Below are 144,179 nucleotides of genomic sequence, written 5' to 3' on the forward strand. Positions count from 1 at the left end.
TTTAAGAAGTTATTACATGGTTTTAAAGTTAAAATGGTTTGCTTATGTAGCAACTTTTTATAAATACAACTAAATACTCAAATTATATTAATAAAAAAATTAAGACACATTAATAAGTCACACTATTGAAAACTGACCTGTTTTCCTTCTACTTGTAAGAATAGCCTTCCAAAGTGGTTGAAATTCTTTCTTAACACTAAATAAAAATTTGATTATAATTTCTTGTGATCTGTCTTGTCACTGAATTCAACTCAAAGGCACCATACCTGTACAATTTCTCAGATGTAGTCATGCAGAAGAAAAGAAAATGTCAAATGTACTCATTCAGTTCTTGCAGTGATTCTTTGGAATGCTGGATGTCAACCTAGAAATACTAAGTAATTTGATCTGTTTGACTTCTGAAGTTTTGCAATGGTGAATAAAACACATACGCACAAACTTATTTCTGAGAATATTTGGGGATGCTATCTATTAAGCATCCCCTTCTTCTTGCTGGGAAGCTGACAAGGCCGTAAATCAGTATCTTCCATGAGAAGAATTTTCGGAAGTGTGGTTTTCATATTTTTGTAACAGTACTGTATTTTACTGGGATATTTTCATAAATCTTCTTAGATGTGCTTAATGCAGTCTAATATGATTTTTAAACATTTTTCACCCTAAAAGTCAAGAGGTACCACTGCAGTCATCTCTCTTCCTTTTCAATGAAACAGGTGGGAAGGTGTCCATAAAAATAAACTCCTTTTTTAAGTAAAATGGAATTCAATGTAAAACACACACTTCAGATCTTAAAATTGGAAGTAATGCAGAACTCATTGCAAAACATGATAAAATGACCAAGTAGTCTCACTCTTCAAAAAGGAGGTAAAAATGTGGTTTTGCTTGGAATTTATTTCCCTTCCATTTCCAGTCCCTGTTTTTTGTTTACTAAACTGAATCAAAGAAACATAGAATCATTTACATTGGAAAAGACCTTTAAGATCATCGAGTCCAACCATCAACCATGCCCATTAAACTATGTCTTGAAGTGCCTTGTCTATGCCCTTTTTGAATACCTCCAGGGATGGTGACTCAACCACCTCCCTGGGCAGCCTGTTCCAATACCTGAAAACCCTTTCAGTAAAGAAATTTTTCCTAATATGCAATCTAAACCTCCCATGCCACAATTTGAGGCCATTTCCTCTCGTCCTATCTCCAGCCACCTGACAGAAGAGACCAGCAACCACCAAGAAGATGTTGTTTCCCATATTTAAAGACTGTACAAATACTCCCTAATTTCTCTCATATAAAGACATCTGCTTGATCTCCTTGAGTGTTCAAAGTATATTTTAAAATTCTTTAATAACTCTCGTAACTCTTTTAATTCTGTCCAATATTCTTCATTATATCTGATTAAAAGAACTGGACAGTGAAAAAAGAAAAATAAAAAACATGGTGTGACACTGCCACCCCAAGGTTAGCCTTCTTGGCTAATCTTCAGATTGACAATTTTCATTTGAGCAAAACAGACTACTATTTCCCTTCCATCTACAAAGAATGTGTGTCTTACATTCTTTGTTCCCAGCTGTCATGTGTGCTAGGTTGTAGAAGAAGAACCAGTTCAAAGCTTTTCTGCAGCATAGATGAAACTGAGATAAGGAACTTTGTGACAAAGATGCACAGCAATGACCTTGTGATAGCCATGTAAGAACCGAGGAGGTGAGCTTTGGCTTTCAGCCACCCATCACTTATCTGTCTGGATCTGGCCAGGACCTTGTATGCAAATCCTGTGTTGCCTGTGATCACTGAACTTCCACCTCATGTCCCCTCCTTAGCCAGTGGTGCTACATTTAAGGCAAAATATTCAACTGAGCCATGACTAACCTCCTACCCGACTTGTGACACTATCTTCAGCAATGAATTAACTAAGAAATAGTCTACTTTGCCTCTAGATGTGGTCCACCTGAGTATGTTATTTGCTTGCTCCCAGATCATGGGCCAATTCAAATGTGCCACATGCTCTTGTTTCATAGTATTTGCAAATTTGGGCAGTATTGACTCTTTTTTTTTTTTTTTGAGGTTACTGAAGAAAAATAGATTGTGTATGACAAATAAGTGTGTTGGACTTCAGTAGATCTGTCTGTAATAAATCATGTCATGATAAATCACTTGAAATTGCTTGCAAAGGACCATCCAGATAGGATCCTCTTGTGCTATGTTGAAGTTGTGCATCTTTACACTTTATTTATCAAAATGTCATGTGGTTATTTACATTTAACTATTACCTGTGTGTGAGAAAAACTATTTAATCAAGTAATGACATCAGCTTAGTTTAACAGGATCTACTTTCCAAACACATTAATTATATTTTCCTCTTTAATTCTTTATTAATGACTTTCAGATTGACAATTCTGTTAGTTCATCTGAGACTGACAGCTGGAAGACAGATAAATACTTATATAGGTTTCTTCCTTCATTTTTAGTCAAGAGATTGTATTGCATAATATTTAGAAAGTTCATGGATGTTTTGATGGTGGCAGCCTGAAACATGTAGTACATATCCCTGGGCTGAAGTCCCCTGTGAGAGGTAACTTCTCTCCAGACGTCATTTTCTGCTTTCATCTGGCAGTTTCACACATGCTTTATCTGTTAGGTTATGGATCCATAAACATTAATTGTCCTGTTCTCCTGTTAGCCATAGTGTAGAAAAAAAATACCTTTCTTGACAAAGCACCATTCTTCATTGCTCACCTGAACCTTCCTTAAATACAACTTAACAATTCCCAGTAATATCAGTCATGTTGAATGTTGCAAGGTTATTCCATATTTTACCTAATAAAAGAATGGATTTTTTCTCTTCTGACTCTGTCATATTGATATGAAACTTAGTGGATTTTATGTCCAATTTGTACCTCTCGGTTTTTATTCTTTTTCTTACTACTCTTTTCATTACATTGGGTTTTTAAAGGCCTTCTACTGAGGCAGAGAACATTTGAACTGTGAAGTCTATCCCCATGGAAGGCAGATAAGCTCTGCATAAAAATGATATGTATAAACCAGACTGTTTTGATTGCCTGTCTTCCACCGCCATGGAGGAGAATCCCAGGAGGTTCCCTAGGCATTTACTTCTTTGCAACATCTTTGAGTTCTGCAAATTTGCCTGAAATCTGTAAGATGTGTTATTGGGTGCATGTACCTCTTTCTGTTGGCTTCTGACAAAATTCTTTGTCACAAGTTCTGCTTTCGCTCAGGTGACATAGCTTGTGATACAGTCATCAGTTAAATCAAGTTATTCAGAGCAATTGTAAAGTATTTCTGAATCCTTTTAGCTTTCCACGACAAACACTGTTATTTAACATAATGTGCCTCAACTTTGTTTTTTTTAAAAACTGAACTTAGGACTTGGCATTTAATTACATTGTACAAAACCAAGAATTTTTACTTTTATTTTCCTGGATGACCAGCCTTGCACTAATACCAAATGTTGTTTGGCTCAGTCTTCTATTAAATCTGCAGTTATAGGACTTAATAGGTGAAATGCTATAATCAGAAAAACATATTACGCGGTAAAAGAGGAAAAATGGAACACAGTAAAATGACTTTAGTGGTAGATGGCAATCCTGTTTCTGCACCCTGGAAAAGGGCTGGAAGCTGAGCAGTGGTGAAACATCAAGCATCAAGGCAAAGGAAGAAAGACTCCCCTTGCATCTTACACCTTTAGTCCTTCTGCTCTTATCCAGTACACACGTTTTCTTGGATAAAAGCTTTTTGGCTTGAGTAAATGAGAATAATGGCTGTACCACGTAAAGAGTTGTGGAAGTTATTGTAAAAGGTACAACCCCCCCCCCACATTTCACTCTTCCCACAAACAAATGAAAATCCAGAGATTTCTTATAGAGACATAAGTCCATGGGATATATTGTTAGGGGAGTACACAGATATCAATGAGTCAGTACTGAATTTTTTTGTATGAATTGCACCATTCCTCTTAAAAGAAACATTTAAAAAGCTGGCTAGCATATGACTTAAATGTTAATAGCAAAAATAGAAAAAAGATAATCAAGAATAGAGGCTAAATGAAAACAGAAACTTCCATTTCCACATGCTATTAATCACTTCACATTGCAGGCTGTAAGTTGCTGTATGTCATCTTAGGACTCTATAAACCTTAAATGGTTTCTACAAAATTCATTTAGAAATTCACAGAAGTTAGCTTCTTAATGAAGAAAATACTAGGGAAAGCTTTGATCTGTGAAAAAGTGGGTTAGACACACAACGGCTTTTTGTTCTGCCTTCAAATATCCATGCCCTGTGATGAGCACCGTGTAGATTAGCATGTCTAATACGTATTTGCATTCTGGTGCTAGTGTCGTCACAGTTGCCTGGGGGATCTGTATTCCACTACCCGGGGAAATCTGCCTGACAGCCACGGCTATTACTTGCTTTTACAAGTACTAGGAAAGAATACTTTTTATTTCTTTACATTTCAGTCAGATATAGTTGGGCAATGATGTGATCTACCCAATAAAATGAGGAAAGGAAGGGGCAGGTTTAGAAAGCAAAGGTGCTGATGAAAAGTGAGTGCATTCTTGCATGCGTTAGGCTACAAATGTCACTTTAAAATTGAATTTGCTGCTGTGTCCCCAGAAAGAGGGAAAAATTACACCTTTTCTCAGTTTTAGGGTGGCACCTGGACTCATGGATGATTTCACCCCTTGAAAATCACCTCTGATTTCTAACCAGAGTGTTGTAAACAGAAAAATCACTTGCTTATTTTATTTGTTTATTGTTTGTCAGTTTTAGTTTCTTTGACTGATATTGTGTAAGTATTTAACTGAGTCTTGCCACCTCAGAGGGGAATAAAAAAATTGCTGTATGCTTCATTTTTGTGGGATAAATATATTTTGCATGAAGTTTTGTTTAGGTAACCATAGAAGACATATTTTTGCTTAATATTATTATCCTTAAGGGATCTTGTCCTTGTGACCACTGTAGTAGTCAACTTCACACAGACTAAATTCCACTTAAACCTCCACATCTACAAGTCTACTATTTGGCTGGCTCAAGGGCAGCTCGCTGCTCATTACCAGTATCTTTTGGGAGTGAAACAGTAACTTTCTTTAAAGAAAAGTCTGACATGGTCTAAAGAACAGCTCACTGCAGAATCTACTCCAGACAGACTGTATGGATGGATGCACGTCATCAAAGAGACGAGTGACTTCCCTAGAGAATAAAACTAACTGTATGCATACATAAGCAGTCTGAATCTGGCCTTATTTGTCTGGTTATTAAAGGTGACAATCAATGTTGTTCATATCGTTCCTGAAAAAAAATGATCACTGCAAAAAGGTCACTTAGCAATGTATTTTTGTCTAATCCTCACGCAGTTTTGTTCAGATGGAAATATGGCTCATGACTGTGGAAAAGACAAAAGAATATAAATGAGTGTTGCCAAACAGACTGACATTTAAAGTAGGTAACATCTTCACATCCTCTGTGTGCTATGGCATCTCTCCATAGCTGTCCTAACTTCATTTAGGTGCCAACAAGTGGGACTTGACGCTGGACCCAGCTTTGTTTTTCACTTGCAACAGTGGAAGAGAGATCAGGCAATACACTTTTATATAGTTTCTGCTCCTGCTTTCTGCATGTCTGGACAAAAGAAGATGTGAGAAAAAATGAAACATTGTCACTATTTGGAAGAGATGAATTTGCAGAAGAAAAAACAGTTTGATTTTTGACTCTCATTATGCTGTATTTTCTTGAAGTACTTGCAAGTGATCATTAATACTTCTGTGGTACATCAGTTGCAACTGCACTTTTTCCTTTCCATAAAGGAAGACATTTGAGGCTTACCTGGACTTTTAAGCATTTCATTTCCTTTAAATCTCTGTCTTTGTTACTGAAGAACTAGATTAGTCTTGTCAGTATGCTAAGCACTGTAAGGAAAAAGCTCATTGGTAATGTTTAACAACAATTTTATTGAGTCTAGTACTTTATAGACAGTACCTACTGGATTTATGTGCAGTTATATGGGTAGTTGTACCAGTTCTTTCTGTATGAACTTTCCACAGTGTACAGACATATCTTTTTTCTTTTTTATTATTTTTTATTTTATTTTTATTTAATGGCTTGTCAAATGAGGAAAATCACAGATTGAATATTAAATTTTCCACTTTTCTCCCACAATTTGCCCTCCCCCACAACCTCCTAAAACTGGATAGATATGATGGAAAGGCTGGGAGTTATGCATTTAAAACTGTTAATCTGCTGTGCTACAGTAAAACAACCATGAATGTGGTTCTGGTATATATTTAAAGACAGATTTTGCTACCCCTACTTATTTTGAATAATAACTTTGCTTTGCAGCTGATCTCATATAATTTAATAGGGCTTCTTGTAGAATTAGACACTGCTTAACAGAATACAATCAGAATTTCATGGTTATTGAAGATAATGAAAAATTCATTAGTCATAGAATGGAAATTAAAAAACTGGCATAGATTAGAAACTGGGTAAGACAGAAAGCTAAGATTGGGGAGGAAAAAAAAAACAAACCCAAAACAAAACCCACACCTCCAAAAAAACCCCAAAACTGGGAAAGACTGTTAAAGGAATCTCCTGTTGGACCAGCCTAGAAGGCAGAACTGGGTACATAAGAAAAAATCCTCTGAACTGTGTGTGTCTTAAAAGCTATAGCTTATTACTTGGACAGATACTTCAACATCATTGTAGATCACACAGTCAAAATATTAGCTCACTGTGGTACAGTAGCTCAACAAGTCAACAAAAAATTGTGAAACATGAATAGTGTGCAAGAAAAGTACTGAAAAATGCAATATTATAAGTCACTGATATATTATTACTTGTAATTGCATGTTCAGTACTATTCACTTAAACTTGGATTACCAAAAGTACTTAATCATTGTCCAAAATACCTTTTAAGTATCTGGGATAATATCTCCATAAAGATAACACAATAGCAGAAATCACTATTCAGAGATAACTTAAAAAGCAGTAGCTACAATAGCAAAATTTTCCTAATCTCTCATCTGCTGAGTTTAAATAAAGAGAAGTGAAAGGCAAAGGATTCTGCTAATTGACTATGTGAACATAGACTGTTGCACTCAGAGGTAACTTACGGTGAATTCATACTCCATGCTGTCTGACATGAGAAGCTTGATTGAGTGTCTCGAAGAGCGAGCCACTGCAGACACTGGAGGATGCCTGAGACACTGGTGTGAGACCAGCAGAAGTCACGTAGGTCTACTGTGAGAACCGGGCACCTCCGGAGTGGCAGCCGAAAGCTAGGCAAGATACCTTAAAGTATCCAAATTGACAATAGGTGTTCATGGTTGCATATTGAATGTAACCGAATGCAGAAAGTTCTCATTAGGAAATGATACCTTCTGGTTCGAAAATAGAGCTGGACCTCATCTGAAAAAAGTAATTTCAGTGAAAAAAACCCAACACACCATTTACATTTAAAATATGATTGTATCTTTACTAAGGGTATACAGTTTTTTTCTACTAATACAACCAATCACTTAGCCAACAGGCCAATTCGCTTCTAAAATTTAGTCAAAACCTTAAGAAAGAAAGAAATTAATTACTTTTTGTGTTAATTAGGGGAAAAATAAGCAAGACATGAACATCGCTTTTAGATTTTTGACATGAGTGAAGCATTATGTTAATCTAGTCTTGACCTTTATATCAAAAATCATGGAAATACTGTAAGATCTCAACTTTCTAAATGGTTAGGAAATGTGCATAAATAGTAGCCCAGTCATCTGGAGTCTGACATTTACTTGTTGACGAATGAAAAAAAAAAAAAATCTGGGATGTCCATTTTCTTCCTCTTTATTTAACTTTTCATTCCAGGCACATGAAGACATATTTATGAGAAATTCAAAAGTAAGAAGGAGTAGTGTTTGCAGGAATTGTGCCAACTAAATATTGTTCATACATGAAGTATATATTTTAAAGACTTAACAGATGCAGTTATTTTTTTTCCACATAATCTTAAGTATGTTGCAAGTTTGAAATAATGAAGAATCAAGGGGCCATAATGATTCCAAAAGTGGAATTTTAATATGTAACTGATTGTACTGTGGAACTTGTCACGTTTAAAAGGTGATTCTCAATTAAAACCTTTCATCTGAAATGTGATCTAGAAGTGCTGAAGAACAGACAGCTCTCCCTTAAGTACTTTCCTTGTTACATTTCTGAAGGTATAATGTTTCTTAAAAATCAGCAAAATAACCTCTGATTTCAGATGATAGAGGAGGAAACTCTGTTCCTGCTTTGTTCCCTTGTTATTGTTCCAGCTTCAAACTTCAGTATTTATATTGATATATTTATTGTTGAGAGAAGCACTCATTTCCTAAGCCTTTGGGGTTAAGATTATGGTTTCCCACCAGTTCAAAATGTTATTTTGGAGGAAAAATGAATATTCATGGTTTGTTATTGGGTACTAAAACTCCAGATTATTACAAAATGAGGCAAATATTTGATAGTGGATTTTTTTCTTTATTAGGTGAGACAGTACATTATTGATAGGCCAATTAATGTGTTTTGTATTTGAAATACTGTGCAAGTAGGCCCTCTGGGAAACCTCTACTTATTTACAGCTGAAATGATCTGCAAATAAACTCACTAGGAAACTTCAATATATTAAATGGAGAGAGAACACTGAAATGGCAGTCTCAGACTATATAGATTTTTGGATTTAATCTCTCAGGTCTGTAAAACAATTAGAAAGTCAGTGATGTGGGCCTCACTTAGTACTAATGGGAAAAGCTGCACTACCATCAGTGAGATATTTTGGGTTTATACTAGCTGTGGGTCTGGGGTTTTTATTTACTTATATTGCAGATCTGAGATAACTACATCTAAGGAAAAAAACACAACCCTATAAATTCCCTAATAGGTGGTACGGGAAATTGGAGATGAAGTAACATGCACTAAAAGCAGAGTTTCCTATGTTTAAGCTTGCTCCAGACAGCATTCAATTCCAAGCTGCAAATAGTTTTGCAAAAGTTTAATTTCCCATGCCAGGTATTCCCTGATAAATTGTTATGAAAATACGAGAAAACGTTCAGCCAAAAAAACCCCTGGGGTTTGGGGGACAGGGAGGAGGAAGAGCACAAATTTTGGGAAGAAGCAGTGGATAGGAACAGTAAGGGGGCAGGATGACAGAACATCAGGGTACGATTAGGGTGTCAAAGCAACAGATATAGAGCTTAAAATCAGGCATCAGCATGGTGTTATGCAGAAACCAAATCACTGCACTAAAAGAATATGAAAATGGCAGCATTTGACTCAGAAAACTGCATATAACACCCTGACTTTTTAAAGAAGAAAAAATTCCTTCATATTTGCACTCAGAAAAGAAAGTGGACTCCAAAGAAGGGGAGGGCTATGTATTGAACTAAAGCAAAATGAGCAGTGATTCTCAGTTGATCTCCACTCTGTGAACTAGCTCAAGAGGGGACGATGAATGTGCCAGTTACTGGCAGCAGAGACATAGTGAAACTTGGGAATCTTGATTTCTGGAGGTAAAGCAGCTCTGCTGAACTTGCTTTCATTCTCCACATGCATGATATTTCCTTAGCTCAGTAAGGTATAAGTAGTCCAAGTTATTCTCCATCCCATTCACTGTGAAGTTACTCAAGATCAGTTGAACTGTCATAACTAAAGTAACTAGCGTAAAGTGTGCGGTAGGTGCTCAGTGGTAAGTGCACCTTCCACTTTAGGTTTACAGATGAGCTGTTCAACAGTAGCAAGATATGTGTGTGCTCCAGTCACCACCGCTAAACCACCTCTGAAAGGGTATAAGTTGGGATGTGGGGCAGAGTATAAGTCATAAAAGTGATGGTAGGGAGGCAAGAGAGGAGGAAGGACTGGTGTCCTGTTTTGAGAACTGGGAGGAGGTGGAGTGGGGACATCATAAACAGAAGAGGAACACCGTGTTGAAGGCCTAATTTGTATGGTAATAGCAATATTGAAAATGGGATTTTTACAAACTTTGAGGGTGGGAAAGGGATAAGTAAAGTTTTTCATAAAATAAATATAAATCATCTTATCACCAAAGCTTGCTTGGAGTCACATACTGATGTATAAACTTACAGGTCTTTAGATGTTCCCCAGGCTGCAACTTGGCTGAAGGAAAGCTTGAGGAATTTTTACCAGAAACAAGAGACTTCTTCAGAAGAGAGAAATCTCCAACTAATAGTTCCTAAACACCTGATTTCCAGAAAGTGGGAGGTTACGTCAGCACTACCATTCAGTGCATGCCCAATTCTTACACTCTTTCCCTAAGAGTGCTTTATTGCTTGTTGTGGGAGAAAATGTATTAGGGTATATGCCACTGCAGTTTTTGTTAAGTTTTACAGCCTTTTTGGAGCTTCTTCAACAATATTTGTACTTGTGATGATGTGTTGATGCTGAACTTACTGCCTCAATTCCAGTCTCTTTTTCTCTCCACACTTTGGGATTTGAGACTTCATAGCTAGGTAGGGTTAGATGAGTTTCCTTTAAGTCACATGTATTCTTTTTCTTACCTTAAGGGAAAATCCTGATGTCTTGTTGCAGAGCAGTCTTCACTGATGCTCTAGAGACAGCAGTGATATATGACATGCCCTCTATCCATTTCACACAAGGTTAGCTTAGTTGCTTTCAGAAATGCCTTCTTATTCAAAAAAAAAAAAAAAAAAAGACATCTGCTTTTCTGTTTCACATAATACTAATAATTGTGTAATTATAGTTCATTAGCATGCACACTCACATGGTGTTTTGTTCTGTTTTGTAGTCTGACATATATAAACCTCACTACTATTTGGAAGATCATTTAAAAATAAACCATCATTGAACAAAAAGCCAGAAATGTGTGACAGGCTCTAGTCAGAACAGAATACTCAAAATTTGTCTTGGCTGGGGTTTAGCTGCTGTTTAATAGACTATTAGCTCCAATTTGCTTCTGCTTTATTTATGTCAATGCACTCTGATCTGAGCATTTTTGTGAACTGTTTTGCTCTGAATATAACTAGGAAAATATTCAAAAAATGCCATTCAGCAGTGAGATGCAAGTTGAACTTGTGTGTACTTAGCAAGACTTGCATGCCATTAATTACAAGATGCTTTCTACCTCTGACTGAAAGCTTTCAGATGAACCATTTTTACTGAGGAAAAGGAAAATATGTATCACTTCTGCAAGACCATGTTGATTCTGACTAAGTTTTCACCAGAAACTTTCAAATTATTCAGAATTATGCTAATAATTGTTTTTGATCCTGATCAATTCTTTACAGCCTTAGTATGTTTAAACATTTGATCTTTGATATACTATTTGAAATAATTTTCCAGTTTTGTCAAAATTAAGATTTTGAAAATTGTTTTTCGTCCATTCTTTACCAATCCTCTCTCATCAGAATTGACACCCTGCCCCTCGTTTTGTCTGCTTTGTTCCAGTGTTGAGCCATACCTTATTTTCCCCCTGATTTTTAAATCCTTGAATTTCTGGTGAGAGGAAAATATCATTAACTGACATTTGTCAATCTTTTCCATTATGACTATTTCCAAGTCAGTTAGTCAGTCTTGTGTGATCCCTCAAGAACCTGTGCAGGATGTTAGGAACACAAGGGATGTAATCTCTTCTAATATAAGTCCTACCTAAGAGGGTCTTATACATTAGTGTTCTGACACAGCTCCCAAAGAACAATCCAGTTTGCCTGTTTTCCTAGACCAGAAAGACAGTTTCCGAAGAGTATGTGCGAATATCATGGTGCAAGTCAGAGCAGTCCACCCTCCTGGTGGACAACACATATTAGGGGACCAGAAGAGTATTAGGCATGAGCAATTATAGTTTCATGGTACTTGTGCTTGACCTGGTGTTCTTGAGCTGTTCATATTTTATCTCTGCTCCTGGGGTTATTCACACATTTTACTGTTGGTCATTAAGGGACAATAACAGACCAAGGAGCAGCTGTTACCCTGTTTATGGCCAAGATATCTAGGCAAGTCAGGGTAGAGTTTAATTTTGTCCGCTCCTAGTTTGAGTTTAACTTCAGCATCCCTGTCCTGCAGAGAGGATCTCTCTCAAAAAAAAAAAAAAAAAAAGAAAGAAAAAAAAAGAAAAAAAGCATTGCTTTTACTCAAGATATACCATTCTGGTGCACAGAGCAGATTACTGGAAAAAGTAGGTTGACTCTTCTTCAGGAAGAATAAAACTTAAAATTCAGGCCCCAGCTTCCTAGCAAAGTTCTTGAACTGTGAAACTGCTCTAAGAAAGTAGACACAAAAGACCTAAGTTAACTGACTCTTTTGTCTCCTTGGGATCTTCGTGTCTGTAGATGTTTCCTTACACTCTTAACAAAGTGACAGATACCTTAGTGTCTCCTAGATGTCCATTAATTACATATTGCAGTACCTAAATTAGCTGTGCTGGATTGTTTGAGCTTTGGGTGAGCTACACATGCAGCAGGCGAGTCTGTCATTTAGAGTTTTTCTTATAAATTACTTCCCTTATTATCCCTTAAGACTCATAAAATAGTAGGCAAAGTTATTTGCAGTACACAGTTTGGCATCTAAATAAGACACTGCCTCTAAATGTGGGTCTGGAATTTTCTGGCAGAAGTGGTTATTTCTGTAAAGTGTGGGAATCACAGACATAGAATCAGAATAATTTGGGTTGGAAAGGAGCTGATGAAGTAACCTAGTCCAATCCCCCCAACACTCCCACCCCTAAACAGAGGTGATAATGAACTCTGCTGTGACTTGCCTGCATATTGCTCCAGTTGAGACTTGTGTTTCAGAAGACTGGAAATACATTTTGTGCTAGGTCACCACCTACTATTCTGATTATCCAGAAGACCCCCTCTTCCTGCCTTTCTGACTCCTGCAACAAAGTCTCAAAAGAAGGTATAGGAGTTAGTTATCTTACCCAAGAACTGCTGGTGATTTTACCTAAAAAAGTTTAAGGAAACTGAGAGTTTCTCATAACCTCTGTTCCTCTTAAACAACCTGAAAAGAAAAAAAACAGAAAGGTCCAAAGATAAAAAAGGCTTCCTTGTGAAGAGTTAATTTCAGGCCAGTGTATTTAATTTAAATTGCTTGATGACTGCCTGACAAACTCACAAGTCCCTCTTGAGATGGGAGAGGGAATTTCTAAAAGTATCTTCCTACCTGACTCTAATTTCAGCTTTGCATAGGCAACGTGATCCAAAAATAAAAAAAAGAAAACCAAGGCAAGGTATGCCTTCTATTTTTTGACTGTTCTGTACCAAGGAATAGATGTAAGAAAGGCTGCAGGTAGCTTTAGGTAAACAAATTTAGCAGGGGTTTTAAAACACTACTTGCTAAATATGAAAGCTCAGTGACTCTATACTCCTTATATAAAACTTTATGAAGGTCTGGACTTTAGCCAGCTACAGAAAATTTTATTAAAGAAGTAAATGAAATGGAAGAGAAAAAAAGAATTTATATTCCTGTGTTACTAAATAAGAAAAATCCACATGCTATTTATATATTCATACTAGAATTATGTCTCTAGTTATTAGTAAGATATTACATTAGTGTGCATTATGTGAATTTATATTACAATTTAAGGTAGTTTAGTAATTAACTTTTTAGAAAGACAGCTTATGAATTAGTTATATTAGTTGGCTTATTTAGAAGTTTGGAAATACTTCATTGACCACTGTGCTCTAAAATACTCCATTATTGGTGTTTTCCTTCAGCATTTACACCGATGAGTGTTCCTGTGATTAAACATTCCATTCAGCTTTTTCTCTTTCTTACCTGAGGCACAAGATTATATCAGTAATAACTTTAATCTGTTGGTGTATTTCAGGCTGGAATGTTATCTGTCTGACAAAATACTTTCAGCATGTCTCTGATGGTATCCATAAGCATAGAGTAAATCAAATCACAAAAGTGCTCAGAATCTGTTTTGGCCAGCCTAACCTAATCCATTGATATTGCTGTCCTTCTGTGTTATCTGATGATCATGCCAAATTAGAGTTCCCTACCTTCCCTTCTAACAGAAAGCTTAAATTAGTCTTTTAATTCAGATGGGAGTGGGAGTGTTAGAGTAGGTGGGTTTTACTTGAAGTGAAGCAACACCAGCAACAAGTTACATGTTATTTTCCTTAAATGTTGTGAACATAAACTGTCCTTAACTTCAGGAAGAACCCACAAGTGTGAAACTTTAAAAGGCAAAACATCATTATCTTCTAAAGAAGCTGTATATTCTTCTGTTTGCCTACATGAAATTCTGCTATTTGAACCCATTGAAATAGGTAAGTTCTTGATATTACACTCCAATTATTGATCATTAATATATTTCATCATTTAGAATATTGGTGAATATTTCTTGCTTTAGCCAACCCATTAAATTCTGAAAATGGAAATCTGAATGGGTGGAAATAAGTCATTCTACTGCCATGTATCTGAGACTTCACTGTTACTATTTCCAGTCTGATTGCAAACAAATATGAAATAGAACATACCTGTTGCCCTTGCCTCTGGAACTTTTAGGGATATGCATACATAATTTAAATAATTTATGTAATGTTTTCAAGCAGCATAGGGGAAAAAATCCCAGCTTCTGAAGGGTTAGTTGGTTGGTTGGCTTTTTTCAAAAGTACAGTTGTTGAATTTTTTTTTATGGTTGTCGGCAGAAGTTCCTCCCTCTTTCTTCCCCTAGACTCCTGCTTGATTAAGGCAGCTTCCTCAGGTTGATCATCTTAAGTAATCGTCTACTAGACAAGAATAAAAAGGAAAATCTGAAAGAGCCTCCCAGGGTTAGGTGGAGGGAAAAACATGTAGCAAAAAGTGTAGTTCTTTCACTGTAAAGCTGCACAGTAGCTTTCCCTGCTCATTACCGCACCCGGAAAAAAAATCATTGAGCCAAAACCCTTAAATGAAAGACACAGACAGCTTTTCATTATTGCTCCATCAAAAAAGAGTCCTTTTACATAATTCTTGGAAAAATACATCAAATGGTGTCAAAACTGTAACAGATTCACAATTCTGCACAAAGTACCATAACAGAGGGCATTTTACCTGTATGTTGCCCAACTTGACAGATTATAAATTATAAATGTTCTCATGGCAGTACCCTCTGGGATACTCTGTGGGGTCTGCAGCCTCAGGAGGGTTTAAGTAACTCCTTCCCTTGTTACTGAGCAGTAGCAATGTGCAAAGAGTGCCTTTCCATTCATTCCTGAGCGTATCACCGATGGAGAAAACACAGCCAGTGCTTGTCCCTACCCTTACACTTTAGTGCCAGTTAGCGCAGAAAAGATCCAAAAAGGAGCTTATCAATACTCACATCCGAAACCCTTCCCAAAGCTCTTCTGGGAACAATGCAGCTCCGGACAGACTCTCTCCTGGAAGTCTCCCTTAACTATAAAATTGGAAGCAGCAAGATTAGTTAGAAATGAGGGGCTAAAAGGAGTTGGATATCACACATGGGGGAGAGGGATGTGGGATTCAACAGTTCTTGGGTAACAGAGCTAATCATTGTGACTCTCCCAAGCATTTTGTGCAGCAAAATCCAAGAACATGAAGAGCTTTTGAAATACAAAGCTGTATGGGTTTTTTTAGGCAGGGTAGCTGTCAGAAATTGTTTTGCAAGCATTTGCTGCCAGATTGCTGTATGGATATCACCAGTCTGATGGGATGGGAACTTTATTAATTTGAGTTTGGTATCATAAACTCTTCCAGAGTGAAGATGTATTACCTTTGTAATACCACCAATTAACTTTTTCTGCTCATCTACCTCTGTACTTTCTACAAGATTGTTACTGAATGAATATGGAAAATCTTACTCGGAAACACTTGCTACTTTTCATGTCCCCTTAGCTTAAGAGAAAAGCACTCTTCTTGTTGAGTTAAATCAGTGTTAGGTTTAGCAAGTAAACCTAGAAGTCTTATCAAAAGCCTTCAGAAGTTATATTAGAATTCTTACCCTGTTGCTTGTCCTGGCTTCATTGTTCTGAGATTTAAGTTCCCAAACACTGCAAAGTTTCTCTGTCATGAATATTAGTTTAGTGAAAAAGAAGGAGGAACATGATAACCATCAATCAAACTGTCAGTTTGGAGGAAGAAGGTGAAAAATGATCTAGCCAACCACTATAGGACTACAATTCAATGCAGTATACTGTTAGAAATAACTCTGAAGTAGTAGAAAGTTGCCCAGCTAGTTCAGATTATAAGCACTTCAAGAGTGGATAGCTGCATTGTGTTGAACATATTTATGCTGTGCATTGCAAGCCTAGCTAAATAGTGATATTACCACATCAACATAAAGAGGTAATCAGAAAAAGAAGTTTTTATAGACAGAGTAACCTGTAGTGACATAAAACTTTTCTGTAATATTATTATGCAGATCCAGTATTATATAGTATTTGCAAATGAACTAATAATAGCACTTCCATGATTTATTTTGGATAAATCCATATATATCTCAAAAACACTCTCAGCAAAGCATCTTTATTACTTTATTAAATACTACTTTTGCCTACTTGAGCTTAACAAACAAATCTAATGGTATGAAAGAATTTAATTTCAGAGCTGAATGATAATTTGTCAGGCATGGTTAATTCACATAATTCAAAGTTAATTATGTTTGCAATATTAAAGAGTGCTGTAATTTTGTTCTGTTCAGCTGCAGCTTTTATTAAAGCTTACATTTTGATTAGGAAAGCCAGGCTTTAAGAGTGTACAGCAAACTAAAAAAAATGGCAAGGTATGGGGAAGGGTTTTTTAAGCACATGCTTTTATTCATGTTCACATCCTCTCTCGTGTTACGTCACTTTGTCAATCCAAAGCTGACTGAGATACAGTGAAATATTTACTTACAGTTCATCCTATATGTGATTTCTTTCTGTTTTTCAGCATTTGGAAACATTGCAACTGATGTTCCCAAGCCACTTGATATACTAACATCCAGTGGGTTCTTCAGCTGTACTTCTTGTACCAAGCAGTACTTCCCCAGCTATATTCTTCTGTGGAAAAAAAAGACTCCACACAACGGAGATTTACAACATCAATTAGAAAGTGTCAGAGATCTTCTGACACTGGATCAGTTCACGTCACTGTTGTATTTGTGGCATTGATTAGATATGGTTAAATTTGTATTCAATAAACATATTTAAGAGGCAAAAAGGTATAATATTCTGTACAAGCTATATTTCTAGAAAAAGAAAGGCAGACGAATGTGTGAAGTTGCTGGGTTTTTCACAGTCTGAGAAGATGTGGGAACTGTCTAGTTTTGAAGGCATTCACATGGGTTCAAGCTCCCTGCTAAGTTGCCTTCCTGTGTAATTTTGGTTATCTTTTTTTAGGCTGATGTGCCTAGGTTAAGGTGCCCGATATGAATATGTTATCTTCATTTGAGGTTAGTCCTCCTTTTGATATATGCTATAGAACAGGAGCAAAATCATTGCCCTGTCTCACAGCAATGCTATAATACTAAATAGAGCAAGCTGCTGATGTTCTCCAGTCATGCAGCAGCGTTAGTATTGAAGATAGATAGCTACTACATCAAGGTGTAGCAAAAGTGTGCTTGGTCTCACACTGCACTAAAGGCGATACAAATTTCTGATTCTTTTCATTATGGGGACTGATCCAAGTTCTTCTCAGGGCTGGTTCAGCTATCACTGGACTTTATCTACAGATGCATACTTAAAACATGAGGGACTTCCACCACAAACTTCTCTCCTTTTCAATGTGGCTTTGAACTTCCTTTCACTGTGGTGGTTTTTTTGTTTGTTCATTTGTTTGTTTGTTTTTTCCTGAAGTAAGCTTTCCCATTACAATTTTTAGTTTTGATTTCCTTACTTAAAAAGCTAGAGGTGCTTCTATATTTGCTCACGTGAAAAGCAAAACTATGGCAAAGAACTGTAGGTTCTCAGACTTGAGTACTTGAAAGGAAGAGGTAAAGAGCTGCATATGCCAAGAACTTAAAGAAGATAATCTTCTTCACTGAGCAGTCTCAATTAATCACAGAAGCCCGTTGTGCCCTGAATAAGGCAGGGTGTTATGACAAAAGCAAAATGGAACCTATTATTCATTAGCTCAGAGTTCATCACACACTGATGGAGTCTTAACTACATGAGTAATCCTTGTGTCAGGGAAGGATGGAAGCCTGAGAAAAATTTTGAACACATAGCCTTAATTCTGGTATTTCTTAACTTTTGCTGTTCTTTTAGTATAGTATTTCTGTGCACATTGTATACTCATATTTGGTCTTGGAGTTAATTGCATGGAGTATGTCATCGCTGCTGTCAGACTGCAGGAAGCTGAGAAATAAACCAGGCCTTTGAAGCTAGCAATTTTATTAAAGTGCTAACAGCCAGTGAATATCTGTGGATGCTGAGGACATAAGTCACTTAATGACTGTTAAAATTCCAGGCCAAAAGATTTCCACAGACCTGAGAATCCCTGCTGCAAGCAGGATTGTCATTGGGATGAAAGCCATTTTCTGTCCTTGTGCCAAATTTAATCACATAGAATCTTGTTCTCTTCTGTTAAATCTTCTTATGCTTTTGACAAAGCAAATGTAATATTTGATTATACTTGGGAAGAACGTTAGCAGGAAGAAGAAAAACTTCTGAAGAATGGTGAGATCATTTATGTGTAATTACAGCACGGTGTCAGGCCCTGGGTTGGCTCTGAATAGATTTACTAATGCAATCATCATCTTGTTGTCATAGTCTGAAGCCATGCTTCTTCACCTGTAGCTAGAGTAATAATAAAGCCACAGATATTTTTTTCAGAGGAAAGATAGTTTCCTAGTATGTCTGACATGTCACTGGTAATGACTGGGGTAAAATGTCAATGCACTGAACTCTCATCGGATGCCAAATATTAATCTCCACAAATATGAGCTATTAATTTTCTTTGATTTATTTATATATATTATTGGAAATGAATATGAAGGAATCACTAGTGTAAAGGGATTGTCTGCTTAAAGCAAATTATATTGTCTTCTCACTTCATGTCTCTTTGGAAAGAACTTGTGGACCAGATTTCCTTCTCTCACAGCTTTTCCATAAATGTAGTGTCTGGCTTTCAGCAAAATTTCTCCTTTTCAGGCACTGAATGCTTTTGAGTTTTGAATGTTTTCACTAATAAGAAATGATGTCTCAAAGGCAGTCTATATTCCTGCACTGTAGTGAACAGTTTTTCACAATGGTGAAAACAAGATGCAAGGAATATATATTTATTTTCATCACCTTCTCAGAAATGCTGCATTTATTTAATGCTACCACGTTAGACATGGAGAGAACGAGAACATGAATAGATAATACTTGCCAGCAGTGGACTTTCTGAGAAGCTGGGGGAGGAGTTAACTGGGAATGGAGAAGTCTGGAATCCAGAAATTGGGTGCTGGAAAGCAGCATTTTTATAAGAAATTCCAGTATTAGAATAGCGTTTGTGCGCTCTTCAGCTGTGATTCACGGATGCAAGGGATTATTCCCCGATCATCAGACTAGACACAATTTGTTGCTCAGATTAATGAAGTTCATTTCTACTGGGAAGTCTCTAGTGGAGAAACTTATCAAAAAGTCCTTTCTTTTTTGTGAGAAAATACCCACATCTATTTTTCTTTAAAATAAGTAAATAAGCAAACAAGCAAGAAAAGCAAAAAACCCAACTTCTTATTTCCACAATTCATGTTTGGATATAAATAGCAAAGTTATACCCTCTGGCACCAGAAAATATTTTGAAATCTGAGAAGATGAAATGTTTCTCCAACAGAACATGGTGGTTGATAAAGAGTGCCTCACACTGCACGAGCCTGCTGGCGTAGTGCTTTCCAACTTCACTGCTGGGTTTTCACTAACAGAATTCATGCCACCATTTCCCTGGCAACATGAACAGAGGAGAGTTGTACTGTGCTCAAGAGTCCATGTTATTACATTACTAGAAAACTTGCAAATCTTTGCTTTTGTTCCTGCACTACTCAGCTACTTGTGAGAAACTGAATTGTTATCTCAAGCTATTTGTCTCAAAGTTTGTTTGTTGTGAGAGACTGGACTGTCATCTCAAGCCATTCATCTCAAGGACTGTTTGCTGTGACTTATCCCAGAGATGGCTTGTTTAAGCAGGGCACTCCTCTGTCCAAAAGGTCAATCACCAGGCCACTGAGGCATCCAGGGGAGGAGACAGGCCAGAGCCGGTGAAGCATGCAGGAATGTGGAGACTACCATTGTCATGGAAACTGTAGTCTTTGAGATAATGTACTGGTTTCTAGTGTTGAGCATGGGAAGGTCTGGTGATAGACAAAACCTGCAGTGCGTGACCAGTGCATGAACACTACGTATGTGCATGCATCATCGAACTACGCCCTATAAAAAAATGTGGAGACAAACCGTGGTGTGCACCCATCACCGAAGAACTGAAGACTGAGGACCAACAGGATGCCACTGGATCCATAGTGGTGACTATCCTTGCAACTCTATCCTGACTGCTTGCTTGATTTCTGCCTTTTCTTCCATTCCATCCTTTCACTACTATTTTCTACTTTTGGTAATAAAAGCTCTTTTGGGTATATGGCATTTGACCTTGTTTGTGTCTTAATCTCACTCTTGGGATCACATCGAAACCTTCCCCAAAATTGGATCGGGACACTACTCCAGGATGTTCAGCAAGACCAGTCTATTGAGAAAGCTGGTTGCTGCAAGTAAAGGTTTTGCAGTTTGTATTGCTGAAGTGCCCAGTGACTTATTTGTGAACTTAAGCACACTGCTCCAATTTATGCATGTATCCAGTGGTTATCTGTTTGGTATGTTTGATAACTTCAAATTTTGGAAGAATTCTGCCAGCTGAAGTTCAGCTAAGAATTCTGCTTTGCTTCTTATGCTCCAGACCTCCAGGAGCTCTAGTTTATCATCTAGTGACATACAATAGCTGAAACAAATGGGAACAGACTTTGCAAAATAATTTCCAAAGCTAATTGGTTTTCATATTACATAGTGTAAGAAAAATACACATCTAAGCAAAAATAGGAAATGTCAAAAGATTTCCTACTGCAATATTCTGACCATTATTGAGTGCTCTTTAGAATTTAGTCAGAATGTGTTATGGTGTCCAACATACTACAGCACACAGGGTCTAGGACTGGAGCAGCTCTGTGGGTCACTGAATCCAGTTTTCTGCTAATGGGGACAAGTGGCATCCCTGTTTAAAATCACTCAAAAACTATCCTGAAATCTACCAAGAGGATGTTCTGGAACATGACTCACTTCGCAACTATAAATGCCCTAAATTGAGGAGCACTTTACACATTTATTTTTGTATCCAATGTGTTCATTAGTTTAAGTAGTTCTTTTCCTCACCTAATGTTTACATTCACCTTAATGTAGAAATAGACAGGTAATATATCTCCATTCAAACTGCATTATGCTGTAGGTTCTGCTGTAAAGGGCTTTGTTAATACATCGGTCCCCTTTATTGTCTCTCTGAGCACGTAGTTTTCTCACCTCCAAAGATCTGGGAAAAACTATTTTCTGGCAAATTTCAGCCATCCTGTTATTTTGTTCAGGTATGGCCTATTATCTTGCTGTTAGCGCTTAGCCTTCTTTTTCATATCCTCCCTGCCCCTAAACACAAGAAGTGGATAAAAATGCATCAGCAACAATCACAAAATGGCAAATACGCAAAACAGCTCCAGATACAAAATACATCACCTTTGGAACTTTATCAACAGCTTGTCAGAATTTTCTCAAGGAATATGGGCTTTCACTCCCTTCCCTCTTCAGAAGGGTTTTCCTATATATTTAGTGTTGTGTAGTTATTCCAGGAAACCAAGGCACATGGACATTCTCTGATATTGTTTCTTAAATTTTTAGCCTGAACACAGTGAAGAGGATTTAGATATACACAGAAAGTATATGATAGTTGAGAGTGTAATTTTCAAATGTAAGGAAAGATGACAGCCTGTTAATGGTCTAGGTTCTCAGTATTGGGGAAAAGAGGCATAGTAGAAGTACTTGAAAGAAAGTTAAATTCTGCATATTAAACTAAGCAGCTGGGAAGCTAGAAAATAACTTTCCCCATTTTTAGGAACTCTTTCCGTTCCCTTGCTGAAGGAGTTATTTGCTCAATAAGAACTGAAGTACTTGTCTAAGTAGTGTAGAAGACAAAACTAATTGCTATTAATTATGGCCCTATCCTCCTATGCCATACTCATTTTCTGCTTCCTTTTCCAAGTTTGGGCTGAAGCAGCAATTCCAGTAACAAGTATTAGATTCATATTGTTCTCTTTCTTTTTTTTTGTTATACAAGAAGCTTCACTTGGCAGTGCTTTTGCATTTCTTATACAATACATTAGTACGCTGGGGTGAGGTAATAGTTGTTTTTGCTCTGTGAATCCTCACTGAGAATATATGTTTTTCTCTAGATGCCCCAGTAAAACATCTCTCATACTAGACACATATATATATTGAAAAGGCAGGTCTAATGAAAGAACAGATCTAAATGGACAAAAGCTAGGAAAAAGGGAACCTGATTATTTCCTATTTTACAGATGGTTCTGCAGTTCAGTGAAGTAGTGAGCCAGATTTTCAAGCATTTAGCAACCTAAAGATGCAGATGGTGCCTTTGTGTTTTCAAAAACACCTGTCTGTGCGTTAATACAGCTGTGTGTTAACTGGCTTTAAAAATCTGGGTTGGAATTGGTTGTCCAGCTTATACAGGAAATCTGCAGTAAAACTAAGAATCAATTATCTTATCTTTCCTCTTTTTATATAATGCATAAAAGCGTATGAAATGACTCTTCAGCTGACACAGTCTATGAACGGAGTTTCTGCAATTAAAGCGAACATTCATACAGGCTGGAGTGCTGGAACATTTTCTCAGATCTTTCCTCCTGCAATCCTGAACTCCTTCCTCAAAGTTCTCTGCAGGCTGCACTCTTTTCCCTGCCTTGACTAATCCCTTTTAAGCTTGTCTTCCTCTTTTACCCAGAAAATGGAAAGTGGAAGTACATTTGTATGAATTCTGGAGGGCTGGTTTTGTTGCAACTCATTTTTAAAAGGTCTAATTGCATTTGCTTACTAAAAACACATCAGGAACATCATTATAATTCCAAATGTACATTTAAAAATTAAACATGACACAGAGCTTATAAAAGGATTACTTCAAAGACAGGGAACTACTACCTTGGAAAAGGGCTGACAAAGTTCTATTTCACATGCACTTTATTTTTGCCTGATTCCGCTCCAAGTTTTGAACACGCACCTTCACATCATCTCTTCTTTCCCACCAGTGTATATGTACAGGTAAGATCATTCTATTGTACCTGCTTACTTTTGGGCTGGTTTTTTCTCTTTTTTCTTGTGGAGGGGAGATCAGGTGAGTGCTCTGAGGAGCAGATGAGCCTCTTGAGTGTCCAGTAACTCAGGTCTGATTGCTAGCGTTGGTAATTGCAGATGGGATGGATACACTGAAGTTACAAGAAGTACAATCACTCTAACCGTATTATTCCAGGACAAATTTGTAGACAGCCAGTCTGAGGCATAGTATTGTGTGTGGCAAAATTTTAAAGGCAGGAATAAAACATACAACTTCATTAATTTATCTCAAACTTCTAAATGCAGATGAACAATTATAGAAGTACTGCCCTGGGGACCTCCCAACATTTGCTGTAGATAAAGGACTTTTCCACTGAAGCACCATACTGTGTCCAGACTCCATATTCAGCTGTGTCAGCAGGTTATGTTTAAAACCCACTTAACAGTAAACTTGGGGTCTAGGTATGTTTTCCTCTTAATTAACCTGCATAATCTGGGGTTTTTTTACATAATTCATCCCTTCATTTGCATTTTAATTAGAGAGTGTGCAAAATGTCAAGTTTAATTGGCTCAGGAAGACTTGGTACAACAAAGCCCTGGACTAAATGTAGCTGTGGGCAGTGCAGAAAACAGCTGGCTTGCAGTTCAGATTAGGACTTCAGTACATGTAAGGGGATTTCCTCACCCACCTAGTTTTCTGTGAGTAAATGTATCGACACTAATTCTCTGAGAAGGAAAACTGGAGGACTTGCAGACCCCCTGTTCCTGCTTTTGAATGACACGTAGCCCGTTTCCTCCTGCATGTATGTGTGCCAGATGCAGTCCTCTTACCCTGATGGGGAAATCCTGGGCTCCTCTTGGTTTCTGAATCCGCTCTTTCTCAGCCAGTTCTCGCTGGTAATCTTACAGCAGCTGTAGAAGGGGAGAAAAAACTTGGACTGGGCTCCCTAAAATTTTTTAATGAAATTGTTACTTCCCAGCTGGGTGAGACATGATGTTCTGGAGTCCTCACAGTGGCTCTGGGCTACGTTGACCCATTCAACCTTGCCACTTCTTATTCCCTCAAGAAAGTATCTGGCCCCATTAAGACACGTTGCCCTTGCCCTTCACCAGATATCAACATGGAGGGTCACAGCTTTCACCGCCAGTGTTGGGGAGTAGCAGTAAGCAGTGTGCAGAGACGGAGTGCTGCTGTGAGCTGGGAGGAGGCAATCAGGCTGTCCGTGCTCCGGCTTTGTGAGTCTGGGACACATCTAGCGGTGACCGAGCTGCAGGTGGACTCCACCTTGTGCAACACATTCTTTTGTGGAAGTCTTCAGAGGAGAGTTTAATTCCAAGTGTCCCCTGTTGTCTCTTACTGAGCAGGTTAAAAACTTTAGTTTGTATGAACACGAGACATTGTCTGTTTTTCTGTTCATTCTAATTTTTTCTTCCTCTTCTCAATTCATTCTCCTGTCTTCACGTTCTTTTATTCCCTGCAGCAGGGTTTCTTTTTTTGTTTGTTTTGTTTTTTTAAGTAGATACCATTTGAAAGAATTGTTTATGGGTTTGAGGGTATGTTGAAGTATTTTCAGTTCCAGGTGTGGCAAGTGTATAGGGCTTGGTAGGTAGGTGTAAAGTCTTTGAAAGTAGGAATGGAAAATATGTCATAGATTTGTTTCTGCTAGACTTTTTTCAGATGTCTGGAATTAAACATTCTGTGTGTAGCTGGAAAATAAAGAAACATTGAGACAGCCCTTCTGTAGTTAAAATACTTCCTTGAAGGTTTCTCAGACTGAAAACCCGGCATGGTGTTCTTACAGTTTTGTTTTACACTATGTTTTTAATTTAGTGCACATTATTATGTGATGGTGGGAAGTTAGCAATGAAACTAGGACACTCACATTATTTATAGAATATTTAACTTTCTACCTCATGAAAATATATATAATATTTTGTATTTTACTTGTTTTCTTATTTTTTTCTTTGTTTTTGATTAAGGGATAGATTTCAGTCTTCTCATTTACCTTTTATTTCTAGAATCATTTCCCCAGTATGAATGAAAAGGGCTGAAGTTGAATCTGCTTATTACTTATTCAAGCCCAATACATTCTTACCAAATTCCCTAGCATGTTCATATATTGCAGCTGATATTTTTGACACATTTAATGATGTTTTTCATGTTAATATAGTAGACTTGAATAAAAGCTTAATAAATATAAGGTTTCCTTAATAAATATCAGATCTAAGAAAAGAAGGGTTTCAAGGTAGTTTTTCAAATAACTTGGTGACAGGTTTTTCTTGTGAAAGAAATTGATTTAGAGTTGACCAACATCATAGCAAATTACATTGGGTCAAAAAGATTGCTTTAAAGATTTAAATAACTTGTACTACCATATGTAAGTATGTCTGAGATCTGAGCTGTCACAGGTAGAGGTGGTACCTATGTGACTGCTAACAGCTATCTCATGCAGCTAAGATACTACTTAGATTTAACATGCAAACTGAAGCAGAATATGTTAAATAATCTCCTTTTTGACAAAAAAAAACCCCAAAACACAAACCTTAAGTCTGTGAAGTCTCACAGGGAGGATATGTCACCTGCAGAAATCATTAAAGAAGTTTTCACAGGCATCTGGAAGGTTGGAGGATGTCTGTGATTGCTGCTTCACCAGAATCCATTAGGATGGAAAAAAAACACAAAACCAAACAAAATTGTAAACAAGAAGAAAGTCCTCCCCATGAAGCTTCACCCCACCTACTGAAGCTGTCAGGTGTACATTCTCTGAGAAAGAAATATGTATTTAAAGAGGGACATCTGTAGTCCATGGAGGAGTACCTGAGCATATTTTGCACATAATGTAATTTACTTGCCCTTGCCTATGGTTCTGTCTACTTAGAACTCAAAAATTAAAAAAAAAAAAAAAAAAAAAAGGAGGGGGTAAATATGAGATCTGAACCGTTCTGCCAGCAAAAGCTGCTGTCCAGAGACCAGACTAGACACTTTGGCTGTGTGTTGAGTGACAGATACAGCTCTTACTATCTGAAGCTGGCACTGCCAGTACACAGATTGGAATAAAGCTGCTGTTATTATATTTTTAATACTATAATGCATGCCACTAAAGTAGACAACAGTTAATTTTCATAAATTCATCTTTTATTTGAATAAAAATAAGTCTCTTCTTTTTAGTAAACTGCTATACTAAACCTTTTGTGGCTGTAGGCATTGTCAGAAGCTGGAGACTCAGGGTATACCAAAGAACATACATTGAAAAAGGTTATTCTTAATGAAAGAAAATGTAGACCCCTATTTCAGAGGAATTTTGTAGAAACCTTCTTGCTGTTTCAAAGCTCTGTAGGTCAGTAGGCTGGCAAAATCTAGGCATGCAGATGAGCTAGAATGTAATATTTATTTCAATATCAGACAGGAGAATTAATAGTACTTGAACAGGATTTACTTTAAGCTATGGTCTTTCATTCCTTATATTTAGAGGATGCCAGCTGAGGACTGGCAGACTGTCCTGTGCTATACTGAGAAAGTATTAAGCCCTCCAGTCACAATCCCATCCTTGCTAATCCATACTAACAGATCTGAAATATATTCTATGTAACCTGGGCCCTTTGCCCTTTCATTATCACTGATACCATTATTCAACTGGAAATGCTAAGTTATTGAGACAGGCTCTGATCTTTGTTGTGTCAATCTAAACCTAGTGTTGTTCCAATGAAGTAGGTAGCTTAAAGGAATTATTATGGACTTAACCTTGGCCAGTATCTTTAGGGGTTTTTATATGTAGATAGCCAAGAAATTAAATTATACAATCCAGAGTAGAACTTAAATTAAGACATTTCATTTACAGGGAAGTGGGCACTATAGGGCAAACATTTTTTTATGTCCTAGGTTTTAGGGGGGGGGTGTTTTCACTGATATAAGTACATGTACTGTGCTAAATAGGAAGAAATGCATAGCAAACTTGATTTTTCCTTGAAGATATTGTTGTGCTCAAAGTCTTGTCATTGGCAAAAAGTAAACACACCTTACATGTAAAGCCAAGAACTTATTGATAGTGTAATTAAAATCTTAATACTATAGTGAAAAATTATTATTATTCTAGATCTAATTATTACAGGAAAAGGAAATACAAGGAAGAACTTTATTACAGGGAGGAAAATGCTGGAATGACAATACTATTTAAACTGGTGTACCTGCACTTCTGAGTATCTGCCCCTTTTTCTGTTCTAAGATTTGCATTTCTTTACCTGACTATGGGTGAGTTGTTTACAGCCCTGGGGCCTTCACTGTCATCTAGTGTCCTTTCCCTTATCATCTCATGTCTATAGTCTTCTACATTGCATCTTGTGTCCCCATTTTCAAGGTCTCTGCTATCACACCAGGCCTGTGTTCCTCTACAGTACATCACTAAGCTAGGGACATAAATATTTCATTACGTGTAGAATACTTGTTACAACATTCCATAGAGAAAATATGGTTATACTCTACAAAGATAAGCAAAAGTAAACCAAATTAGGCATAGCCACCTGGTCATTAGAAAAAGCTGCTTTTACAGCCAAACAAACTAAAACAAAGATCCAGAGAAGCCAGTACAAGATCAGACCAAGCAAGCCTGACAGCTCTCAATCCTCAGGCAGTGTAAAGCTAGCACAAAGGCAGTGGCCTCTTACGAGAAATAGCAATATTTCATGCACTGGGCTCCAGGTCTACAAGGTCAAGGGAAAGTGCAGCAGTTCTGCAGCTTTAACAGGGCCAACAGCATTAGCAGTACTTGGCTGCTTTCTGTTTTTTTTTCTTTTCCTCAGTTAAAACCACCTAACAATACATTTTATTTTTCAAACTCTTTTGAACAAACTGCTTGCCACAGTCCATGTGCTATACAATTTCATATGTGTGCACAATTCACACTAGATGTTACAAAATTATCTGTTTTCCTCTAACATATTACTGAAAATAATGCAGTACACTTGTTCAGTAATACCCAGGGCATTTTAAAGGTGTGGAAATCTCGATATTAAAATTTCCTACAACCATCTTCACTCGAAGAGGTTCCCCTTGAAACCCACTTGGTAACCAGCCTTTTCTTTGAGGGCTACTACAAAAACATGTTTCTATTCATATACAATTTTCAGCTGCCAGAGCACAAATCAAGTATCTTGACTGTTTTGGTGTTGATTTTAATTACTGTATTGACAACTGCTTTGTAGTGGTATTAGCATAATAAAGCTTAGTGCGAAATCATATGGATTGGAAAGATGCATTTATTTTCAAGGTTTCAAAGCAAGTTGATTTTATGTTTTCACGCGCACTCACTCACATACTCGCAAGAAGCAACATGCGTGTGTCCAAGCGGTCTGACCAAAATCACTTGCGCGCAATACAGAAGACACCGCGCACCATCTGTCAAGGCTTCCGCATCTCTGGAGCTCCTCTAGACAGGTGATGACAAACAAGTCTTCGGACAGACCTTTCTTCTTCAGGAGCCGTCAGCTATTTTGGGGCAGATCTTCACTTCAGATCTTGTTTACTTCAGCCGCCGCAAATCTTAAGCCACATGGCTGCCCGCGGTCTGTTTTTCCTCTTCTGGCATATGTGTGAAACACATGTCTCTTGTCTGTCCTCCTGGCAGGCGAGCAGGGAAGGAGTAGCGCACGTGTGCGCCGCAGCCTTGCTGCCACCCTGCCCGTGCCAGGGCGCTGGCGCTTTGGCTGATGAGTCGTCTGCTTTTCAAACGGCAGGCTTCTTGCTTTTGACATCAAGAACACGTTCCTCAATTTTGCTGTTGAAAACAGTGCCCTGGGAACAGAATTATCTGGCCATTCTTTTAAGCCTTTGTTCCACTTTCCTTCTCGTGCTTACACACATGCATTTCCATTCAGACTTCCATCATGCCAATCTTAATATTTCTTACAAATCTCTCTTGCGTAAACAAACAAAACTCCACTTTTCTTGAGTAAATCCTTTTTCCATAAAACTATTTTAGATTTATGAAATCACATAGCACTGGTTCTGTTGCTGCATGGCAGCTTCTCAAAGGCCGTCACAAGTAAAATAAAAACAGAAGTTACCACAGAGATAAAGAAAACACATGCTATAGTCAGTGCAGGCAAGTCACAGATAATCGAATATCATCATAAACCCACATAAATTAGTGTCCTACAAAAACATAACCTTGCCTACAGGAAAAAAACTAATCCAAATATTGTATGATGGCTGTCCAGTAGCATTTCTATTGTTGCTTTCACCTTCTTTTCTTAGTGATTGCATCCATTTGTTGGGCCTTGACTTAAATGAGATTGTGAAAGGTCTCAGGGCAAGGTCATGTCATTCTATACATTTGAACAACGCCTGGCACAGTGTCACCTCACTTTTGACAGGTTTCCTAGGAATTGCTGTAATAAGAATAATAACAAATAACATCAGTAATAACATTCGATCTAATAGGATTACAACACATATGCCCTAATACATATTTCTTGTTTTAATCCCTTGGAGTTTGGTCAATATGGGCTGCTTCATCTTTAAAAAGCTTAAAACTTCAAGTAATTTTGGCAACAATAGCAAATATTTTTCCTAATGTTGCTAGCTCTGATATTGCTTCTTTATTTTACTCAAAATGCCATTGCCCTACTTAAGCATTCTGCAAAATCAATGCATAGATAGCTACACATATATTTTCTGTAGTTACTTGCTCTTCCTATTGATTGCTTAGGCCAAGGAACTTACTTATGATAAACTTGCTTCAGCTTCCTAAGCAAGAGAACTTCTCTGTTCTCTTCTGTTCAGTTTTCCATGGTTTGGTATATTCCTATGTATGACACTGGTTCAGATTCCCACCTGGGGAAATCTGCATTTCCAGTTAATACATGTTAGAGACAATTGTGTGACTCTTGTGCAATGGGATTTAAATATAACTGTGCCCAAAGCCTTTTATGTGAATACAGTGTTAGATTTCAGCCCATATGATGTCACAGTTAAGAGGCTATTGCACTGAGAAAACAGCTTGAAAGATTTCATAAAAATCCAGTGCATGAAAGAAAGAAATTAACAGCTCTGCTTCCAGCCTACTGAGAATAAAAGACAACTATTAAATGCTTTTACACAATTAATATTGCTTTAGTTGCACAGATATGTAATCAGCAATTACAGGAATGGCTTCATATGGGCTCTTTGCTCACATTTCTGTTTCTTTAGGAAAAGCTAAATACATATTACTGTAATCTGTAGCTGTACTCTTGCAGCATACAATTGACTTTCATAGATCCTTCAAACTTTTTGTTTTCTCTATTTCTAAAGTATTGTTCTATTAATCCTTTAGGTTCTTAGATTGTTGTTCAATTGAAAGTTTTTTCATTCTGTGCTAATTAAGCTCAGTAGGATGGAAGAGAGACCCTTATGCTGAGCAAAACTGATCTGAGACTCTGCTGTGCATTTGTAAAGACACGGCAGATCCTGGATCATTTAAATCATTTGAACTTGTTGGGGGCAAAAGAGGGTGACTATCATCAAAGTACAGGGATAAACAGCAAAACAAAGCATGAAATAAGAAAGCTAGTCAAAACACCTACTTGCTGTAGACTGGTGTAACAAATGTTCAGCAAATGGTAAGTTTAAATTGAAACCATAAGAACAGAAGTGCCAAAATCCCTTCCAGGTGTTCTCTGCTGTTCAGCCAGCACACAACAGCTGGAAAAAATTCTGAACAAAACACCTCCCAACCCCCCATCATCTTCAGCCTGCTAGCTGTTTTCCTACTCTGAATTGGACTTACCATTTTACAGATGTAGCTGTATTACTCAAAGAAATACCCATTTTTTTCCCACTGTTTGCCACCTCTCCCCCTTACTATGAGACCTCAAAGTGAGTTCATCTAAAAATGTCCCATGTGCTTTGACCTACCTAGTACATTTTGCTGTCTCCAAGTAATAGTTCTGCACATTTTAGGGCCATTCACTGCTTTTTTTCCAGAATGACAGAGAGTATCTGTGATCTTTTCGTATTCCCTGAAATTCCAGCCCTCTGGTATGGTTAATAGATGCTCTAATGGTTTTTGCCACTCCACAGATTTGCTTCGGACAGCTTCAAGTCCAAACAAGCTCAAAGGAATACATATCAGTTGTAGATCCCACTTAGACTAATGGGAAACTGTTAGACAGAAGTTGAACATATTTTTGTAATAGAAATACTTTTACATTCAGGAAATATTAAATTTGTATTTAATTAAGCCATAGTTCTCCTCATATAATGGAAATCTGATCATCGTTATCTCTGTCATGTAAATAGGTGTGGGATAAGCATTACAGGAACACTTAAAACCATTTATACTTTTCTTTGAACTGAAGTGAACCAGATATTATGGAAATTTCTGAAGTATTTGCTTAAGTCTGGAACCTTTGTTCTTCTGGGATTGAAATGGACAGTCCTAAAATTCTGCAGGGTGCAGTTCTTATGCTATTCTAATCTCTTCTTAGGATCAGCTCAAAACATGATAATATAAGCCCCAATCTCACATAAAATTTACATACAGACTTAACATTTTTAAGAAGTCTATTAAATCAGTGGGATATTCAAATACTGTACTGTTAAAGCATGCGTGTCCTGTGGGAGAGCCCTGAATTAACCTCTGACCATTTTGTGGAAGTAAAAATCATCAGTTGTCTTTGTGCACACGCCTCAAATACACCTCAAGCGCTGTTTCATTCCATCCAGTCCTGGAAATACTGAAAGATACACTTGGGTGGTGGCAGAGCCTTTGGCCTTAAGGTTCTTTTCATGTTCATCTACTTCTGTAACAAATAGGATTTCTCTAATTCCTCTGAGGAATGGATTATGTTACAAGCTCTCCTAGGCATATTTTCCTTATGTTAAGACTAAATTTAGCTATTTCCTCCATTTATTGTTTTGCTACAGTAAACACAATTATCTTATGAACCCAAAGAGAAGTGAATGCAGTTTTTTCTTAAGTGAAATCATGTATAGTGTGTGCTGAGACTGTGAGTAATATTGCACTGGGAAACACTACGCTGCAACAATTTTTTCTTTATTTTCTTTAAGTTCTGGTTCTTGCTTTAAGATATATTTTTCTTTTGGCATTGTTTTTGAACAATGCATTTCACCACCAATGTTGACAAGCAAATATTCAGCAACCCTACAGGAAGGACAAAGAAGAAGAAAAAAACACCAAACAACCACCTTCCTGCTGCTGTCAGTTATGAGTTATCGATTTCCAAGAAAAGAATTAAATGATGATAGAAAAATGTGCAAACAGAAAAAGAGCTTCTCCCCCTTTCCTCACCCATAAAATATATTCCATTACATTTCTTCAGCACACAGTATTAACACTTACTGCCTTAAAGAAAACCACATGCTTCTCCAAAGAAAGTCAAGGTTTTAGAATAGCACAGTCAAATTAAAATGTCTGGACAATTACACATTTTCATAGCAAAGCATGAACCATTTAATAGACAGACTTCTTTATACTCAATACCCTAGGGCACTCTGATCCTCTGCTGAAGTCCCTGGTCTCATCTGCTGTAATTGCATGTGTCACAGCCTTCTTTTAGCTTATTATGTATATTACTTGTGTTGCTACAAGGAATTCATGCTATAGGAGTTGAGACTAAATCTCTTTCCCCGGTTTTACATTTTAGTCCATGTCAATGCTGCCAAAGCAGCAGCAAGTGGAAGTGGCAACTGGACCTCTTTTCTTGACAATGCATCTGGACATATAAAGAGACCCCTGTAAAATTAGGCTGTATTTATGCTAGGTAAAATTTGAATTTTATGATATGGAAATTCCAATCTTTCCTCTGCCCAAAAGGGTTTCAGATCTTAATTCATGGACTAAATGTTACAATGCTGAAAGTGACTAGGATTCAGCATCTGCAAATGTCTTTTCAGCTTAAGTAATCATCTTCAGTTGTATTTATTGCATGTCTCTCAAAAATCGTATCATGCCAGAAATCTTGTATATTCATAATGAATACAATAAAAACATATTTCTCCCATGTCTGAGTGCATTCATTCATGCTGACAGGAAGAATTTACTGATAAAGGAAAGAGAAGTGGGACAATTATTGTGAACAGAAGAAAAGGGACCTTGCTTCAGTTTCTTTTTGCTTTTATGCTCTGTCTTACATTACACTTCAAGCATCCTGAAGGACAGAACTCCTGGTAGATGAATGATGCTGGTGATCTCTATATAGCCAAACCTGCACTCACACAGAATTTAGGTTCTTTCAAACTGTTTAAGTTACCCAAGTGTGTAAGTGAGCAATATTTAAAAATAGTAAAGAACTGTCCACCCCATAGGCTTCATAGATTATCTATGAAGTGGGAAAAGAATTCCAAAAACATGTCCTGTTCTCAAAAATGATCTTTTCTTAACACAGTGGAAAGAAATATATTTTTTTTAAAATTTTTTTAGGCTAATGTAACCATGTAATGTCTGATGTTTACATACACGCAAAATGAGTTAGATTTTTAAAACCCAGGAGAAAACTCCACATCAATGCCTAACCTGTTTGGTGACTAAGCTCTTACCAAAAATTGTCTCTAAGTACATAAAGCTGTGCTTTTGTAAGTGGCCATCTGCTGTCTTTGAAAGGCTGAGCATCTGGGTTCCCATCTTTTGCTACTTACCACCCCCAAGCTAGATGTTCCCCCATTTAGGTCTCCTGAGAAGGGCCCAATCTGGTATGTTTGTTTGCACATGCCTAATACATACAGATAGCTACAGACTTTACATAAGCCACATCAGTCTTGGTCATATTTAATTAGAAATTATGCTAGCAGGATAGAAGAAGGGAGTGGTGCTGCTCTTCCTCAATTTTAATTGGATTTTAATTAGGCCAATTATCTAACTTCAAAATAGCCAAAGCACTGGAACAACTCATGAGGATCCTTATTATTATTATGGATAATTTTAGTACTGCATTTTGGTATTTTTCTGTAATTATAATTTATTTTTTCTCTATTAGTAAGTTTGACCTGTTAACATAAGTCTGTTTTTCAGCTACTGTACTGCTTTATCTTTTAAGTCTCTCTTTTGTTAAACTTGATTAGTCTTGTTTACACTGAACATTGTGACAGACCCATAATTCAGGTGTGGACTAATAAAATTCTTCCAAATCCATCCTCCACCAGCTTGGGTTCTGAGAAGTTTTTCGGACATGCACAAGTTGGTTGTACTAGCCTGGCTGCAGGTAGCAACAGAAGATTTGGAAAGGCATTTCCTTTCAACCAGAGAATAAGACAAAATGGGCACAGCCTGAAACACGGGTTACTTACCCTGTGACAAGATCGGTACTTATAGCATTTCCCCAAAATGCTTTCCAAAGCCTCAGGGCATTTATACTACCTTCTTGGACCACAAATTAGTCAGAGTGGGGATATCTGCCATTATTTCTGTCAAAACTATGCAACTAGTTGCAAAGAAGAGTTCAAAATTCATTATGCTGCTGTAAGAGTGACATATGACTCTAAACGGGCTATGAGGGATTTTCCTTGGGAGAAGGAATCTTAATTTTGTTTCAAGACAAAATAATTTTTCCACTGATTGTAACACTTGGACATCCAACTGTGACCAGTACCCCTACTCCTGATCCCTGGTAATATGGTTAGCATAACTAACACCATTTTATAAGGCAAATGGCCATTTGCTGTGACTGAGACGGTCACGTATCAGTCCCCTTTCCCCTCCTCATCAGGCTCTGAAGGTCCTGTGCACCAGGCAGATTTCTTCTTCCCCTCCCTATTGGGCTTAATGTTCCTGGGCTCCAGGCTGGCTTCTTCCCTTCTTACTGGCCTTGAAGGTCCCAGGCACCTGGCCAACACAGAACAGGGAAGCATAACTGCACACAACAGGACCGTCTATAAAATCTGGGACTTGGACCAGAACTGCTGCTGGATGGCAAATCCCATGATGCCCCATGGTCACGGACGCCTCCACTGTCATCTGCTTCCTCCGAGGACTGAATGAGTGACTCGTACTCCTTTACATGGTTTTGAGTCCAGATGATGATTGTTATATTGATACAGCAAGCAAAGTATTAAGAGTTGATCCAGTCTGCAGAGGGTCCAGGTGATGCTATAAATTCTGATGCTATAAATTCTGTGCTATGCTACTTACAACACTGTGCTACACTGATTCTGCTTACAAAAACCCTGTGCTACTCTGATCATAAGATTCTATGGTAATCATAAAATTCTGTTAAAAAATAAAGCTTTAATAGTAGCTACAGCCTAGTGCCATCATCATTCTGCCCAGGATCCCCAAAAGATCCTGTCTGTCCCTGTAGTGTCAGGTGACACTGAGTCCTATCTATTGACTATGTGTCAAGTGCCTCACCTGTCTTCTGTATGGTTATAAGGAACTTAATCTTCTGGAATGCTTTCAGCATTAGAAATATACTTCTGAAAATATTACCGTTGCCCCCAAATACTCTGTTCATGAATGGGTAAGAAAGTAAATTTGTGATTATTATGTGTGGGGTACTCTGAAAGGCAGTATTAAAAAAAAGATAAAAACAACAGCAACAACAACCCCCTTAATTTTAGCATGTATAATTTGATGCTTTTCTTCAACATTAAAAAAAAAGGCTTTTCTTTCCAGCTGCCTTCGAGCAGATTCCAGGCTCTGTCTCCTTGTTGCTATTTTTATGACAAAAGACTTTCTGAATTGTATAATTCTTGAGTTCCATGTCAGTCACCTCTTATATTTCAGTTCTAAACATAAATGTTAATGAGCTAATTGCACTGTTCAAAAGACCTTCTATTGAAAAAAAATGCTCACTAGTAGGTGTGCTACCTTCTGTGCTTTATAAGTGGGTTTTAGAACTTAATCCAGGCAACTCTAGTTGATATTTGCAGATATAATTCTACCTGTTGATTAATACATAGCTACTTAATAGTTCTTTTACTGCAATTATTTATTACCTGTTAAAATACTAATTAAGAAGCTAGCACTTAAGCATCCTTTACATCATGCAATTGCTAAAATTTCCATCTCTTAAGTATCATTTTAGATGACGATCAAAATATGCTCTGAAACAAAATAATCCTTAATCATCCTTAATCTATTTCTTTGACTTTGCGCTATGACAAGGTTTCTAGCTTACCAGGAGGTTTTCCTAAACTCTCTGTTCCTCTGAAACACTGCCGTCCGCATTGCTTTGATGCTATCATCACTATCATTCTTCTAGCCACAGGTACAGTGCAGCACTGCAAAACCTGTACCTGATGTTCTTAGATGTGAAACAATGGTCCACACTGTTAATGATTTCAGCCTGCTGCGTTGGAATACAAAATGTGCTTTCCAGTTCACCCATTAATCCCAACTCTTCCAAGTCAAGCATTGGAATACTTACCAGTTGTGTAAATGGAATAGAATCATATTTTTTGCCAGATCTCTGTCCTGGTCTTTGCTGGTCTATGAGGGAACTTAGTGATGCAACAGTGATAAAGTATCTCCACAAGATGATCATGCATATGATCAATCAGATTCAGTATGCTTATATCATGCTGTAGACATGGCTCATTAGCATGCTTCTCTCAATACCTAGTGAAGGAGTTACCAGGTCCTCTGCTGCTATGTATCATTATTATTCCTTTTTAATTTACTAGTAATGCCTAATTACTCTTGCATAGAAGAAATATTTCTAAATGACACTATTCTAGACTTGGTAACATTTTATCTTTGCTAGTATTTCATTTAAGCCCCCACTTATTCCCCCCTCACACTCCCCTCCCAAAAAAAAAAAAAGGAAAAAGCACAAAGTGTGAACTGTGTTGTTAAAGCACAGTAGTGGCAGAAGTCTTGAGGGCTGGATGTGTCTACAGGTGCTGTACACGCACTCAGCAGAGTGTATATAACCCTGTCTGTACATAATTGACAGATGCACCTAGGTACACAATAGGCAGTGAGCTGGATTTTGGTTCTAGCTGAATGACCTGCAGCCTTAGAGGGGCTCTGCAGGTGTTAGTGGTGCACAAAGGTTTAGGAATTGGACAGGAGGAGACTTGTCTTTTTTTCATCACCATTTTTGCTTCTTCTAGTCCGTTTCTGCCAGGGCTTGCAAAACTAGTCACAGAATGTTATCAGTGAGGTTGTGCTGAAGTGATGATACACTACAGATGCTGGGGTGCCCTTTCTCCCCCAGAACCTGCTTCCACAGACTTCATGCAAACCATGGTCAGAGTGGCTGTTCTCTTGTTCACTTGTTACAGACCTGCACCACCCCTCTATCAAAGTGCAAAAATTCCCTAGTTTGTCATTTCCCACTTAATAGTATCTTCAAACATAAAACCAGCTACCAATGAAAAGACTCAGACCATATATATCTCTGTGAACTCATGAGGGAAATACCACACTGCTGAGATGTGGTTGCTGTTAAATCACCATTACACTTCCACCCTTGGGCCTTTTTTCCAGCAGATGCTATTTGAAGCCTTTTGCCTCGTAGCCATCGATCACAGAGCTCAAATCAGGACTACCTATGACACAGAATTTATTTTTTTGGTCTCTTTTATGTGGCCAAGATTATACAACATGTAACACATTACACTAATGTGTTAGCCAAAAACCAAGTTAGGAGAAATCTTTTAATTAAAGAGAGAAAGCAGCTTCAGGTTGTGCTGCTATTTACCATCATAGTTGTTATGCTACTTGGATGCCATGATATTGATACCAGTTTAGTTCAGTAATTTTATGATTAGACATCTTTGGCATTTTTTCTCATCTATGAAACAGAAGTTAATGAAGTGCTCCCAGAGGAAGATAAACCATTGTGTAGAACATAAAAACAGATGCAGAGAAGAGCTGTGCCACTTATGGTCATCTGAGATTCTTGGTGCATTTTTGTTTATTGTTTTGCCAGTATGTTCAATAATAATACTATTAATTTTCTTTAAGAACTTTATTCTTACTATTACTTGTACTATGACTATTGCTACTGCTATCCTTGGTAATGATCCTTTCTTTTTTCATCCTTGTTTAGGCTTAGCAAACTTCATCCTAGGAAGACTTATTGATATATTGTGATGTGAAAGTAAAGAAAAAAAGGAGCTACTGATTAAGCAAAACATTTGCAGTGACCAGTAACTCCTCTCAGTTCTTCAATCTAGTGTTAATGTTGCATTAAATTTGTGCTTGTCTTGAAGACCAAATGAGTTTTTTCTAAAGTTAACATTTGTTAAATGTGTTTTGCACTTAGATTTTAGAAGCCTGTGGATTTGCAGGCCATGTCTTCCTCAAGCTGTAGGTCTCTATTTGTATCTTCTGCTCCAATGGATTTAAAAATCTGTCTTGATGTTTCATTGTTTTTCAACAGCTGAACTTACCTGATGACAACTGTCTTGACTTTTTTTAACAATACATCTTAAACAGTGGTACAGTGCACCCAGCTGTTAGTAACACGGACTTAGTGTTCTGTGTTGTTCTGGATTCTTTTTCTAATATTTTATGACCATAAATTTTAGCTATTACTAGCATAAGCATGTTAAATAGAAGTAAAAACAGAGCCAAACTGCAGGAGTAAACCAGTTTATGGCAGCATCCATTCCACGGTGCAGATCTCAGATGAGTCATATAAAATCACTTGTTTTTATGCAAGGTACAGTATATTGTACTAATATATATGTATGATGTACTTCTGTGCACAATTAAAATACCCTAGAAAATTTTCCATCCTTTAGTATGAATTTGGAGTCTGAAAGTGTCTCAAATCACAATGAGGATGATCTAACATATACTCAAACTTGGCATAAGTGACTTGTAGATAATCCAATGGCATGTTTTTGTTTAAAAGGATGATACACATGTAATTGATTGCAATTGTTTCTCCTAAGGACCTGGGATATACTTTTTTCTGCCTTATGTCTAGTATTCTCTCTATTTTCATCTATTAAAGTGACATGAATTCATCAGCTGTTCCATTTTCTGTATATCTGACACATCAAACACCAATAGGTTAAAATTGGCAGCTGTGGTTATAGTCTGTAGGCATCCATTCTGTAAGAGTACTTTTGCACGCTTGCTTCATTCCTTTTGTCAACACAGAGGTTTGATCTTATGCTCAGACAAAATTTTTTAGTCAACCAGTCCATAAGATAGCTATACCATCTATGAGCAGCTAGGCTCCTAAGTAGCCTGCACATTACAAGGAAAGGTAAAATCTAAGCACTGTTACCTCTGGGTCTTAACTATTCTGATGGGATGTTTTTGAAAACTTGACCATTCATAGTTTATTCAAGCTCACAAATTTTGTAGTAAGGAAAGGAACTGAACCTCTGTACTGAATTACTGTACCTTTAAATATTTAACCAGCCTCCTTTACAAAGAATGAAGGCATTAGTTGGAAAAGTAATACTGATTCATCCATTAATGACAGAATAATAATTTGAACGATTTGTTTGTGAGAAAGTGAAGACACCTAAATGTGCTTTGATCTCCAAGAAAAGATCTCTACAACTATGTAGACATCTCCCCACACTCTCCTCATTGATTTTGTCTGTCTTAACATGGGTAGAGTAACTGTACACACGGATTAAAGTACAATTCTCAGGCTTACTACAAATAACAGGAACCTAAGAACAGGCAAAAGCTATCAGCAAAACTGAAGGAGCAGAAGGTGTATCTTCAGGTTTTGAAGGAAAAGGGAAACTGGGCTGTGTTTTCATGTAAGCCATTTCACACAATTTTCTTTGTAATAACTGTAAGGAACTTAGTAAATACACACTCTAATATATTAATAATGATATTTTCCCACATAAAGTTCATTAGTACTGAAGAACAGCAAACTATTTTATTTTATCTCTCTGATAGCCACTTACCATGGCCAAGGATAAGTATCCTTCGAGTCTTTTCAAGCCTGTATGATATGTTTGTATTATAAACATTTTTTAATGCTTATTGCCTATCTGTCTTTGTCTTCAAGCAATTTTCTTTGCTGGTAGTGGAAGGTTAAGATCTTAGGTAGAGAAGCAAAAGCCTGATTTAAGCTCATGAGGTTTTGGTGAAAGCTAGAAACTCATTATCTTCTGCAATGTGTTGAGTGTTATATCATTATCTAGCAAAGTAAAATTGAAACCACTGTGTAAATGCCTGTGCCCCTAGCCTGGATAAGTGCCTTTTTTTTTTTTGTAATTGAAGACTGAAATTCATTTGAGGAATTGCTTGAATATTCTGGTAAATATATGTGTCTTTCAGAACTCTGAATTGCCATAAAAAACCAGGAGATCTTCAACTTCTAATCAGAACATTGCTATAATTTAAATCATTTTATTATAAATGTTGAATGCATTTTTGCAAAATAAGACCAAATACTTCCCACCATAAGAAGCATTTCTTCGTTAGTAAAACATGCAGAGCTAATATAATTTCTGTTGTGAAGTGTAAAAGGGAACACTGTTAAATCTTTTCTCATGGAGTGTTGTTTTGGGAGAGCACTTAGCCATTAAAGATATAAAAAGGAGCGAGCACGAGTAATATGAGCTCAAGATGGGAATCAACAGAGCTCTATTATGTAGCTAAAGCTGCTTCTGGATTGCTTGACATCAGTGGACTAATCAGGTAGTCCTTGTGCTCCTTGAGTAGCCCATCTGCAAAGTGGAAATTGTCAAAATGTTCAACTTTGCAGGTTTTGAGATCTGTGAGTGAGAAAAGACTATATAAATGCAGTGTAAATTCTGCTGGCATTTGGTTATATATTTCCATTAAACTAACTTTCATGACCTCAGGAAGACTCTGCCTGAATGTGTGTCTACTTAATATCAAGAAGGATATCATAATTCAGACAAATGGCACATTGTAGTGTGTTTATGAAATTTTTTTTACAAAGACAGTATTGGACTATAAAAAAGACAGCTGAGTGAGTTGTTTGGAGTTTTTTTTGACACAGGGTCATTGGAAGAAAGTTAGGGGTTTTTTTGTGTAGGACAGTATCTCTTGTGTTGTGGTCTCTGAAAAGTATAGTGATGTAATTTCTGAGCTAGGTTCCTTATAAGATTGAAGACTAGAGTATGAAATAGCTACAGTGTGGTGGTTCTGTACTTTCAAAACACTATTGAGAAGGAATAGGTTCCTTTACTCTCTTCAAGAAATTTCTCGTCACATTTGCAAAATTCTTTTCACTTTTTAGTCAGTGTTTTCTCTAGTGATTGCTTTTGTTGCATCTCTGTTTTATAACTAGTAGTGCAAGCATTTTGTAGTTTGGGGGCTTATTGAGCTTTCACATTCCAATGAAATCCTAAACATTCAGCATAATACTGTTCACACGAGTCTTTGAAGGTGTCTTGCTTTGCATGATACTTAAATGGCATTTTATCTCTAGTTTGCTAAGGATAAACACAAAGATTTCCTTTCCTCAGTAGACAAAAGCTTTAACTGAAGAGGACTAAATGTAATGTATAACATTAAAACTATCCTGGGTTAACAGCATTTATGTGACATGTTGGGTATACCATTTTGATATAATTAACACAAGGAAAGCTGTTGTAGACAATGATTTTCTAAACAGAAGCTAACCTGAACCCTATTTTAAGCTGAGATAATGATCTTGCTTTTATGGCCAAATTGACTAAAAATCAAAGGTCTGGTTTAGCCCTACAAGTGCATCAGTGTAAGATCTGATGTAAATGACTGTGAAATTTGATGGTATGTGGCAAAAGCATGAGTATATTATTCCTGTAAAAGATTTCTAGTCTGAGTCTCAATAAATGATAATAAATTTGTGGTCTCAAATGGCTTTGGCAGAAAGTAATGCAAATATTTTAGGTTGCCTAAACTTCATGACTGACACTTGAAACACATATATGTGAATCATATATATATATATGACACTTGAAATATACATATTTCTTATAACTTTTCTAACTGTATCATGTCCAAACAGTTTATGTTCTAGGGTCACTCTTTTATTCTCTGAAACAAATCCACAGTTGATTGAACCAATAAAAGCATTTATTATATTAACAATCATGAATCTTATGCTTATTGCAAGATGTTTTCTAATGACTCAGGACAAGATATCTTTATCAGACAGTCAAAATAAACTGTTTCACTAGTAGCCTTAAAAAGTAGGAGGTCCTGTGGAAATGTTAATTATCTTCCCTCCTTGGCCCCATGCTTCTGTAAGGTGCTATCTCACTGTACCTGGCAAGAGTGAGGTACTACACAACTCTTGTCTCCCCAAGTGGCTACTGCAGAAATAATAGGGTGTTAAATACCCACTCCTTCTGGACACAGAGATGTGAGCTGTTATTCCACTTGCCAAGGTCCAACATTACTTTATAAATATTTTAAAGGATATTTAAAGGGTTGTTTAGTAGTCCAGAGAGTAACCTTAACAGAGCCATCATGTAGCTCTCTGTCATAGGACTATTTAAACATTTTGATGTTAAAGCGACTATGAAGTAGACTGTACTTGAGGCTCACTAGCCAAGAACAAGCCAGTGATATGAGCTGCCTGGTAAGAATTATTGACATGGACTGCAAGTATCTCTTCTTCCCTTGGGCATTTTTTTTCCCAAAAGTTAAGAGCTTGGTTGGTCACAATCAAAGTAATGCAGTAGTTTTCATGTGACGAGTGTGTCAAGAGACAATAAGTTCTTCAGAAACCAGTAAAAGATTACTTGGTAATTTCTGTTCTACAGAATTTGGCCCTTTTACCTCAGTTCACATAATTGCTTGATCTACATAACCTGTTTGTGAGGAGATTCTGTGCTGTACATCATTGCCTGCTTCATCTTAGCAGAAAAAGTACACTATTAACCAAGCTTGATTGCAGGTAAAAGTCCTAATTGAGAAAATAGCTTTGACATAGCACAAAGTTAGCATAGTCTGTGCCTAACTTCTAGGGAAATCCTGCAAGCAACCTGTATTACACTTTCTCTCCGTAGTCTAAGTAGGGCAGGGGGATAGGGGTGGGACAGGGACCTTTTTACAGAGTCTCTGTATGCCCAGCTTTTTATTTAATGGAAACCAGGGCACTTAGGAAAGACATTGATAGATGGACAGTCGTCATTCACCTCAATTTGTAACAGAGACAGGGTTTATATCCAGATCCAGAGGTTAGGAAGTGCCTTCAGATCCAGCAATTTAAATGTAGTATTAGAGATTAAAATGTAGCAACTGCTAGCCGATATAATTATTCACGGCTGGATGCATGCAGCCCCGAGATTCCCACCTGTCTTCTCATTCTACAACTTGGTTGAGAAGCTGCTGTACCTGAACTAATATGAGTGGTATTGAGAGGCAGGACACATTAGTTTGGACACAACTTTATGTTTCCCCAGCTACATGGTTTCCCAAATGGTAATATCTACCTAGTTTGGAGGGCAGGAAGCTGTGCTTTTGTCCATTTTGCACCCATTCAAAAAAAAGTGACCCGGGATTCTTAGTGAAGTAGACAGATACTCAGTCTGAAATTGCTTGCCCTGGTTATACACTGGGAAAATGTAGTCTTATCTCAAAGTAGAAAATATGGAGATTCTGCCTTGGCAAGAAGAAGACAAGAAACTTCATTTTTCTCATAGAAGCTGGAAATGAGAGGGAAAAAAATCTATTTTTAGAACAAGCAAGAAATAGGAACTTGAAATTTACCCTAGTGTCTAATACAGAAACTAGAAACAGGTCAACTTATTGGCTAAAGTAATCTTGCATCTTGATTTCCCTTTCTTGACAGCTTGAGGCCTGCTAATTTCTTGACTCCCAAAGACTATAATATCCCTGCCATATTGTCAGATACCTATTGCCCATTGGGCTTAAAAATGCAATAATATTTGTTTAAAAGATGTTACAAGCAGTGATTAGAATTTTATACAGTCATTAATGTGTTTAAATATGCTTTGGAATAATCTTACTTATAGTTTATTGTAGAAAGCTGTACATTATATTTTCACAAGCTTTTCTATTCTAGCAGCTTGGCCATCATGTATTAAATATTGTTATTTAGCTGTCATAATGTTTTTGCTTCACTTAAGAAGTGAGAAAAAGATAGCTCATTCACAGTTCTCCTGTTCATGAAGTATCATCATAAAGGGCAGGGTTATCTTTAATATGTGATGCTACTGTCAGACTTCAAACACAGTACATTTTATGTTGTTGCTGCTAGAATCAGTCTTGGAAAGATACTTTCTATTCTTATTGCATGACTTTACATGCTTATAATTTCTCATAAGACTTCTTAAACTTGTTTTCAACCCTAATTGTATTTTTAAGTTTAACAACATTTATGCCAGTTAACATGAGTCTGTCAGGTAACAGTGCATGTTATGTAATGCAAAAAAGCTTTCCTTTCAAACTTCGAGGTCAGATATACATAGTTTATATTATCTATATGAAGTATTATTAAAAGGTCTAGTCTTTTCTCCAAGAAAGATCTCTTACATCCAAAATTACTATTAGTGGAAATCTGGCAGTGGGAATTATACCAAGAGAAGAATTAAAATGCAAAAATTTGAACAGGTGTCAGGAATGAAGAGTAGGATTTTTAGTAACATCATTAAATTTCAGTGCAGTATGTTTTAACTCTTTGGCAATTCTCAGCTACTCATGGATTAGCATGAATACACAAAACAAGCTGAGGTATTGCCCTACATCTAAGCAAAAATCATAGAAGCTAGAGCATAGAGACATGCAAATGCCTGGGCAGGTTCCTGCTTGCTTTTGGCTGGGTTTACAAGCCAAGCTCAATGCCAGCCTGAGACCCTGCAGAGTCATTTGGTTATGTCTGCACTGTGATCCCCGAGTACCTATATCATCCAGCTTTTTAAGTTATAGAGCTATCCCAGCTCACAATAATTGAGCCCTGGCTGTACCTGCATTGTGGTGATACAAGAAGACCTGGCTCCAAGGTGATGCAATGAGGGGCTTGAACTTTGAGAATGAAGAAAGAAGAACCCTAGAAGTTTCCCCTTGATCCAATACATGGAATTGCAAATAGGGCTGGGAGTTAAAATGGAGCCAAGTAATGTTGTAGCCTGGCCATCCTGTAAATATGACACAAACCCACATTACAGTCTTTGTGTAGACTGTGTGATTTAAAGCCATGTGAAACTTGCGCAAACATAATTTCAAAATTAGTTTGAATTTTAAACATATATCGTAAGAGTAAATATGCTTACTGAAGAAAATTTTTTTTTTTCTTACCCCTTCCCCCGACCCTGCAATTTAATTCTGTGTGTTCTATACTAAGCTGAGGTAGCAGCTAAGGCTATAATCACAATTGCTTTCATTATTAACACAGTTTAGTATTTTCTATCTGAATCTTGGAATTTTTCACTGAAAGTTTATGGAAAAATACAGTGTTTTCCCACATTTTGTAGTCATTTTTATTAAAGGGACTTTCAGCACACGCATGTGTTGGGTCAGGAACATAACATTTGGAAGGGACATTTCATTGACAATAACTGCACTTTCCAAGACTTCCAAATATTTAGCTTGGGTGCTCTCAGTAAAGCTAGTCAGCGTTAAGCAGGCGAGCTGTCTTATTAACGATTTCCATTTCAGAGGAGTACAGGACTTATTCTAACATTAATTTTCCTATCCCTTGAGTTACCCTTTGTCAGGTACCCCAACCTAGAAAAAAGGGAAAAATGTACTGTCAGGATGCTTCCCACTGATGAACCGAAGAAAGCAGAAGCTGCCTTCTGAGAAAGCAAAGGAAAAATTGGGTCAAGGACACAGGGAAGGGAGCAGGCAGTCACACTTTTGCCCACACCAAGGCTACAAGCTTCAGATTTCCTCTTTGTGATATTTTTTCATGCCTCATGGAAACTTATTTACAACTTGCTAATGCATTGTGATTATAGAATAAGTAGAAAATCATGTAAGTACTGGCATTATTGCAACAAAAATATACATAACCATAGAATCATAGAATTGTGTACGTTCGAAAAGACCTTAAAATGATTGAGACCAACAGTTAACCTAGCACTGCCAAGTCTACCACTAAACCATGTCCCTAAGTGCCACAGCTACACGTCTTTTAAATACCACCAGGGATGGGGACACAACCACTTCCCTAGGCAGCCTGTTCCAGTGCTTGATCATACTTTTGGTCAAGAAATTTTTTGTAATATCCAATCTAAACCTCCCCTGGTGCAGCTTGAGGCCATTTCCTCTCATCCTATCTCTTGTTACTTGGGAGAAGAGACTGACCCCACCTCGCTACAACCTCCTTTCAGGTAGTTGTAGAGAGCGATAAGGTCTCCCCTCAGCCTCCTTTTCTCCAGGCTGAACAACCCCAGTTCCCTCAGCCGCTCCTCAGAAGACTTGTGCTCTAGACCCTTCACCAGCTTCATTGCCCTTCTCTGGACACGCTCCAGCACCTCAATGTCTTTCTTGTAGTGAGGGGTCCAAAACTGAACACAGTATTCGAGGTGCGGCCTCAGCAGTGCCAAGTAATTATAATTACCGTACAAAGTAAACTTAAGATGGCACTCTATAGTACCTGTTGTGTTAGCTAGTAGCCACTCAAGTGATGTAAATACTGCACAAAAATTCCCATATGTAGCTCTAAAATAGAGTCCATAAAGGCATTTTTTTTTTTCTAATTATCAAAGACAAGCATAACCAAGTTACAGGGGAAGATGTGCTTGATTATATTAACAATTACCTCATAGAGAAATCAGATAAATGTCAAATATCAAATTGAGTTCAGATATTTTCATTGTTCCGTTTAGAGTATTCTTAAACACAGCTAAAGCAAACTCTATTTCTAGTTTAACCGAAATGTCTTCAAAGCATTTATTAAATTATAGGAGCAAATTTTTACTCTAACCTCTTTGGAAAGGAAAGAGATACTGGGGTTTTCATCAGTTCAGGGATGATATTCTCCAAATCTGGACATGAGAATTTGAATCTAGTTTTATTGAAAAAGTTAAGAAATGGACTCATGAGATAAACTCTACCTGTAAAACTGGTGAATTCACTCATAAGGACCTATCTTGTGACTCCTGAAGAACCCAATCTCCTGATTGCCACCTGTAGGAGGAGAGGTATTATCTTAAGCGGTCTCTGTTCATCTGCCCTCAAGAGGACAATTACTCATCTGGAAACAACCAGTGACATAAGAATATATTTTCCTTTCTTTCTTTCACAAAATGGAGGAGCAAGTAGGGAGAAGCTAAATAAAAAACCAATTGTTGCTCTTCTTAGTTTTACAAAAAATGTCCACACCACGTTACCCCCTGCCTATGCCAGGCTCCCCCAACAAATTACTGAGTTTGTATCCTATGTACTTCTTGCAGAAGAGCCACAGTGTTTGGGAAGTATATAACTTCTTTTTGTCTCCTCCTTTTCCACTTTCCACTGCCTGTCATTAATGACTTCAGAAAACAAGCTTGATGATAAAGAATTTAATTTTCTTTTTCTGACTTCCTCCCCCAAGTTGTCTAGTTGTCTTCTTTTCTTTTTTTTTTTTTTTTTTTTTCTCTTGCTCTTTAACTTTGCAAATGAGAGGATGTGGTCCCAGACCATCACTGGAAGGCAGAGGCACAGTGTTTAGGGTTACAGTGATGTACCTTAATTGTACCCATCAGAGTGTAAACTGATGCTAAAACAAATGGATACTAAAAAACCCAGCCAAAACTAGATAATGAACATTCCTGTAAGTAGTGTGAGAACTAACATAAATCCATGTTTTCTGTCTAAAATGATCCATCCCTATTGATCCTTTAACCTAATTTTCTCTGACTAAGATCCAATTTCCAAACTCAGCAAAGCACAACTTTCTTTGATGTTATTAGATCTTGTTCAGTCCTTCACAGAGACAAGGTATTTAATTTACTCCCAATATATATATTGTAACTTCCTAGACTTTTCAACACTGGCTTCAATCTAGACAGTAGACAAATTGAGTGAGATCTGTTTTCCTGTGTATTGTAAATAGATCAGACTTAGACGTGGCAGGGAAAATTAAACACAAGTCATCCCCATAATATAAAATCCAAAAGCGTGGATACTCAGCTGCTGTATCTATGAGTTTATTCCAGAGTTGGATAGCTGTTTACAAGTACAAGCTTTTATGCAGAATTTGTTCTCACTTTCTAATGCTGTAAACAGCTCACCTATTTATACCAGTAAAGGTCTTTTGTGAACAAGGGCTACATTAAAGCATTTGATACAGTAGGAGTTCATACAACCTTAAAGATAACAGGTTAATTTGTACTAGCCCCCTGGCACTGGGCATGTACCCACACTGGGGGACAGAGCATGGACCGTGGTGTGCTCAAAGGAGGCAGAGGAAACGGAACAGCTGCAGTGCTGCACAGCAGCCAGGAGTGTCCATTAATCTTGCTGGGAAAAGAAAGGCAGCAGAAAAATAACAGGTATATGGAGAGCTCAGACCACATCTAGCTAGAAATAACAAAACAAAACAAAACAAAACCAGTGATTAGAGTAAGACTTAAAATTTAGGTGTTTGGAAGGGAGTTAAACAGATGCTGGAAGTAGGTTGCAATAATATCACCAGTGATACCGCTCTGAAACTGACTTTCAGACCACTTTATTTGGTCATTTCATAAATGAGGTTGGCACAGAAAAATTGTTGTTGACACACTGCTAAGAGGTAATGTCAGAATTCAGTAGATTCAGACTAACAGACAGGAAGAGCAGGATAATGGTGAGGACTAGAATGATAGGAAGTGGTGTAGTTAAATGGGAAGTCTATCAGCTGAAAATGATGGTGAAAGAAAAGGATCTGCAAGTTATTTTTTAGAAGTTCACAAGCCACCGATAACAGTGATGAAAAAAAGACAACAGGAAACCCAGAGATTTTGCATAGAATACTGTGCAAAATTCTGGTTAAGTGTGCTTGAAAAGATATCTTCCAGCTGTAGCTGGGTGCAATAAAAGACTAAGCTGAGTGAGATAAAAGGAACCATAGTAAGCAGCCTGCAAGACTAGGGTTAGCTCAGAAAAATACAAACTGTCAGGAAAAGATTATTCACCTTAAAAACATTAAAAGGTAAATACCCAAGGAAAGAACTTCTACTAAAAAGCAACATTCACAGGAAGAAGCTGTCTATAGATATATTTAAGTAGACTCACATAAAAAGATTTCTAATCATCAGACGAATGAAGCCCTAAGGCCATGCTTCCAGTAGCATAGGAGACGTGGGAAATTCCTACATGACTTGATAAACTTATGAAGGTTGCATCTGACAATACATTATTGGATTCAGTGACCGTGGAGATAGTTTCCAGACCTGTGCCATGACAGTAAATTCTGTAGGGTCATTTTAAAAGTCCTAGAATTTCAAATCTATATTACCTGTAAAAACAGAGTTTCTACAGAACAACCTTTCTGGGGGAAGTTTGAAGATAAGAATGGTTTCTTTTCAAAGTTTTCTTTTTGATATGAAATATAAATTATAACATAAAATATTTTTCTATCAACCTGTAAATTTTAAAAATCTGAATAATTCTGCTCCAATCCAAAGTAAGAAAAACAAAAATTGAGACTGAGTGACCTAAATGTGAGAGGACCAAGGGCCTTTTCCCTTGAAAACAATCTGGTTTTTTTCAGACCAGAGAAAGTACAAATTATCACCAGTTTACAAGCATTTAGCCATGTGAAGTGTACCAACAAGCACTGAGGATGTTACATTGCTAATTATTCTCTTGGTTAACAAATTTGAAAGGGATCACAAAGAATGAACAAAGAGAAAAAACAAGAAGCATTGATCTGTAAATGTGTAATTTCTGGGGGAAAAAAAAGAATCTGTAAGTGATGTTGACAAGGTCTTGGGAAGAAGACCACCTATCCTATTTGCTTTGCAAATAAAGTAGAAAATCTGTATTCCAGGCTTCTCAGACCAGCACTTTTATAAGTTTTCAATTCAGGAGAGCTATACATTAAAAACAAAGAAAAAATATTTTTGGAACTTTGTTAGTTAAAGGAAGGATTTTGCCCAAAATCAGAGTAAACAACCTCAGTCTTGGCATAACTGCAATAACTATAGGAAACATTAAACCTCTTTGGAAGCCAAGGACCACTGATTAGTTGTTAACACAGTTATGTTTTTCTTCCCCTCTGCAAACATTTAAACACATCCATAACAAGCCTCAGGTGAGCAATGTAATTAAACCTAAATTGAGTTTTGTGCACAGAGCCAGAAAAAGGCATTTGAATCATATCAGTTAGCCTTAAATCTGAGTTTCCCTGCAGTGAAAAGTAAGTGAATGCAACAGTTTATCACTGCAATCAGCTTTAGACAGAATATTTGATATCCAAAGTCCTTGTTTTATTTAACTTCCAAAATTTCACTGAACTCTGATGATGCCATATCACGTATGTAGTGATTAACATCTGGAGAAGTCTTTCTGATGTAATTTTTTTTCGTTTTCTGAATTTACATGATCCAAACTCTCACCAAAAAAAAAAAAAATCTAAACATGTTTTTAATGCCAGCTACAAACAACTATAAACCAAATGAGTGAAGGGCTGTTTCAAAGTCAGTGAGAATCTTCATGCTGAACAGAGCAAATGTCAAAACAGATGTTAAGTGTTGTAGGTTAGTGATGGCCACCTTCCTAGCTGGCTAAGTTACTAATCTTATTTCAGTGTTAATGATAGTTCTTTATATGCTGAAGTTCTTTCCTTATCACATAAAAGACCTACCTCACCACAGCAATGATTATGCTACACCCCCGGATATTTCTATATTCCCCTTAGAAAAAGAAGTGCTTGGAAGTGGTCCTTAGGTCCAATTAATTGCTCTGCCAGCTCTGCCCATACTCTCTGTAAGGTAGGGAGTAACTTACACATTTATTAGCTCAGCTGTTTACATGTTTAGATCCAGAGTTTTAATTATTTTCCTAGACCTATTTAAAATCATATTTGCCATTTAAATGCTCCTTTAGAGAGCAAATCTTGATAGTACAAATATCCTATGACACAGCATATGAAAGCCATCATTATTTCAGTAAAACAATCTAATAAAACAGCAATTGACTAAATCAAGTGCCATGATAGAAAACAGAACAGAATATTATCCAATTAGGTCTTACCACAACCTTCTTATTTTAAACCCCTCTTAATTTCACCAGCAAATCTTCAGCCGAGAGGGCCTTCACCTCTTGTGCCCAACAGGCATACAATGAATTTTCCTCCTCGGATCCTGCAGCCTGCCTTCTCCTAGGAAACATCCATGCCTCTGCTCTGCCAAAGGGCAGAACTTGAGTAGGCAAGAAAGGGCATCCCACCCCCTAGACTGCTGTCAGCTCCTCTCCCCAACATTGAGAGTCTTGCTGGCTCTCGGGCATTAAGATCCCACAGATGTTCAGAGAAAGGACTAAGTCTCTGTCCAAGCCTGAGCTACAGGAGCAGTTAGCACTGCTGTGGTAGATGGGACCTTTGAGTGGGAACCTGATGTGTTGGGGAAGCTGTGAGAAGAGAACAAGGCAACTTTTACTTAAAGGTGAGTTCAGATCCCTGAAGTCTGGGGAACACATTTTAATTAAAGGACAGACTATGTGAAATTTTTGGTTGCCCAAACTGCACAAGCCTGAACAGCAGTTAAATAAGACCACTGTAAGTCTGAGGGATGATAGTTGCAAAAATAGTCTATTAAAAAACAACTGCTGACAAAACCAATTTGAATGATGGTGAAAACTTGGCTAGCTACAAACTTATTTTAGCAAGTGTAAAAACACAGATATGCCTTCCTTCAAAACCATCTTTCTTGAAAAATTTAGCTTTGAAAAGCCTGCAGAACATCTTTTACACTGAAAAATATTGTCAGCAAAACATGTCTGGAATAAAAATATTCCAGTGAATTTTAAAACATTAAAAAAAATTCTAACTTTTTTTTAGTTTTTGTACAAGACATTGAGGATAAATTTTGCAATGTCATCCTTGTGATGAGATTTGTTCACTAGATCATCTTTGTGTAATAATACATTCAGTGTACCTCTTTGAAATATAAATCAATTATTTTCAACCTAATACTAGCCAGAAGCTGTACATCTAAGTAACAAATGAACTAAAGGATCCCTCTGTTACTGCTTATTAAAAAGTTCATTGCAAATGTTAAAAACTGAGAGAAGCCATGACTATGGCATTGCTACAAGAATAAGGCAGCAGATTTCCATATGGCCATGATTATTCAAATTTTCATGTGTTGGAGATTGTTACTGGCTCCAGCCCTCCTTCTTGTCTCGTAGAGGCTTATTAATATTTCAGTAGACTGATACAGTGTTGCAGCTCTAATGTCATCATGGGCTAATTCATTACTCCATTTCTCACAAATATTTTCTGTAACAGTATAAACAGTTAGTGGAATTGATACAATGGTGGACAGAATTTTAGTCAACCAGTTATAGAAGCCAAGGTAAACAAGATAAATCAATGAAACTAATTTAATTGTGACAGTGGAGAATACATCATGAATAGAGAAGAAAGAAGTTGTGTCAAGTGGGAATGATGATAATCTGTTTTTCCTTCACCAAAACACCACATAAAATAAGACCTCCTTTTTTTTTGTCATAAGGAGACCAAAAAGCTGAATGAATAGAAAGAAATGGAATGGAAAATACTCAGCTACTACAAAAGTTTCAGAGGAGGCACATAACCAATGGAGCAACAGAGATTTAGTGGAAGAAATATAGAGAGGGAAAACTTTGTGTCCTTATAGGTAACATACCAAAAAATATAACAAAGGCCTAATAAAAAGTACTAGTCAGAACCTCAGTATGTGTTATCTGATCTTCACGAAATTAAGAATGTGGGCCACTAAATAAGGGATGCAAGTAATGCAATGCCAGTGAAAGACTTCTTTTAAAACAAAAGTCTGTGTTGGTAGTGCAAAACAATGTATTACTCAACAGAAGATTGAATTAGAAGAAAAAGAATGTGCACATACTTGGAAGAATATACGTATGCTTCCTAGTTTCAGATTTTCTCTTCCTCCAAAGAGGGCTCCAAGGAGAGCTGTGATGAAAGGGGAGGTGGGTTTTAGAACATACCCCAGGGGTAGGGGATGCACAGAAAAGTGGCATGGGAGATAAACAACCAGCCTGTGACAGCTACACAGCTGATTAATGCCAACTTTGCTAACACTGATTTTTCATGCTGTTTCAGAATCCAGGTCAAAAGCAGACTCCCTTGGCTTCCTTGAATCGCTCAGTACACTTTTTGCCCCACAAGATTCCACACAACCAGTGTAATATTTTATATCCTCAGAATCAATGAGCTCAGTATCCTCAGATCCTGAGAATCAATGAGAATCAATCTACCTAAAAGCTGCACATAATATGGTAGTGACATTTTTTCCCATCTTTTGATGATTTGTGCCATTGTATTGGTGTTTGCTGAAATATGAATACAATAAAGCTGGTGATCAAACCATCACAACAGTGATGACACATCTTCAGTATACACAACCATATTAAATAATGGTGACTGTTATATATATCTCCTATCACCCTCTGTAGTCTGGAAGCATTGTGCTCATTACAATAATCATGCTAATTGGCTTTCTAACACAACAGCTACATACAATTTGAAATGCTATTGGTCATATGAAAGAAATCATAAAAAGAAATTGGCAGCACACATTCAGTGAAATACAGATGGATACTCATTTTTCAGTCCAGAAACTTTGACAAATACAAATAAAGCTGACTTACTTCCACTTGAATAAATCATAATTCCTCGAAGCTCTTCTGTATTAATCAGTGCACTGTAATTACTCTGTGTTGCACTGGTTTAAAGTATAAGTATGTACCACAAAACAATATACTCAATGACCTTACAACCAAAAAGACCCAAGACCATGCTATCTTGTTCCCAAGTGATCGTTATCAGAGGAAAGGCCAACAAGGCAGATATGGTGGGACTCTGTTATAGACCACCCAACCAGGATAAAGAGGCAGACAAAATATTCTATAAGCAGCCAGGAGAAGTCTCACAATCTGTAGCCCTTGTTCTCATGGGGGACTTCAACTTACCAGATGTCTGCTGGAAATACAGTACAGTGGAGAGGAAACAGTCTAGGAGGTTCCTGGAGCGTCTGGAAGATAACTTCCTGACACAGCTGGTGAGGGAGCCAACTAGGGAAGGCACCCCACTGGACCTGTTGTTTGTGAACAGGGAAGGACTTGTGGGTGATGTGATGGCTGGAGGCCATCTTGGGCATAGCAATCATGAAATGATAGAGTTTTTGATTCTTGGGGAATTAAGGAGGGGGGTCAACAGAACTCCTACCTTGGGACTTCCAGAGGGCAGACTTTGGCCTGTTTAGGGGCCTGGTTGACAAAGTCCTTTGGAAGGCAGTCCTGAAGGGCAAAGGAGTCCAGGAAGGCTCTACATTCTTCAAGAAGGAAAACTTAAAGGCACAGGAACAGGCCGTTCCTATGTGCCGAAAGACAAGCCAGCAGGAAAGAAGACCGGCTTGGCTGAACAGAGATCTTTGGCTGGAACTCAGGAAAAAAAAGAGAGTTTATGACTTTTGGAAGAAGGGCCAGGCAACTCAGGAGGACAACAAGGATGTTGTGAGGTTATGCAGGGAGAAAATTAGAAGGGCCAAAGCCCAACTAGAACTTAATCTAGCTACTGCCATAAAAGACAATAAAAACTGGTTCTATAAATACATTAGCAACAAAAGGAGGGCTAAGGAGAATCTCCACCCTTTACTGGATGTGGGAGGAAACATAGTGACAAAGGATGAGGAAAAGGCTGAGGTACTTAATGCCGCCTTTGCCTCAGCCTTTAATAGTAAGACCAATTGTTCTCCAGGTACCCTGCCTCCTGAGCTGGAAGACAGGGATGGGGAGCAGAATGAAGCCCCCATAATCGATGCACCACTTAGATACACACAGATCTATGGGGCCAGATGGGATCCACCCAAGGTTACTAAGGGAGCTGGCAGAAAAGCTCACCGAGCCACTTTCAATCATTTATCAGCAGTTCTGGATAATTGGGGAGGTCCCAGTTGACTGGAAGTTAGCAAATGTGATGCCCGACTACAAGAAGGGCCAGAGGGAAAATCCAGGGAACTACAGGCCTGTCAGTCTGACCTCAGTGCCAGGGAAGGTTATGGAGCAGATCATCCTGAGACTGATCATGTGGCACGTACAGGACAACCAGGTGATCAGGCCCAGCCAGCATGGGTTTATGGAAGGCAGGTCCTGCTTGACTAATATGATCTCCTTCTATGACAAGGTGACCCACTTAGTGGATGAGAGAAAGGCTGTGGATGTTGTCTGCCTAGATTTCAGTAAAGCCTTTGACACTGTTTCCCACAGCATTTTCCTGGAGAAACTGGCTGCTCATGGCTTGGACGGGTGTACTCTTTGCTGGGTAGAAAACTGGCTGGATGGCTAAACCCAAAAAATGGTGGTGAATGGAGTTAAATCCAGTTGGCAGCTGGTCACTGGTGGTGTTCCCCAGGGCTCAGTACTGAGGCCAGATCTGTTTAATATCTTTATCAGTGATGTGGACGAGGGGATTGAGTGCGCCCTCATCAAGTTTACAGATGACACCATGCTGAACAGGAGTGTTGATCTGCTCGAGGGTAGGAAGGCTCTACAGAGGGATCTGAACAGGCTGGATCGATGGGCCAAGGCCAATTGTATGAGGTTCAACAAGGCCAAGTGCCGGGTCCTGCACTTGGGTCACAACAACCCCACGCAGCGCTACAGGCTTGGGGAAGAGGGGCTGGAAAGCTGCCCGGCAGAGAAAGACCTGGGGGTGTTTATTGACAGCCAACTGAATATGAGCCAGCAGTGTGCCGAGGTGGCCAAGAAGGCCAACGGCATCCTGGCCTGTATCAGAAATAGTGTGGCCAGCAGGAGCAGGGAAGTGATCATCCCCGTGTACTGGGCACTGGTGAGGCCGCACCTCGAGTCCTGTGTTCAGTTTTGGACCCCTCACTACAAGAAAGACATTGAGGTGCTGGAGCGTGTCCAGAGAAGGGCAACGGAGCTGGTGAAGGGTCTAGAGCACAAGTCTTATGAGGAGCGGCTGAGGGAACTGGGGTTGTTCAGCCTGGAGAAAAGGAGGCTGAGGGGAGACCTTATCGCTCTCTACAACTACCTGACGGGGGGGTTGTAGCGAGGTGGGTGTCAGTCTCTTCTCCCGAGTAACAAGCGATAGGATGAGAGGAAATGGCCTCAAGCTGCAACAGGGGAGGTTTAGATTGGATCTTAGTAAAAATTTCTTCACTGAAAGGGTTGTTAAGCACTGGAACAGGCTACCCAGGGAAGTGGTTGAGTCCCTATCCCTGGAGGTATTTAAAAGACGTGTAGCTGTGGCACTTAGGGACATGGTTTAGTGGTAGACTTGGCAGTGCTAGGTTAGCGGTTAGTCTTGATGATTTTAAGGTCTTTTCTGACCTAAATGTTTCTATGATTCTATAATTTCCTTTCAAGAAAGAGATATCCCAGAATAATTTGGATTATGGGCTAACCACATTGCAGAAATAGCACTGTGCAGTACTTGTCATGCCATCTTTTACCTGTATCAGGTTAGAATACAATTTTCTTTATGAAACAAAGGGTTTATTCTCTGAAAATCCTGCATGAAGATATTAGCAAAAAAAGTCATCCCTAAAATGTGAATAAAATGCATTCTGAGCTCTGAGACTTTGTAGGTTATATTTTTAAAAATGTGTTATATGTGTATTCATGGGCACACAAATGCAAAATCACACTTTATGGAATATTCATGCAAGTACTGAAATGCCACCTGTTTGCACAATGTAAAGGTTTTCTTTCTGTATGTCATTTTCTACATTTCCAAAGATGTTCTTTCCACACTGTACATCAGATCCAGAACATTATCTGAAGTGCATGGGCTTTCTTAAATGTTTGTTGTTTTCTCACCTAAGTGAAAGCAAAACTCAAGCTTTGCAGAAGTGACTTGGATGTTGGCTACCCAATGAGATTTAAGGATCTAAATCCACAAGGTACCTCTTTAAATTCCCTGGCAAAATGTATCAACTCTCCCTTCAGCTTCTCTATCTGTATTTGTGACAGTTTGTAAAGGGAATCTTTCAAGATTTTTGGTTCTCCTTAGGTATTGCCCCCATACTTACCTGTTTGAACACTTCTCAGACTGTCACTAATAAAAGCCTATCTATATGGAAAAATATGCCTTTAATGTGTGTAATTAATATTTGAAATCAAAGCTTTTGTAAAATGAGTTTCTTTCACTGGGGCAGGTTCTCCTGGGTGCCAATATTATCAGGACTTTACCCAGGGCTGTTTAAAAAGAAAGGAAAATCTTGTGTCAAGATTGATTGTCTGATTACACATGTGTGATAATGTCAGTAGGATGAGGCTGATGGTCACCAGTAAAGCTGTGTTGGATGAACCCTAATGGCTTTTAATTGCTGCTGTGTTACCAGGGAGAAACATTTTTGATGGGTTCTAGTGCAAAGCATTCACAAGTCTCCCTGGACTTGCTGGGATGTTGGTGTGACTAACTTTTCAAGAGCCGTCAGAGTACCATGGAATAATATCGTGTCTGGATTTCAAAGCATCTTTGAAGTTCACCAGTCTTTGTTTGGATTCTGGTCTTGAATTCAGACTAGCAGGTAGGAAACAGAGTAGATTCATATTAACCAAAGAGCTATTAGATGGGATGGGTGCCACAAAATTCCCCACCAAGATAGTGGGAAGGACAAAGCTTTCAGTCAAAACAGTGGCAAATGAAAGCAATGGCACTTTCAAAATCCTTAGAAAGCTGTGTTAAAGTAGCTTGTGCTCATTTACGCTGGAAAGATGCAATATTTACAGAGTTAAGCAGCTTGCAGAATTCAGAAAAACTTCTGACCTGGCAAGCAAAGAAGGGTCTTCTTGCTAGCAATTGAGATTAAAGACATAAAAATAGAGTATAATTTCAACTGCAATGATCCTTGAGTTTTCCTTCCCCCCAAAGGGTAAAATGCACCTTTTTTTTCCAACGGACTATCTTTTCCTGCTTGCCTCTACTCTTTTCATTTCTGTTAGCCACTTATATTGCTGTACACAATAGACACAGGCTTGCTGTGTTCAAATAACCACTTGCCTTAAATGCTAGCTGAGTTTTCAGTGCCTAATTGTGGGACCACAGAGTGCAGAGTTTAGGGATTTGTCCACTTTCCTGATATACTAGAGACAAGAGCACTCATGAAACACTTTCAAAATGATTAAATCCATTTATCCTCTTTGACTGAAACCTGTACTTGCTGTCACAGTAGCTGCAGTAACCTTTTCTTTATTTCTCTCCACTGCCTGCACCATTTGGCACAGTTTAATGCAGAAGGGGTAATGTTAGAAAAGAAAAGAAAAAATAAATAAAATCATTCCCTCTGCTGTGGAGGAAAGGTTCCTGGAATTCAGAATAAGTAGTCATGGGCAACTGATGCATTCAACAGAATGTGGAGTCAGTCAGCAAAACACATCTGCTCTGTCCTGCAAAGGACTACAAAAACACTGTGTGTTCTTAACCCTTGGGCATTTAAATGTCATCTTCAGAGATAAAAATGGTTTTTTTGTTGGGGAATCATTTTTTCACCTGTTTGTCTCTAAAAATCAGATTTTTGTACTTTGCCAAGCAATCTTAAAATGAAGTGCTTTCTCCTCCTTTTATACAGGGAATGATGAAAAGAATAGAGCACATCTTCAGACTTTACTGTGCCTAGTGTCAGGGAACATCACTGAGTACCGGGGCACTGTAGAAACCTTGGCTCCTTAGCTTCACTGTATTTGCAGTAGTGCAGAAACACAGGAACAAACAGTCACCTGAAAAAAATAAGCAAATAAATCTTATGAAATAAATCTTCTGTAAGCTTAATATTTTGGCCTTTGGATAGCTTTGCTGTACCTTCTTATAAAAGACAGTATGGTTTCCCATGTTTTCCTTCTTTTCTTTTGTAACTGAAAGGCTAAATGAAACTCTTACAGAAAGCATTCAGGATTTTGAGCAGCAATTGAATTTTTGAAGGCAGAGAGGCTATTCAGCATTTCAATTGGCATTCTTTAACTTTAGGGCTGGGTGGCCGTGCAGGGCATTGTTAGGAAATGTATTGATCTGCTAACATATTTTCTGGAACCATTTTTTTCCCCACTTGTCTGAAGCACTTTGTCACTGTTTTGGAATTTTTTCTCTGCTGCCAGAGACTATCCTCCACACCACTGACACATAAGGAAATGGTGTTTCATCAGTGCAAGGCAAGGATACTTGAATGTGCACTTGACAGAGTGAATGAGGATGCTTATAAGTGGGATTTACCCCCTCCCTGTATTGCTGTTTCTTACATCTTGTATTCATGCTCTCTCTGTGTAGTGTTTAATGCTATGCAGTAACAAGTATTTTAGCCTTTCACCTTTGAATCTAATGTGGTTTCTTATGGTCTAATATAGCATAGTAGCAACTTTCAGGCTGGAGTTCAAACTTTGTTCAGGTAATTCAATTCATCTGACAGGAAAGAGTGTTGAAAAGGAAGGCCCATCTGTAGGCAGTAGTTTTCCACATAAAGTAAACAACAACAACGAGTTTGCTTTGGCAATCTTATTTGTCAGTAATCCACATTATACTAATTCATAGAATCTGACTGTCTAAGGTGTTAGTCACAAAGAAAGAGCTTTGCTTTAGTGGTTTTATTTTTTTTTTTTTTTAAATAGGTAAGATTTTGAAATACCTAGGTTATTTTTCCTGGAAACAGTAATAACCAAATGGAATTTATTAGGAGCTTGGGAATTTTGTTATTGATGTAAACTGATCCCAGCTAGAAATGAGTTTCAAAATTTAGTCCACAGTCTGAAAACAACATTTCTTTATACGCTGTTCCTTTCTATTCTTATGCTTTGCGATGTGTATGCACGTACATTGTCATATTTTGCATCCCTTTCTTAGCATTAACAACAAAAGAATTACTGCAGTCTTTATGCATCTAAATGCAAGTTTAAATTTGTATTAACTGGTTACTTCAGACCTACCATTTTAAGTAACATGCAGTGTAATAGATTCAAGTCTACATCTTTTCCTGGAGTTCCTTAGAACTCTAGTTGGAAGGAAGATACTTGGTGAATGAGGAAGGAAGTACCAGAAGAGAGAAAGTGCTACCATGATTTAATACAGCAGCAAGAATACAAACTAACACTTTCTGATGGTACTGAGCAGGTCACTTAACCCAGACTTTATGCAAGCAGTCAGTAGTTACATGCTTATTATATGGGAGTTAGTCTGGAATAAAACATCCTGACATGAGGAGCAAACTGGTAGCCACAGTGGTGCTCTGAATAAATACATTCATGTTGCGAGGGACCACAAAGAATTTTGTACTGCCTGATACATAATCTTGTGGTGTCTCTCTGTGAAAGATGAAAGCTTGGATTTACTTGGAGATGGGCTCCTAGTTCTGCTGAGAAACTTCTTTTAAAGGTGATTACATGGATTATTTGTTCTGGAGTCAGAGGAATTTTCACCAGTTGGCAGGTATCTCTAAAGATTTGATTATGTTTCTGTGTTTTGAACTCTAACTCCCTCCTAACTGGTGCATATCAAGTGGAGATAATGCTCCCAGGTGCTAATAATTTCTTCACGTTAGTGTTGCGAAGCTTCTAGTTTTTTGCTACTAACACTTGAAGTCATTATAAAATAGAAGGCTAAAGCAGAAAAATGGGGTTTGTAATTTAAGTTTATTTGCACAAACTAATGAGTTTGGAGACTGGGGACACAAAGGAGATGACAAATCTTGGAGATGAGCATGCAGTTTCTCATTTCCACATTCCACCATGTTAATGTGTTTACTCATGATTTCAGCACCCGGACTAGTATTTCCTTGCTGTAGCAACTGCCAGCAACAAAGTGTAGAGGAATTTAATAGCCTGATGGACCAAACATGAGCTGAAGCTCTTCCATAGACTGAGTACAGAATAAATATTCTTTGGACTTCTGCATTCGGTCTTCATGACATAGCTTCCTGCAGCAGCAAGGGAACTTGCATCAGTGACTCTTTTATAGTCGTTTCTGACACCCTATACCTACCGAAAACAAATCAGCACTGAGGAAAAATCAGATTTATGTGTCATGAATGGTTAAATCCTTTTTCATCTTGTTTTGACTTTACCCTTACTTTCTGATTGATGTTGTATTGTCTGTAATTATAGTGTCTAAAAATCTCTGAATTTTTACAGCCAGTTTTTATCATTTGTCCTAATAAACATAGCCAACAGGTTGCCTTCATGTCACAGAGGAGTGAAAAAGAATTAACAGCTGTGAGAAAATTGTAGTGATGAGTGTTATAGGAAAGTCCACAAGAAAACTTATAATACTGTAGCTGGCACAGGGCTCAAACAATAGTCAGTAAACAAAGGGTAAGACTTCATTTTGAGCTATGAAGTGATAATAAAAATAGAACAGTATAGAACAGTGCCTTATGGGCATTAGGTGTACATATCCATACACTGAATGAGAGGGTCATGTAATTGAGAAAAAATTGTCAAGAACAGTATAACAAAAGAAAGCACATGATACAGAGTTGTGAAGAGTCTGCCTGAACCAAGACCAAAAATGCAATCTAAATTAAATAATTTCCTTAAAATTTTAGTTTTTACCTTTTCAGTACATTAATATCCATTCAAACTACCTTTCTTTAGGGAATACACCTTCATAGATAGAGGAAAAAACTGTTTTTTATAATATTGATAATAACAACTTTTTAAGTTATTATGGTGCTGTCCATGCAGGACAAGTCAACTCTATTGTTTCTCCTCTTTCAGGTTTTTCTGATAAGTCAATATTCTCCAAATAGCTAAAATCACACATAATCTAACTGAAAAGAACAACTAAGTAATCTGGCAAATGTTATGACAGACAATACTGATAAAACCCTAAGCAGAACCTGATAGGGAGAGAAGGTTTTCTGCTGTGTACCTTAACGTATTGAATTGCTAATAAGAGCTCATAAATTTAACTAAAATGATGGAAGGTTAATAAATACATAATGGCTTTTGATTGTATTAACTTCCCAGGTGCTTATATGGCTCCAGCAGCCATAGAAGAGGATCACCTCTCGCTCTGTCATTAAGTACCATTGGAAGAGCTTTCTGAGTTGAGGATATAACTCTTCTATCCTTACTGTTGGCAAATGGACCACCAAGGACTGAGATGTATTGGACAAATAACATAACTGGGAATGAAAAGTAAGTCTGCCTCACCCAAAGGAGTATCTTAACCTCTTCATCCTTGAGGATCAAAGATATTTAAAACTAGCAAAGAATTTCTACACATTTTAGAATCAGTTCAGTTTCTGCCTAAAACTGTGACTCACTAGGGGAGCTGAGGTTTGTGTTATTATGTTAGTATTTGCCAAGTAATTCTTTAACTGAAACCTTTCTGATATTTAATTTAGTACGTTTAAAATGCTTAATGTCTTTTAACACAATCCCTCTTTGTCTAAATCAACGTTTTCTTTGGTAGAAGAAAGCAAATAGTTTGAGTCCTGCTAGGGGCATGATGGTCACAGCAGCTAATAGTTATCTTATGATATGAGAAGTATTGATGTTGCAGCTTATGCTGGTCCCAAGCAACTGTAAAGAAATAGGCAAATAAACAATAAACATATATACACATTGACTTCTCCAGCAGGTTTGAAAAACACAGAAAGTTTACTTAAACAATCAAAGTTGAGTAAATCAAATAAAATTGAAAAGATTTATGTTTCACTCCAACTTCCTGAAAATGGAATAGGCATATGGCATCTCATCCACTCTTCCTTTAAGCTACCACATAGAAAGCCATAATTTAGGTAACTTTTTTTTCTTTTTTTTTCTTTTTTTTTCTTTTTTTTTTTTTATTTCTTTTAAGGGCACTTACTAGTAATATTTTGTTTTAAATTAAAGCTCTAAAATTACCTTTCCACTCTGTGGACTGCACTTCTTCCCATGGCTCATTTACCCTGCAGTGCTATTTCCATTCTTGCTGCTGTACTCCAGGCTGAGACTGTCAGTTGTGTTTTCCTTTCACTGACAAAGAGAGAAATCCCATGGTTGCCACTGTCAAGAACATTTCTCTGCCTTCATTCCACAGGGACATCAACAAGATGTCTCATCCCTCTCTGTGTGCTCCTCTGTCATAGGGGTGATCACCTAAGCTTGGACTGCCTTTACTTCTTCCTTCCATTGACAGCCACTACTTGACATGTTATCATCATGCATGCAGAATCCTGCTCTTCCCATGTGCAAAGGTCTAACTGAACAATAAAAACCTTCAGTCAGTCCCTCCACCTCCCAGGCATTGGGAAAAAATAAATAACTGAGCAATAGCCAGTGTCTCACAATCAAACTCTGAAATGATTTCTAGTTCTTGCCAAGAAGGAAATAAAAACTTTAGAAAGGTAACCTAGAAGAAACAGCAATACATTATGCTACTTGTTTTATTTATATATAGCCCAGCATGTTCTAATTAATATCTATTACTTCCAGGACAGAGATAATGTTGTTTTAGTTTACATAGAATTCCTATAAAACATTGTACAAAACTGTACCAAAATTGAAAAATAATCTGGCAAGGTCAAATTCATCATATATATATATAAAATGGTTCCACTCCTCCGGTTTAGGTTCAAGGCATTCTTTCATTACCAGTCTGGAACAGGACCCACCACTGAACACACCTTTCAAATTCTAGTGTCAGCTAATTGTCCCTCATCTTCCATCCCTGTACCTTTGCCCTTTTCTTCCCCTTCTGACTAGTCGTGTCCCACCAGTTCATCCTTCCTGCCTAACTGATCGCTCCTGTCCCCCTTTATTTCCCTGGACATTTAATATTTCCTGATATGATCCGATCTAGTTTTTGAGGGATGCCAGCAAAGAAATAAAGCTTGGTTCAAAGTCAAGGACTTCATACTGAGAACACTTTGCCATCAGCCTCCTCCTGTTTGTTTATTACCATGAAGGGGCTTTTAGCTGAAGTACCTCAGGTGACTTCAGCTGTGCAGGAGACACAAAAAGAGACAGTCTGTTTCTTGCCTAGATGAGTCCCAAACCATTTAAAAAATGATGTAAAAGGTCAAAACAAACTACTCTCTACATGAAATGCTGCTAAAGAAGGGGGCTGGGATGTTCTGCTCCATCTACAAACTGTAAGCGGTTTGAAGGCATGCCCCATGTAGAAAGCATTGCAATAATCTCCAGTTGAGGTAACAAAGGTGTAGAGAAAAAGACGATTGTCTCCACTGTTGCAGAACCCTGTATGACCAGGGAATCGAGTGCTGCCCCCTGAGCTCAGTACCTCACAACAATGCCTGAAAAAGCACCAGGTGTTATATCAACATTCACATCAACATAGCTGTACAGATAGTTCAGTTCTGTTTCTTTTTGGCTATTTACATCATGACCTTGTAAGCAGAATCTAATCCTATGATTGTTTTCATGTTAGTATCTTTCCATTAATCTTGCATTAATTTATATTTGCATTCTTCTTTCAGCTGAATCTGTTTAATTTTCTGTTTGGTGTTTTTCAAATGCTTCCCATGAAGCCTAGCTTATTCTTTCTTTTCACGTTCTACTCTATCTTGTGGGTTTTTTTTCCTTACTACCTTATTTCTCTTTATTCCTACGAATTGTTCCCGTTCTCTTACCTACTCTTTTTTTTCATTTTTGTAATTTAGTTTAATCTGTCTCCCTTTCCCAGTTCATGCATTTCTCCTCCTCTGCTATTGTCCTGGTTTCAGCTAGGATAGAGTTAATTTTCTTCCTAGTAGCTGGTACAGTGCTGTGTTTTGGATTTAGTATGAGAATAATGTTGATAACACACTGATGTTTGAGTTGGTGCTAAGTAGTGCTTATCCTAAGTCAAGGACTTTTTAGTTTCCCATGATCTACCAGCAAGGAGGTGTGCATGAAGCCAGGAGGGAGCATGGCCAGGACTGCTGACCTGAACTAGCCAAAGGGATATTCCATACTATAGGATGCCATGCTCAGTATATAAACTGGGGGAGTTGGCCAGGGGGGGCCAATCACTGCTTGGGGACTGGCTGGGCTTCAGTCAGCAGGTGGTTAGCAATTGCTTTGTGCATCCCTTGTCTCTCTTGGGTTTTACTTCTCCTTCTTTTTATTACCTTACTTTATTATTATTATTATTATTATTATTATTATTATTATTATTATTATTATTATTATTATTTCAATTATTAAACTGTTCTTATCTCAACCCAGGAGTTTTACTTTTTTTTCCCGATTCTCCTCCCCATCCTACTGAGGTGGGGGAGGAGTAAGCGAGTGGCTGTGTGGTGCTTAGTTGCCGGCTGGGGTTAAACCATGACAGCTATCCATTCAGCCCACCAGAACTATTCTCTTCTAATAATTCAGCCCATAGTACTCATTTCCTTTTCCCATTCTAGTTCACTGATAATGAATAATGCATTCCTTTGCAATTTCAAATCTTACCCATTTTAGTTTACCCTCAAGTAGTTGAGACTGAGCAAGAAAAGAAGAGAAATTAATTGCATTTGACTGGAATCAGAATACAAGCAACTGAACAAAACTTGGAAGTGGAAAAGTAGCAAAATGGAATGAAATTAAATGAGGTGAGAGATGGACTAAAAAGTAGTAGTGGGTAAAATTGAGCACACGTATGAAAAGGCTACACAAACACTTGGCAAAGTGACTGAACTGGAAACAGACTAGGGAATCAAGTCCAATGAGATAGAAATGGAAAGGAGTAAATACAGCCCAAATTCAAACTGAGAGAAGAAAAAGATCTCCACAGGAGAGGGACTAAACCTGGTGAGATGAGGGACAAAAAAAACCCAAAAGGCTTTAATATCTTCAATTCCCACTGTGAGCAGTGTTTCTGTTTACTACCCAGTGAGTGATAACTCTGCAGCTCAGTAGAGAGAAAACGCTTTATTACAAATATACTCGGTGTGTAATTAGAACTGTAGCACAGCTATTGGTAATGTAAGCATCAGCCTATCTGAGGAGCAGTTCTATTGCTGCTAGAACAGGCATATGAGAATGCTTAATATTTCAGCTTAGTGAGGAAAAGACTCTTGAACATCTGATTATTCTTTGATCTTATTCCTATCAGTTATATTGTGAAATCTGGCTTTGCTTCAAACTGCAGATAATTTGACTGTCATAAACTGGCAGTGTAATTTTGATTACATTGTTGCAATGAAAATGTACCTAAATTGGTTTCAATGGAATTCTGACACCTGTTTGTTAAATATTGTTAAATAACTGCATTGAGCGAAAAGCCTGAGAATTATTTCAATTGTAGCTGACTCACAAATCTGGGGAAAAGTAAAACTAGCTGTTACTGTTGTAATATTGTCTCCAGTAGGTATACGGACTACGTTGTTGTAAGGTGCTCCGTGTATCTGTTTTAAATACAGCATGGCAGGAAACTCAAGGAAGGTGCAAAACTGACCCAGAGGTATCCTTAGTGTGTTCAATTTACAGATAAGCCACTGAAACATTCAGGTTACTAACATTTAAATACCTACAGTATTGGACCTAGCCATCAGGCCAAAGGCCAGCAATGTACTCTTGTAGCAAAGGTGGCTAATGGTATCCTGGGCTGCATTAGGAGGAACGTTGCCCGCAGGTCAAAAGAGGTGATCTTTCCTCTCTGCTCAGCACTGGTGTGGCCACATCTGGAGTACCGAGTCCAGTTCTGGCCTCCTCAGTACAAGAAAGACATGGGCATACTGGAGAAAGTCCAGCAAAGGGCCTTGAAGATGATGAAGGGACTGGAGCATCTCACATATGAGGAAAGACTGAGAAAGATGGAGGAGAGAAGGTGTAGGAGGATCTTATCAATGTATATAAATACCTGAAGGGAGGGTGCAAAGAAGACAGAGTCAGGCTTTTTTCAGTGGTGCTCAGTGACAGCACTGACCGAGCCCTGGCACGGATTGCCCAGGGAGAGTGTGGAGACTCCATCCCTGGAGATATTCAAAAGCCATCTGGAAGAATCCTGGGCAGCCAGCTGTAGGTGTCCCTGCTTGAGCAGGGGGGTGGACCAGACGACCTCCAGAGGTCCCTGCCCACCTCAACCACTCTGTGATCAGCCCTGTCGGTTTCTGACTAAACAGTATTGAACACCTAGACTCAGCACTGCAGTGGAAGCAACTACTAAGCAAGACCTCAGCCTGGATCTCTCAAGTCTGAAGCAAGTGCCATAACAAGAAAACCAATTTTTTTTTTTCTATGAGATGTTTTCTTCACATGCTGAATCTGCTAAAGACCTGCTGCCTGTCTTTATTTTTAGTTAATATAACTGGGATTTGTGCAGGGTAAAATAGACTAAGGCAAACAAAATTCTGTCCCCTTGTTCTACTGTGCTAATTAGCATTTTGACTGTATCTGGAATATTTTACTACTTGCTGTTAAAAGAGAATTCATTTGTTTATTGCAAATTCCTTGTAAAGTTACACACTTAACTCAAAACATTTTAAAAGAGATACTATAATTGCTTTTTTCCCCTTGTTTTATATTGATATATTTTCTCGGTTAACTATCAATAAACACTATGTTAATACAAACTTGAGAATTTCTATATGGATATATATTGATATTTTTTATCTCTATATGGATACCCTTATCTGTCAGTTCACAACCAGTCCTCCTGGGTTGTAACAATCTTACTGCTTCTCAATTAATTGTAAAGCAGCAAAGATTGGAAGAGGAGAGGAAAAAGAAAAAAGCATTAATCATGCCTATAATGCCTTACATCTGGAAAAAATATTGAAACACGTCTATTAGGTGTAACACTTAGGTTCACCATATCTCTGTCATGTATAAACAGTACAAAGTACACTTTAGGCATCATGTTTTCTCCAGATACAGTTAAATGTGTTAGAAACTTTCCTAAAAGGAGCTGAAGCTTGGCCCAGATTTGCCAAGATTTTAAAACAGAATGGTTTGAGGGTTTAGGCAAGCTTAGGAAAGTTTCAAGCTGAAACTTGGGCTTCAGTGTGTATAAAGTAAAAATCCACGTGTGTACTCTGGTCCTGGGTCAAAACACTATCTTGAATTGTCTGAGAGGAAGAAAGATTCCTTGTGTGCATTTTTGGTTTTTGTTGTTTTGGTTTTTTCCTCAGACAAAAGCTTAATCTAAATTTTTCTCATCTATTTCTACAGTAGCTTGGAAAAAAAGGGGGCATGAAGAATCTCAAGACTTGTCAAAATCCTCCCACTCCCATTAAAAAAAAAAGAAAAAAAATCTAGTTAAATCTGAGCATCTTGTCAAAATGATAAATAAGCCAGCAAAGAGTCACCCATGCTTATCGCGGAGAAATCCCTAAAGTCCAGTTACAAACTTTCATGGAGAAGTGGTATATTCCTGGGCAGAGAGTGTATTGGTTAGAGGCTGCAAAGCAAGGACATCATATATAGCTTGCTGCAGTTTCTAACCAGTGGTAGGTTTTCATAAACCACACTTACAGAGAAACTCTGTTTAGGATTCTGAAGAAGAAGATACTAAGATGTGGAATAGTGGGTGGACAGCTGCTGTAGTGTGATGATTTTTGAAGCAGGGGTTTGGGCCAATGTTAGGAACAGGACTGCCTGAATCTTGAACTTGTTTGACTACAGTTTAAAATGTTTATTCATTTCAGCTTAGCTGTATTTTTGGGAGGAGTTTGGTTACATGCCCAGTAACAACTGCACTACAGCACCATAGTGGAAGCCAGAAAAGAAAACTCATACGGAATATATATCATTTAAATGAGTCTGTAGGCATGGTACGTAGCCGCCAGAATGGCATGGAAAGCCGAATGTCTCAAAGTCCAGGCAACAGTAAAGTGTAACTTATGAAAAATAAAATAAAAATGCTCCACTGGACTTCTGAAAGGTGATTTTGGAGTCAGGGACTTTTTCTAACGGTGCTGTGGGAGCATGGGGAGAAGTCCCTTGCACCCACCACCAGCCAGCTGCCTACTGGCCTCTATCTGAGCAAAATCCCATCCTCCTCAGCAGAGTTGCTAGGCAACAGCCAGTCCTAAAATCACAGATAGGTTTTTGAATTTTCTTCCCTCACTCTTATACAGGTGAAATACTATATTATAGCTTTGAGATTCAGTGTTATTTTCAGCTGTGCTGTTGAAATAACCATGAAATAAGCTTAAGGGAGGTGAAAATATACTTTGATATGTAAACACCAAGGAATATAACTTCATATTCAAAATATTTGTTTGCCACTGTGTATTCCTAAACCAGTATCCTCCATAATGTGTGAAAGGACCATGGTGCACCTATTTTGAAATCTGGAAGTCTTGTTCCAAGATGTAATGGTCAATAGACTCTTTTATAAATGGAATAGTTTTTTAATTATTTTAGCCACCTTCATGGTTCCTGTGATGTTCATTTACTACAGCTTTGTCCCTCACAAGATCCCCTAAGGTATTCTGCTGAGGTCTTACGTGTGCAAATCTGAGTTTCTTTCAGGTAAGGAAGTGCAGTCCTCTGCCTCCAGACTTGAATTTACAGTCGTGGTCCCCTTATCCTCCCACCAGACCTCAGGATACCTAACACAAGGTTGGCAGCTGCCCTACGGCTCTCATAAGAACAATGACAGAGTTTATCTGTGATCAGCCAGCTTTCAGAAAATTTAGTGCTATTTATTTAAGGTGAAAAAAGACACGTAGAAAAGTGTATCACAAAGCAATCTCTCTGCAGTTATTGCACATCAGCTGCACATGGTAGAGGCAAAAAGAAATCATTTGTTTCTCTAGTCTGTGCTGCCAGCTTTCCCCGCTTTGCTTCAGATATGGGCTGACCTTGTTTTAGTCTTTTCACCAACTTCTGTGTGATGCTTTTTAAACTGCAGCAAACTGTTTCCCCAGGCTGCAGGAAGGGCTGCTTTGTCTCCTTCACCTTCCCGCAGTAACCCAGGATATCAAAGCTACATATCACATTTGTAGCAGTAATACATTTTGGCAAAATCATACACATATCTCTAAGTATGATTCAGAACAATAGTTTTCAAAGTGTTCATATTTGGAAAGTCTCACCTGTCAAAAGCATCAAAAATGGCTTTTAAAGACTAAATTAGTGTCAAAAGTTGGGATTTTCAGCACTGGGAGGATGAGTAGGTTTAACAGTTTACACCAGTTCAGGAAAATTACAACATCTCTCTGTGCAAGCTGGGCTAAAAATACTGGACAAAATATTGTCCCAATTTGATTTCCTTAGGTTGCAAGAAAGGTAGGTGAATGACCCTATCTATCAGCAGAACTCCAGGGTTAGAAGCATGTTCAGGTTTAGATTCCCCAGTAATCCCCATGCAAAATGTTTCTACATGATTCGGTATGTTCCTGTCTTTCCTAAGTCCCTTAGAGCTCTTCCAGAGGTGCTAACCTACCAGTGAATAAGCTGAATTTAGGCCCTAAATGCAAACATAACTTTAATTCACAGAAAGTATCTTCGCCAAGGTTGTGAGCTAGTCATCAGCTGGGTTACAGTGTGGCCCCAAAATATCACTTGCTATGACAGATGGTACAGTGGTAGCTTCTACATATAGCGCTGTTTCAAACTGTGACAGAAATCTTCTCTAGTGAAACCGAAAAGTTTAACTTCACCTTTCAGAAAAAATGACATTTATATCTTGCCTGCTCTAACAGCTAATAATAGTTACTTGTCTGTTACTAGCTGACAAACCTGATTTGCAAGTTGCAAGACAGCTCTTTCACATGAGTTTCCCTAAATCAGCTGCTTATCCTAAAAACAAACTGTAATGATTTTACTACTGTGGGGCAACAGAGGGGAAATGACATGATAACTTTCCACTGAATGAGGCCAGAACCGGCAAAGAGTCACAGTATTTTTATAACACCAAGATCAAATGGAAAACATTTTTTTTTACCTGTAACCAGGTAGTGGGTTTTGCGGCTGTGGTCTTCAGTATGCACACCACAGTCAGTTCTAAATACATAATCGGTTCATTCTCTTTGGGTTACTTGACTTATCTAAATATTAATCTTCTTTCCACATATAATGTTACAGCATTCATAATTATACTACCTTCCCACTCAGTCCCTATAAAGACACTATAGACTGAGGGTGGAATTCATTACTGTCTTAGTACTATCTTAGCCTCCATTTACACAAGTTTTCAACTGAATTTACCTATGTCAACAAGTAAATAAGTATTCTAATAGTTTGTTTTCATTTATAATGTGCTGTATTGGATTAAAGAAGATTTCTTTTATAGTGAGGTGAACAAGGACAGTTTGTTGCAGCACAGGATTAAAGAAAAGCATGAGGTAAAACAAAATTTCACACGTCTTCAACATATCTGATTACCTTTTAAAAAAAATAAAAAATTGAACAATTTTCAATGGCTACCCAAGTGATAGCACAGAGATAAATCACTTCATTTTTTAAGTAGAAGAAAAGTTGTGATGTTTAACTGTTATAACCCCACCACTGCCATGTTAATGACAGATTTTTTTAACATAGTAGTATATTAATAAAGTAATAGTATGACAGGTGTCACTATACCAAGTGTCTATAGTTAAGTATATGTATGAGAAACTGCCTCTCACCTTTACGCTGCAGTGCTACAGTGCAGGTGCTGAACAAAACAGAAGTATCCTACCTCCCCTGCCATTTTTACACCCCTTCTGCACACTCAATGGGTTCAAGCTAACTTGCATAATCGTTATTATTCTTTCACAATAACTACATAATGTACTACAGTTGGCTTCTAGGAATTATTGGCTCAGGCATGAGGCATGGCAACAGAAATGTAAAGTAATTTTTTAGTAGCTGCTATGTGACAAAGTAATTGTCTCAAAACTGATTTGTTGCTTGAATCCCAACCCTCTGATTTGGAAGCTTTATTTAGAGTTTGACTTACTAATTCTCCATAGAAACTGCCTCAGCCTCACTCTCTGGTTGGTGAAAAAAGGGAAAAAAAACAACCACCAGACAGATCAATCACAATTCACAGACCCCTTAATGTTCAAGCAGTGAATTTAAAGAAGATGATACCCTTATTTCTACATCTTAGTAAGTGAATCCTGAGAAAAGGCTGTGTTCCCAACTGTCTCTTTCTCCTGCTGGGTATTTGGGAATACTAATTGCTTAGCTGATTTCTCTCTTCTCCCCCCGTTTTGTTTTTGGGTTTTTTTGGTTGTTTTTGTTTTTTGTTTTTTTTTTTTTTTTTTTTTCCTGGAACCCTGCAAAACAGTACTCTATAGCAATGTCAGAGGTGTGTTGACATTGTTCATTGTATCCCCCAAAATATCTTGAAAGTATCTTAGGAAAGATGACATAATGCAGACACTTAGTCTCACAGTAAGTGTTACTGAAACCTGTAAAATAACCAGTTGTTTCAGTTTTAGAGTCTGAAATAGTTGCATCCTGTCAGTATTTCCACTCCAGACTGAATCACACCAAAGGTCACAATGTGCCCAACTCTTTTCAAGTCTTACCATTCCCCATGCAACTGTGTCAGCTTGCTGAAGAGCATCTTCATTTGGTAGTCTGGAGCCTCAACAGAGTGGGTTTATGTCCTGGTTTCAGCTGGGGTAGAGCTAGTAGCTGGTATACTGTCATGTTTTGGGTTCAGTATGAGAAGGATGTTGAGAACACACGGATGTTTTCATGTTGCTAAGTAGTGTTTAGACGAAGTCAAGGATTTTTCAGCTTCTCATGCCCAGCCAGCAAGAAGGCTGGAGGGGCACAAGAAGTTGGGAGGGGACACAGCCAGGACAGCTGATCCAAACTGGCCAAAGGGGTATTCCATACCGTGTGACATCACATCTAGTATATAAACTGGGGGGGAGTTGGTCTGGGGGACGGATCGCTGCTCAGGAACTAACTGGGCATTGGTTGGCAAGTGGTGAGCAATTGCATGGTGCATTACTTGTTTTGTATATTCCAAATCTTTTACTATTATTAATGTCATTTTATTATCATTATTATTACCATTATTTTTTCTTCCTTTCTGTCTTATTAAACTGTCTTTATCTCAACCCACAAGTTTTAATTTTTTTTTCCCAATTCTCTCCCCCATCCCACTGGGTAGGGGGGGAAGTGAGCGAGCAGCTGTGTGGTGCTTAGTTGCTGTCTGGGCTTAAACCGTGACAGTCTGCAAAGCACAGTTTCAGGGCTGATCCTCAAAGGGTGGGATGTTTGTAATGTGCCAGCCTTAACTTGGTTGACAAGCCCTTTAGATTTCATTTCTTCTCATTTTTAGGATGTTTGCACCAACCATTACCTTTGCTGTTATGTCTTATTAGTCCTCTTTGCTGTAGCTGCTCTCTGTGACAGTTGCCAGGTAAAAAGCACTGAGCTTACAGCTCCTCTCACATCCCATTGCATCTGTTTCCTTGAACTAGAAAGAGAGCACCCAATTATTGACAATATTCTGAAAAATGCAGCCTGAGATTGGGTCCTGAAAAAATACCAAAATATTTAAATATTATTTTAAGACATGTTAACAAATATGTCCAATCAGATATATATATTACATATAATATATATATTAAGTGAATAAAAACTTTAAAGATTAAGTGAATATAATTAAACATTAAGTGAATATAAACAAGATGAAAAAGTAAGGAGAAAGATTTTGTGGTATGTTACTGGTACCATGTCTGAAATAAATTCTGAAAATATTACCCAATTTTTGCAAGATGATTTCTAATCCAAAACCTGAGCTGAAGTTCTGTGAGTGTAAGAGGTAAAACCTTTTTCTATCTATCTAAAGTAAGTAAAACTGACACATAGTTCCCTCAGAATTTTAATGGGTACTGAAATACCTTGTCTCCTTGGAATAACCATAGTCACACATAGTCATTTCTGAAAATGTTACTGAAATTGCTTCAGTTATCATGCTTTGTGAAACATGACCTTCCTCTACAGGTCACTGAGTTCTTTAAGATATCCTGGTTTTCAATATGACTTCATTGACAGTTGCTGGATGAGTACATACCAAAAATACAATGGGGAGGTTGTTTTCCGTTATGAACTTCTACTGAATAACAAAAAAACAATCCAGGGCAACTTTAGGACATTTTGATTTTCTTTAATGCTGTTATATAATCAATCTTTTCTCATGATTCCTCACTTCACACTCTCTACTCACTCCACCTCCCCCCACATTTCTACTATTCTCTTATTTCTTCCTTATCCAGTGAAACAAAATGAGCTTATGTTTCCCCACAGAAGGCTTTTTCTTTCCCCCCCGCCCTGGACAGCAGTAATCTATTGCTACACGGTATGAACTTCATAATTTTTCCACTGTGTTAACTCAAAGTGTCTTAAGCAGAGTTCATGTATCATGAGACTTAAATGGTTGGAGTTTGTGAAACTGTATGTGTTTATGATATACACATATGTATGTTTGTATGTTATTAACGTATTAATTTCATAGTCATTTCGGTATATGAAAGATTTCCCAAGGAACATTGGAACTTTGCCGAGCAATGCAAAAACCACTGAAAATGAATCTTTACATGGATAAAAATTCCTGGTTTAAAAAGTAGTCTTAACATCCATTTACACAGTTTTGTGACCTCATCATTTCCCCTTTTATTTTTACCTTTTAAATCCTTATAACTTCTCTGACAGATTAATAAGTGATGATGCAATTTTACAGAAAATCAAGCATGTTACTGCTGTAGATGCAAGATATTTATTTCTAAGTGTGTTTTGGTTTACTAAAACATTAAAGATTATAATGAACTTCTTAATATAATCTTTGCACACTGTATTTGAAATATACTGCAAAATATTATTAGTAGAGGGGCTGTCATTAGAATCTACGTAAAAAGTAGCATCTTTTTGCATCTAGAAACAGTTTGGATAGTAGTAAAACAGAGAAATTAACAGATTTGTGCTCCTACAGTCACAGTAAAAAAAAATCCTAAAAAAAACTTGTAGCTGAGAAACACAGGTATATAACTTACACTGCCTGCAGGTGGGAGGTGAAGGTCCAACCCTAGGTGCCACTCTTGTGGCAGGTGGGTGTTGTGCTGACCTGCAGACATTAGCTTCTGGTGGCATCCGGTTCTCTTGCAGTCAGAGATTTGTTTTCCTCAGGAGTACCCAAACCTGCATGCTACACAACACTAGCATGAGAGTTTCATTTGATCTGCTTGTGAGCTACATATAGCTAGAATCGCATGCTCCACCCCAGCTTATAATAGTTAATACAGTGTCTGTAAAGACTAGATTTATAGCTAAGGACTCAAAAGTAAAGAGAAGGCTGAAGAAACACTGGTATTTGCAAACAAGACAATTAATTGAAAAAATGTAATTTCTTTTGTTGGCTTTTTCCTTGTACTTCTCTCTGTAAACAGATTATAGTTCTTGAACTTGAATTTCAATAGTTATGTTGCTGTATGAAGTTATTTGTAAAACTTTAGCTGAACATAGGTTATTGTTATTAAATATTCAAGATTTGGCTTATTTTGAACAGATAGATAGAGGTCATATACTAATTGGATGAATGTAATTACTAAAGCAGGTTTTTAGGGCCAATACATCTTCAGCATTGACTTTCCCTGAATACTTCCTCAAGATTTCTGTTGCTATAAACTCAGTCCCCAGAGTATACCTTGAAAATGAACACAAAGTAAATCAATTTATTAAATTTAGATGATGTCCATGACCAGTATTGATTCTGTATCTGAATTAGATACTTGCTTTTCTATGAAAATATTGTTGAACTCAAATACGTTGACAGTAGGAGTAGATTTTTTTTTTTTTTTTTCAAATGTGACAAATTAAACAAGACTGGTTTGAGGCAAAAGAGCAACCTTATTTTGTCTGAAGATGTGGGCTTTCCTTCAATTTCTTTATTTGTTTTGTGGTAAGATATCCAGGCTGGATGATAGGATGATAGGATGTAGAGGTTTATAACACCTGAATGCTGTTGTAAGAGATTTGTCACCTTAATCTTTTTTCTTGTGTTTATATTGCTATTTTCCAGATGAAGAACTGAAACACAGATGAGAGACATGACTATTCCAAGGTCAAAAAGACAAGAATAAAAAAGTTTCCATTCCACCATTTCAAATATTATAGCCTCCCTTTCAAATATTAACATCCTCCCTCTCTTTCTCATTTTGTTGAATTTTCAGCTTCATTTGATTTCTCAACAGTGGCAGAGACACAATGAAGGGTTATATTTAAACAGAGGAGAATTTGGAAACTCATTCATGTACACAACATTCTGGGAGTGCACAGATTTTCCTATGAGATAAGCAGAATCCCCAGAGCTGCTAGGCAAAGCAGTTATAAGCATTTTTTTGTCACCTGCTGAGAATGAGCCTAACTTCTTTCCTGTCTCTCATTTTCTCATAGCATAGTTTGAAAATGGCTATCAGACCCATGCAATTTTCTATGTATTGGATAGCCTGTGATGCTATCTGTATTTCAGCTGGACAGTCTGGCATACTGGTAGTAGAAATCGTTACTGGCATCAACTAACACAATAATGACTGCAGCTCTTTTCAGTGTATCTTCCATTATGTAAAAAGGTGTCACTCTTTCTCAGTTTATTTCGAAGTTTTCCAGTTCCCCAAAAGCTTGCATGAATACAAATAAGTCATGTGCTCTATCCCTTAAGGGTAAAAGTCTAGGGATTTTTTTTTTTTTTAATCTTTGAACTAATGAAGAGAACATTATTTAATCAAAACTTCATATTCTGTGCCCCAGACTGATATTACACTGGCATCCACTTGGAATTGGCTACATACAGAAGCTAAGAAATAAAAGCTGTGAAGAAACAAGTGTTCGATTAGTTTTGCTTCTGCTATTTTCAAAATTGATCTCAAAAGAACACAAGACACGTTGCAGTGTCATGTGCAATACGCCAAGGCTAATAAACGTCCCAAATAGGGCTTACATTTGTTATTCAGTTCATGAAATAGTGGAGCATATGCTCACATTTTCTTTGAACAGAAGAGAGGTTTTTTAATATCCTTTGTTATACGTGTTGTAATATTTACCAGCCACCACTGTGCAGGCAAGGCTATTACTGAGTTGCTCTATGCCCCGTACAGCACCAAAAGGTAGAATGTTACTTTCTGGGGTTTGTTTTTTTTTTTTTTTTTTTGTTAGTTCAAATCTCATTAAGGGATCTATGGGGTGGTTTTGCATTTTTTGTTTGATTCTTCTGCTCCAAAGTCTAACAATATTTTAGAAAAGAAAGTGTTCACACATCATGCTTATTAATTCCCCTTGCCATCCCCACCTCTCAAACACACACAGACTGCTTGGGAACTCAGTCCCAAAGCCATTTGAAATATTTGCTTAAGATCAACCTTTTTGATTAGACTTTTACTTGATTACTTTTGCATGTTTGACTAATGCTTTATGAAGCACTTGATGGCCTATGCAAAGACTTTTAGTATAGGTTGTATTCATGTGCAAAGATCCCCTGTGACAAGGAAGGGAAGGGCTCCTTGAAATGAACAAAGCTAATTTTGCAGAACTTCCAGGCAATCCATATCCTTCCTCCCCCCTAAACAAATTTATTTGGTTCCCAGGCCCTACCTAGGAGTGGTCCTGGGGAAACTCTGGAGATGTGTGGACAGCACTGTGGGGTTTGAAATTCACTATTTACATGAGTTGAAAACTTTTCCAGATACAGAACAAACAGTTATTTACTGCTGTTCTGATCACCACTGAAACTTTGTGATATTTATCAAATCTACAGGCAGCAAGTTATTTGTATTTCAGGTAGTAATTATTCCTAATTGATTTTGTATATGAAAAACTGGCTGATATTGAAAATATTATAATACAGTATATATGTAGTCTATTCTCCAGCTTGACCTATCTTCAAAGAACCTTGAACTCTTAAAGCAGGTAAAGGAAATATAGTAGAGGTATATGCCTGTATGCTCTTTTCTGTGTTACCAATGGATTACTATTGGACATCAGTATCCTTCCATTTTGCTCAGAAATCTGTATTAGGGAAGCTAATACATTATTAGTAAATTGTTATAGGGTTTATTGAAAATTATAATATTAAAATTAGCTTTTCAACATTTAACACAATATAATATTCTGAAAACTCTCAGTGTAACATGTAAGGCATCCTAATATGTTTAAAAACAGTAATGGAAAATCCACTTACTTTTTTTTAATTTACTTTCAAAGATGTTTTGTTCTGTAAGTAAACTTGAAAATTTTCTTCATGAGGACTGATTGATGCAGAACAGTTCTGAAAGAATCTGCATTTATTTTGGCAAATTTTGATGCTATGAGCCGTGTTTGTCATTGACAAGCATGACCACATCTGAGAAAACAATGATGTATTATTGAAAAGGCAGTTATTCCTTAACAGCTGCACTTCCTGAATAACTGAACCAATTGCAGTTATTTATCAATGTTATTTTTTTTTTCTGAGTGTGCATCTAAGTATATATTGGAAAATACAAAATTTGGTAGAATAGGGTAATTCATTTGTCCTTATGAGCCTTGGACAGCTGTTTTTGTTTATTTGTTTGGTTTTTTCCTTTGAACTGATGAAGCAATGTGTGAATTATGTAACTCATTCCAAAAGCTAATAAACCTTTTATGCTACCCCAATGTGTATTCTGCTTAAGCAACATACTGAACAGAAGTGTATCTTAGAAGTGGTTTGGGATTTCATTATAACTATTTTTCATATCCCTCCGGCTGTGTTCATTTCTCTAAGAAATACTTACAGACAGAGTAGGAGGAGAAAAATAATACATCAAAAAGAAGAAAATATCTGAAAATTACCAACATTATTTTTCTATTGCAGTCCCTTCTCTCAAAAAAACAAAACTACCACAGCTTTTTAGGTGATATTTATGGATAGTTAGACTATAAGTAAATGTTAGTTCCTATAAAAAGTAGGCTGTAATGTTCTAGTAATTTCATGTGGAGGACTGTGTTACTGGACTTTTTTGGGCCAGTGCTTCTGGAGCAAGTATACTCATGTTCCATAGCAGTTTACAGTAACTTTGGAAGGACAACTGTACTTTGAAGAAACAAACAAGTATTTCTTTGGGGTGGTGGGGTTGTCTGTTTGGGGTTTTTTTCCACTCCTTGTCTCCCTATGAAACAATATTCTTCTGGAGATGATTTGGTGGATAGAATGAAAGTGGAAATTTAGGATAATGTGTATAATGCATGATTCTGATCACCTTTACTGTAGTAAACATGACTATGCTTACTGAACTGTGAGTAATTAGCATTGTTTCTTTTTTGAACATTTTTAATTGACAGCTATATCATAGATGTTATTTCAGAAGGGAGGGATTTGAGAATGGGAGAAGCCTGACAGGAGACCACGATGTGACATACACAAGAGAGAATATTTGAAGCCAGTCACAAAATTCCATTTTACAGGAATCACTCCAGGGGAGTGCCTTTGCTTCAACAAGGCTGGATGCATTGAATTTATGGGGGAAAAAAAGGGAAAAAAAAGTCTGTGGACTGAGAGGGTGAGGATAGTGTTTCGTCAATTTTTTAATATATAAATTTGCAGAAGTAGGCCTGTTGAAGCTGTAAACTGATTGGTTATCTTGTTTTCACAGCAGTATAATTGCTAAATACAGCCCTAATATGTGCAGCAAGGAAAACGAAGTTGAAACAGAGCTTTTAAAACATTTCTGTGAGCTCAGCAACAACAGTTAGTGTACTCAAAAGTAATAGAATTTTAAATGGAAGGTAACTACTAATACATTTGATTGGCATGAAAGAGAGTGGCAAAGCACAGCCTCCAAGTTTTTCATGTCTAAAAGAATAAGCCTAGGCCAAAGATGAGACAGAAATGCCATTTTCTCAAATATACTCAAGCATACTCAAAATCAGTTCCATGTTTGAAGAAGAACATGGAGAGGCATGTTCTTCTTCTTGAGAGGAAGATGCCAACCAAAATCAGAATCTTCACAACACATTAGTGCAGTTCAGGCCGAAAGGATGATGTTCAACTTTCTCTGGAGGGAAAAAGGAGACTTTTGAGTAGTTCTCTCCAGGTGGGAGAAGAAGCTAAAGAAATCACAAGTTGTGTTTTGTACACTTCATTCATTTAAGTTGTTAAAATCAAACTCTTGAGTACAAGCTGAAAATAATAGAACAATGCTTGCTGACATGCTACTCTGCTGCATACTATGGAGTGGCTATGAAATGTTTCCAAGCATCTCTTGATGAAAATCAGGCTCATAGAAAAAGACTAAAAGCTGCAGAGAGACAGGAAAAGACATGAAGGGCTAACATCTGACTTCTAAATGTGTATAGGCAATGTTAGGCAGACCATCCTAGTCTATTTCTATTTTTAACTCTCTTTTTTAATAACTTGGTCTTCTCCTTGTTACCTCCATTACAAAGGGCTATATGTAAATTGGTAATTCAAGTAGTGCTCGTAAGTCTCTGCATCTGGATATTACAGCATCCTGATTCTATATCAGGATCATGTCTATATATGCATCAGATTCACTCACCTCCTTTTTATTTTTTTGTTATGAAGGAAGGAAGCCTTGACATTTGCAGTGACAGGAAGCCTCAGTACATTCTGTCCACATCTCTGGTCTTGATGAATGGAAAACTAAGATGCTGGGACCCACAATGATACACACTCAGTCCCTGCTTGTTATAGGAGCTGTCATGGTGAGGTGAACACTCTCTGAGGGTATCCTTGCCAGAAGCAGCCATGCTACAAATATTAGGAAATAAATTTGTGAACAAATTCCCCAAACACATAGGAATCCTTCAATTCTGTATCAGCAGCCTTGATGAGTGAGTGAATTCTTGGTTTCCTAAGCTTGAGTTATCCTTACTGAAACAATTTAAATGAACTGGAGGCAAAAGCGAGGGGGAAACACACTTATTGTGTCCACCAGATAGCATGGCTCTTCTCTGCTTCCACCTTTGTCCATACCCCATCACGAGTCAGCTAGCTGTCAAGCTCTGTGCATACATCAATCCACTCAGTTCTTTGTGAATCAGTTCAACTCTACTGCAGCACAATGAAGTGCAACACAGAGTTGTCAGCTGCTGTATGACTGCAACGCTGCTTTGTGATTGGAATACTAAAACATGTCTGCTGCCTTTTGGAGGATGTCTTCATGTTTGACAAGCAGCTTAAGATAAGAATGTACATGAAAGGTAAATATCTTCCAGGATATTTACATTTAAAACACTTCCAAATATTTATATTACTGCCAGTTTTGGTAACTGTTAACATTTTAAGTTCTTCTAATTGAACTCTATAAATAGTTTATCAAATTTTTAAGCAGCTCAGAGATGACTTTAAGTGTTTGGATTACAGTAGTTGTAACAGCAAGAGAAGTGCTTGATTATGTTGGATCTTTATTAAACCAAAAATAGATTACTGCATTTTCCTACAATGAGATAACCCCTGCACAAACTTTCTTAAAAAAAAGCAGTCAATTATTTGATCAGTCTTTAAAATTTTTTTCCTTCAGTTCACTCTCTGTTGGCTACACACTTCATTCATAGTCAAGCACTTCATTCAAGGACATGATAGTGAACTGCTCAACAATACTTATTCCATTAGTTGTTCATTAAGTACTAATGTGGGAGATGCAATGTGAAGGAATATAGCTTTCAACCTTTAACAGTTTCCTCTAAGCTACTTTATCTTAGTTTTTTGTTATTCATTTCAACATATCCAGTACAAAGCTATTTTCATGTTAAATTCCTTAGAGGGGGATTTTTCGAGGTATAAAAGTTCAAATCTCCTGAATGCACATGCTATTTACTGTCCTGAAGACTCTCTGGTGCACCTCTTAAGGAGTGTTCCCATGATGTTCCTCTCCCCTACGAAGTGAACAACCCTTTCATCAGAGAGGTGACAGGCACGCCTCTGTCTGTCATTTCTGTAGTCGGTAGAAATGCGAGGAAACCCTTGCTCCTACAAGAAAACTGTCTTGTGACCGGTGCTCCTGTCAGGCTGTGAAGTCAGGATCAAGACCTTGTTCCAAGGTCATCAGGGCACCTCCAGGCCTGGCTGTCCCTGCCCAGGCCCCTGGGGCTTCCCCCATCCGCCCACAGCCCAGGACCCCGCGTCAGCCCCCAGGGCCGTCAGCCCCTGCCCCAGCCGCGCCGTCAGAGCAGGGCCGGTGCCCAGCTCCCCACAGCCTTGCCTTGCCGGGCCCACCCATGGGCCCGTGTCCCAGCCTCGGCCCGTCCCCATCCCCAGGGAGATGCCGGGTGCCTGGGCCTGGGGCTGCCCTGGTGCCCCCCCCCCCCCGGCTGCCCTGCTCCTGACTGGAGCAGCGGGACAGGCCCCGGCTGCCAGGCCTTGACCTGGGGGGGGGGTCTCCCACTGCTCCTGGCCCCGGGGAGCCCCTGCCCCTGCTGTGCCCTGGAAACTGCTGCTTTCTCCGGCGATTTCTCCCTTTCTCTGTTTTGAATGCAATGACACCCCTTTGTTTGTTTGCTTCACCTTATTTAAACAGAGAACACCACAGCAATGAGCAGAGCAGGCAATATGGCAGCCTCACAAAAGGCAGCGCACCGCTACCTCCCAGCGCTGCCACCTTCACCTGCCTTTCGTGCACCTTCACCATTTTTACCTGCATATCTTGTTGGATGCTCGCTCCGTTTCCTTTAACACATTCCCTTTAGAACTGCAAAGTGCCTCTGTACCTCTCTGCACCAGCTAGGAGTCTTGCCATGCTTACATTTTCTACAGCTGCTCAGGGAGTTTGTTTTCCCCACCACGGCAGAGCCCTGTGCTAACCGCTGCTTTGCACTACATCCACCGGACAGCCGATGTAAAAACTGTAATGAGGATATTTATTACCTAGGGATTCGTCCCGAAGGATCACAAAAGTTCCCTGCAAATTACAGGCCTTGTGCTGCTGGATTTTCCCATAACCCTTGAAGTTTAATGGCTGCTCTGTACAAAGCTGTGAAACAGCTTTTTATTTATCTATGCATTTAGTCTACACTAAGCTGTGATTCTCCAAACAACCATAAATAGGTTGGGATTGTGTTCCTTGCTAAATGAGAAAATCTGTACGTATTTCAAGAAATTTATTAATAAGTTATTGTGTGGTGAGTCCACTGGGGAAAAACCGGGCTGCTGCTCACAATCAAGCCATTTAATATGGAGTTGAGTTAGAAAGAGTTATTCTCACCCTTAAATCCAAAATACACGGTGTCTTCAAAGCATTAATTAAAAGCAGCTGAAGGAACAGATAAAGACACAAAACCCCATCGGAAGAGAGTTTTATACTAACTGAACATGAACAGCCTATTTTCTTTTCTGCTTAAACAGGCTCTTATATCTGAACTACCAGATCAAAAGCCAACTGACTGAGTGCCAGTTCAACAGCTTTAGAGGCTTCTGCCATCTGCGGATGAGAGGCTGTCAGGTTTTTTAATTGCAGCGCAAAGGCTGGGAAGGCAATACATCCCCTAACGGCAGCTAGAGTGGAATGACTTGTGGCTTCCTCCTACTATAGCAAAGTGGAATTATGACTCTGCACAACAGGCCATAAAGTATTTTATTATGTGGTCATGAGTGTCACTTTCTATGAGGAACAGAGTGGTAATTTAGTACGTTAAATTATCACTTTGTGAAATCACATGTAACAATAAGATCTGAACTAACTTTAATTGAAATTATCTCAAACTATATGGTGCTTTACTGCAGGCCTGTTTGTGTATGTGCACACCCTTGTAAAATATTAATGTTTAAACTCTATTCACATCTGGACAGCAAGGAAATCTTGGTCCTGTTGATGCTCATGGTGCCAGAATTCCACACGCTTCCTGGCAAATAAGGAAAAAAAAAAAGAGGAAATCCCAGTATTAAGATTTACTTAAGGTAGTAAGAAATTAATAAAATCTAAGAATAAGAGAGAATATCCCCTCACTGAAACACCTAGAATTTCAGCTAGAAAAGTGCAAGTTACCTAAAGTAAATCCTAATGGACTCTTACATACAACAAAGTCTACCTTAAGAGTTAGTATATTTGGGCTCTGAGAACAAGATAAAAAATCATAGGCAAGACCTCATTACATAAGTAAGAATTATCCTTTCTCCTTTCCCTCTGTTAAAAAAAAATAAAAATAAAAAAAATCTTTGGCTTTTGATCTGGTGAGAAATGCAACTAATTTTAGGATTTTATTTTTCTTTGGGGCTTTTTTTTGTTAAAACTACCCCTCTCTTCTTGAAAACATTTATCAAGATTTTTTAATGAATCATTGGCTATATGCAATATTTTTAGTGATTTTTAGTGATTTTTAGCCATCTTTTGTGATGGCTCTGTGCTAGCTCTCCAGTTCATCAACCAGACATGGATCCATTACCAGAGATTAGAGTTGAGTAAGAATGTGGATAATGAAAAAAATATTTCATCAGGTTTTCAGACTTTTCACAAAATCAAAATAATTTATCAGGCTTTTTCAGTCAGATGCAGTGAAAATGCCTTGTCTGTCTACTTCTGCAGCATTTGGTATATACAAAACTCTTATCCCCCAATGGAAGAATTTAGGTCACGTATGTGTGTCCCAAGTCTTTTTGTAATGTGAGCTGAAGACTTAGACAATAAAGCTTTCCTAAGTCCTCTGCAGTTCCTTCTCAGTTCTCTCAGCTAACAGCTGTAGCAACCCACAGACTGGTTTGTTTTCAGCAGTGCAAGGACCATCTTTCATTCTACTGTGATAAACAAGCAGACAAACAAATAAATGGAGCGTAATAAATTTAAATTCTGGGGGAGGAAAGATTGCCTTTACCTGTTTGAAGCCTGAAATATTTGGCCCCAGGTGCGAAATGTAAATGCCTCTTGGTTTCAAGCTTTGTTCCTTCTGAAAGGTCATTATGCCTGCTAAGAAATCTTGGATCATTGTTGATATGGAGTAATGCCGCAATGAACATAGATCATGCTCAAAAGGTCCTTGAAGGAACTTTTGCTTGAGCATCATCCCTATCTTACTTTTTGAGATATAGAAAAATAAAGGTTTCTACATCTCTGGCTCTGGTTGAGACCTTAGAGTTTGAACACCTGTGACACTATAGACTTCGTACACAAGTGGCAGAAGGAATTGTCCCATTCTGTCAGAATATTTTCGCAAAATCATAAATGCTGTAAGAGCTTTATATCAGCTCGTAGTTCAATCCAAGAAAGGTATCTCACAGCAGTAAATGAGATAATTTTCATCATGGGTTGGTCAATATGAACTGACAGCTCAATGGGCTGCTGACTGACAAAGAAAGAAGAAGCTGTCCTTGACTGGTACCTCCTTGTCAGATGGTCTAGTCATCCAGGCTGGTCTTAGTGCTGCTCTTACTTATCTCAGTGGCACTAGGGACCTTTGAGCTTCCTACAGCAAGAGCATGTTTCTGAGTTCCCACTCTGCTTTAGTACCATCTTTGCTAGCTACAGCTTTTCTTTCAGTGTTCTCAGCTGTCTTCTTATTAGCAATGACTATTTCTCTGAGCACTGAATTATAGTAGATACTAATGAGTGCAATCTCTATTTCCCTCCACGTCACAAGTTTCAAGAATTGCCAAGTGCTGAAATTGGACTATTTCTGTTAAAGCATCTGTCATTCTCCCAATACAGACCTGCAAACCAAGAACGGACATCAGGACGAGATCCTTAATTCCAGCTTAGACACAGCTGAAGTTATAAGGTTGAAAAGGAATTGCTGGGTTGCCACATATTTTCAACAGTGTCAATGTCCCTGGCCAAAAATATTCCATGTTCAGTCTTCTTTTTCCCCTAAAGTTTTCTGAACAAATTTTATGGATAGCGAACTCTGCCCTCTCTGTAGAATTTTATTGACCATGTACACTCCGAGAATATATTTCAGCAAATACACTTCCAGACTTTTCCAAAGGGTTTCCAGAGGACAAACCATGCTATTTGGAGTTTGTGAATATGAATGCTCATCAAGCATTGCTTCCAAATACAGTTATATTAGTTGGGATATCAGATCTTGTTAGCAAGTTCCCTTGTGTAACTGAAGAGGAAATCATGACTGATTTCTCAATACTACTGTCTGTCCAAGAATTACAATTAGACAGATGTAAGTATTTTAAACTAGGACATGAAAATAAATGTATCATCTTTTTCATTTTTCCTCTTTTTCAACAGTGTTCAGTTCTGAGTACAGTCATTGAATGGATAGAATCTTAAGAGACATTTTTCCTGTATTTTACCAGGTTCTACGAGAATGTATTTTTAAAAAGCCTGTAACTTTGAATGTGCCTTGAAGAACAAATTCCAACACAAGCAACAACCTACTTTAAACTGACTACAGCTTCTACATGACCTTTCAAAGAATATTGAAAAATTAAAGGATTATGAAATTGTATCACAAATGAAGCAGTAGTATAAGCAGCACTGTACAGGTTACCTCTGTCTACTTCTTCTCTTATTAAATCACTTGGATCATTTTCCTTTGTTTCCTAATCATGTACTTCAAAAGCTCAGAATGCCACTGAATATTTGCTGTTCTTTCAACTTCATCAGTTGGGTCCAATATGATGACATTGTGCAGCTGTATGCTTTTTTATAACACATACTGCAGCTTATTTTTTTTTTTTTTCCTTGCTTGTTGATTCCTAATGCTTGGTACCTGAGTATATTTACATTAATAGTATGTGGGTGCTGAACTGGGGAATAGAATTCTCCCTCATCTCTTTCCCCAGCCTCAGTATGATCCATGTTTTATGAGGTTGGCTGTGATTCTTTCTCCGTCTTTCCCTTACCCTTCCCACTGCATAACCACTGTATTGCATTCAGTTGCAGTATACACATAAAAATAAAAAAAATTACACTTAACCCATCTCAAGAGATGAACTAATACATTTCTATACCAGAACAATGTGAGAACAAGTTTGGTATACAATTTGAAGGAAAAAATAGCCCCACAGAGTCACAGAATAGTTGAGGCTGGAAGGCATCTCTGGAGATCATCTGATCTAATCCCCCTGCTCAGAGCAGGGTGAGCTAGAGCAGGTTACTCTGGACTGTGCCCACTTGGGTTTTGAACATCTCCAAGGATGGAAACTCCACATCCCTTCTGGGCATCCAATCCAGTGTTTGACTACCTTCAAAGTAAAAAAAAGCTTTTCTTATGTTTAAACAGATTGCCTGTTTTTCACTTTGTACCCACAGCCCTGAGAAGGGGCTTTGTCTTCTTGACTTAATTCTATTACGTACTTAGGCACATGGATAAGATCCCACCATCACCCTGAGCCTTTTCACTTTGAGACTAAATATTCCGGGTTCTCAAAGTCTGTCACCTCATATGCCAGATGCCCCAGTCCCTTGATCATATTCATGGCCTTTCTACTGGACTCACTCCTGTATGTCCATCTCTTGCTTGAACTGAGGATCCCCTGAACTGGACCCGACAGTCCAGATGTGTTTCACCAGTACTGAGAAAAGGGCAAAGATCAGCTTGCTCAACCTGCTGGCAGCACTTCTCTTAAGGCAGCCCAGGACGCTGTTGTGTTGAAATATTGTCACTCTGGACCTGTTTAAAAACACAGTATATTTTAAGACACAATATTTAAAAATACATATTTCAAGGCACTTATATTTGCCCTTCATATATGTTGTTAGGATAGGTATATAGGCATTTGTCCTATCTGAATGATACCTAATTTCATAGGAAGTTTTCTTCACAGCCTTTAGCAACAATTCAGACTTTAGGAGATAAAGACATGAATGAGAACTCTGGCATTATTATAGCACAAATGGCATTTTTAAGTTATGGTCTGGATGTGATTTTGTAAGAGTTCTTTGCAAGGTTATAGACCATGTAGAAAAGTCCCCTCCTTTCTCTTCCAAAAATAAGATATTAAACACAGACTATGATTTCTAATTAATAAACCATTTGTATTTGGATTTAAATCTCTATGATTTAGAAGCCCAAAATATTTAGGTTTTGATATAAATATATCCAAGTTGTTCAAACTTCAAATTACATTAAAACTTTGAGATCCTATATTATCCTTTATTATATCAAAATAACACCTCATAGTATTTGATTGCTGAAGATAAATTCCTGATCACATCAGTTACAAACTTTCTAATAACATATTAGTAAAATTAAACATTAGAAGAAAAGCAAGTCTTTAACTACACATTTGAAATACCAATGATCACTTCAAATTCTGTTATTGAAGAGTTGATGTTTTAATGCATTAACTTTTTTTTTTTTTTTCCCTTGTTCTTGCCATCAATAAATACCCAGCTGGTCATTGTCTGTTGGTAAGCATCATTTTGAAGAGGTTTATAGTTTACACTTAATTTTCTGATTACATTTGACTTTTCATGGAGACTATATGAAAATGGCTAGGAAAAAAAACTTTGGAATACAAAAAGGAGAAAAGATAGTTTCCGCAGAACAGAAGTTAACCGGTGATGAATGAACAGTTATCTACCATGAGTGAGCTCAACTACTTTAAATAAGCTGGATGTTGCAAAATAAAGAGGAAACTGGGAATGAAATTAGGCCAAAAATGAACAGCCCAAAGATGCTAACAGAAAAATAAAATGGTGCAGGCATGTCTAACACAAGTGACCAGAAATCATTTCTGTTCCTGGGTGTATCATCAAATTGCTTTGTAATCATAACCTTTCTGCACAGTGGCTTCCCCATCTGCAAAAAGGTGGTATATCCTTTGAACATTTACTGGGTGCTTTGAGATATGTTGATGCTACATAAATGTGAAATATTAGTATACCTAGCACTGGAGTAGTAGCTGAGTTTTTTCAAATCACATCATAAGTGTCACAAGCATAGGGATAACCGTGCCACCTATGCCCAGTATTGCTTTGCTCCTTGTGCAGTTTACTGAACTGTTCAGTCCAAGGGAAATATTCAGATATCGGACTAGAGCACTAGCACCCCACCAAAAGCTGTCAAATCTTTATTACAAAAAATAATCCAGTAATTTATATTACAATGCATTGAATAAAATATCTTCCCAGATCCCTTCAAGATATAGTAATCACTCTTTTAATTTACTTTGAATCGTTATTTCATTCCCTTTAGAGTACATATTTATGTATTTCATATATAAATATTATGCAAATATTATTTTAATGTATTTTTTCATATATACATATGTTGTACACATAGACACACACATATATATGAAGTCCTGAAAATAGAATTTCTGCTTACCTCTTTGCAAACAGTCCTAACAATGAGGCAGAGACATGACAGTATTGAAGATAGCTTTTCTTGGCAGTGACACCAAATTTATAATGTCATTGTATGTAATTGGGAAAAAAAAAAAACCAAAACAAAAACCCCCAAGAAATGCCTATGTACTGAGTCAACCTTCTTATATTCCAAACTTAGAAAAAATAATAAATTCAAAAAAATAGGTGATGGGAGTATGAGGGGATATGAGAATTACATTGATAGCAAAAAGCTCATCAGTTTCTTTTTTCTTTTCCCTTCTCAGTGTCTTTCATTCTTTTCTGTTCCTTTGACTTATTCTTTTGCCCCACAAATCACTTTATATATTCTTCACTTTCTCTAAGTCTTCTATATCTCTATTTCACCTTCTTTTAAATGTAAGGACAGCTGTTTTCTTTTTATTCCTAGGTTTATTAGAACTCTATGTCTTCTATGGCTCCCTAATTTCTTCCCCTCTCCCAGCAAAATCCAACTTACATGCCAAGATACCAATGTTGGTGCTCCAGTATTAGTGTTAACATGAAATATTTGGTTTAGTATCTATAATTCAGACTGGCTCTGGCTATTTCTAGTTTTAACCAATGAAACTTTTATGGTACCTGCCATAGGAAGTTGATTAGGAAGGAAAAAGCATCAGCCAGCTATCGTCTCCTGACTTTGGAGTTACTGAGTGCATCACTTATCATTTGAAGCTAGCCAGGATTGTTCTTGAGGGCTCAAATTATTATCATTATGTTAGAAGACCACTACCAATCAATCATTAAGGTAAAGTCTGTACTTTAAAAAACAGGTTGGTGAAGCATTTAACTTACACAAGACCTATTCTGTAGCTGCTGCAGGCAGGAATGGCTACTAGATATATCAGACCAAAAAAACCACTAAAATGAGAATACAATTTAATTAATATTAGAAACTAGCACTGAAGTAAATCTCTTTCTTGGGGGGCAGACATTGGCCAGAAGGCTTAGTAATATTAAAACTTCTTTAATCATTTTTGGGTGTGATTGGTGCTTATCCTCATCATGAAAGATAGTCTAGGATAGCAAAAAGAGAACCATTTGTTTTGGCAGGTCCAAAACCCACCCAATAAGTAGTTACTAATCAATTCACATTCTTTCCTGGCTATATGTATGTACAGAGGTTGCTCCTTCTAACATGTATAAGTACTCTGTTTCCAGGAATAGGTAGGATACTAGTACTTAATAAACAAACAAACAAACCCCTAAGAAGGTTGAGGGCCTGATGGTCATAACATAACTTAATAAAATCTACCCCAGTGTCCTGGTTTCAGCTGGGATAGAGTTAATTTTCTTTCTGGTAGCTGCTATAGTGCTATGTTTTGGATTCAGTATGAGAAGAATGTTGATAACACACTGATGTATTCAGTTGTTGCTAAGTAGTGTTTAGACTAAGTCAAGGATTTTTCAGCTTCTCATGCCCAGCCAGCAAGAAGGCTGGAGGGGCACAAGAAGTTGGGAGGGGACGCAACTGGGATAGCTGACCCAAACTGGCCAAAGGGGTATTCCATACCATGTGATGTCATGCCCAGTATATAAACTGGGGGGAGTTGGCAAGGGGGGACAGGCTGCTGCTCAGGAACTAACTGGGCATTGGTTGGCGAGTGGTGAGCAATTGCATTGTAAATCACTTGGTTTGTGTATTCCAATTCTTTTATTATTATTATTGTCATTTTATTATTGTTATTATTATCATTATTATTTTCTTCCTTTTCATTCTGTTAAACTGTTCTTATCTCAACCCATGAGTTCTATTTTTTTTTCCCGATTCTCTCCCCCATCCCACTGGGGAGGGGGGAAGTGAGTGGGTGGCTGTGTGGTGCTTAGTTTCTGGCTGGGGTTAAACCACAACACCCAGAGTCATAGTACATCTCTTCTTAGAAAAAGGCAGAAATACCAAGCTTTTGGCTTTCCTTGAGGATAGCTAAGGTATCTGTGTAGCATGTATAGGTGTTTTGACAGTGGCCAAATGTTGCGGCAGTGCCATATATTTTCACAGAGATCACCCTTTGGAAAATGACCAACCTCAATAACTCATGCTCGGCAAGTTCCCACATCATCAGCTCAAGCACATCCTTGCTCACAGTCCTAGTGCAGAGCTCTGTGCAGCCAGTTTGGTTTGTCCTCTTTCTGCCAGAGATTCCCCACCCTAATCTGACTCTTTAGGCTGCGTGGCTTTAGCCCTGTCTGTGGCTGAAGAGCAGCAGCATGTGGCTGTTATCCCAGTCCCTTTTAGAACTGTGTTTCATTAGAAGAGCTAATAAGAGGAATTGTGCGATATTGGTATTCAACATTGCCCTATTTGAGAAGAATATAAATCACGTGGGACAGAGAAGCACATTGCCTGTGTCAAACAAGCCAACTGTATTGTTTCACTTACAGAGGAGAAAAATGGGATTTGAATACTATCGCATCTCAATGAAGCTGGATAGTAATGAAGCTTAAGTCCACAAAAGACTCATTCTGTTGTTAGGACTGAAAAGGGAAGGAGAAATAGTGCAAGCTGGAATAGCAATGCTGGGTTCACAACCTTGACAGCAGGCACGTGGAAGAAAAGAAAGGATTTCAAGAATCCTGGGGAAAAAAATGAAAAAAGAAAAAAAAACAAACAAAAAGCAAACCCAAACCACAGAACCTGAGCACTGTCTACAGCACAGTGATAACTAGTTGAGAGCACACAGCTGCTGAACTCTGGTGACTATTAATTCTGCCAAGAAACAGGGAGTAACCAATGTAAGTAAATTAAATTGAAGCAAATGGATGCACACTACAAATGGGGTAATTTGTCCAAAAGGCTTTTGAAAAATGTTAATGAAGATTTCTATAGGGTAATCCAGTATAATTGTGCTGCACTGTATATTGATTATACAAGAGAAGAAATCTAAGCTAAGACTTCATGCTGATAATACCTTTTCAAGAAGGGCTAAATGTTGTTTCTTGGACTATTTATATTGGAAATGGAAATACTGCTGCCATTTTTTATGCTTCTTTCCTTATTTTTCATTATGAATTTGGGACAGTAGTTAGATATCATCAGTAAACATCATCTATGCTGCTAGCTGATTTTACAAACAAAATTATCTATCATTGTCAAGATATAGCCTTCGTAGCTAGAGAGAGAAACATAAGCTGTGTAAAATCATCAGAACTTCAAATGTAAATGAAAATTATACTCCTCCACTTTCTAAAAGTATCTATCCAAAGCAAACGAATAAAATCATTATTTGGGATAACAAAGTTCTTCTAAAACAGAGCTTAGCATTAATCTGTTTGAAATACTATTATCTTTTGGTTGTTTGAAGGCAGTTAGTTCTTTTCTGTTGGAATACTCTGCTTTTATACTATACAGAAAGGAAAAGCAAGGAATGACTGAGCATAGCTACATTGTGTTTAGAATAGAGGCTTATGATCAGCGGGTGAATTGCAATCTCTAAACTGGTTAATGACCATTGCATCTGCTCTCAATCAAGGTGCAAGATATATATGTTTATCACACCTAGATGTTTAAGTGACAGAACACAACATCTGATGTAAGACTTCTTACACCAAAACATGCCAGTGAGTCACCAAAATTCCAGACAACAGTTACTGCTCCTCAGTCAAGTACCAGAAGACAACATATTGGCCTAACAAGAAGGTATTGTGTCTTCAAGGAAATAAAATAATTTTTATTATAATGAAGATATATGGCTAGCCTATGATTTCAACAAGGAAGAAACAGGGTTATTCTCAGAAAAATTAATATGTATTTGATTTTCTGGGGCACTTCAAAGAGGAAATTGACTTAAAAATTAAGACATTCCACTAAGATGAAGTATTATGCTGATGAAGGCACTCTGGCAGGAAGGACCTAAGAGATCGCCTTGTCAGAGCAGAACAGCATCCGAACCTGAAAGAGACATCTTCTGATCTAACAAGAAGCATATGTAGATTAAGCAAATTTTCACTTTTTCACCCATCTTACAAAATCATCAATAAATTATGTGAATGGTAACTGTGTGTCATGGTTTAAGCCCAGCTTGCAACTAAGCACCACACAGCTGCTTGCTCACTCCCTCCCAGCAGCATGGGGGAGAGAATTGGAAAAGTGAGAAAACTTGTGGGTGAAGACAAAGACAGTTTAATAGGTAAAGCAAAAGCCATGCATGCAAGCAAAGCAAAACAAGGAATTAATTCACCCCTTCCCATGGGCGGGCAGGTGTTCAGCCATCTCCAGGACAGCAGGGCTCCATGATGTGTAACCATTACTTGGGAAGACAAACACCATCACTCCGAACATCCCCACCTTCCTTCTTCTTCCCCCAGTTCTATACGCTGAGCCTGACGTCATATGGTGTGGGATATCCCTTGGGTCAGTCGGGGTCAGCTGTCCCGGCTGTGTCCCCTTCCAGCTCCTTGTGCCCCCCCAGCCTGCTCTCTGGTGGGGTGGGGTGAGAAGCAGCAAAGCCCTTGGCTCTGTGTAAGCACTGCTCAGCAGGAACGAAAATATCCCTGTGTTATCATCAACACTGTTTTCAGCACAAATCCAAAACATAGCCCATACCAGCTACTATGAAGAAAATTAACTCTATCCCAGCCCAAATCAGCACACCGTGATACTACAATAAGAGTTGTTTGCATTGTATCTTAACCTAAGGTAAGCATTACTTAAATTGATAACAGTAAAGACTTCCTTGAAAAACACAGTGGTAAATCCATAAACTAAGCATAAAACCTCTTAAACACCCGGCTCTCCAGCACATTCCTGCATTCATTTAAAAGGCTGCATTGTAGCCATAGTTCAGTACAGGGGCCAAAGGAGGAACTAATACTACAGTCTTCAAGAAAGTGTGTCTTCTAGTGAAAAATAACACCCACAAAGACTCTAGCATACAGTGAGAGATCAGAGTGGTAACTTGAACTGCAAGGGCTGCCAGGGCATATACAAGCTGTGCCTCTGTATCTCTGGACTCCTTTAGCTCATGTGCTGACAGAGGGGAAAGAAAACACAGTGAAGTTCTGCAGCTTTTCCAAGTGCATTGTACACATTCAGTATGCAACCATTAGAAACATTTTGCAAACTATTGTTTGGTCAAGGTTGAAGGGAAGGCTCTGTATACGGCATGAATAGCAGTGTGTCAAACAATCTCCAGTCAATATCTCAAATGAAACTTCTTTTCTGCTGGCACACATAAGATGGGGTAGATTCCTCAGTGAATTCATAAGAAATGCTCACTTGTGACTGCCCTAGTCAGTCACTTGTTAGGTACACTGTACGGGATTTTTTTAGATTAAAATAGAAGCTCTTAAGCAGTGATGTGTATGTACTCTGAAGGTTCAGCTCAGATAAGTGCCAGACTCTAGGTACCCTTCAGAGTTTCCTGTTGCTCCTTCTCCGGGCGCTGTTATTAAATGATTACCAGGAGGAGAAAAATTTGAGATCTTTCAATAAGGACAAACAAATCTTTTTATTTTTGAAGCCCGAATTTAATAGCTGCTTCATCATTCACATTTTCTTGAAGAGTTTCTACATCATGCAGTTATAACAAGGCTTTTAATAAAGCACTAGATTAGAAGTTGACATTGTATAACCTGACTTGAACAGAGTGCAGTGGCTGGACATAAACAGGTGCAAGTCAAATTGAAAGAAAAAATGATGGATGTTAATTTAATTTAACCCTGGAATAGCAGCAAACTTTATGATGAAGTTGACTGACAACATCACAAGAAAGCACGGTGAACACTATTATAGACTACTTCATTATCAGCCAGACCCTAAGACAATTTCAGCAAAGATAATGACCAATGGCAGAAAGCTGCAGCTTGTTTATTAAATGAAATTAAAGCACAAGCTCCAAGTTCAGTACTTAAAGTACAATAAAATTCTAAATAATATTTTGGGACTTAGCTTGGAGATTTTCCTATAATAAATATGGTACAGGAGGAATTGAGCAGAGAAGAGGTGTGGAGGAAGCAAAAGAGAATGGAAAAGCAACATTAAAAAGATCGTGCAGCTCTTAAGAACAGAGAAACAATACATGGAGGGGGGAACATGACAGGATGTCGTTCAATTGATTTAAGGTACAATAAAACTGAGCAGACATGGTGTAAACCAAAAATACAGGAACAAAACAAATAGATAATGACTGCAGAGTATAACCTACAATAGCAATTACATGCGAGTTTTGCTGGTGAAAATACTCTAAATTGAGCATTTCTGCAACATGGGAAGATAGAACTCAAAAAGAAGGAACAGCTTTCCATACTAAAAATATAGCCTTTTACCTTCATTCTCCTGGTCCATTAGACTAGAACATTTAGAGTATTACAGACTATTACTTCCACACTAATTCTTTATGTAGAGACTAGTGGATCCGTATGTACTGAGTGATAGTACCAGAATGGATATAATTCATCAATAGGGAGAGAGCTACTTTGAATTTTCATGATATAAGTGAAGTATTTGTTTCTTACTTTGCTCAGTTTGTACCGTTAAAAAGAATGGATCATGAGTCCTCCACAGATGCTGGTCCAAATAGACAGGGAGTACAACAGTAGCTCGTGGAAGGGGAGAAGACTTCTAAAGACATGAGGACAATACTTGGGAACTAATAAGTTACACAAAGTGGTCCATAATATGACTTCATTCTGTACTCCTAAGAAGGTTTAGGGTTTGTACTCTACTTTTATTCTGAACATTACTCATCTAGAAGAAACTGAAATACAAGTCATCTTGCACAAGCTGTGTCCTGATTACTGAAACTCAAGCCCACAATAAGAGATGCAGCAAGCTAGGACACAGTGATTCCTCTCCCTGCAGGACACGAGGTCCATAGCCAAGACACTTGAGTACAGCATGCTGAGGCTTGTGAATGCAATAGGACATGCAGAGGAAGCAGATGACTGAGATGAGAGAAAAGAGACACATTATCCTGATGAAGGCTCTCTGGCAGAAAGGATCTATCAGATTTAAACTAATGCACAGCGTTATTCACAAAGAGGAAGCTTTGACTGCCAGCTTGTCAGGAGAGAACAGCAAATCTCTGAATGAGAGGTCTTCTGATCCAACAGGGAGCCTGTGTTGAATTGGAATGGCAGGGTAAAGATATGACAGAACAGAGATGCAGCAATAGGGTAGACTGGACAAAAAAAAATTAGTGGGAGGGGCAGAGAGAAAAATGAGAGCAAACAGGAACAAAACTGAAAAAATAGTTAGAAAGAACAAGAAAAAATGGAAAAGTTTAATGTGTCTGCCATTATAATAAGAGCCCATCTACAGTTTGCATGGTCTTTAGAAAGGCTGGATGATAATACATCTATTGGAAAATACTACAGCAATCAAGCAACCTCAGTTGTGGCAAAGGAAAACTTCAAATGAAAAAATAAATAAAAGGCTGACAAAAAAGTGCTCCGTAAGTTTGCTTCAACTTTACCAAGGGACAGCTCCAAACACTCAACTCACGTTTTATGTTTTCTGTTTCAAATCCTACAGCTAAACTGTGCTATGCCCCAGCAATGCTGACAGCAGCATGCTGTCAGCATCCAAATTTATGGGACCAGAAGCATCTCCGATCACCTAGTCACATGATGTAACTAGGACCCCAGCATCTCTCAGACTCACAAATGAAAGCAAAATGTTTTTATAGCCTTGCCCATTCCTGGGGCATCAATGTGCTGTACTTAGATAATTCTCATCAAGATGTTCATACAAGGCAATGCAAAATGAAAATGCTTAGTTGTAAGTAGTTTTCAAATGAGTCACATGGAAAAAAGATATTCAGCAAAGAGGTTTCCTAGTCCAAGGCCCATTGAAGTCAATGGCAGCCTGAACTGGGCTGTATACAAAAAACATACAGGATTTTGATTTTTCTGAGTGACGCATTCATTTTATGAATACATAGGTCACTTTAAAAAATGAAATTTGGTAGTTAAACAAGTGCCAATTTATTTACAGGCACAGAAATAAGGAAATCTGGGTATTATAAGACTTGGTGATGTTTAGATTTTGGGGTTGGACACAAATATATTGATTTGTAAATAAACATGTAAACTAGAGGTAGACAGGTATCATGACTCAGGGCCACCAGTAATTCAACAAGGATCAAGGAGTAAATATTTCTTAGTATACAATACTGAGAAATTAGTGGGCTTTTTTTTCCTTTTTTCTGTATGAATAGGACATAGGAATTGATAGGTGTATCAATGTGATCAATGGCACAACAACAGAGTGATGCTGTTTCTGTTCAAAACATGAATGTTTCCCAAAAATGTCATAAAGTTTCTACTTCTTGCCACTTTACTTTGTCCAAAGCTTTTAAATTAAATGTGTACAACTTCTAACAACTCTATCAAATATTAACAAGTATTAAATAAACTTCATGTTAGAATATTTCTCTTCATTTGTATGTCCAATGTTTAACTAATTTAGATACCTGGAATTATATTTCTAAAGGATTAATAAAGCCAAATGATTGCTTGATTGCTTTTTACAAATAGATTAGGCAAAGAAAGAACCAAAGAAAATTTTACAGATGTGATAACTTTACCATTGTACCATTAACAAATAATGGTGGGAATTTGCAAAAAATATTAATTTAAGAACATGAACCAGTTATTACAGAGAAAATAGGTTGACAGGTCAGGTGAGGAAAACACTATAAGAAACAATTCTGCACCCACAGACCAGCAGTGTGAGAGGTAGTCTGGCAACGTGTCAAGGCAGATGCTGCTTTCTTCATTTTAGAACTCAAACATGTCATTAAAGTCTCAGTTCGGAGAAGTGTCTCAGTTCCAAGAAAAATTATAAAGCCCAGTCCCCTGCAGGAGTTTTTAATATGATCACTAAAAAAAGATCTCTGGCAAGCTGATAATATTTAGCTGAACTTCTCTGAAACACCATTCATGAGTAAACCACTCTCAGACCCTTGCTCACCTGCACTACGAGGTTTCTCTAAGATGCAGCTGTTTTCTTCCATCAGTTGTGAAACACTTTCATGCCATTCCATCTACTAATATCTCCTAACTTTGTGCAACACACCCTGTCCTGAATACTTCAAATAGCAAGACCAATATTCATAGCATGAGGTCAAGGATGTTATTACTATCATTCTCTTCATCTTTACCAACAACTTTACTTTCAATAATGAACATGACCCCTAGATAACAGGTATAAAACTAGGCCAATCTTTTAATATGCAAACTTGGGGAGGTTTTAAATAGTTCAGTTGCCAAGTCTATATGATACCTGAAATACCCATTTGATTTATCCTCATCTGGATTGGAAACCTGGCCTGTCCTACCAATTTCTAAAACACAACCCTTGACCCTTTATCAAACTGGTTTTGTAATACCACGATATGAAAGTTACTTTCCTAGACCATGTTTATATTAAATAAGTGGCAACTTGAAAACTACAACATGCAGAAAACTCAAAGCCCACCCATCTCTCACCCTTATAAAGCCAGCTACCATCTTCATCAAGCCAAAAGAAGCTATAATGCAGTCAGCAACTCGATCACATCACATTTCCCCTGAGGGAAACACATGAGGTACACACCTCCACAATCTAAAAAAGCTCATACCTAGTAGGAGCATTCCACCAGAGAATTAGATTAATATTTTAAGGGTGTTTTACTGTTTTGAACCATGTTAGAATTTGATTCAACACAAGAAGAACCCCACGTCCTCACACTGCTGCCACTCCCCCAGACACACACCAGAATCTGTGCTGGAAAATGAATTCTTCCAACAGCTTTGTCACTAAATTCATCTTTTGAAACAAGGTCTCCAGAGTCTGATGTGCACTGAATGAATCCAGGTTGTGCCTGAAGTAATAATTTAAGCTTGCCAAAGAACTCGACAACTACCTCAAAAATACTCCCTGCAGCAGAGCCATCAAAATCCTCAGATTCTTTACTTTCATTTCTTGAAGGTTATTATATTTCATCCAGTGTACTCAGTACTGTTACTGAAATTATGTGTGTGGAAATAAACAACCATTATGCACCAGAATAAACTCATATAGGCAATCAATAAAGGATGGAATGACCCAGCTATCAGTAGAGGAAAAATGTTTCCGAGAAAATAATTTCTTGATCATCTCAGTCTAGATCTTGACAAAATAACTTACAAAGATGAACCTCAGAACTATGTTCATAAATTTATGAAATAGCAAAAATCATGGCTGCAATAGGAATACTGGTTCTAGTGCATAAATAATGTCTCCCCCCCCCTCCGAACACACACACACACAAACTCATGCACAATGTGCACCTAACCTATATTTTAGCTGACTCTTTCTCCCCCTCTTTGGCAGATAACTATCTGATCTCCCCTGCTTCCATGTTAAGATCCCCTTTTCTCTCTTTTCTCTCAGATGGTCTTGCTGATATAATATCTAATTAAATCTAAACCAGTTTGTTCTCAAATTGTATTTATCTTTAAAGTTTGGTTTTTCTGCTTCAGACCTGAAAGGCCCTCATGCCCAAATGCTTGGTTTGCTCCATATAATATGCTATCTTCTTAAAAATTTTGCCTGGTGAGAACAACTTCTTTCCTTTCTAAAACTTTTCAATTTTAAATGATCCTTATCAAAACTGAAGATCAAATCTCCTATAACTGTCATATTTTAGGTGTCTGAGTATAATATTGCTCATTCTTTATCTGTTCTGTCTTAGTATCTCATTCACTGTTTGTTGGTAGAAGTATACCGTGCAGTGTTGAGCATGGCATTGATGGCTGATGAACCACCCCTATAAAGCTCTTGAAATAAAAAAGGGATTATTGTTATTATCTAAGCTGACTTGCTGCTAACAGATGGCATAGTGCATTGCCTTCTCACTTCAGCAAAACAAGATGTTTTTGTTTGAGTTACAGCATATTTTTAGGTACCTGTCTCGTGAGGACTTTGGTCTGTTTCATCTAACTATGGTTACTTAAAAATTGGGCACGTGGTCTAAATTAGACATGTAGGCTTCCCTCTGGCTTCTGTGGGCTCTATATTCACTGGTATTACAGTCTTCTCCAGAAGGTGATCCATCCCATTCTGAAATAAGTGTTTAAGACAGGTAAGACAGATTGCTCCCACAAGATTGAGAAATTACCACCTCCCTCGGTAACTTGTTTGAGTCATTGGTTACAGCCTTACATTACAAATATTTAACTGTATGACTGATCTGAATATTCTAGTGTCAGACTTCAACTTTTATGTCAGCCCTTTACTAGCTTATTTTTTTTAATTTTATTGGGAAGATATTTCTATGTAATATGCTGATAATACAATTGTTTTTCTTTTATTAGACTCCAAACCTTTGTTGTGCTCAGGTAAATTAGCACTCTCATTTAGATGTCTGGAAACTCAAAGTTTTACGATCACTTTCAAGCTGAGTTCATAGATTCAATAAAGTAATTCTTTTTCTTCATTAAGAACACTGACCAGATGGATAAATTCATGAATTAATCCTTTTAAAACCTTTAGGAATCTTTGTACAACCTTCACTAAATTGAAACTTGAAAAAAAAAAAAAAAAAAAGAAAGAAAACAGTGCTAGTCCCTTTATTAAATAATAGCTTTATTCTGGCTGTTTTCGAGTCCTTGCAGACCTTATTAAATCAGTGGGAGTTTGTCTAACTTTTTTTATGGTATTTCATCCTGCTTGGAAGTATGTTGTGGGGTCCTTATCAATTAGCTGCTTCTAACATTTTGAACGATTGTTCCTGGTCTACTCTGTAGACTTCCTACTTCCTTGTGCTGTAAAAGTGATATTGGCAAATATCCATTTTACTCATTTGTTGGAATGGAGGGAGAAGAGTTGTTTAACCCGTGATATGGGTCACATTTTTTATTATCATTCTTGATAAATGAGCTGCATAAGCCATTGAACAGACTACTTTCCTACCCTAGGGAAAAATTTGTATTTTATTAAAGCTATTGACTTAAACTAACCCATTCTAATCCTGACTACCCTCCTAAACATAGTGGAACAAGAAATAGTCTCACTCATGCAGTCGATACAGTTTATGTACAGAAGGGTTAAACAGAAAAGGTGATCAATTTTCTGCAGTAGAAGCCTTGATTTGCACCCATTCAAAACTTCAGCTCTACACTGGAAATTTAGGACACATACTACAGTGAATGCTGTAACAAATCCTGATACACATTGTTCATCCATTATCAGTTTGTCATTTTCGCTTGAGATTTTATGTTCATTTCACCTTTTTGTCTATTCTTTGCTTTAAAGGTCTGGTGAAGATGAAATGAAGCCATGAGACATAGGTCTGCCACAGGCTGACCAAAATGCCTGGGGTCAGCATTTTGACATACCACCTTAGCAGATCAAAGTGTTCATTCTAGGCTTCCTTGTGTTTTTCACAAAAATGAATTTTGCTGCAATTATGTAATTAGTGTTTGCAAAATACACAGCAAGGACCTACATATGTTTGTGTACAGAACTTTTTATCAAAGTTGATGGAGTTAGATGATTATAACTAATAGGAATGTTACAAATTTAGTATTTAACTGTTTATCTGTATGCCATCTCTCTTTTTATTAGTAAAATAAACAGCAGAATTTTTTTTGGTTGATAACTTCCCAGCTAAAGGCATTTAGCTGAAGCACTAAAGCTGCCAAGCCCACAGGTTTACACAGCTTTAACCATCTCTATTATTTCCTACTGCTCACTCTTAGCCACAGGTGTAATTCATTTAACTTGAGGGCATTGCTCCTACTCTTCTTTATAGAATTGAGTTCGAGCATACGGTCAAGATCTTTCTTTTTCTTCACTTCCCTTAATTGAACATAGCATAGGCACAACATTTTGGGGTGGTATGGAGTAACTTCAAGGAATGAACTGAACTGAAGAACAGCTGAAATTTTTCCTTGTATAACCTATTAGAAAGGTATACAGATTTTTCCCTTTGCTTTTTCTCCCTGCTCCTCCCCCTTTAGATGGAAAAAATACACGTGACCAATACATAAGTCTTGACAAATTTTTGTATTGTAGCTACTTTTTGACTCTGTACATGAAAACTTCTGAGCACTTCTTTTATCTAAATAAGAAAAAAACCCCCTCATTATAACTTGCACACTAGACTGCAACGTCTATGCAAGTTTACACCTAGACCTGGAGAAAAGAACACTGTTTAATAGGTAGTAATTCTGTTACTATATGGTATTATAAAGTGATTTTACTGGTGGTAACAAAAAGTGGTGTTTATTTTGACCTAAATTGATTGAGACTTCTTAAGAGCTAATGATAACAATGTGACTGATTTAGTTTCATTCTTTGCCTTAATTTCCATATCCATTCAAATATTTACCTAGTTCCTGTGATTCTTCATTAAAACAGTAAAAAGTAGAGTTGAATTACTACTATAAGCTACCTCCCATAAAAGTCATGCTAAAAGATTGTGGTCTAGGAAACCTACAGAAAAAGCAGCACTTAAGATTAGCTGTCTCTGGGGATGCTATATCTGCTACTGAGAGTTATTTTTGTCCTCACAGTTTTGTGTATTCCAGTCAACATAGAAGGAAACATATAGCTGGGTTTGGATACCTTTGCTGTGTAATGGATCCCAGTAAAGCAATGGTTCATGCGATGCTTGTACAAACTGATATAGTAGTATAGCATCTCTAATGTTTGCAAAAATAAGTGGGAACTAGACAGTGCATGTCTCTCTTGCCCTCAGGAGTTTAGCTGTTTCCTCTAACGTAGTGGGTCCCGGATCTTGCAGAACTCTTGCCAGTACAGACTAGCTGGTTGCCTGCGCAGGGCTATGATACCAGTCACTGACTAACTGAAAGTTATTTTAAGACAGCAGGTTCCAACTTGTGCCACAGCGTATGCAGATACTCAGCAGGATATCTGACCAGGATATTCCTCGCCTATGGGAGTTGCTGCAGGCTTTGCCATTGAGGATGAACCCAAAGAAGCAGTGGTACCATGCTACTTCGGACTTAAATGTGGCATCACCTCCCAATGCCCTGGACCATGATAGCTCAGCTTCAGAAGGGCTTGCAGCTCAGGTGCAGAATTTTTCAGAGGTGTGTGGTGTTTCTGATTGCTGTGCTAGCCTGTTCTATTCAGTGGCAGTTTCTCTGTTTTATTAGTGCCTGAGCTGTTCTCTTCATGCCAAGAGTTAGTCCATGTAGATATTTAACATGTTGTTGCATTTATATATGAACTCTAATGTGCTCTGAGGCTTAACAAAACATGAAGCATGGCAGTGTGGAGGAGGAAGAGAGTTCTTGCCAGAAAACTGAAAACACATTTGAAATTGCAGATGCACAGCCCAGTGCTCGCTGCCTACTTGCTGTCCCTCGGATAAGATTCGGTATGTCACTGTGACTGGCTAATTCAGGACACAGTGTAGCAAATAAATCTAAAGGTCTTTATGCTCACCGGTTAGATTTTGTCCCAAAATGGATGAGAAGTACTTTCAAGGTCAGGTCCAGCAGAGACGGTATAAGAAATTCTTCTTGTGCCTCTCAGCTACTGTCTCCCAGAGCAGATCTAGTAATTGACTTCACTGATAAATCTAAATTTGCTTGTCCTCTCACTGAAGTGTTTTTCTTCACTATATCATATTTTTTTAGCAGATTAATAACCTAGGTAGTGACAGTTTAACTGTATAACCTTGTATTATTTCATGCTGTTTACAGTGAATGGATAGTTAAGTATTTTCTTCATTCTTGTAACTTTTCACATCTCTCCAGTTGTGTCCTGGGGCTTCAGTTATATTTCACTGATAGTCTTTGAGTCAGGGCCAGTCAACTCTCAGTGGGATCTACTAGATACCTTTACTCAGGCTAGTTGTTACAGAGCTCTGCTGTGTATTTCTACCTGGGTCTGCCTAGCCAGCTAGACTCTTAGAGGCTGGGAGCCATGTGCTGCCATTATGTGCTGCAGCTGCTCTCCAAGTTGTTTGTTTGTTTCCCCTGATTAAAAATAAAGGTCATCTGAGTCCTTGTTCAAGCCTTCCTTTTTAATCAGGGGGAATGAAGCAGCAACTCTTCTGTCAGGGACAGAGTGGTATAGGAGTGATCATTGGTGCTATTTTAGCTCCTGTTTCATATTTCTGTTTTTTGAACAGGCATAATCCTGTTACTTCTTGCAATTTTGCTGACTCTGTATGAGAACTATCTTTTGCATTGAAGCAGTGCCTAATTGTTTTAACATTACTAGTCTGGGTCAAATATCACATTCTAAATTGTATCACTACTTGTGTATTTAGGAGAACCTAAAGAAAGGTGTGTAGCTTGCATGTACAACAGTAAAGGGTGGTAAGTAAGTAGGTAGGTATACTTATATGGAATACACTCAACTCAAATATCTGTAAAATGAGCACTGATGTGAATAAAATAAGAAACAGCAGATAAATACAAGCTCATTGGTAGGTCTTGCCATGCAAAGGGAGCTCTATCTTTATTTATTCCATGAGTATAAATAAATGTATACTGTTCAAAGCCAGAACCTAGTATAATGGATCAAGGTGCACATTTTAATTATCAGCCAGGGGCCTATTCCTCTAATTAGGCTTTCCTCCATTTTCAGTTCATACATCAGCTTTGTTGATGGCAGAGAAAAGCTGATGTGTGTTTGGGGAGGGGGAGGGGGGAAGAAAGAAAGAAAAAAAGAAAGAAAGAAAAGAGGAAGAACAGGGAATGAGCTAATCAAGCACTAAGTAAGGACCTTGCCCCACTTTCATCTGAGAAAGGTCTGAAGGGACTTTTTCCTCGTGCCACTTGGGAAGAGTATCTGAGGATACTTAAAGTCCGCCTCAGGATAAAGCATGTCCTGAAGTCAGATGAGAGAGATCTACTGAAGCCACCGTATTGTAATATATTCATATTCTGTGCTTTAGTTGTGCAACTGAATCACTTCAAAGGTGATTGAGGGATATAGGCAAAGAAAGAATTACACTAATGAACGCCTGTGTAACAGAGACATTAATCAGAATTTTAGTCCCTTCCTGATTAGGGGATAAGAAGGCAAAGATTTGAGATAAACTGCACACATGAAAAGGAATATCTGACATTGTTGTCTAATAATATGATCAAAGGAAAAATTAGCAGAGGTGAGCAAAACTCAAAGGCTTTTTAGAGCCTGCCTGCTTTTGACTGCAGTCTCCTGCCCTCCTGCTTTCACATGAAAAGCAGGTGGAAGAGCAATAATTGATAAGCTTGTTTTTGAAGCACTTTCTCAGCAGTGGTCAACAGTTCAGGTTTAATTAAACACATGTAAAGGAGAGAGACCAGTGAAAGAGACTTGAATTTTTCGGTTGTACTTCTTACCAAATGCCACTGACGTCAGCGTAATAGGGCTTGTATGTGTGTATCTGCATATTTTTACATTAAAGATAAAATCCAATAAAGTCAAGGAAGTAAAACTGCAATAGAAGTTGTTTAATTTTTAAGAAAATAAGGGGAACTTTGCCTTGAAATTCTTCAGAACAGGAGGTAGGAGAATGAGTAATAACTTTTGCTGCTTGGGGTGTTAGCAGTGACATGCTGTTTGTTATTAACAAAGACAACGGGCACAGCAGCAAGTAAAATTCCTCAACTTGTTTTAGAAGTTAGTACCTCAGAGAGATTTACTGGCAATTCAGATTTACAATCAATTCAGATTGATTTTTAGACTGATCAATCATATCTACCACTAATAAATCTTACCACCTGTATTTTAATAATGTTAGTTAAATAGACTAAGACCTGGTGTAAATTTTCTTTTTTTTCTTAAATATTTTTACAAATATGTTAGTAGGAAAAAATACAGATATGCTGGTAGCATAAAGCAATCTCTCATGTACTGATACAGAGCTTGGAAGTGATGAATTGTAGGTGGAATCTCACCCAAATGTGATAGTGAGGAAGGCAAAAAAAGCTGAAAATGGAGCTTTTGAAGTGACTGATAAACCCAAGAGGAACTTGCAGCCAGACCTTGAGAAGGGGTTTTAGTGGTGTGCCCTATGCTAATGAACACTGTTCTTGCTGAGTATACTGCAGTTCGTCATTTTTCTTGTCTTATTTAAAAATAGCTCTTTAGATTAACTGGACACCTGTCTTTGAGCTACTGAAAAGTAGCTGCCTTTTGAAATGTCAAGATAATTGGACAGTGGTATAAAACAAACAATAAGTCTCACTATAACTTCCTATTGCTAAGGTACCACTCATCTAATTACATACAGATGTATTTGTGCTCAGTGAATCATTAGTCTTCATCAGTATACAATGGGGAAAAAGCATCTCTTGACTCTCAGCTGCCACAAATAATGCCCATGTTATTTGCCTGCTGTGCCAGTAAGTACATGAACTTTACTTTTTTCTTTTTTTGTTTTTTTAAAACTTTAGGTGAGTGAATGACTTTTCAAAGAAAAAGGAAACTTGCCCTGCATCACTAATATTTAATTTCTTATATATTAGCTGGTACAATTTTGGGAAATGTTTAAAAATCTGCAATTTAGCAAGGAAAGCCTAATACACACACAGACAAAAAAAGGAAAAAAAAAAAAAAAAAGCTGTAACTCTTTGGAATACAGTTCCCTCCTCTGTGTAATTGCCAGATTTCAGTTCCTTGTTGCACATGTTTTAGGTTGGTAACTTTCTCATTCAACCCCCAGCAACAAGTTTAATGTCTTATTTCCTGCTGTCTTTTGTAAAGGTAAATTTTTCTACAGGGCAAAGTGCAACCTACTAGTCAGCTTAATCTCTTCTACTTTCACCTGCTTCTTTGCTGATCCAAGCTTCTGTGACTGAAAATATGGCCTCATTATTGTATTCTATTCAGATAAAATATTTCCCCCTGGTTTAGGGTTCTTGAGTGGGAAAACATAATAAAGGTGTCATAACAAGGCTCTACTTTCCGCCCTGATTTGAAGCTACGCAATCTACATGTAAAACATATGGGTCGTTGCGCTGTGAACATCCCAATTTTGACTAATAGAAAATAATTTGCTAGAACGGGTGAATGTGAAAAAAATAAGTTCTTTGAAAGGGGATGGGTTTGCTTAAAATTTTAAGATGATAAATTGCAGGAGCACGTCCTACTTCAGGTTATTAGATCTGTTGACCTTAACATCTTCTTACGATGGCTTCCTGTTTCTATTTAACTATGATTTTTGTCCTGAAGAAAAGAGATATTATATATGCCACTGCGTGTGTTGAATGTTTCCTTGGTGCCATTCTGTGGTATTTGCAGCCCTCTTTGACATTATCAAATGGATTGACATTTCAAATATTTGCAGTGCTCAGCGGGTACTAATTCAGTGAAGGTGAACCATGGGTTGCTCACATAGTGGCACAGCAAGTGATGTGTGTCTATTTAATCACAGCTGCCGAAATGAGATCAAAAGGCACTGTGTTGTTAAACCCTTAAAGCTGCTGTCACAGCAGAGAGATCAGGAGGGGCCCACCGCAGGAAGCAGAGTAAAGAAGAAACTTGGACTTGCTGCTAATGCAATTCCACTGGCGGCTGTGTCTGGGTCTGCGTTAAGCGGAGATGACTAAAGGAAGACATTCAGGAGAGCGGCTGCGCAGACGAACTGCACCTGGCCAAAACTCTTTCCCATGTGGATTTGTCCAGCGCCAGGAGGATGAAGAGATACTTCTTTAAATGAATTTGTGTAATCCAGTCTTCCCTAGATAAATGATGTTTTTAACCTCACTTTCAGTATTATTGAATTTCATTAGTTTTCTCTCTGAAACAGTACTTGTTCAGCTTTTAGCTGATATTCTGCACCATGCTGAGGCTTCCTGCAACCCCAGAGTTCAACCACAGGAGATACTTATTTGCCCTGGACCAAGGTCTTCCTGGTCGATTTTCCTTTACCTTTATTGCACAGCTGCACTGCACAGTTTCTAGCCAGGAGAGGGCAATAGCACCCACCAGCTGCTGTGCAGGAGCAGGAGAAGGCTTGGAATAGGTGGGGTAGGTAGATGAGGGCACAGAGGGTGGGCAAAGAACTGGCAATGCAGGAGGTGTTGCAGATAGATAGACTGCCTGTCTACTTTAACTATTCGCTAGTCATTCCCATTTTTAGAAGCATTAAGCCTGTCATCTTTTCTAAGGATTATGCTTGAAATTGGCACTGGTTTTTAACATTTAGTTTTGATTTAGTTAATAGCTATTTACGGTGCTTATTAATAATGGGGAGCTTGAGTTTTCATACAGGAACTCTTGCAGTCCTTTGTTTGTGGCTCCTCTTTGGCATCCCCACTTCCATTCGCTGGGTCTTGCTGCCCCATCCACAAAAAACACTAGTTACAGATTGTGGGGCTTTCAATCTCTCTTGTGAGCTAACAAAGCCCACTGCTTTGTCAATGGATTCACTGGTTCAGGAGCACTTTCTTTACACTGCAGATGTCACCTCTTCCCAAAGGCCACAGAAATAAATATGGCAGGCAGAAAAGAAGTCAAATCAGCAAACCATGACCTTGCTCCTTTTGTAACACTGTGAATACTTTCTGCTCTATCAGGCTTAAATCCAACTGTTCTGCAGTATCCCAAAACTATGAACTATAAGGTAAAATCAAAGAAATTTCTATAGCCTGTGTGAGATAGCAAAATGGCCTACAAAGCAAGCTGAACACTAGCTAGATCTTTATTTTTTTAAAAGATACAATTCTTTTGCTCCCCTGAGGAATGCTGTAAATCCCATTTTTCTCACTCTTACTCACTTAGAATTGAACTCACTCACAATGACCCATAAGTATCACTTGTTCTATCATTATGCCTATATTTACAAAAAAAAGCCACTTTGCAGTAGGAATATTTATTATTTAAATTCAGAAAGGTAATTGTAACTTTATTATTCCTGGATTTTTTGCTTGATACCAAATAAGAATGTTAATTTCAAACCTGAAAGTTATCCCTCTCACCCACTAACTGTTAAACAATGAAAAGGAAAAACATGAAATATTACATTCAAAATATTATTTTTCTTTCTGGAATTGTTACTATGAGTAATACCTCAGCTACAATTTACTTCACTTTATAACAGGGAGTGAATTCCTAAAATTATAACATTCTCAAGCAAATTCTCTTCTCCTTTGCAGCATCACAATTCAGGATTCTGCAGACTTGACTGAAACCACAGTATGTGTGAAGGTACATCCAAAAGAAGAATATACTCCTTAAACAGTCTTCCAATATCTGTATGACAATAACAATTTTGATATTCTATAGAAATTTTAAACATGTTATTTCTGTCCCTCGTTGTCTCTCATTTGTATAATTTTTTCATTCTACTACCTTTATTTAGGATAAATTATTTAGCCATCATCAGACTGAATATGGCAAATGCACCTGCTTTACCCCCTAAATAATTGAAAACTTTGTATGATGAACACTTAAATGTTATTTATTATTTTCATGAACAAAGAAAAGTAAAGAGAGGAAAACACAGATATGTCTACTCAGGATGTTTTCTGCAGAACCACTGGTCTGGAACTGTCTAGGAGACAAGTATTGCAGTCTTGCCATTGGGGAGCTGGATGGCATTAAATAGATAAAAAATGTATAACAAAATAATTCTGGAAACAGAATAAGTGAGTGACATCAACAAATACCAATTTTTTTTTCCTGAGAATAAAATTAGAGATTGTATCTGAACGAGATCAAACATTGCACAATGAAATACCATTCTAAACAACAAAAAAAGAGTTAACCTTTCATAAACGTTTAGGCCATGAGGCAGGTAAAAATGAAGGTGAACTTCAGCACCTTGAGAGGCAGAATTCAGTGTGTGTCTGTATGCTTCGCTCTGTCCCACCAGCCTGAGGGTCTTCTAACCACAAAATACACATGCAGATTCAGTTCTTCTAACAGTTTTCTGTGGTAAATTGACACTTCTATGCCTGAAAAGGATCTATAAACAGGAAAAGTACACCCCTGACCATTTTTAGGCTTTCCAAAGATATAAATTTGGATTCCAGTCAAATTTCAATGAAGGACTGAATTGGTCCTTATTTTGTATGAGTTTATTCACCCATAGGTAACTTACTTTCCTATTAGTAATTACATGAAAAAGAAAATACAGTTTTACCCAGTACGTAGTCCCACAGTGATTAAGAATCCCATGTGCACATCACTGCTACTCTAATATATTCAGATCCAGCATTCTCTAAGGTATTCAGTTCCATCATTATATTCAAAAGATGTTATCTCAACATGTGAAAACACGGATCAGACTCTCCCTGATATGTGATCTAGTTAGGGTCCTTAATCTACCAAAACCCCCATTATGTTTCTCCAAAAGGTGTTCTACCTTTTCTGTAAGACAGCAGGACACCTGACTCTGTTAGCTGCTGTTAACAGCCTGGAGGCTATCAGGTAACAACAGCACTGCCTGAAAGCTGTTGGTAAGTGTGTTGTGAAGATGGAAATGTTAGCAAAAGCATCCACTTATATGGCTACTTCAGGGAGAAGCAAAGATAGTGACCCAAAGCCCAGATTAAAATTCAGATCTGTTTTCTCATTTCCACCATGTGGCTGAATCCTCCCTCCTTTCTTTCATGGAATGAATTGCCACTGACCTATATTTCTCTTCCTCTGTCATAAGCAGATGCAGGTGATAAAAACAGATATGCGCATTCACTTTGAGTCTGCAAAGGTTTCCCATTCAGAACAGCTCCTTCCAAATCTGAAGAAATGTTTGCATGCCCCATGGGGAGAGATGAGAAAACAAATCACACCACTGCTTCCTAGCTTTAGCAGATTTCTGCTGGGCCTGAGGAAGAAACAAGTTTTCTTTCTGTGAGGAAAGAGCTCTCTGTGGTTTAAACAAACATACCAACGCTGAACCTGCTGTGGTGCAGTCATATGATTATGCTGCTGCCTGTCTTAATAACAAGCACTGAGGTGGATAAAACTTGCATATGAAATTGTAAAGAAGTATGCAGATTATAATAAAATTTGAGGTCAAACAAACAAACATAAAACCCCCAGTGCTAGGATGTCCAGATGAGAAGCTGGGACTGACAGACACATTCAGTGCAGAAGCATCTGTGACAGCAATTGGTTCCACTTAAATATTTAGCCAGGACTCTGTTACTGCTTCAAGCTGTATCTTGGGTGTTGCTTATTTAATATACTACCGCACGCTAATAGTTGTGTTAGCACCAGCAAACAGAAGCTCCGCTAGATAATTTAACACAGAGCCCTCCACTGAATTGCATTACTTCAAATGATCATGTTCCTTAACCTGTGCTGGAGCGAGTAGGGATAATGATACAGAGAATGAGGTAAGGTTTTCTATTTATCTAAAGCCAAATCACCTTGCTTTTAAGATCAAATATTGAAGACAAAACTTGACAGTGAAACTCCAATGACTTATGACTCCACAGTGGTTATTGGGCTCAGTACAACAGTCTCTGCATAATATTTTATGTTCTGTGTTACACAGAAGGTCAGAAGGGATGATCTAATAGTCCCTTCTGGCTTTAAAATCTTGGACTCAGGATCTAAACTAGACTGCAATGGAATTATTTCAGTGTGTGTGTGTACAAACTAAATGTGCAAAATGTTAACAGGTTCTGGGCCCATAAGGGTTCAGAAACTCTCATTTCATTCTTCACACTAGCAGCACCCCCTTTATCCCACTGAGAAGTGATTCCCCAGTGTGGCCTTGCTGGGTTTTTATACCTTCTTTCCTTTCTCCCCACCCCTCCCAGGCAAACGCCTTCTCATTACCAGTTATACTTTGCCTTCCACTGTGAAATGGCAGCCATTGTCAGAGTGGTTTATTTGAGAACCACTGTGGCCAGGGGTTTCCTGCTTCTGTGATGACATGAAACTTTGAAGAACTTTCTTCTTTTTCAATTAATTTTAAACTATATCTGTATCACCTACCCCCATTCACAATGCTGAATTCAGAGACTTGGGGTTACCCAATGCAAAGTGTTTTCTGGGTTTTTTTGATCATTCCAGTTGCCAGTTATATCAAGGCAAACTCTACTGAAGGCCAGATCATACCATGAAATATCCAGCACCATTTTGGAGAGAAAAATGGTACTACTCACACAGAATCATACCCTCTGTGTTTGCCTATCCCCGTAATGCTCAAGAAGTTCACGGAGCTTTACTCTTTTTTATTTTTCATAGAAAATTGTGTCAGTAAGAGCTTGTTTACTTCAAGTCTCCAGTGTTTTCTGTTTCTTATTCCTGGAAAATATAGCTGCAAAGGTAACTAACTACTTTATTATTTTTCATCATTTCCTCTGGGATATTTCTGCATCTTTTTAGTCTCCGGCGACAAAACACCACCAAGCTGCATGTAGCATTCATTGTAGAATTAAATGAAGCATGTGTTGCAGCACCTGAGAGCAACTGAAAATAATTGAAATGAGCTGTAAACTCTCGTTACTCCCATTAAGGTTTATTTTTCATAAGAAACATTACAGGGGAATTTGATGCCAGCCCTCTTGGTTCTTCTTGTTGTGGGCTGGCACAAGACTGGCGCACAAGACATCAGAACAGAACACGACAGAAAGGGAAATTGGTGGTGGTGTTGCCCAACCGAGGGTGAGCTAGTAAAGGGGCAGGAATTGGGGAGAAGCTGAGGAAGAGACAGTGCTTATGTCTCCACGTGGGAGGAGACTGAGTCCTCCACTCCCTGCCTTCGCAGCAGCTGCATTATGAATTAATAAAGAGACACTTCATGAATATGCACGATGTCTTTTCATTAATAATTCATAAGGCCATCAATCAAGCAGCTGCACATTCAACACAGGAAATTGAGGTTAGGCCTGTTTTGCCCTGCTTTTTGAATTACAACTGGAGGCACGAGGTGGAAGGGTGGGGGAAGAGGAGATAAAATGTTTATCATGAAAGGGGTGGGGGGGAATGAGACATTCCCACACCTTCTTTAGAAAGTAACTGAGAAAGAGTCTTTGAAATGAAAGTATTTTGACAAGTGTGGGAGAAGGGGAGTAGGGAGGCAGACAAAATGCAAGTGATGTCTTATACTGTTTGTCATACAGTACATTTTTGAGATGATATAATGATCAGTGGTGGAAAGCTACTCTGATCCTCTGATAGCAAGAGCGCTTTGTACTAGCTGCACCTTGAAGAACTGTTGAGAATGTGGAAGATTATTCATATCTTTTTAACAAAGACTACATCAGGTGCCCTGTTTTCTAATTATTTTTTCTATTTTTTGGAAGTTAACTTTAAAAAAAAAGAAAAAAGGAGAGTGTGGGAAAAAGTCCAACCCCGTCCAAACACATCTTCTCTAAAAACTCTAATTCTGTGGGTAAATCTATGGATAAAATAATCCACAAGTTTAAGAGACAGAATAAAAGATTATTAAGGTTATGAATCTTCCTGTGAAACAGTGGTCCATTGAAAGATCAAAGCTTATTGGTATTAATATATTATACAACTCATACATATAATGAAGGCCTCAAACATTGTGATCTGGCTCCACACGCTTCTCAGTTCCCAGGGAATCAGATTAATAAACGATGTACAGGAGTTTTAAAAATGTCATCTTCATCTTTATCTGTCTTTGAACATCTGGCCCTTCTTTTTCTTGCCATCACTTTCCGCATTTCCTCTGTTTGTAGTCCTTAAGCTGCAGGAAGCAATGTCACATATCATAACCCATTGTGTATTGTTTTTCTGTGTAGTACATGTTATGATTAGGGGCTAAATGAGAGTACATATCATGATATAGGGGCTGACATTCTGGTAATGTCAGTTGAGGCTGCACTTCATGTAAAGCACTGAAAGTTATCCGTCAAGTGAAGAAATATGGATTTAAAGTAAAATAATGTAAAACATGAAAAAGAAGGAGATTTCAAGTCTATTTCAAAGTCTGATTTGTGATAGTACAGCCTAGTGTCTTGATTCTGTTTGGGCTTGAGACTTCTACCTAGCACAGCTTTCTAACTACCAAGGTAATTAACTATTGAAGCAAGCTGCCTATTGAAACAGGAGTCTTTTGAGTTTTAAAATATTTTAGAGAATTTCCACACAAACTTTCTGAAAGTTGTACTTTGGACTCAGTCAATTCTGTTCAATGTAAATATATCTGATTGACATTCAGAGTTAGAACTTAAAGCAAGCTGGATGATCTCATGTTCTTCTCCGGCCTTCAAAATTCGAGTTTTCAATAACATTGCATTAAATAATTCTGACGTGTACTTGCACTTGAAAAATTTCTGAGAAAGGATACTAGTTTGGATACAAATTGTCTGCCTACCCTTGTTGTTGCTATGATGAGGGTGAAGAAATGGTAGGTATTCAATGATTTTATCTGACAAATAATTACATGCCTATTTTGGACAAGTAAGCTTTTGAATGACTTGAAGGATTGCGTATCGTAAGGAAGGCTGACTGCAGTCCACTAAAGAAGTGTCTTCTGGTGAAACTAATTCTAAATTTGCCCTTTCTAGTAATTATTCTTTTAAAAATTCTCATGCTTTTTGGGTACATGTAAGCATAATGAAGCTTCTGACTGTATTGTGCAAAAAATTGTTTTATTTTAAAATGGAACATTTCTTTATTTTAAATGGTAGGGAGAGATATGATACAAGGCATATTTCTTACACTTAAGATGAATTTTATACTTCAAATGTTTTTATTAAATCTCTTTTCTATGTGTGCATCTAAGAGCACCCTTTCACCCTTTGATCTGCACCATAACTCTATGCAGATTAAAAACCAAAATAATTTGGCCCCTTCAGCAAATAGTTCCACTGCTTCCCTGTCCTGAGGCTTTGTTGGCGAAACTATTCTTTACGCTCCCAGCTTGAAGTAAGCAACCAAAACAGAAAAGTGAGAGTGTGAGCTCTCTGCTACTGCTTCAGTTTCTGTTTCTATGGAAATGGACCTGGGAAACACAAAAAGCAAACCAAGTACCTTGACGATTTTAAACCCTCACTTTGATTTCTTCAGTATTATTTTCCAAAGGCAAGAAGCTGGAATTAGCATTTGTTGCCCACTGGGGTGGAGAGGTGAAAGTGACATTTCCTCTGTAAAGCATTACAAAGTAAATGAAATCAGCCTTACATCAAAAATAAAACTGCAGAAAAAAATATGTTCTCACTTTATTTCATTTGATTTCATATAGGTGTGATATGGTGGAAGAGGAGATGCAAGCTCCTTGCATGTTCCTTTCAAACATGATGTGCTTCAGCCCTTCTTGCTACTTCCAGTCAGTTTCCCTACACAACTGCAGCTCATCTTTCCATGTCATGACCACAGCAATTCCACGGCTTGGGCATCTTGTTCTTTTTCATCCCGACTTTTTTTTTGCTGACCTGTTCTGAACACCACAGCCAGAACCCTCACTGCCTCGACAGATTATAGCATTTCCAGAGGGAAACTGATTCCATACACCAACATCACTATTGACAACTTTGCAGTTAAACTAACACAGAAGTTTCCAACCCGTCCTTGGTCAATGGTCCATTTCTGAGGCTTTCCCGGGCTTTCCTGGTCTCTCAGATTGTCACCGGAGAAAGGTTTCATTCTCTATGTAAAAACTGACAATGATTTAAAAGGTGTATTAACTACAAAAATACAGGATATGTCTTACCGATATATTTGATAAGTTGAGGGCAATTGGCTGTGCTTGTGTACCTTCCGTCTACAGCCGACTGGTAAAGTCAGCAAAATTTTTCTTTTCATTGTCACCCTTGGCAGAAATGTCTGTCAAAGATAAGCCTTTCTGTTCTTTCTACAGGACACCTTTCCTGCAAAAGCCCGTAGAATTGTCATCATTTTCCAGGGAGAAGAGCTGGCGCAGAATAGTACTATAATATCTCTGACATGTGAAGCTGCTGGGAACTAATTCTCCCCACTAAACGACCTTACATGGTTCAGTAACAATCTGCTGCAGGAATCACTGACATGGATGATTGTTCTTTGACTTTTAACCTCCAGGTAATAGAGATTAAGTGCTACTTGGATGGAGACAGTATTTTCTAACATTGACTTTCTAATGACTACACTATATTACATCACAAAAAAATAATGGAGTTTACAATAGGAAGCTACTGCTCCTTTTCTCCCTATGTTATAAGCTCCATTTGCCTCTGGAAGAAATTTATTCAAATACAATGTCCACAGAGTCTGCAAGTTTTTATGTGTTTTGTGATCACACATACAAAGGAAGATCACTTAATACTCATGAAGCAATACTGTTGTTATCAAACCCCATTTAAATTACACTCCAGAAATTTTACTAAAGCTAGAAGGCAAAGGAATTAATATTCTTTTTTCCTGTAAGGAATATATAAAAGCCACAGCTGGCAAATTAGTCATTATATGCAATAGGGTTTTTTTAGCAGCTAAATAATAGCTTGTTTATACTGTAAGCCCTTGTTGCTTTTATTAATTGTATTTTCTACTAAAGCATATATTGTTTTTCCTTAGTAGCTGGTTAACTTTTTCTCTTTTTGATGAATGTATTATTTTCCAAAATCCTGGATAGTCTTTACTTTGTCACATAGTAGAGCTCAGCATTGCTCTCTTTCCACAGTTTCTGTTGTCCTTAGTGCTTCTCTGGAAGGATTCACTCTGTGGAGAAGGAATGAGTTTACTTTTTCAGGCTGACCAGTCTTTGCCTCTCAGATGAGAAAGGTGGACAAATACTTTTCCCCATCTTGTGTGGGCTGAAATCTGTGCAGTCCATCCTGAACTGATACAGCTTTGTCATGTCACATGGGCTAGAACAGCTTTCAGGAACCACGGTAAGTTCGTTTAAGATCCACGATGCATGTATTTTCGCTTACACTTTATTGACTTCACATGCAATCTGCCAGACAGAGATAGGCCATACCTGCCTGTGCAGTCTCATGCTGTGGTGCAATACATCCAGTTACCTCACGCGGGGTGTTTTACAGCACGTGAGATGGGTTGTGCGGTGACATGTCACCAATAAAGGGCCAGGGTCTGACTCCTGCTCTCCTTCATACACTGAAAGCTCCACCTAGACCGGCTCTGGTGGACAAGCTCCCCCTCACTGGAAATCATCCTCAGCTTCCATGGATCAGCAGGGGACACAACTGCAATCATTTTCCAAGGGATGAACACACACAAATGTCTTTAACACCTACAGCAGCAACACCTAGAGGCCGCTGTCTGCTGTCGGGAGGAGAAAAACTTTGTATGCTTAATGAGCTGCTTGCTAGCCCTCATTAATGAAAACTCAGCCTACCTTAGTTACAATTAGCTGTCCCAAACTGGACATTTGATAATCAGCACCAACACAAAAGCTGTTATTTCTGCATGGGCCAAAAAATAACATCACTGATCAACTTAGATGACCTGGGGAGCCTGGGGGGAAAAGTATCAAAAGATACACATCAGTAGTGTAAACTAGGTGGGACAAGCCTATGAAACAATTACTTGGCCCTGGCTGTGACGCAGAGTAGCACAAATGCTGTTTCTCAGGGAGGAAATTTAATCTCTTTTACCTGCTTAAGTGGATGGAAGAAAGTATGCTACTACCAACGTTGAATGTTTAGTAGTAGTCAATGACTTAGCAACAACCTCAAACTATAGGTTCATCTAGGAGGTAAACACAGACTTTATGCAGCATAAGGTTTTCTGAGTCTATCCAAGTTGGTGAGGGATCGACTCAATCTTGCACTCGGGACGGAGGGATCTTTATGTGAAGTGCAAGTACCAATAATTAAAATAACATTTGACCCCACCAATGTTATGTTGACATCACATCTACAAATCTGTATAGGAAGGAAGGAACTTAAGGGGAAATCTAATAATTGTAGAGAAGGACCAGATGAAATGAAGGGCCATAAAAATACACATAACATACCAAATACGGAAAAATATATGTGCCTTTCTTCTTCTTTCCTTTTCTTTTTTAACACACACATTAGGACTTACAGAAATTTAATGTTCAGGTTTAAAACCAAAATAGCAGATATCTGAGGGTAATTACAGTGCATTTGTGGATCAGACACTAAGGTGAGGAGGCCAAACATTTATGCGCAAACAGAATGAAATTTTCTTCTCTAACACTAGATTCCAATAAGGTTTCAGCAGATTTATCTAATTTGGCATTATGGCAATGATTTTTAGTGTTGGCAGCACATGAAAGAGATACATAATACTAGTTAGCACTTTAACATATTAGCTGCATCTTACTCATAAAAAAAACTCTTTCCAATTTTATCCTGACATACATGGCTTTATATAAGGAAAAATAATAGGAAAAGTTAGCCCATTAACCTAGATTTTAATGATCTGAGGTGATCATGAGGGCATGAAGCTTGATATGCAAACTAAAATTTTCAAAAACATTTACATGAAACTGAAAGTGACTTCAAGGCCAAGCGTCATTTTCAGAAATATCTTAGATAATTAGCATGAGTTTTATAAAGAAATCAATAGCAGATGAATGTCAAGTGCCTAAGTCTTGCTTGACAATGGGCCTTAAGTATTTAACCTGTTTTGCAGCTTTATTGTTTCTCCCATGGTTTTCCATAAGACCACTTTGGACATAAAGTTCATACCTGTGTGTACAGATCTTGATATTTTAACATATAAATACCCATTTGACTCTTTAAATCACAAGCAGATGTTTACAAATATTTGTCCCTACATTTTATTATTTTCAGGGAGGAAAAAACAGTGCTTTACTAATGCTCAGCAAATTCAAAGCATAGGACGAAGTTCATTCAAAAAAGAGGAAAAAAAAAGATCATTCTTAACAATGAATATTGCAATCCCCAGGGAGCAGGATGGATGGTTTTAAGGTCAGAGAAGAGTGAAAATGGCAAACAGATGTATGAGCCATCATTTTAATTTTTTAACCCACTGATTACTCTCTCTCAGGAGAAATTAAGAGATCTGCAAAAGGAGAAGAAAAGCATTCAGAATAAGCTCATTATCCTCTCTTTACAGCTCCCTTCTCTCCTCCCCCCAATATACTGCAATATCTCATTGAGAACATAAAATTTACCCTCAACTTTTCTATCATTTCTAATGATTTAAGTCCACATTCATTAATTTTTTTGTACATGTGATATTTTCCCCAATTCCCAACAGTAAAAAAGTTAATTGTTTTCCCTACATTTTCTTCTGTCATTTCACCTTTTCCTTTCCTTCTGCTGCTAGGGACAGCCTATTGTTTCAGTCTTGTAAATGGTTACTTAATATGTGCAAAGAAAGATCTTTAGAAAGCTAATATATCATGGAAAAAGTAGATGAAGCTGTTGTGTAGTCCCTAAGGGATAACAGACTTCCCTTGCATTACACGGGAAATGATGGTGCCTACATTCAATGGTAAAGTAATAATATCTTATCAAATGGAATAGTAAACTTAAGCTGGGAAGACTTCTTGTTGTCTACATAGGATTTAAACATTTGCTTTAGAATTCAAGCCAAATGGACAAAGAACGTTTAAGGATCTACTGAGCATAAAAAATTATTTCCATCTTTTCTTGGATTTTGATAATATGCCTGAGGATGGAGGATACAGAGAGGAGACAATTTCTGCCCTATGACCCAAATGAGGCAGGTACAAGATACCATAAACTACCTGACAAATAAAAACTAGTTTTTCAAGATAGGAATGTATAGAATGTGTAAGCAGCCTAACAAGTAAGGAGATATGTATCTTCAATTCATACATGAAATATTAACACTTTACAGCCCTAGATCTTTTCCATTTAGTAGTGAATATTGCTCCTTACAGTGGAGAAAGACCATGCCTTCTGACAGTATCATTCATTTTAACGACACTGTCTTTAATTTGAATTGTTGCACATTTTCTATAAGCAGTTAATATCAAGTGCACGTACTGTCTTTAAGTAAAAAAGAAAAAGCAACAGGGAAATATTGAAGCATAAGGGTGCATTTGCATTTGCATGCCTGTGCATTAGGGAATTCTTACAATTTTAAGAATGACCACTTAGTTTCATTCTTCCACTGATTTTTTCATTCATTTGATTCTACAGTTCTCTCTAAATGGTTTCAACATATTCAGGGCAGGCAGTCAGAGGGAGAGGGATCATTCTTTTCATTGTTTTTAATACACACCGTGCACCTAGTCATCAGAACCAGCCAGTCGTTTGTCATTGATTGTCCCACTGTGTTGGAGAAGGAAAAATTTCATGCCAGAGCCACAAGTTTCAGTCTGAATCCTTGTCTTGGGTAAGGTCGCCAGAAGGGACTGGAGGTCAAACTGGACAAAGATCAAGTCCTTCAAACCAGAGTTGTTTTGCATGGCTTTTTCTATTTAGTTGGTTTTCCAACACTGCATTTTTCAGAAAAAAGTGGTGTTGGAACAGCATGTCAATAAGCCTCATAAAAGGCTTTGCTGCATGTACTATTCAGTGTCCCTGGGTAGGTCTGGTCTTTTTGAAGCGTCTTTGTGGGAATGGAGAGAAGAACAGTTTTCAGATCAAGCTGCAACATGGATAAATAGTGCCTCTTTCTGGCCTACTATGCCCATATCAGAGGTAGGAGAGAGGAGGCAATTGCAACATCAGGAAGGGAAGATTGAATTCCAGATTACTTTCTTGCATGAAGTCTCACTGTACGGTATATAAATTCTCACTCCCTCAGAAGCAGGTATTCCAACACGAAGGAAACTGGACCTCATTGGTTAACCCCCTATTTCTTCCACAGAAATGTTTGATTGCCCATCAATATTAGTGCTTTAGGCTGACTCATCAATGCTTCATGTCTCTTTTTCAGGCCCTAGCCATTTCTCCTTCTAAAAAGCCACTTGCCAGGGAATTACGGAATTAATATAAAACACACCAGAGACAGTGGAGAGTACCTCATAAATATCATAAATATCTTAAAAACAATTTATGGTCAATTTACAGAAAAATACATTTTTATCAACAATCACTTACTTTAAAGGGGGGTAATTTCATTATAAACCGTTTGTTAAATAATTACAGAGTACTGTTCTCTGCATGATTCTTTGCAATGGCTTATGGAAGAGTTGTAACTCCGTGTAGAAGAAGTGAGAATGCATTTACTTTTGAAGGTACCTTTTTTAAGGATTGTGCATTTTATTATAAAATACTTAGCAAGAAGAAACATTCACCCATTTGGAATGAAATGTGAAAATGTATTTTAATAGTAAATGTATTTGCAGGGCACCTGTGTCCTACCCTTTCAAATGTATAAATACAAACAGTGATTTTGTTGGAAAGGAGAAACAACCTGATCCTTCACTGGATATGTAGCCTGAATCCTCTGGTACTTAGAAAAGAATAGTTAGCCTTTATTATGGTTTTTCATTTTTTATTTAGCTTTACTCTTCCTGGACCTCAAACAAAGACAAGGAGCCAAATCTAATATGACAAGAAAAATTGTTCTCAGTATCTTTACTTGAAAAAAAGCTGAAAGAGCGAGAAATCATTTTGGGGACTCTCAAATGAATCTTTATTCCTTCACCAAGTGCCTGATTAAAACAGTCAGTATTTTTACTTTCAACCTATAAGAAAAAACTGCTTTCTCTGTAAAACTCTGAACAATCTCTTTAATTCTGTAGGTGACCTTCACTGATCCTATATTAGTTGTTAAGACTCTTACATTCTTTCCTTGATAACATTTTATTATAAACCCACTATTTTTGTTTTGAAATTATTAGATTTGGACAAAAAATATTGTTAAAACTGTTTGTTGTGGAGCATCTTTGCAAGTGTACCTAAAGATGCACTGTCTAGCTCATGTTTCTTTTCATAAATCCATGCAATAATGTGATATAAAAATTTCGTACATCATCTAAGAGTCATTCTAGTTTCTAAGGTAATTCTAAATTTTTTTTTTTTTTTTTTTTTTTTTTTTAGAGAAAGAACATTTCATTGATTGCTGGTGAAATCTTTTAAAAATGTTATAAGAAAATATTTAAATATAATATTTAAATCAAATAATGGAAAAAATATCCTTAGAAATATCAGCATTGGAGATTCTGTTTTAAGTATCAGAACTCTAAAGCCAGATAATTATTAGGACATTTTAGTTCAAAGTTCTTTAGAAGATAATTTTTTCTCCTTAGTGCTGAGATATGCATTTTTAGTATGTTGAAAATGGGGATGGGAACAAACATTCTCCTCAGCCTAAGAAAGTACGGCAAATATTTGGCATGAGTACAAAAACAATGTTGAAGATCAATTAGATCAAATAATTTGGATGCATGCAAGAAAAAAAAAGTTATTAAAAAGTCTTTCATTGTGCTGATTTACTGATTACAAGATATTGTTACAATAAAAGTAGCTGACTGCACACTAAAGAGTTCTGTAACTTACGAGGGACAGTTTTCCAATCACAGACTTGGTAAGTAGATAGTCTGTGTCAAAACTGCAGGACTCTGAAGTCTCAGTTGCTTAATTCCATTTAAAAATAACATACAAGAGAATGAAAAGGTTTTGGTGTCTGGGATGAGCTTATTAGTATTGTAAATGGAAATGTGAAGCAAGAACAGAAAAGATTTGTGATACTGTCCCAGAGTCATGACTTTTTGCAGGAAGAAAGTGGAAAATATAGAAAATAACATAACCTACAAAAGCATACAAAATCCTAATAAATGCTTTCAAGTAACTGTTATCTAAATCTAGGGAAGATCTTTTGTGACTAAACATTGTGGACTTAAATGTCCTGGTGTGCATGAGTAAAAAAGAAAAATCAAAGTAATCGGACAGCTATGCAGATTATAGATATGTGTGACTGAGGGTATATGTTTATAGGTTATACAGTAACAGTTTTTCATCTACTAAAGATAAAAGTTAGTGTCCCTTGACTCAGTTTCCTGTTTTTTTATTGTAGGTCTGAAAGTTAAATTGTTACATTCCTCACAGGTTTGCTGTCCATAACCGTTAGCTGTAAAATCCCTGCCACTTCACCCAGGTGCCTAAAAATTCTTAAACCCTAAAGTTAGGTGTCTAAAAACATCAGGATTCTGAATTTCTGTTTCTATATGTTCCAAGAAATTAGATTTTGTTTAAACTGAAGTGCTCACCCAGCAGTGGGGAACAGCAGTCTCTACACAACTGCATATGGTAAATACACATGGGGTGGTATCACACAAACCTAGCACTTCACATCCCAAAGTAGTTTAGATAAACTCATGCAGTACTTCAGTAAACTAATAAGCCTGTATCTTCATCATTTTTGTACCATCTCAAACTAACCTGCGTATCTTAGCAGGATTTCTACTACAGGTTTGGATACAAAATTTATGCTATGTCCTGAAACCAGTAAGTATATCCTGGCTTCACATAGCTTTTGATAAAAAGAAATGTAGCTGGAAGATATTACACCTATTTATTCCCATGGTTGTATGATTCACTCAGGAAGAAGTAGCTCAGAGGCATCTCCAGTGGGTTCAAACCTTACATCACTTTTCTGATGGGATGCACCCACAAATGCTGAGGAAGCTGGCAGATGTCATTGCAAGGCAACTCTCAATTATCTTTGAAAGGTCTTGGTGAATGGGGGAGGTTCCTGAGGACTGGAGGCAAGCAAATATCACTCTTATCATCAAGAAGGACAAGAGGAAGATTCAAGAAACTACAAGCTGTTCGGCATCACCTTGGTCACAGGGAAGGCGCTGGAGCAAATAACCCCAGAAACTTTTCAAACACATGAAGGACGAGAAGGTGATTGGGAGTAGTCAGCTAAGGGGAAATCATGCTTTACCAACCTGATTGATAGACATCTGGGATGAGCTGACTAGTTTGGTGGATGAGGTGAGTGCAGTGAATGCTGTTTGTCTTGACTAAGACCCTTGATACTTCTCCCATAGGATCTTCGTAGACAAACTGACAACGTACAGGATAGATAAGTGGACAGTAAGGTAGACTAAAAAGTGGCTCAACTGCTGGGCTCAGAAGGCTGTCATCAACAATGAATACTGGTGGTCTCTACTGGGGTCTCTCCTGGGGCCAATACTGTTTAACATCTTCATTAATGACCTGGATAATGGGACAGAGGACACTCTCAGCATGTTTCAGATTATATAAAACTGGGAGGAGTGGTTGGTACACCAGATATCCAGGTGGCTTTTAAATATCTCCAGGGATGGAGACTCTACAACCGCTCTGGGCAATGCATTCCAGTGTTTGGTCACCCTCCCAGTAAAAAGGGTAACTGCTGTACCCCAGGGGTTGATACTGTGGCCAGTATTGTTTCGGTTGTGCTGCTATTCACAGGGACCTCAACAGGCTGGAGAAATAGGCTGAGAGGAACCTCATGAAGTTCAACAAGGGGACGTGCAAGGCTCTGCACCTGGGAAGGAATAACCCCATACATCAGTACGGGCTGGAGGCAGACTGTCTGGAAAGCAGCTTTGCAGAAAAGGCCCTGGGGGTCCTGGTGGACACCAAGTTGAACATAGACCAGCGATGTGCCCCTCTAGGAAAGAAAGCCAGCAGCCTCCTGGGCTGCATTAGGAGGAGCATTGCCAGCAAGGTCGAGGAAGGTGACCCTTCCCTGGGAACAGGCTGCCCAGAGTGGCTGTGGAGTCTTTATTCTTGGAGATATTCAAAACCCAGGTGGACAGGTCCCTGAGCAACCTGCTGTAGCTGACCCTGTTCGAACACGGCACTTGGACTGGACAATCCCCAGAAGGGCCTTCCCACCTCAACTACTCTCTGAGTCTGTGGTTCTGTGATTCCTAACTGTCAATAGTTTCCTTTAAAAGCAAAGCTGGAAGAAAGTACACAAAGGGGCAGGAAGAAGGTCGAAATGGGTCACTCTCTGTCCTTCATCTTAAAGCTCTTTCGTTGTATCAAAGGAATGCAGACTAATAGGCCACAGAAAGAGTAAATAAAGGGAATTGGGACTGTGCTGCCTGTCTTCTAGTGAGGGTGCCCATCAAGGGCAGGAATCATTGTGGTTTCGTCCTTAGAAAAAAGCTTGAAAAGATATAATACTTAATTTGCTGTATATTTGCCCTGACACAGTTTAATGGTACATGATAGAAATCTGATCATGACAAGGACAAATTCCACAGAGAGTCTAAAATCAGGAAACAGTAAAGGAACAACTTCTGAAGTACAGCATGCAAAACTGCTGTGCAATATGTCTGCGAATTGATGAAACACAAATTACATACAGGCTGCTCCAGTTTAAGGTTATACGTATACTCATTGTTAGACAGGAAACATTGAGCTTCCCTTAGGTATGAAATTCAATGTTTTAAGAGATTTAAAAATCTGTATACTCTAGAGAGCACATGACAGTTATATTTAGAAAGCTTTGTGTGCATTGTATGATCTCTGTTTCTAAGACAGCATAATCCTGTATGTAGAACTAAGTAGAGAATAGTAAAGCAAAACCAGACTAGAACAATATTTCCAGCAGCTAACACTAGATCAATAGATAGAAAAGCTGCCAGGAGGGGAAATGGCAGGTGTGCATTTTCAGTGCTAAGATTTAACACTTTTCCCCTTCATGGCAATGAAGGTAGCTCATCTAAGACTTAGCATTCATAAGCCTCAGTTTTCTTTTAGCTGTGATTAATTTTTTGCACTACTGACCTGATTTATTTTCCACCCCTCATTTTCACTGCTGGTTTATGTTTTAAAACTAGTACATGTCAATAGCTAAAATTAGCACTCTTCATCTGGCTTTTCTTTGCCTGTCTGTGTCATAGTTATCCAACACTACATGACAGAACACATCTTGGTAATTTATATGTGCTTATAAATTAATCTTGGAAAAACTGTAATGTGCCAATATTGCTAACTCCTACTATTAATGAGGGTTTTCGATAGGAAACTTCTCTTCACCATTATGAAGAGAATGTATAAATTTCAGAGACTGCCCAAGTCTGCTGGGGAATATCACACGGAGTAACTCAGCATCAGATTCAGAAAAGAAGGCCTTAATAAGCATCCCTACATGCAGGAGAGTGGAAAGAAAAATCTGAAAACCGTATTGTTGGATTTCTGGGGGAATGTCAGAAAACAATGCTGCTTTGTGTGATTATATAGTCTGCGTTTCTCAGGACTGTGGTCCAGGGAGCAGGTTCAGCCTCTTCGATTCCCTTGGATTCTTTCTTCTTGTTATACTGCCTGTGGACAAGACACTAGAACAGTAATGGGTTTTTTGAATGCATTGATATTTCCATGATACTTTAACATTATATTTTTCTCTACCTTTTTTTTTTTTTTTTTTTTTTTAAATTACTTTTTTTAAGCTTATATGTATAAAGAATGCATGCTTAGCTGGAGGCAATTCCAGCTAAAAATTAGCTCCTTCTGCCTTATTATCCTACTATTTCATGCATCTCTGAAACTCCACATTATACTCTGAAAAGCTTCCTAGAGGAGATTTGTTGCCATAAGGCATCAATCAACATATCCTGTGATTAACCTTATACTACAGAATAAAAATATGTCAAAATCTTCTCATGAAAATGGCTTGATGTGTACAGCATAGACTTTCAGACATTTACCATGCCAGATTCCATGTATATTTATATTGATCTGTTATCTGTCCTGGCACTCTGAGCGGGGGAAAAAACGCCCATGAAAATAGATTTCACTGAATAAAATATGTCAGACTGTAGTAAGTGTGAAAAACCAAACCACAAGCTCTTGGTGTGCTAATTTCACATTGCCTAAAGTCACTACTTCTTCAGCATTATATTGCTGTGTTTGGCCACGTCTGGGCAGCTGGCTTTCAGAGAAAAGGCAAAGTCACAATGAAGGGAACAGCTTTAGGAGGAGAGGACACTAACTGTAAGCAGGCAGATGACTACATGAAGAAATGTGATTCCTATCAAACAGCCAATGGAAAAAGAAAATTCCCAAAACCCTGAAGAAATCATGCATGGAAGAGAAAAAGAAGTAGATTAGGACAATGTTGTACACCACTTTCCAGAGCCTCAGGATAAATGAAGTAATCCTTCTTCCTTTAATGCCAAATATGCATAATTTACAAAGAAGCAGAATAACTGGCTTAAAGCATTTTTAGACATTTTTTGAGTATCAGATGAAAAATATGGCAGCTATAGTTAGGTGCCCTTTAAATTGTGCATTTCCAATAAGTATTTAATTTACTTGCACAGCTTTGATAAGGCCTCACAGGAGACTGTGAAGAAACCTTGACAGACCTGGGGTGAAAGGTAAATGCTAGTATAGTTTAAAACTGAGTAAGTGAGAGATGGAAAAAGAAGCCAATAGTACGGATAGTACACTGTTAAGTTAAACAAGGAAGGAGTTGAATAGTGAATTGCTGCAGATTATGGCTACAGTCTTTGCTCACTGCATTTATTGATGATGGGAAAGACTCACCAATGGTTGGTCAGTTTGCTAGTGAAATTTTTGTTTCCTACTGGCTTCTTCTTTTATGAAAGATTGTTGTGGGTGTTTTCCTCAGAAAATGCTTATGCTTTGCCCTCTTCCCTGTGTCTGCTATTTGGTCTTCCTTTGCCAAATGGCATTCCAATTTGCTTTTGATTTCATTGGTACTTTAGTTTTACAGCTGGAATACCTCTTCCTATGTAACTGTCCCAAAACCAAATTTGTACTACAGAAGCAACTGAACAAAGTTCCTTTTCTGATATCAGAATAGATAAGTACTGCTGAAGTGATGGACGTACTACTTTACAGCCCAAAGAAAATAATAATGACTTTGCTGATTCAGATGGGAAATTTGTCGGGCCCACATTCTCACTCTCATAAGTGGGCAGCAGCAGGTAGGGGCAGAGGAGAGAGCTTAATAACAAGGCATATTTGTGGTGCTGCTTCTCCAATATACTCTTTAATGATTCCTGAAGTAGGGATTTTGATTGAAAATAATATATTGAAGTATTTAATAAAGCTTGATTTTTTTTTCTTTTTGTTTGCTCAGTTGCAGAGCTAAAGCTGATGTAAACACTTTCATTTACTTTAACTATATCACCTGGGACTGACAGATTCATTATAAACCCAAGATAATTAATTGCAGTTGCCTGGGACTTGAATTTTGACTAGTTCTAAGTCTATGCAGAACTCATTTATCAGTGAGCTAGAGCCTTTCAAATGGGAATGGAGTGTGTATTAAAGCACTCCTTGAAGTTCAAGAGTGACTAACCCGGCTTTCAGCAAGTCTCAGGCACCGCTGCTGGCTCACTGAAGCCACACAGGTTCCGGCTCGTAACTTGCCCACACCCGGCAAGTTCTTAGCTCAAGTAAAGCTCACCTGCATCTACTTGGAGAACATGGCATAGACCTGGCCATATCTTGGAGTCAATATCTGGCTCCGTGTCAGGCTTCCAGTCATACAGTCTATCATTCTCTGTCTTCACAGGTATGATCCATCTTCATCTGTTTCATCCTAACAGTCAGAGACTCAGAAGACCAACTTCTGTATTCTGTGCACATGCACAATCTTTAGCAGAGCAGGGCTAAAGAGGGAAAGATGCATAAAGCTGTTTCTCACCTTGAAAAAGTGTATTTCTTTTTCCATCAAATATATATTTAAATGCAAACAGGTATCTCCAGTGCAACCAGAAGTTCATCGGGCTAAGTTACAGAGCACAAACAGATCCCAGGAGATACACTCTGCTCCTACATGTTTCTGCTTTAGATTCACATATTCATACAAAGTACATGACATGTCATTGTAATCAACTTGTGATGTAAAGCTGCAAAAGGATGGAAATAGTGTTCAGCATACATGTCTCCAAAACCCTAGCACTCAGAGAAGACACTGCACTGATTATCATGGTGCCATATTTAATACCTTCAGATAGTGCATATGTTATGATTTGAGTATCAGTTTTCAGGATTGCTGACGGTTTTGATTTTTTGTCCATACTCACTACTTACATGCCTGTTATTAATAGAGGACTGAGTATCACAACCTATAAAAAACCTGTTGAAGGGTTTCATATCAGGTACTTGATTTAAACGCTTCCGAATCAATAGGTTTGTATGACTTGATCGCACAGGTGTGTGTTTTGTGCATGTGTGTATATAATTTTTCAAAACCAAAAATCAAATGCAAGTCCTTTTACCCAAATCTGAATTTCATATGAAATCTTTACCAAAACAGCAAATTTATGAGTCTGTTAAACAGACATTCCTAGATCATCTCTCTACTATAGTTTTGTAACATTTTCTTCTTACGGAGTCTTTCCTTTTTTCCTACTGACACGTAAAAGTACAAACCAAACATTGTTCTGTCCTGTGAATGCCACTGAATAAAAGTGCTGATGAATGTCTCATAGAGTTGCCACATTTTTTTCATTTTCCTGCTACATTCTAACAACTGAAATTTTCTTACCTACATTTAGTCACAAGCAGTCTCCCTTGTGTGAAATTCTGCTTGCAGAAAACTCTGAATGAACCATTTCGTTGTACTAGTTAGATCTGACGAGACACATTAATAGAATTACATGTAATCCACATATTTAAGGTATTGCACAAAATGGACTTCTCACCTCTGTCCTGGTTTCAGCTGGGGTAGAGTTAATTGTCTTCCTAGTAGCTGGTACAGTGCTGTGTTTTGAGTTCAGTATGAGAAGAATGTTGATAACACACTGATGTTTTCAGTTGTTGCTAAGTAGTGTTTAGACCAAGTCAAGGATTTTTCAGCTTCTTATGCCCAGGCAGCGAGAATGCTGGAGGGGCACAAGAAGTTGGGAGGGGACACAGCCAGGGCAGCTGACCCAAACTGGCCAATAGGGTATTCCATACCATGTGATGTCATGCCCAGTATATAAACTGGGAGGTGTGGGGGCAGGGGATCACTGCTCGGGGACTAGCTGGGTGCCGGTCGGCGGGTGGTGAGCAATTGCACTGTGCATCATTTGTACATTCCAATACTTTTATTATTGCTATTGTCATTTTATTAGTATTATCATTATTAGTTTCTTCTTTTCTGTTCTATTAAACCGTTCTTATCTCAACCCACGAGTTTTACTTTTTTTTCCCGATTTTCTCCCCCATCCCACTGGGTGGTGGGGGGGAGTGAGTGAGCGGCTGCGTGGTGCTTAGTTGCTGGCTGGGGTTGAACCACGACACCTCCCTGGAGAGTATCCTGCATGTATAGTGAGCTGGGAGGGTGAGAGAATGAAGGTTTCAAGACCGACAGACATTAATCCAAAACCCCCTGTTGACTTCTCCGGCCATGAAATCCTGGCAAGCAAAACATTTTTATCTATTTTTGCCATGGGCTGCAGCCATGTCGGCAGCTTTTTAGTCAATGATATGTTACTTGGGGGAAGGAATGAATGTGGGTTCCTGTATCTGTCCATTGTAAGTCACGTGAATGACTAAGAAACACAAATGTATGTAGCATTTACATTAGAACTTGTTGAAAAGGAAATGCCAGACTTCCAAAGGGAACTTGCAAAGTTTCAAACAATTTTCATTTCATTATTTTGGAGGACATTTTAAAGCTGGCAGTTACCCAAAAAGGGGTTAAAATTTGGTTTCAGGTAATAATCATGATCTTCTTTCTCCCTTTTTTTCTACACTTCTCCAAGACTCTTTGTGCCCTCCTTTCCCCTTTTCTTGTCAGACATTTTTAATAGATAGTTGAATTTTATCAAGGAATGTAAGTATATTCTGTAAGACTTATGCATTCAAAGAATACATGTATATAAAAGAAAATAAAATTCTCAAGCACTTCCAGGCTGAGAGATATTTGCATTCAGTGTTTTTGGATGTTTTTGAACTATGTGCAAAATCTTGACCAACTTACTGACAAATCGTTAATAGTGAAGAGAATTAAAGCCAATGATCCAAATAGTTGCTACAGATAGCTCTCCCAGCCCTAGTCACAAAAATAACTGATAAATTAGATAATATACATAATGCAGACATAGAGATGAACAGTAATTCAGTTGCTGCTCAATTCTATATTATATATTACAAACTGGAGAGAATTAAATCAACTTTCTAAGCAACATGGCTTTGACGGAGTTTGTGCATGTCTATTGTTTTGCTCTTGCTAATACATTATTATTCCACATTAATTTTATCTGCAAATGTGTTTTTTCCTTTGGTGTCAATTTCTGTTGCAAAATCATAGTCCTTGCTATGAATTTTGCTTTTGCCTCTCAAAATCTTTGCTGAACATCTCATGTAAAGACATACAGCTCTTGATTTTAAGACAACTATTCTATAATATATCATATTATTTTAAATCCATTCCTTAAGAAATGAGTAAAATTTTAATTTAATTTATTGAAAAAAATCAGTGATCAAAATCCAGAGTAAACTGCCACCTAAATTTTTTTCATTTTCATACATAATCCACCTTCTAAATGTGTGCTGATTCTGAATTTCCTATTTTAAAGGTACATTCCTTACTTCAACATGAAGAATTTTGAGATTTTTTCCATGTATTTCCTGTTTATGAATTGCCCTCCAAGTCAGAGTGTTTCTTTTCCTTGACTGTGTGCTTGAGTCTTTTAAAAGGCAGAAAAATTAATTAGGACTAAGGTATAATTGTTGATATTTGTTATGCATATGGGCAGGGATTTGTATGAATAATACGTATTATGCAACGTTTAAGAGAGAAATTCATCATCTAACACTTCAGAGAGTGTAAACAAAAGAAGGTATGTATTAAAAATGAATTTGTTAGAAAGATTTTGTGAACTATTTAGATATATATGTTGCTGTTCTTTGATAGCTCTAGCTTGCATTCACTGAGATGTATGTAGTCACTCGATTCTGATTTCAATTCAGGCACTACAAGATAACTCACTAATTTAATATTTTATTTATTTATTTACTGGCATCATAATGCACAGTTTATCCAGTCTCCTGCCCATTGAAGTATTCCTCCATCTGATAACACCTGCAAATACTTGATCATAATATAACTAAAGCAAATTGTGCTTTATAAAGCCTAACGAGGATTAAACATAAAAGCATGGGTAGGCAGGTGACAGGAATACTTACTCACAGCATAAGTGGTAACATCTGATTTCATACAGTCACATTTGTGGTGACAACGGAGTTTGTGTTTCATGCAGGTAAAACAGAGGAACGGGAGGCAGTGTAATGGCTGGTACTGAAGAACCTGGGAATGCACCCTCCCATCTGATGCAACTCTTGTGTTTTAACATAGCCTTTGCACGCTGATGAAGACTGGTAGAAACAACCCGTCAGAAAAGTACCTCCTGCATATGCAAAGGAGCTAGCTTTGCTGTCTCTGGAGTTGTGAAGGAAGGAGTAGGCCAGGCAGAGTGGTTTGGCAGCAAAAAATGCTACCTCTGTGGAGGGAAGCTCTCAGGTATTTGGGCAGCACAGCGTAGAGTTTCCAGGAGACATCTCCTGCCCTCACCAGTGTTTCACCCACATCTGGTCCCCCTCAAACCTTCTGGGCTTCCTGGAGAGGTCCTGGGAAGAGACGTTACTCCACTTTGTTCTCCATGCTCTACTTTCCTTCCAGAAGAAGGAAAAGGGAGCAGTGGGAAAGGAACAGGTAGGAAAGGGATGTTGCTGTCCTTGCCTGCTGAGGAAGTTTGGTGCAACAAATGCATAAACTTGGGACTCAGGAAATGGAAGCTGAAGACAACTTCTAGGTTAGAGTCTGTAAAATCAGGCACAACTCTGTGTGTTTTCTGCAAGTAAATGAAGCTGAAATTCCCACTAAACTCATCTACACGCGGAACTACTGTACCCCTTTGAAAACGCAGTATTACCTTCTGCTTTGTTGTTGCTGTGTGTCTGGCCTTTTTGATCTTTTTTTTTTTTTTCTGTTCATTGTAAAGCTGTCCTCTCTTGACTTCACAAAAGTCAAAGAAATCAACAGAAGGCTTTCAGATTTAATTTGAAAGATTTCTCATTTTGAGTTTCATTGTTCAAATCCTCTGATCTGATTTTCTCATCCCTTAAGACTCTTCACAATCTCAAAGGAAAACAGCTCCCAGGCCACAGGACTACATCTATAAATCCTCAAAATCCTGTTTCTAGGGCTGTTTCATCTGTTGTAAACCTGAAGCTTTGCACAGGTGAGTAATCGTCTCTGCCCTAATAAAGTTGGTAATGTAGTTTGAAATGAAATTTGATTCCTCCCTTTTTGGAAGGAGCAATACTATTTGAAAATGAAATAGCAGGCCATTTGTTTGACGGCTACTCCATTATATTAAAGTCATCCTTCCTGTAGTCTTACAAAAAAACAAAATGTGAAATAGTGATATCTTTTTCGCAAAAAGTATCACTTGGTAATTGCACAAGAAAATGGCAAACCTAATTTTTTTTAGGTGATTTTAGTAAGCAGATTCTTCCTCAGAAATAGCTTTCCTGACAAAATCAAATTCTACTGTTGCATTTCATACGGGTCTTAAGGAGGTGGTTCCATAAGCTTAAGGGTAACTACATATTGGATGCTTCAGTTCATGTTGATATTGCACAATACAGACCCTTATAAATAACCTCTTATTCATGGAGCAGTAGTTGAGTGTATAATGAAATCATAAAAATACCTACAACTACCCAAACTGCTTTTAATGCATTTGCTAACTAGTAAGTTTTCACTGCCTTGCCATTAAATGACTTCAAGGCAAAGGGTTTAGAAAAAACAATCTTTTTTCTAGTACATGTAGAGACATTGAAGTGCAGCAGGAATTAAACCCACTAATCTACATTTTTTTGTTAGTACAAACCACTGCTAAGCTCTTGACTGCAGTCTACAAGTGGTTATTTGCCTGTCTGGGTTCAGCATTCTCCAGCCACACTGCATTCCTCTACAAAAGTCTCTGTAAGAAAATGTTCCGACTCTCTGTTTCTGGTTTTGCTAATGAAATTTATTTATAAAGTATTTCAGTGAAGATTACCATCTAGTATAAACCGAATAAACTCCATTGACATCAGTGGAGCTTTGCTAAGTTTGTACAAACTGAGGCTCTGGGCCTTCGGGGCCTATATACGTGTGTGCTGTACTGTTTTCTATTTGCACATGATTGATGTTTACTATTTGATTTCCTGAAATGCAAGACAATATTCAAACCTCTTGCAAGTATTCAGCAAGTCCCTTTTTCCTTTATTGTGTGCTTCCTGTATTTTCTTGTAACAATTTCAACAATGGATTTTTTTAATATTTATTTATTGTAAGATAGGCTACTGCCTGAAAGATCCAAGCAATAGATTTTCCTCCCTCCTTGTGTTTCCATCCTAACAAAAAAAGGTATTAAACCAGGCAGAAATCTGATTGCAGTCTCTGTTTTCAAGCATTGTGGAAATTGGTAAACACATGATATTTCTTTCTGTGACTTTGGAAAAAAAAAAAAAAGAATATTAAAGTGTATATAAAGTGAATTAAGTTTTAGGGTTTTTTTTCAAGAAAGGTATTTGTGCAAGTGTTCTGTATGAGAGAAAGAAATCATTTATTACCCTTTCAGTTCCTCCCTCTTGTTATTTCATTTCCTCCAGTCAATTTACTTACTTTCACCATCCCTCTCCAAAATACTTAAAGATTCAGCTACCTTCTCAAGTTTCCTCTTAAGTTATTTTTTGTTTAGATGAACCAAGTAGGATGCTGAAACAGTACCCTACAGTTGTCAGTACCAAGGACAGTGAACATGATTCAAACATCAGACAATGAGTGAAGTCTGAATATAATATTTGCTAAATAATAAGCCTGAATAAATATTCAAGTTAATCATGGACAGCCTGTGATTTTGGAAAAGAACCTAAATGACCTGAGTATATTATTTGCTCACTGAATTAGTTGCTCAGCACCAGTTACAATGGCACACAGATGGCCTCGCTTGCTGTAGCCAGAATGCTTGTTTGTGAGATACATGGCTATTCCAACAACACTTTGCTTCAGGGAATATATAACATATTCAATATGCATTCTTAAAATGTATTAATATTAATCACACTTATAGGTACATTGCCAGAAAAGGAGGCTCATCTCATTTTTAAAGATCCTTCAATACATTCTAGAATATGTATTCAGAGTTGCTCTACTTATATGATAGAGATGCCCCAAGATATGCAGGCAGGATTTTGAATACTGTATCATCTGATTAATATTTAAGAACTAAAGAAAATGGATAAGGCAGATGAAAAAAATGTGAAATCAAATATAGGGAAACATTTCCTTCCCTGGAGGGCTTTTGACCAATGGAGCTCTCAGCTCTTTCTTACCAAATGTGAATATATCAGGTTCTTTTAAGGTAGTTTTGCAGCAAGCATTCAACTGTGTGTGATGTGCAGCTGTTGGGGATATTTTAATTTCATCATATTTTGCTTGCCACTTCTAAAGAGATTTCATAGTTTTCCTCATTTAAAGGGACTTTAACATGATATTGCAAGGGATACAAGTTGCAGTAGTATTTTAAATGGTCATGCTAAATTATATTTACAATTTCATAACCTAGATTGTATTGACCAGCTGTTCACCCAAGGAGAAATACAATAAGTTGTGTGGTTTTGGTATAATAAAGACAAACCATAGGTCTACAGTTCAATGACCTTGAAATCCAGTCCATGTATTCAGCTTCATGATGCAGATTTTAGGGTAGGCTATGGAATTTAAGGACCCAATTACTCAATTAGGATTTATCCAAAATGTTTTATGATGATCTTTTCTTGAGAAATTTCAGCTCATGGATGCAAACACCTAGAAGTGTTTCTAAAAGTTCAGTAGCTGTACTGTTTGTGATCCAAGCCTGTATATAAAAAGGAATGTTTAATACACTCATATTTCATTGTAGTCTTGCAAAACCTTATACACAAAAGATGAAATTGCTTTTGTAAATCATTTGATACATTTGTGTCTTTCCTGCACAAATATGTGGAACAGTACTAGTAATTTTTTCATATGAATATATGTTTAAACTTTTTTCCTCATCTGTTAGGAATTGAACACTGGTAAAAGCTCTTCCTTTGAGAGAAATTAGCAGAGATACTCAGAAGCCCCGAAAGAATGCTGTGGAAAGAATTTTTAAATTAATATCTTCTGTAATTGCTCCTCATTTTTCTGGTTATTGGCTTTCTGGAACTATATTTCAGTGTTCCTTGGATAGACTCCCTGCTCACAGTTATACCCTATTTTAAAGAATTTCTAATTTTCCATGTATGAACAGTTATAAGTATTGGCAGTTCTCTACTTTTTGGATGCAGAATAGTCTAGAGAGTATGTAGACAGGGCAAGTTCTTTGGGACAGTGTCTGTCTTCTTAATGGGTTTCTGTAGTGCTTTTGCCATAATGAGGCTGCAAGCTGAAGGACCTGTAGTAATGAATCATCCTCGCTAGTACAGGAACCTGGATAGGTGGGATGAATCACCCCCTGGAGATGCTTGCCTCTCCTCATTAGATGAGGGCTAGAGGAGAGGTGACAGCATGGACCAGACAGCTAACTTTCAGAATGCTAATGTTAAATGACAAATTTAAGCAAAATAGTTTTAAATTTTAAATAAGCTCTCAGAATATTTTTTATTTTCTCTGCTATTTGTTATCTAGAGAATGTTTTTTCTTTCAGTACTATGCATTTACTACATAGAAAATACTCTTCATTAGCTCAGAATTATTCACCTTAAAATTAAAAAAAAGAAAGTTATTGCTGTCAGAAAGTTTCAGTTTAAATTAATGTGTAAAATATTTACATATGAAGTCATAATTCATCTGACCTGAAATCAACATTTTGCTGAGAGGCTTAGGCTCCATCTGTTGCCAAATGGAAGAGAAAGGCACCTGACAGAGATGGTTCATCCCAATGCGAGCTCAATGGAAGGTTTTTCTTACACCTAATATTTGAATGATTTGAAACTGGGTGTTCTGAGCCCCACTCTCCATCACGGTAAATCGGCTCAGCTAATCTCTCTTAACTGCAGATTATAAAAGGAACCTAAGATAAATAAGGTGCTTCAAATAATTATTTTAAACTAAACACTTAGAACTCAGATGTATTTTACACTTTTATGATCAAATGCAAAACCCACAGTGGAGACTTTAGGAGAGGCAGAGAACTAGACAAGTATTCCCAGGCAGCCACCCATCTTCGTGCAGGTACAGTTCCTTGTGTTTGGTACTGTGACACTCACATGGCAGCTTCTTTTTCTAGGAACTGCTCTTTTGGGTAGTTGTTTTGCAGGGTGCCATTATTCACACAGGTTTTTCTTAGGACATAACATGTCTGAGTCTTTGGAAACCCACAGGAAAATAGCTGAGTGAAATCACTGTAGTAAGTACCATCTAAATAAATATGTAGTGACCTACATACATATTTGCATGTTGTTTTCTGGGCCATTTGTTAGCAAGTGTGGAAAGCATGTGGTAAAATAATCCTTCTGCAAAAGATGACCACACAAATTAGCAAAGGGTAATGCATTAAATATAAATGCAAACAGACCCTAAATTTCTTCCTTTGGCCTGATTCCTTCTCCTTGCCTTTTGGCCTTCACAGAACCCTACTGGACTGTTATAAAATCCTTCCTTCATGCAAAGACTTGTTGAATCAGACTTGCACACTCAGCAGAGAGATGTCCTTGAAGGGTGATTCAGGTAGATACATTACAGTACACTCTGTAGTATATTATTCAAATACTTACTATTATATTATTCAAATACTCTTCCTGTTACCTGCATAATCAACTGCTTAAAGCAGTGCTCTAACCAGTGGAGAGCAAACTAAAACTAGCTACCAGAAAATAGTGGGTGTAAAAGCATTCCTAAATAGATTTGTGCCTGGTTACACAATAGTGATCCATTTGGGATTTAGAGTATCGAGCCCATGTAAGTTCCCCTGAGATTGCACAGCCCTTGCTTCTGGGCTCAGTATCCAATGCCTTTTACTTATATATACTGTCACTGACTCTTAAATGGAAAGTGTATGAAAAAACCTTCAAGCAACAAACAGAAACCAAACCTTAGCCTGTTTTAAACATCCTAATAGCCAGTCATATTTCATACAAGGTCATGTTCCTGCAATGAAAAAGAAAACAGATTTTTAAGAATTATTTCAACATTTACTTTAGCAGATACGTCCCAAATTCTTGTAGGACTGAATATATTCCCTTTATATATGCTAATAGGATATAAGGTAGAGCCTATGCAGGTATAAATCAGTTTTCAACTAACATGATTTTTAACACTTCAAACACTAAAACCAGCTCCACTGAAGGCACTGGAAAGATGCTGAGTTACATCACTCCAGTATTTGGCCTTGATTGCTTGAAAAGATTATTGTTACTGTAATCCATATATAATGGGGATTTGACTCAGCTGTGAAGTATGGTACTGACAATTCCAAACATCTATTCATAGTAAATGTATAATTTTTCTTAGTGCTTTTCGAGAAAGGAGACAAAAGTATATGCCTATTATAGCAGGAAAGAAGCTGGCTAGAGAGCACAGTTGTGGTACAAAATTCAGTGCTGATCGCATATTACTGCAACTTAATGCACTTCTTTTACTGCTTTGATTGTTCTAAATACAACCTATTTTAGCTAATTATCCAAGATTTAGATTATGAAAGGGCAAAATCTGACCAATTTAAGGAATGTTAAATTTGCAAATGGATACATTTTATGTCTCCTTAACAGCTTTAAACCTTTCATTTTCTTTTCAGCTATAAATATTCTTTAATGGCAAAAGAAGAATATAAAGTAAACTCAAATTCACTAACCCAACCTTTTTTATGAATAACACTTTCTTTTAATGGTACAGTTAGCTAATACAGAATTACAGAGGAGTTCCAACAGAAGTACATAGGACATCTGCATTAATATCAAATTAATCCTTTATGATCAATGCTATTGTCATGAAAACTAGACAAATTAATTAAACAAGTCACTTAAAATAAAGTGTTTCTTCTTTTATGCAGCTTTTTAATCCTATTTGGGTATTAATTACTCCTTTTCTTGGATTCAGAAGGTCCCTTTGTTTCCATTCAACTGCACTCCTCGAAGAGGAACTTGAACTACAGCATACTCTGGTGACAGGGAACACATTATGCGGTGGTCAGCAAAACTCAGAAGTTACCCATTATTACCCACTATTAGAGCTAGTGAAACACAGTAAAAATGGTAATGGATACTTTTAAAAACTGGAAATCAGTTTTCATTATGCACTGCTCAAAATTAACACCTAATAGCCAAAGACAATTAACGGATGATCCAGTACTTTTATTGATATTACTTGGCTTGTTCTGAGATCTTGGAGCAGGTAGAAAGACTATCTTACTATGGCAAAAACTGTAGGACATATCACTTTATCTCTGAAACCTAAAAGTTTCAAACTGGGGTAATATTTATGCATATCTTTGGGCGTGGGGCCACACTTCAGAGGGGCAGAAGTAACCTGTGAAGAGCTGTGAAGCTGACCATCTCTCTGAGAATTACTAGCATGCTTTTGACATTGCTACGTCACAGAATTCAGGTAATAATACAAATCACCAAAATACAGTGAACAATAGCAGCAATATCAGCCATCGGCTTCAAGTTGCAGATCCACCAGAGTTAAAGAAAGATCCTACAGAGCTGCTTCAGAGAGCAAGAAATCTCCAAAAATTGCATAGTTCTGTAAATTTCACTGAACATCATAATAATTTCTTGTCTTTGAGAGATAAGGCTAACTAATATGACTTGCAGCCAAACCAATTTTTATGTTCTTAATTTATTTTATTAGCTTGTTGTGATTGTTATTACAGATGGCCAGAGGACAAGTACTGAACTCCACATTAGTCATCAAGGTATGAGAATGTGATTTTGCATTGGAATGAAAATGAAAAATATTTTTTGCTATTGCTGGGCCCTTGGTTTGAGCTTTTCCTTTCTTCCCATTTTTAAAGAAGGAATCATGCTGAAATGGGTAACTTCAGAAATTTACAACTCTTCATAGGAGAAAGTTTTTAGATCACAGCTTCTCTAACTATGGGAGTATTTTTTTTTATCAGTGGAGGCACCAGCTTGGGCCTTGGCACATCTCTGTTGAAGTTGTTACTATGCTTCATGGCATTTTGAGGTTAGATTCCCCTAATTCAACAGTTAAGAGCTTTAAACATAGATAATGTATCTCAGGTCAGAACTAGTATCATCAGGTATGGAACATGTGAAAAAAAGAGAGCCCAGGATCAAATCCTTCTGAGGGAGGTTTTAAAAAAACTTGAAGAGCCTCTTCAAAGTGTTTCAGCATTAACTAACTATTAACAGTGTATTAGTGAAATGGTTTTTCAGCTGCAAAGTGTTTCAACACTGATTTATTTCAATCAAATTTGAAATATTTATAAAGTGTTTCAGGCAAATATAATTACTATGTAATATTTTCATTTGATTTTCACAAAAAAGAATATATAATAACAGATTGTAATGCCATGGTATACTGAGTCTGACAGTGAGAAAAGGGTAATCGGTAGATCCCTATAATACAGGTGCAGTCTTTGATAAATACATATAAATCTTATTGTCTTAATGAAGCTATGATATTCCACTCCTTAGGCTAGGCTAGGCTGAAATAACTTTGCTTTTTCTCTTACCAAACTACTAATGACACAGATATCTCTAAAGTTTCCCCCTGTGATAAAATATTATAAATGACAATGAATGCAAAAACAGTTCTATAAAGTACATTAATATATTTCTAGCATAGCTGAGCAATCTATTTTATTAAATTGTTTCAGGGATACATTTAAACCTGACTCTTATGAGTTACAATGGCGAGTATCATTCCAGGCTTTCCTAAGCCCATCTAACTAAACTGGTTTTGTGGGAGGAAATTATATTTATTTAGTTCATTTCTCCAGCAGAAGTTTCTTGGACACCTCTATTACTTTAGATGTCCAGGAAAACTGAAATCATCCAGAGGCTCCTGAAGTTGCCCATTACTAAGTCTTTCCTTGAGGAACAGTAACTTCATCATAGATTATAGCTTAAAGTCAATTTTCCACAACATGATAGTTTATAGAATTATAGTATGTGCTATAACATTTGTTGTTGATTCACACTCAGCCTGAGGCAGAAAGTCTGCTGCCTTACATGAGAAAATTATGTTTCCTTGAATGAGAAGGGTAGATGACAACCGTAAAAGCAGGCACTAGCACTTTGATTTAAAAAAAATTGTTTGCTGTTATCTAAATATTCTGCAGATCATGAAGCTACAGGACTGTTAGGTGACTTAATATTCTATAGTACCTTCATCCAGAGCAGTAACATCACCACGCTATTTGCTGCAGTATGTGCACAAACAATAAATACTGGATTACATGCTGGTCTCAAACACACCAATATCATTCCAGAATAACAGTTCAAACCAGTGAAGCAATTTCCCTGGAATTAATCAGGTTGAATCCATTTGTGAGGGCAGAAAATTTAGCTCTACCATGGCCTTTTTCAGTGTCCTTTCAGCTCCAGAACTCTGTTACTGATTAGGTACAGGGGAAGAGGATGTAAAAGGAAAGTACAAACATAGTATTAAGCCTTAAATAAGCCTGAAGAGTGGCTAAGGTTACATTGGCTTTATCAAGTACAGAGACCAAAAATTGTTTAGGAAACTATCAATGCTTTTTGTATGCATGCTGTTGTGTGAGAAAGTATGTGGTATGGAAATGTTCAAGCTTCTTTCAATCATCTTGTCTTCTTTTCAGGCTGAGAAATTGAGGGTCTAAGCTACTCATCAGACAACTTCTAAAATAGGTGATACGAATCTCATCCTAAGACTTAAGTTAAAATATAAATGTCTGAAAGAACAAAGGCTGGTTGTAGGAATTTGTCCTAAGATAAGTTTAACATCCAGAGAAGGATTCATCCTGTGCTAGTATGAAGAAATCTCTTCAGATGCTTCACGGTATCATCAGAGACATGCCAAAGGGCTGACAGAAATGGCCTGGGACCTATGAAAGACTCATGCTGATGTAAAGAGTTAGCTGAGAAGGAAGGAAAATATCTGAGGGCATCTAAATTCCTATTAACAGCCTATATATGGGCAACTGAAACCCTACCTCTGTTAAGTGAGTTTTAGATATTTGATATTTTTAAGCAGAGGTAATTTTGATTTGATTTTTGACATGGTAGTAAGAAGGTTTGGCTTTACTGAAATCAACTTATTCCTATGACAAGAGAATATTCTTGGGTAATTACTTCTAAGGCATAAAAGAAGGTGATATTGCAATGTTTTCTAAGTAGTTAAAAGCTACATTTCACTTTGCATATTAGATTCAAAGATATTTGAGAAAGCTCAGATTATCTAAAAAACCACATTTTCTTTGTTTTCAAATTTTGCAAAAGAGCTTTATAAATATAAGCTATCTGACAGCTTGGGCAAAAATCTCCTAGGGATGATCCAGACATCTCAGTGTCATAAACTCTAATTCCTACAGTGATTCTAAAATCCATTCCCTAATCTGAATTTAACCTTTTGGATTTGAGCACTGTCTTTTTAGTTCTCATCTAGATTGAGAAGCAAAATTACTCTGTCTACATAGCCTATTTGAACAATTGTGTTTTACATTGTTGTTTTCACTGTTAAGTATGAATCTGAATAATGCATGACATAAAATTACAGGATGGGCAATTTAAATTGAGTTAGCACTGTATACCTTCATATTTTGAATCTCCTGACTTGTGTATGCTTGATTACTCAGACTAAATGTTACATTAATGTTTCTTTATTTCCATTTAATATTAAAGACTGTGTCCTCCAAATCCTGTAATAGTATCTTTATAGCCAAAGTAAAACCGGCAAATACTGTTCAGTATATTAATGCAAGTATAAATAGATTCATTGGAAATATGTACTGGTTAAATTCCATAGGTTGAAAATAACTACCAGAGCACTGGGTACATCTCTGCATGCTCAAATAATGTCTTTGGATTAAGTGTTTGATGTAGAAAGCTTAGATGGAAAAAAGTGGTAATTAATATCATCAAGGAAAATTAGCATTAAGAAACAGCTCGATCTAAACATGTGTCATTTCTTCCCTTATGCATGGGAGGCTCATGTTTCTTGGACTCAGAAACTGATTTCTTGTAACCTTTTGGGGAAAACTCAGAACATTCTTTGATTATCTGTAAGCCTTTATAGTCTAGGTTCAAGGTCTATTTTAGGACTCTTTCAGGACTTTTCAGTGTTAAGAATAGGAATCATAGATTTTCTTTAAACTTTTTTTCTTTTTGCATTTGTTATAGTCTCTCTCAGCAGCCAGGGACTGTGATACAAAACCTTCTCTGAAGAATGAAAAGAAATAATAAAGTAACAGATGGATTTTGCTAGCCATAAAGGAAGAAATACATGTAGCTGAACACATTCTAATCATCCCTTTCTAAATTAAATCTATCAGCTGAAGGAGTTAGGTCTTTTCTCCCTGGAGAAAAGAAAGATCGTGTGGGGGGACCTCATCACAGTTTTCTAGCACTTAAAGGGTGGCTACAAAGAGGACGGAGGCTCTCGCTTCACAAGGAGCCACCTAGAGAAGACAAGGAGCAAAGGGTACAAGTTGCACCAGGAGAGGTTTCATCTCGATATAAGAAAGAAATTTTTTACAGTAAGAACATTGACTGGAACAACCTGCTCAGGGATGTGTTAGTGTGCCCATCCCAGAAGTTTACGATATGCAACTGAACAGGGTGCTAGAGAACCTCATCTGGGCTCTCTTCCCCACAGAAGATTGGACCAGATGATTTTTCAAGGTCCCTTCCAACCTGGGCTGTTCTGTGATTCTATGATTCTGTGAACTGACATGATCAGAAAGCATTTTGAATCAAGAAAAATGAACTTTGATGGGAAAACTTATAGGGAAACACTAGCAAAGTCCTCGGGAGAAGAGTCTGTCTTGTGAAGAGATTACAATATATTGGTTTATCTAGCCTTGAAAGGGGCCTAAATGAGATATAACTGCTGTTTTTAAACAAAACAGAGGGTAAATACTAGAAGAGTGATATTTAAGCAAACAGATAATTGTGGTGCAAAAGCAAAATGAACATAGACTATCCTGGGTACATTTAAGCTAAAAGTTTTAGGAAGG

The sequence above is a fragment of the Aquila chrysaetos genome, chromosome 2, assembly GCF_900496995.4.
Source record: "Aquila chrysaetos chrysaetos chromosome 2, bAquChr1.4, whole genome shotgun sequence".
Lineage (NCBI taxonomy): Eukaryota > Metazoa > Chordata > Aves > Accipitriformes > Accipitridae > Aquila > Aquila chrysaetos.